The sequence below is a fragment of the Astatotilapia calliptera genome, chromosome 19, assembly GCF_900246225.1.
Source record: "Astatotilapia calliptera chromosome 19, fAstCal1.2, whole genome shotgun sequence".
NCBI classification, from domain to species: Eukaryota; Metazoa; Chordata; class Actinopteri; order Cichliformes; family Cichlidae; genus Astatotilapia; species Astatotilapia calliptera.
Window position 1 is genome coordinate 9,298,098 of NC_039320.1, and position 128,261 is coordinate 9,426,358.

The following is a 128,261-nucleotide window of genomic DNA, read 5'->3' on the forward strand; positions in this document are numbered from 1 at the left end:
AGAAAGCACCAAAAACGCCAAACCCTGTAAAGGCCAGATCAAACAGATGGACTCGACACAGTTCAGGAAAATGAATTTCCACTGTAACTGAAGCTCTTCTGCTGTTCTTCTTTGCAGACTCACATTTCCTTCGATCAAAGTTTCACTTCACCATTTCTGTTCAGCTTGATATGCTTGTTTCACGAGGTTCATTTACTTTTTGCCTCACTTGTATCCAGTTTCCTTCTGTCTTTTCCTTCTCGTCCACTGCAGCTATATTTCTCCTTAAAGCTCACACCTCATTTCCTTTGAACCCACTCCACATTCATCTCATGTGTCTGCTCACACTGTTGACATACAGCATTCCCTCACAGCGCTGCCACGATGTAGCCCTGCATCTCTTTGCTCTCCAAGATGAGACAGTTGTGCGACAGAGGCGTCAGATCTCTGACTATGAACATCTGGAGAATGTTCATGTAATCAACACAAATCAGATTCCTCTGACGGCCATTGGCAGGAGCTCCGGGCTCTGAAGGCAGAGATGGACTGGGGAGAAATGGAGGTAGCAAAAAAGGAAAGGGAGAGAGTGAGTGAGTGAATCAAAGAGGAAAAGGTTGCTAGTTTGTGTCCTAGAAATCTAAGCTGACATGCTTTAGAGTATATAGCACATTCCTTTTCTTCTCTCGCTGATGGCTGTGGGGTTTTGCTGATACAGAGCAAAGAGAGAGCAGAGTGGAAACACTTACATGGTGAGAAAATGGGGCCCTCTTCGCAGCACAAATGAAATTCCACCCATGAGATGTTTGATCTTGTAGCATGGAAGCAGAGAGGGTTTCGGGGTCACATATGTCTGTGTGTAATAGAGAATGTGATTAGTTTGCCTGTTGAACGTGAGAGTGAGCCATTTGTAATGGTAACCTCTGACCTGGGCTGTCTTAACTACGTTTCCTCTCCCTTGGGTTAGTGTTTGTGTGTGTGCGTCGCGGGGGAATCGGATGTACTTCCTGGTGCACAGTCTCCATGTATCGTGACTGACCGGGAAAATAATGATAATGCAGGAACAATGAGGTCATCCAGTTAAAGGGGCTCTCTCTCTCCCAGCCGAGTGACCCAGATTGCTGTAAGCAGATTCTGGCCCAACCCCTAAAACCACTCCACCCGCATCAAGGGATTGTGGCCCCCAGGCCCACATGTGAGCCACACACTCGCCTCTTTTTACTTGTTCTTATAGTGAGTTTATCACTGTGAAACCCTCACTGTGCACTACTCCACTGTCTACAACTAACCGTAATCACTAATGTCATCCACACATGGCTGCTACACCATTCTACACCATGCTACAACATGCTACAACATGCTACAACATGCTACAACATGCTACAGCTGCTACACGACACATAAATGTCAACCTGTGCAGTCTGCTTCTGAGGATGCACACACACAAAAACATGCCATGTAATATATATAGCATGTTTATTATCCTTTGTGCAACCCCCTGCATAAAAAGAGACCTGAAAGGAAGGAAGGCAGACAAAAAAGAAGAATCGAGTTTAGAGAAGGATGTGAAGAACAGGATGAGGGAAAAGGAAAGAAAGATACTTGGAGGAAGCCTGGAGAAGGTATTTATACCCTCCTATTGAGTCAAGAGACAGACAGCGAGGCAGACTAACAAGCATTCAGCCATTAACGAGGCAGAGGTATTAGGCCAGGTGGCTGAACCAGACGGTATGCAATCAAAAGTGGAGATGGAAACATCAAGGGTGAAATTTTTAGGCGCCTGAAGAAGCTTTTGTGATCTTAAAGCAAAGACGGGCATCGTGTAACAGCTGGCAGCAAAGGGCAAGTAAAGGCTGTCTGATACAGAGTGGAGGGAGGTGGTGAGAGTTAACAGAAGGAGCTGTTCTTCTGAGTAGATGGCAATAATGAGTAACAACCAGCATCCAATTCCTGTGAGATGAAGCCCTGCTTTCAGATTTTCAGCAGGGATGTTTTAAGGATTTTCTAAATGGGGTGGCACAGTGGGGGATCAAGAACTGTTTGGCGAGGGGAGTGCAAAGGAAACAGGAAACAGTGTGAGAAAATTTCATTTTAAATCAGATGGACCTCAAGCATGCATGAACTTGCATGGCTGCGTTGTAAAAGTACAGCAGCCACATAGATGCGCAAATTCTAACTGCAAGGTGAAAGAGGTGACAACATGTATTTTGGTTAGAGAGGTAAATATGCATTATTTTATTAGGTGGTAGAGTTTGGGGGGGGGGGGGGTAGAATCCTTTGCAGAGTGAAGCAACTAGGATAGAAAGAGGGGGAGTCTATTTATCAGAGTTTTGTATCGATTATGACAATGATAAGCAGTTAATGAAATGGATAGGTTGTGGTTAAGGCGTGCTGGAAAAGAGACCTAAATGCTGAACACACAGGCAGGAAGAACTAAATGAATAGGGACATTTTTATAAATGAATGCAAAGGGGGGGGGGAAGTAAAACAAAATAAAAATCCAAACACAGAGCGAGAGAAGCATAAGAAATGAGAGACAGACACACGCGGATGGAAAAGGTAATCTGACACAGCTGGAAACAATCAAAGACAGCTGAAACCAATGAGGACGCTCCAGACAATCACAGAAGAGTGAAAGCAACAAAAACAGCGCAGCTCACAACAAACTACTCCTGTATCACTCCAGGCTCCCTCTACACATGCTGAATGGAAACTGCAATTAGTTCTAGTTGAACTGAAACATACGTTTTTTTGCATTTTTTGTGATGAAACATAAACTGCACCTAAAAAAGCCTCCAGGTGAGTGATAGCTAGAGGTAGACGTGAACAATAATTCAGGTTGAATGTATCTGTATATATGTGAGGGGAACCAGGCTATCTTATAAACTTAGCCACTATGTTTACCTGAGAAGAAAGCTCCTGGTATACTGGGTCTGACCAACAAACGGCTCATTGGTTAGGCTGACATCATGTGATTGGACATTAAAAGTTGTTTAACCTGCCAGCTCCACGTGACACTAGTGCTGATCATTTTTTTAGTGACTGCTCCTCGCAACAGAGGAGCAGTCACCATGTCTCCTGCCTCATTCATGCTCTATCCAGGCAGCACGCTCATCTAAATGCAGTCCTTTCAGTAGTGAAATCACATCTTAAGCACGCTAACTCTGTTTGAGTATAAGGTAAGCAGATGCCCCTGATTTTTGTTGGCTGAAAATCTGCTCAGCCATGGTTCCAGAGGACATGTGCCTATGCATGCATACTTATTGATACCAAAAGACGACTAACACAAAAACAGCATCTCAAATAACCAATAAAAGGTATAAATGAATATCCGGTGATGATAAAAACAAGCTGTAAATGGCCTGTATTTATATAGCGCTTTTACTAGTCCCTAAGGACCCCCAAGCGCTTTACATATCCAGTCATCCACCCATTCACACACACATTGGTGATGGCAAGCTACATTGTAGCCACAGCCACCCTGGGGCGCACTGACAGAGGCGAGGCTGCCGGACACTGGCGCCACCGGGCCCTCTGACCACCACCAGTAGGCAACGGGTGAAGTGTCTTGCCCAAGGACACAACGACCGAGACTGTCCGAGCCGGGGCTCGAACCGGCAACCTTCCGATTACAAAGCGACCTCCTAACTCTTGAGCCATGATCGCCCCGCCCCTCGATTCATTCTAATAAGAAGTTGAAAAACTTGAATTCAAATGAAGCACAGCATATTTCTTCTTCAGTGTGTGTCTATGTCAAAGTTTCAAACTGTCTCTGTCATAAGCTAAGGCTATGGGTGCTTTTACAAAAGGTTACTAGGTGCACATCTATAATTATATAACATACAAGCATAAACTGACTAAAACGAACTTATCCTGCACATATTAGAAATAAAATAAAAGGCAGAATTAACTCAAATGTTCAAAAGACTATATTAATAAGGAGGAGTAGACTCGGTGCATGGATTGCTTCGGCTCAATCCTGCTTGCTCTACTATTGCTTGTCCTGGAAATATGCCGCTGCTCCCAGGATGCTGTATGCCCATTGCAATAGCATTATTTTTATGATGTTTTTGCTACTATTAGCCCTTATTCCTGTAGATGTTACCTTTTCGTGTTATTTTAACACTGCTCACAAGTTTCTGCATTCCAATCACACCTCCCCAGCTGATTTACTGCTGGTGTTTGACTACTGCGACAGCAAATAACAACAAAGTCCCATTCGCTGGAGAATATAGGGAGCTCTACATTTAGTATAGCTATAAGCATTTGACAGAATAAGTCAAAAATAATATCAAATATGTAATGTTGTGTCATTTTTGTGGCTTTGAGGGATTGATTTTGTTTCATCTTCATGTGGGGCTCTTAGAGAAAAATCTGACAGCATATTAGCACACATTAAGATAAGCCTGGTTGGATTTAATAAGCGAGGGCTCGAGAGGACACAAAGTTTGCAAGGCAGCTTGATTGCTATGCAGACAGATACAGCAATGTCTGTGATGGTTTCAGAATGTAAGTAAGTATTTTCAAGAAGTTAAGGTTTCCTTGTGTAGAGTGGGTTTTTTTTTTTAATGCATTCCCTGTGGTGAATCTTTCTGAGAGGCTTTGTATTTGGTGGTGGTGGAGGTCTGTTTTGTATGGATGGAGGCCAAAATGCAGAGAAAAAGATGTTGTTTCCAATTTATCTCCATTATTGTTGACATGGCTTCAGCAGAGCTCAGAGGGGGGAGAGGGTCAAACTATCACCTTTTTCTGCCCCCGAGCTCTCCCACAGCTGCCACCTCCATCCTAAATAATTACTGTCAGAAGCCCGTGTAACTTACTGCACACCCTTTCTTGCTCACGCTCATCAAGCACAAACCCAGACCAAGAACAAACCAGTAGAGGATGGAAAGATGTTGGCATTTCTAGAAAAAGCAACCCTCAGGCAGTTTTACCACTTGGCAGCCACTTTTGTAACGCCCCTGGCCAAACACAAAACCAAGGCCTTATTTAAAAGAATGGTGAGACAGCCATAACGGCAATTTCAAGGGTTCCCGGGACATAAAACATGCATTTATAGAGTCACCAGTCAATTTATAAATAAAATAAATGTTTAGTAACTTTGCCCCAAAGTAAGGTTCACTGTTACACTAAGTAGTAACATGCTTGGCTAGATCCTTCCCTGTTGGGTTTTTGAGGGGGTAGAAATGACTTTTGTGTTATGCATCAACCAGTTTGGCATTACATAATTTTCCCATAGTTTTCCATTCAGGATTCTTCCAGCGGTTTCTAGAAGAAGCCACACATTTTATAAACTGCTGACTTTTTAAACCCTCTTTCACTGTAGCCCAGGAAACCTTCTGTAAACTCCATCGATTTACCGAGGCGCACTTGTATGGTGCTTGTGGCAGCTCTGATAATTACAGGCATGCTGTGGGGCGCTTGAACCTACTTTCATGAACGCATTAAAGCGGAGTCCCGAAAAGCCAGAGGCCAGGAAAAACCAGGTTTGATTTTTGGTCCTGCTTGATGAGATGCAGGACTTCCATGCCTACTTTAGTATACTGTCAGTACTGTTTTCAGAGGTGTGGTAAGACTTGACTGATGCGCAGAAGCCAGTCATAATGAGCCATAAACTTAGCGCGGGGCGCGTTAATCAGCTTAGAAGTTTGTGACAGCGCCTGAGAGTCAAATGGCGGGCTGCGCGGTAAAACCACAATGCATTATGAAATAAAGAGCTAAAGGCAGCCACTAACACAGTAATGTTATTGAGTTATCCCATAACAGGCTCAGCCAAATCCGCCTGCTGCACTTTGCTTAATGTACAACAGCTGGTGGCAGCTGGAGCCTGTGGCGGCCATAATGGATATGATATCATATCACAGTTCCCGCCCACTCTAACCTCCCATGATTCCTCATCTGTTGTCAGCTGCAGGAGAGTAGGGAGGGTGGCAGAATGAGTGGTGAGTGTCTGCAGCATAGATATCATCCACAGCTTTTTGCCTCTTCTTTTATTTATTTGTTTTTTTTATTTATTTGTTTGTTTAACAAGAACAAAACATCGTAGCTGTCCCATTCAGTGTCTCTTTGCAGCATTCATCATATCCTTCATTTTTAAGCCTGACACCGTCATCATAGAAAATCCTAAATCACAATTTATATTCAAAGTAAAGAGTTCTGCTGATCATAATGTAAAGAAATATTTGACTCACGTGTTCATGTTACTGTGATCACAGCCAAGCAGCTTTGTTACTTTGCTTTAAGGTGGGGTGCACTAATTGTAAACATCAAATACTTTAGAGTACTACTGCATAAAGATGCAAGTGGAATTTCCTATATTAATGGAAAATTTAAATAAAACAAAAAAAACATGAAGTGTAAATGGCATGCTGGTGCATGGTTGTGCGATCGGTTGGTTAGCACTATTACCTCACAGCAAGCAGGTCCTGGGTTCAAATCCAGCTGTGGAGTTTGGATGGTTTGTCCAGGTGCTCCAGCTTCCTCCCACAGTCCAAAGACATGCATGGTTAGGGTAAGGTTAATAAGTGTACCCTGCCATGCATCCCATGACTTATAGGCTCCACCCAAACCATGACTCTGAACTAGGTAACTGGGAAAAAGTGTATGATGCAGGGAAGTGATGCAATGTTATGCATTGGATTAGACCCAGTTGCCTAATGCACGTAAATGTTTTGAGCAGCAGGTAATGAGTCCAATTTCTCTGTACAGAACAGCTTCAGCTCTAAGATGTTTGCTGGTTTCCTCACATAAACTGTTTGTTTAGGATCCTTCCTGACCTTTTGTGTTATATTGTGGTCAACACTTTGATTTGAATATTCTAAAACATCTTTATCCCACTCTGCTCTCTTTCCTAGGTCATCATTTTACTGCCATGTTTTCTTATTTATCCAGAAAGTGTCATCTGGTCTCTGTACTGACCATGAACAATATAAAAGATTTGACTCTGCATTTTGAAGCTGCAACATAGCTAGTAGTTAGATAGTTTGGTTACCCCAAGGCGGATCTGCATCTCTGGCTGGTATCAAACCAGTAACCTTTTACATAGCAAGCAAACCATTGCAATATGGAACCACTCCCTATATTAATATTAAAAAAGCATCTCTGAGTTAATATAAAGACTGGAGTGAAAAATGAAAATGTGAAAATCTACAAAACCTGAAGGTGTTGGTGTTGAATCTCCAAAATGCTGGTGGCATTCCTGTCCTTTAACATGATAGATATTTCTCCAAAGCCATTACTGCTGTAGCTGCTGTGTCATGACACCAACACCAAAGGACACTTTGTGCATAAGAAGGGGGCATCTAACAAAACAGAGTTAAACTACACCCGAGGAAGAGACCTCATTATTTTTCTCGTGTGCTGAGTGCAGCTGTCTCTCTTTGTGAACCACTGTTTATTTCACAGACAAGTATTTTGATACTTTCCTTTTGAATTTGCAGGTCTATTCAAAATTTGTAGCTCTTTACTTATGTTGAGCCATCTTGGCCCATATGTAGTACAACAGGCCTAAACCATGATACTACCACCGCTATCTGCACAGATGGGAGGCAAAGTTTCTTATGCAGGAAAAATGGATCATTAGCACTCAGCTTACAATATTGCTAACAGATGCGGCAAGACTCCAACACAAAAAACAATCTTCTGCCAAAAAGACACTTTTTTTGCTAGAAAAAAAAAGTTGTGTGAAACCTCCTGTGATTCCAGATGAAGATGCAGCCTTCCTGCAGTGAAAAGCCACAGAAAGTTTGAAAGTTAAAATGCTGACTCTGTGACTCAGTAGGCGACCGTGTGTCAACCTCAGCTTGGAAGTTTCATGATGGAGATCTGTGTGTGTTTGTTTGAAAGACTGCTGGTCTACTTTGCCCATCTATTCAAAGCCAGCAGACATGAAGTTCATCAGGTTGAAACTTCTCCATTCATGTGATCCCCATGCCGAATGAATTCCATCACTGTCGTCATGGTGTTGTCCTGGCAACCACTTAAATGCCTGTCATTGACGCTGCTGCTCAGTCAACAGGGAAAGTGAGCACAAGACAGAGAGTTGAGGTTGGGGGAAATGCAAAAGGATGGCAGGAGGAGGTCGAAAGGGGGAAAATGTGGAGTCGGAAATAACTCTGGGAGATTTACAGTAAATGACAAGATGAGAGTAAATATTTGATGCGAGCTGACCATTAAAACATTTTCAATAATGTAGGGAGCCTGCGAGCACTGGCTGACATGCTAGTGACTTATGCAGATCCTGTTCTGTTCACATGAATGTTGTCCCCACCTCTTTCCCCTGCAGGAATACTGGAAAAAAGCTGGGATGCAAAGCAGGTACATGGTTTATTAATGATTATGACTCTATTTTTGGACTCTATGTGAAGAAGGATTGCCTTAGAGGGCAGAAAATGTCCGGATTATGGACTTCAGCTTATATCATGCAGGTTACATGGGTTTCATTCTTCTCCTTCTCATCGTTCATAATGCAGAAACATGAACAGAATCAAATTTTGCTTGCTCTTATAGCCAAATTGTCTTTCCTGTTACTTCTTTGCATTCCCCCCAGCTCCCAGTTCTTACTCATACAATCTCATAATGAAACAAATCTCTTTTATATTAATTTTTTGGCTTTGTTTTAGTTTTTCAACAGCTCACAAATGTAGCTACACATTCATATGCATATTTCACTTGTGTCGTGACATAAGAACGCCACTCTTCCCTCCCCTCAGACCGGGAGCTACAAGAATAATCCATTTGCACAGCAGCGGAGGGGAGAGAGGAGCGACCAGAGGGACCAACATCTAGAGAAAGGGGAAAGGAAAAGGGCTGTGAGAGAGTAAGGTGCACCCGCAGACGGTCAGAAATAAAGTCGTAGCTCATAAATGTTCTACACACAAACAATTATTAACTCAGTATTTGCAAAATAAGTAAGATGTTTGTGTGTGCAAAGGCCTGCATGGCCTCTGCTCTTTGATGAATCAGTGGATGATATATGACATGTAATGATGCAAGCTGATGAAAAAGTGAAACGCGAATGTGCTTCATGCCTGCAGGGAGCGCGTCAAGGGTGATGAGAGCTGTCTTTTCTATATGAGGCTACTGGAGAGAAAAAGTTACACTGGCTGATTCGATTTTGAGGAGTTTAATTGGGTTGTCACCTCAGTGGGGTCAGCGCCAGATAGAAAAAGAATCAGCTATAACAGAGAGGCATTTAAACCAAATTAATTCTAGCTGATTATAAACGTAATAACAGCTATGTGACTTGCATATGGCATAGATACAAGAGCATAGTTAAGTACACATTTGTTCTTGCATTTCCACGCCAGTAAACCGGAAGTTATAAATAAGATGCACAATAATTTGCAATGAAGTTAGCAAAGCAGAAGACATTTCTATATAATTAATCTAAGCTTGTACACTTTCACAAGTTACACAACAAATTAAAGCATAAACAACAACCCCTTAAGCCCAATTAACAGCCTGTAATGCATAACCATTTAAAAGCACCACGCTCATCATTTAATGTCGCAATAGTTACAAAACAGCAAAGAGTAAAAAACCTGTCAAGGTGCACAAATGGATATATGAACTCATGACACGCTGGGACTGATAAACTAATGAATGACTTCTTTCTAATTCCAAAGAGACCTGGGGGTATGAAGCAAATATCAGACACTTATCCCACACACTGTCTTCCTCCAGTGTCAGGATGAAGTGTGGAAGTAAACGAGCAATTAATAACCAAAACATTAGCTTGAAATTAGTTGTTAGTGCCATGACCTATTGCCTGTGTTGGTGATGTTCCAACAATGTCCATATCAATGGACTTTAATTGTGAGTTTTGCGACGTTTTAAAGCTGCACAGAAAATGCCCTCATTAGCATTGCCTACGTAATGTCTCTATCTGCCCCGTAATATAACTGACTGGTTGGTCACATCACGTAGGTGGTAGCTTTTAATTGTGTTGGCTAGAAAAACGCTTTAAAAGGCTCTGGCTTCATTTTGCATCACAGGCTTCTCTCTTTTACTATGAAACTAACCTATAAGCCGAACACTGATGCTGCACTTCAGACAGTGTCTGGGTTTTGTCACGTGTCAAACTCGAGGCCTGTGGGCAAAATACACCCTTTAAAAATTTCCTTCCAGCCAGCCCTTCAATTTAGGTTCTAGCTGTCAGCACACAGTCACATAGGTCCCATGCACCAAAATGACAGGCACACTTCAAACATACCTGCAAGTTAACATGCCTGTTAACCTAGAATGCCACCAAAAAGCTGGTGCTGAAGGGAGACAATCTCAAGAGCGATTTGAGACTCAGTATTTGATAACAGAGTGTAAAGTGGGACCCACAAGACATCTGTTTTCCAAGAAGGGAATTTATGCCAAGCTATACAGCCATAAACACTGAACAGAGACTTAAAAAGTCACTGAGCTAAAGAGGCATGCAGCTACAGCAAGCTAAATCTCACAGTGATGGGGCTGAAAAGGATTTTTATGTGCAGTAAATTTTATGGCAAAAGGCCAGGATGTATGAGACAGGCAAATTTCTCCTTTTTATGTTTTTAGGTAACACTTTATAATATGGCCCATGACTATTACTATTACTATATTACTATTTTACTGGAAATTTACCAGAAAAACAAACAATATTTCCCAATCTTGCGCTGTTTAATATTCGTTATGTTAATTTGTAAGATTTTTCTACAAGATCAAAGTTCAAAATTTATATCTTTGTTGATGAAAAGGCGTAATGCTAGTAACTGTCATATTCAGACAGTCAAAACCAAAGTTATGATGGATTTGCAGCTTTGTTGATTGGTTGAGAGCTTTCTGTGGACTTCATTATATATGCAAAGTGTGAAATGGATTTTCTTGTCATTAAACTGCAGCGTACTATGTCTGGCCCTTGATGTGATTCTCATTTCCCAGTGTGGCCCTTAGTCAAACCAAGTTCGACACTCTGGGTTTAAGGCAATATGTAAAACCGCTGCGTCTGTTTCCAAACCTCAACACCATTACAAACACCACTGATCAAACATGTAGTCTGTTTAAAATCCCACAACTCCCACACTGGCTTTCATCAGCACTGCCACATGACTGTCTGCGTAACTGCACGAGAGGCTCGGGCCAAAGCAAAGACAGGTATCTTTCCATTACGGCACTCTGCTCTCATTCATTATCCTCATCTGAAAGGTGCATCTTGCTATTGATTTCTCCCACCTGCCAAAAGCTTGGTGAACAGCTGCTCAATTGGACAGCCACATTACTCATCCTGGACACTTAGCAGATATCAATAATCAGCCGTTTCCCTCTTCTCTATTTGGAATAACAAGGCCATACATCAGGCCTAGCAGTCACTAGCTTGCTGCCAAACTGCTCGAGACTCCAAACTCTCTCAGCCCTTATAAGGTGATTCAGTCTCTGGTCGGACAGGGAAGAAGATGAGTCTATAGGTTGGGACGTTAGAAAGACACCCATCATCGAGAGCTCTTGTTTGTGTCCAGCTCTAAATGCTGAGATATTCAGCTCGTTAAGTTTTATTTCTCCCCATAGGCGAGCCATTACGGCCCTGAAACACCCTCTTGTTACACTCTGACACAGCAAATTCAGAAACACCCGTGCAAATGACACGCTCGTCAATCAAGCTGAAGAAAGTGTCCTTGGCCAACCTTGAGTGTGTCTGTGTTAGTGCAGTGATGTGTAAGGGGGGTACACACAGGTGCGTAGTGAGTCTTTGTATTGAGCTGGATCCGAGCAGGACCCTCTGAAGATTTGAGGCGTTTAATGATAGCACTGGGACCGAGATAAAGCCAGTCAAAGCGCTTTGCTGCCAGTCATTAATTACTCCGGATCACGCTGACCTTGACGAGACCAGGGTCACACAGCCCATTACGAGGAGCGACTCGCCTCCACCCAGGCAACTTTCCCATGACACCCCCATAAATCTCCCTAAAAGAATCCCAGAGAGCATAAACCCAGGCTCCGCTGCACTGAAGACGCTTCTGTCTGCTAAACATAACTCGGCAACTGGTGTCAGTCAGCTTGATTTCCTTTCTCTGCCCACTCTCACACAACTGCATCATAAAAGTATTATGGTTTTGGTTACTTTTAAATTCAGGGAGATAATCTGACACCATGGAATGTTTCAGGAATGAGTCCCTTCGGGGCAAATTCTTAAGCGCATGAAAGAGGAGCCGCTCCACCATTAGCCAGAGTGACATCCATCATCAAATAGCCTTAGCAGTTCAACTGACCCTGAGGGTGCTATAAGCAAAAAATCAGCGCACAATGCACGGCGATCAAATCCACCCCTGCTGTTTGATCATCTCCTTGTGACATGTGCTTATCGCTGCAGGCATCTAGAGGCCAAAATCCAACCGTGACATCAATAAAGAGCTGACAATCTCATCAAATTATGAGCTTTTTTCTATCTTTTTTCTATCTTTATCTCACTCTCCGTAGGTATACGTATATAAAGGTGTCAATCATTTTTATTATGTTCAAGCAGATTATATTTCTGACAGTCCCGAGTGATGCCCGATTTGCTTATATGTTGGGTTACGCAGCGCCTGATCAAATGGTGCAGTTGGTGCCCTTGGCCCAAATACCACACCTGCTGTCACCCCTGTCTCTCCTGATGCTAAGAGCTTTATTGTGGACAGACGCTCAGGGTCTTCTAAATGCTTAACCATTGATCTCCACTCCCAGCTCATCACTGACCAATAATAACCTAGTTAGCAAGCCCCAGAGGGACATCACACAAAGACAGGATCTCCCTTTGGGGGAGTCAAATGCTCTTTTCTTCCCTCTGCTGTTGTTGAAGGAGGTGTCTTTCATATTGTGCTTGTCATAAGGAGATATACTTACACCATTTTGTTTTTTATGGATGGTATCTCAGCCTCTGACAGTGACCGAATGTATGAGAGAATAATATGGGCAGTAACAGTAAATCTTACTCAGCCTTTCACTCATTTTCCAATGATACCCAAACTTAAATAATGACCCACTGCACCTACTCTCTTACCTCACTACACTTTCCTCCCTGTCCCCTCTTTCAACCAATCAATCCCCGATCAATCACGCGCAATCGCTGTCACAGGACGAGCAAAGAGTTACAGGCTAACCATTCTGTCAGACAGTTAATGCAGACTCAACTGGGCAGTTTGGTCAAGCTAGCACAGATCAATGCTACCTGCCTCAGCAGGCCAGTGCAGATGAGATCAGCACGCACAGCCAGGCGGCTCTAGATTAATTCACGAGTCGAGGGGGAAGATGTCTGCTGGTATAGCAGGAGCTAATGCAACTGGGTTTCCAGTCTGATGATAGAGCTGTGAAGGCTGGCTTGAGGTCAAAGCAAAAAGGCAGGGTGAGATTTTGACAAGTGGCAGCCGTTGTCTTTGTAGCCTCGGAGTCGTTAATCTAATTAGGAGAGGGAGCCGTACACTGTTACATCCTTCAAGCTCGAGACTTCTAACCTCATTTACACAACTCACATCTGAGGTCTTAAGAGCAATCGCTCAAACCTACAGATAGACCAGACATTTAAACTGGTTTTAATGTAATCCTCTTCAGCTCCATATTTCTATTCTTGGACTCCATTAGACGTTGTTCTCTGGCTTACACTGAGCCTTGGTGCACCTTTTCAGTTCATTCAGTCAGTTTTAGAAGCTGGCACACTGAAGCAGCCATTAGAACAACATCAAACTGTAGGAGGTGTATGTTCAGATCTTAGCTGGCAGAAGCTTCCTATGTTTGATTTCAGAAGCACATAACATAAAAGGCATCATCACTCTAGTTTCTGTTTGAGTGGAATAATTCAAACGCACGTGTACGTACCAGGAAAAAGTCATATGCTCAGAATAAACTAAGACCGAAATGTGAATAACCTAGACTCAACAATTCACTTCTTCTCCTGAATTATTTAATAACTCACAAGGACTTTCGCGGTTCACAGGGATGTGCTTTTATGTAACCGTGTTTTGATAAACTGGACGGGGACAAGAGAGGGAATTGGGGGCAAGAGATAAAGGGGGCGGGTTATAAATAGGTCACTCACAAATACGCCGCAATGATGCTCCATGACAACCCAGCTGCAATGGCAGATGGATAAAATGGAAAAGTGGAGCAAAATGACAACCAAATAATGAACTGTGCCAAAGTGGAACAAGCAAGCAAAAGAGGAGGAAAGCATGCCACCAAGTCACCGTAACTGTACCCACACTTAGATGTCTGCAATGGGTGGGCACACGGGATAGGCACATTTTTACATAATTAATCCTGTTTTTACAAATGTTGGCTTATGAAAGTTAACAGTGGTAATAATCCTCAATTGGCAAACCTCCTCTTATGGGTTAAGAGCGTAGTTGATTGTGATTAAACAGCGAATGAGGAGTCAACAACAGAAGTGAGCTCCTTTTATTTTAAGAGGTGCAAAGTCAATGAATCCGACCACACGCGGCTCATTAAAGCACAATGGCCCAGGGTCGACTCTAGACATTTATTTATTTTTGCTGCAGGCCTTTTTCTGCACTCTGCCATCTCTACCATTCCTGCTGTGTGTGTGTGTGTGTGTGTGTGTGTGTGTGTGTGTGTGTGTGTGTGTGTGTGTGTGTGTGTGTGTGTGTGTGTGTGTGTGTGTGTGTGTGTGTGGTAAGAAGGGTGGGGTATATTGTTAGAAGTGGGCAGCACGATTTGACTTTTTGCCCCTGTGAGTGTGGCCATAGTTGAACCTGCAGTAACAACAGCTACACATACACACACACACACACACACAGACACACACACACTTGGCAAACCTGCAGAAAAACATAGCAGACTCGGTATTACAGTTTTTGTGGGGACATTGATGAGCTTGATGTTTTACGGCTTCCACACGGATTAATAAAGAGCCATTTGCAAATAACGATCACTATTAATTTTCCAGTTAGTTTGACATGGTATTAGTCTATGACAGAGAGAACAACAACATGACCTCAGTGACATTAAGCTCATTATGTCTAGACAGAACTAAACGCCGCTGAACATCCTATTCTTCTCTGGATGAGATTAGTGTTGCATGGAGATGCGAGGAGGGGCGTGTCTGCCATCTTTTATTTCAAAATGATGATCTCTAATGTCTGAGTCATGCGTAGAAGCTGAGGGGGAAACCCTCAAAGTTCTTTCTTCATCTCTTTTCTCTCTCTTCTCTTGGGCTCCCCTCCCCCCAGCCCACGCCGGGCAGCCCGCTGAGGCACAGCGGGCTGCCAGGTCATACTTAACACTAACCACAGCTTCTCCACAAACCTCCTCTCTCACCATCCCCCACCCGATTCTTAAATCTGCATTACAATGAAGATGGTAGAGAGGAAAGGAGGAGGTGGGGGTGGTTTGAGCAGCCGACGAAGAGAAAAAAAACTGATGGTGGGCTCAGAGAGAGTGATGATCTCACAGATTGGTCGAAAAAAAGCCCCACATAGCGGTTAACCCAAAACTGAGCTAATGAGTGTATCTGTGTGTGTGTGTTGGGTGTCTAGCAGTTGGGGGTAGATTCATTTGCATGTGGCTGCACGCAAGTGGTTGTTGTCATATATATTTCTTTGTGTGCAGCAAACAAATTGCACTTGTGCTGTCAGCTATTCCTGAGCAGCAGGGAAGATGTCCGTTTGATTTTGTATCAAAAGCAGCCCTTTTTTATGATATGCACGAAAGCTGTCACATAATATAGCTTATCATGTTTTATTTATCCACTTTCAGCAGTGTGTCAGCATGTCTATGCTTGTGCTCATGGGATTTCTGAGTGTCATAGGTCAGCTGACATTTTGCAGTTTTGACAGGAGGAGGTGTGGATTTGACTTTTCAAAAGCTTCATCGAGCTGCCTTCTGCCTGTTTTACACTGACAGCTTTTCTGAGACACACAAGGGCCATTACAGGAATAAAAAAACACAATAGCCCAATTTTTTAACATCTAACGCACAAGCCTAGACATCACAGGCTTGTGCCATGTAATGCCTATACTGCAAAAGATGACATGTAATGCTGTCAAAGCTTTAATACATAATAATTTTGCATGCCTGTCACTAGAACTTCATTCATTCTAAATTGTTTAGTGTTTAAAGTGATAAATTGTTGTTAGTAGGTGAGACCTTCTAATAAGATCCGCACTGTGACATTTATAGAGCAGGGTGTTTATTCACACTTGAGGCTGACACATTAAATGGTTGTCAGCTCAGCTGAAATGGTTTTCATGTCTGAACTTTATTTCCTATTTTCATGCTGATTACTGCTTGAAAAGGGGTTTCAACTTTCCAAGAAAGCCCACTTTTAAGTATGTAAGTCGCTGATACAGGGTAAATATAAATGTTGCTGAAGTCGTAACAAAAGCTCAGATTGCATTAAAATAATTGCAAGAAAGCCAAAGGAGACATGAGTATGGTACTGGGTCCGACTTGGGCACTAAAACAATGATTAGATTATGTGACAAACAAGCCATAATCAGTCACAGAAGTGCTGATTATTCACATATCCACAGCATCAAATAGGGCCGCTGGCATGGATAATTTATTCAAAAGGAGTTGTTTGGAGTGTGTGACGTGATGCACTGGATTATGGCATAAATTAAAGTGATCAGCCACTCCGAGTGCAACCCACATCACAAAAGATCACGGGGGAAAAAGCCAAAAGAAAAACATCAACTAAGACCCAAAGGCTGTCTCAAAAAGTCTGGAAAGGTTCTCATGACCATCCGTCCAAGCTCCTTATGGGGACTTCATGTAGCTGACACACGGTTAGCTGATGTATTATCTGCTACACAGTGATAAGCTACAGGTCTATGGTTAGGCTAATATAAACATATTAACACAGGGACAGTAATGCAGGATGAGGGTTAAACTGCTCTCAGCTAACATCCATGGTAAAGACAAACACCATCATATGGAAAGAATAAAACAATGAAGATGGAAGAAACTATTATGTCCCTGCATTGTTTGGGTTACTTCAGATCCCAAACGTAAATAAATCTTTTGAAAGTTTTAAACAGCATATACATGTATCTTTACAAGAATGATCACTGAGTAGTTTTTGGAGAGGTGCTTTTGTCTAATCAGTTCAGAATCAGGAGTTATACAAACACAGCATTTACCAATATACTCTAAAATATAACGCTAGCGTGCTCATATGTTCAAGTTTGCAGTGATAGCCCTGCTAAGATTTATTTCTTATCACAACACAGTAGCATACAAACTGACAAATTTTAGCCCTCCAAGAGATTGCAGACCTGTCCAGAGTGAACCCTGCTGCTCGCCCTATGACAGCTGGGATAGGTCCCAGCCCACCTGGATGGATGGATCCGGTTAAGTTGACTGCAAGGATTTAACGGTAAATCATCCAGGTGTTGGTGTCAATGTCAATTGTTTTTCTTTTGGCTTTTTTGTCAATGTCAATGACATTCGGCATCGTAATGAATAAACAGTTAACTCTGCGCCTCCTGAGCAGTTTAAGCAACTACCAATAAGAGCTCATACTGATTGACACATGACAGGGAGGCAAAAACACCAGAGGGTAAACTAGGCAACCCGAGCCTGGATTATTCGCAATGCACATGCTTCCTTTGTGGACATCTCTTTGAAGTTAGCCAGCTTCAGCATAAATGTGAATATCTGCAATCTTATAAACCAAACCGTATTCTTTATGGTGTATCAATTGTACGTCCTGCTTTTGTAAATTACTTACTAATAAAAAATTAATTACAGACTCTGAAATGATCAACCTGGTCTGTTTAGGCTGATTTTCCTTTTGTCTCTGAAGCTTGGACGAGGAGAACAATCGAACCATAATGTGGGAGGGATGAAGAGGCAGAGCGGAGGAGGAAGAGCAGGTTGTGATAATGATGAATGAGATGATGGCACACTGACCTAGTAATGCAGCAGCTTCATTGCCAGTGGGGGTAAGCTGCCCTACTACTACTGTACGCCCCTGTCTGATACACACAGCCATTTTTCCCTCTGCCTCACTCATCAAGCCTTTCTGCTCTCCTTAACCTCTCACCCTTTCCTCTTACTTGTCCTACCATCTGTTTTATCTCTCGCTCCCGTCGTACCTGCCCTGCATGTTATGACAACAGACAGAAACAAGGCACCGTTGGTGGAATTTGCCAAGAACTGTTCAAGCCTCGAGATCAGAGACAAACACAGGGAGACAATGAACAGGAGTCAACAAAGACAGAAAGAATTTATGATGAGGAAAACCAAAATAAAGCCTGGTGGGGAGGGTAGATGTTAAAAGGGAACCACGCTTAATTTCCCTGTAGTCACAGAGAGGTTGAGAGTCTTGCCTGCTTAAATTGTGGGAGTCATCTCAGTTAAGCAAACCTCGGCAAAATGATAAGGCAAACAAACAAACAGAACGCCAAGGCCTTCCCTTCTCCTGCCTTTCCACTGAACTGTGTACCTTTGTAACATCGGCCAGAAATGTTGATAGAAGCAGCAGTTGCCATGGTAACCGACTCTGGCCCCCTGTCTGCACGCATACAGAAATGTAGGGTGGATTGGGAAGGGGGGGGAGTTTGTCGCGTCATGTCTGCCACCTTAGGCAGGGAGGTGTGTGTGTGTGTGTGTGTGTGTGTGTGTGTGTGTGTGTGTGTGTGTGTGTGTGTGTGTGTGTGTGTGTGTGTCTGAAGGGAAATCTACAGTAAACACATCCACTGTTTCTTTCCCTCCATTTTTAGAGCTTGTGTTGTTTTCCAGGCTCCCCCTGCGATGTGAACGACTGTTTTATCAATGAGGCGAGTCAAACATGCAAGCCTGGCTCAGCACTGGACATCCCTCCTGCATCCCTTCCTCCTCCTCCGTCTCCTCTGAGAGCCACTGCCAGACCCTGCACAAGCCCCTGGCCAAGATGGCTGCCATGTGCAGCTTTGTGGTTGCCTGCTGGTGAGGGCCTTTTTGCAGTCAATAAGCTAGTTGATCGAAATAATTAGCATTACAATGGGCTTTCTTTTAAGTCGACACGCTCGTATTCATGGCAGTGAAGAGGGCTGTGCACCTGATTGTCCTTGTAATTAGGTGCTTGGCAATGCAAATGCTGTGTTTAGGAGAGACATAAAATCGCATTTACAACTCGGCGTATAAACAAAGCCGCTTGGACGCCACTTTTGAGCAAAATTCAGTGTTGCATTAGCATTTTCGATGCTTTAAATAATATTATTTTCTACTCTGAAAGGTGCTGTACGATTGCATCAGTTATTTAGGTACTCGAGCTCTCAGCTGTGAGACAAACGTGAAGTAAAACCAAAGGAAAGCACACAGGAAACAGCCTGCACTCTTGTTTTTGTGATTTTGTATGCATGGATTGCTGACAAGCTGAGGAACCTTGGGAAATTACATATTCATCATGCTGATCTGCTCAAGTAATCTGTTCAAGGTGACTGTCATAAAGATAACTTTTTCTCCTCCCAGAAGCAAAAGGAACTCCAGAGACGTGTTTCTGATGCTGCTCCCTCGCTCCAGTCCTCCTCTCTCTCTTTTATTTTTTTTATCCCTCTCTCTTTCTAATTGTAATGCACAGTTGGCTTGCAGGGAGCGAGAGAGACAATGGGGGCTTTTTGGTGAGAACTCATCCCATGTCAGGGGATGAAAAATGGCCAGCAGCACAAACAGGGGCATTGACCGGCTCATTGGGGGGGGGGGGGCACCACATTAAACGTGACAGAAATAAGCAGACAGGTCAAGACCAGGGGTATTTCTTCAGCCACATTCTCGTTTTTCTCAAGGAAATCAGGACTTGTTATCATCACAGTGTGCATCCTACAAGTGTGCATGTGTGCTCTGCATAGTTAATAAATAGTAAGGCTTCCATGTCAGTGCCTTGGCTTTTTTTGTGCTTATTGCACTCTTAACGGCACCATTTTTCATTTTTAAATGGGTGGTTGGGGAAGGCCATTGCACCTCATTACCTGTGGGAGTTGTGTCTCTTTTCCGTTTGCTGAGAATGAGATGAGACGATTGATTCCACATTCAAACCTGCGAACCAATATAGAGTGACGAGCACTTTAAAAAGTGGGGAAACAGCCAGCGCAGCTCTCTTCACCCTGAAAACACTCCAATGTCACTTTTAAATTTGCCTAATAATTTATGTCCTGTTTTACCTCTGCACAAGTGGTTTCATAAGGACCCACATCCTTAAACTCTCATCATGCAACCGCAGCTATTGTTTCTTTTTTTTTGTGAGCAGGGACCTTTACCTTTGGACAAAGGTATAGATGTAGGCTAAGCAAAGCCTTAAGTGCTAAGGGGGCAATGAGGCCAAGTAGGTGTAAAAGAAAGCATGCAGAGGATTTTAGAGGGAGAAAACTATTTCTTTTAAAGCTGAACCCTGGTGTTATAAGACCCGCTAACACTGAGTCTTTTCAAAGCAATAATGCTCATGTTTGGTTCCTGACTAGGAACCAAAATATTACACCTACTCTCAAGAACCTTTAGTGATTTCAGCCGTTTTGTGTGGGTTCTTCTTTCTCATTGCCAAGGCTTTCTCTGGCAATCAATTACACTCCTAGTACAGCTCTAAGATGTCACTTTGCAGTCTTTGAAAAGCCTCCCAGTCAGTACAGAGCGCCTTATAATCTTATGTCACTTTTAAAACTGCCGATCAACAGTCTGCTTCCTGTTTTTCACCTGCACATGCATGTCCAGTGTACATCTACATACAAGTAGAAAGATCCCTGTATTAACGTAATATTAAACTTTTGTATACACTTTCTTCTAATACCCAGGTCATAGTGGTTTGTCATGTGATACCAAAAAGAGGAGGGCCAGAGTGACATGCAAAGTCTGCTGGGAAACGCTTCAAGGGATCAGAAAACCACCTCAGCATTGGATTGAAACACAAGTTGGTTTGTGATTATATTTCTGTTTAACAAACAACACTGAAAGCATTCAACCTCTATTAAATACGGCTTTGTTTTATTTTCCTGTAACAGTTTGCAATTACACAATCTTATTAGCTACAGAAATGCAGAAAAAACATTCAGATATTGGATATTGATTCTATAAATAGTGAACAGGATTACATTGTGTACTACATACTAAGTAAGAGTAACGTCTCATACTTGGAAATAAAATACTCATTAAGGGGCATGCACCCTCTATAAGAGAAAAGAAGGTTAAATATATGTTAATTAAAATAATCATTACAATAATGGGAGTAGCTGTAACAATAGTTGTTGCTTCCACTGCTGATAAGACACTGTTATCAATCTGATGTAGGCAAGACTGCGAGGGGGTGTGAGAGCAGGAGGCCCAGAGGGGCAATTAACCTGCCTTTATACCCCCGCCCCACCATCTTTGAAAGTTTACAGATCAAAGTATCCCCAAAGTTTAAAGCATTCCTGTGTACTCAGAAAACCCACTTGCAAAAATCAGGCCAGAAGAATCTGGAAATTTGAGGTTTGTTTGAGTTTTTTCAAATTAAAGTTGACCTTTAAGTTTGTCACCCAGTAAAACACTTTTTTTCTCCAGCCAGTGACTTTTTGACCTTCACTGCTTTTGAAATAAATCTGGGCTGACCTCGCCCCGCTAAGCTGCCTGACAGGGACTTGTTTGGATATCGTTCCTGTGCCGAGGACTCAGGGCCTCTTCCCAGTGTCTTTCTCATTTTTAATATTCTTACCTAAGAAATTTCTTATTGTTAATATAATTTTTACTCCCTTTGGTTCCAAATGCTTGATGCCAGACTGAACATAATTCCCACAGCACCACCTCACGGGTACACCTATCCTAGTGTTCCATATCAGAGCACTGAAAGGAACCACACAACCATAATTGAGCCATGAATCCACTGAAAGGTGAGACCGGGGGGGTTAAAAACATCATGTGTTTCTCTTTCTTGACTCAGTTTGGGAGAATGTATGGAGGTCGGTCAGGAGGGGTGGGGAGGTGTAGATGTTGAACCCCTCGGAGTGTGTTCCACTCTGGGAAGCTTGGCCCGCAAATGGCTGGGGATCATTCTCTGGGTGGTGTATGCATGCCTTGCATACCACAGCTGTGACATGTGTGTGTGTTTGTGTGGAGGGGGGTTGTTCTAGTGGGTGAACAGGGGGAACGAGACGGACCCACGTAGGGATGCTCTAAAAGAAGGAGGAAATCATAAATTGCACTTAATGAAGCAGGAGAAGGGGGCTCGGCGCCGTGTTTTTGTTAACGTGGGGTCACATGAGGGATAAATGATGGGAAAGGAAATTTGACAATTAGGTTTAAAAGGAAGAAGCTGGTATACAAAAGCATGTATGCAGGATATAGAAGCTTTCCACTGGCTTTCATAACTCTTAAAACACATGACCCCTGACCTCTCGGAGAAAAAAAAACGCAGTGTCACTGCAGCGACCGTGGGATGCACGGTTCTAGCCAACGAGACCTCATTAATAGCCGACAGTCTGATTCACTGTCTCGGTGTCTGTGTTGGTGACAAAGCAGCCCCAGTGCCATCTCAAAGTCTCTTCTGAGTGCGCTGCGTGTTATGTAACAGGTTTTCTCTTGGAAAGCCGGGCCCTGTCACTCAAATTCCAGAGGAGGCCATTAAAATTCCTCGCTTCTCATTGATGTGCTGTTGTTCTGTGATCATCGAGTTCTGCGGAGGGCCTCTTTGAGATAAAGGATGTTGCCGGGAGGCTGAACAGCAGATTAACGTGGGACACCTCAGAGAGCTGGAAGTCCTAGGTTTGGAATGATCGAACTTTTTTAGAGGGATTCAAAATGTTTATCCATAACTAATGGCTTACTACTTCAACCATTCGGCTACTACTCTATTTACCAGATATTCAGTATGCTAGTGAACACAACTGCTTCAACTCCATATTTCTATCCTTAACTGACAACATCCACTGTTAGTCCACGTCTGCATTTTAGCTACAACTGTAACGACTCATCACCGCTACAGATGAAAAGGAACAGTTTTACTTGCTTGTGATGGAATAAAATGACTGAAATGCAGTGTGTTTACATGTTCGTGCTTATATGTTTACTCGTTTCTTCTTTCATCTAACTGTTAAAGCTGAATCTGTTTTTCATGTGTTTTGTCTTAAGACATATTTTATGTTCATTTTTCATCTTCAGGCACACAAACACTGATAAAAAATACTTTTAGTGTTGACCTTTATGCTACCTCTATTTTTTCTCACAGTTTATTGAATGGTTATGATTTACTGATCACGTCTTAGACATTATTTATTTGAGGAGAATATAATTTTCTATCCAATGGGTGTCATATATTAGAGTTTTTAATCAAAACAAGAGACACGTGCACATTTAGGTTTTCATTTCAAATAAAAGATAAAACGTCTTCTTTAAAATGCTTTGATGCACTTCTTTAAACTCCTTTATGTATAGCAGTGCTGCTGTGCATGTACTCAGGACTTTTATTATTTCCACTGCTTGTTCTTACCTTCACTTAACTTTTCTGCTCACCTGTTCGGGTCAGACTTCTAAAACTTGTCTTGTTTTCCTGAACAGATGAATGAATTTTTCAATTTGTGCCAAATTATAAACAATTCACAAGAGAACAAAGTTTAAAATGTGTCCACAATCTTCCAGACATCTGAAGCAGCTGGAAAATAAAGTCTTGCTCATTCTCCAGCTGAGTGGCAGACTGTGGCAGTGACAGCCCGGAGAAGGAGGCCCATCCCCCCGCTGCAGATTGGACAAAGCCCGGCCGCCACGCCCAGGGGAGGGGTCTCCGGTCGATTTTGAGGCGCGGTTGAAATACTCACAGCCGTCTCCCTGACATCCTTTAATTTGAGCTCAGCCTCCGTGGGGTTCACACACGCTTAAGGGGGGGTCTTCTCGTTGACAAACCTTTGTAAGGGAGAAGGAGATCCTGTCGGATTTTCACCTCTGTTTTTTAGGCGGAAAGCTCTCACCTATCCCAGAACTGGATTTTTAAATCTCAAAAACTCGAGGGTTTTCTTTTTCGATTTTATTTTTTGTTCATAAAAACTAAAGGAAAGACAGAAATGGGAGCCCAGTTGTCCAAGGGTGGAGTAGCTGTTGAGGGCAAAGCCGCCGCCGACCCTGCTGCTGCTAAAGCCAACGGCCAGGTGAGTAAAGCGGGCCCGGTGCGCCCGAGCATCAGCGGGGAGCCACATGGCACCCGACGCCCACTGGCGGCATGGGTGCCGCGGTGGGGGGCTGGCGGTCGCTCCTTCGTGTCAGGGTTCGTTCATAGCTGTGGGGGAAAAACACTTAAAACTGAATTTAGCCTAAAATGAGGGCATCGGGAGACCTCCGGCTGGGCAGCCGTCGAGCAGCGCGCAGTTGCCCGCCTGCCTTTGTTAATTCCGCCTGCTGTCCCACTGGGGAGATTTACGCGCACATTTCACCCGAGAGCGTCGGATTTGGGTCCCCGTGTGAGTTTTGAGCGTGTTTTCTGTCATGAGTTGAGCGGATAGTCGCTCTGAGCGTCGAACAAAAGATGTGAGGCGAGCGGTGCAAAGGATGCAAATGCGCTCTGCTGGAGGCGCATTTTGCGGAGTTGCAAACAAAGCGCGTGCAGGCGCCAGTTCTGACCCCATTTCCCCCCCGGCTGTTACCCACACACAGTCTCTCTCTCTCACACACACACACACACACACACTGTGGAGTGGGTTTCCGCGTAAACTTTGAACAATTTAAATATGTTAGAAGTGAATTGTGCGTTTCGATTAGTGGTGTGTGACTGATCCGGTCAGGATACGCGTTATTACAGAGATGCCCAGATGAACTCATGTGACCCACTTCGAGACATGTAAAAACGTCCCTGTTGCTGCTGTTGGCGAGTGCGTGGACTGATTGTGGCTTTGTCTGAGCTGAAGCTGATGTGAGCTGTCTGCGCTCTTGCGTGGAGCTGGTAGATGTAGGATGAGAGCGCAGAGCAGGTTTCACGGGGATTCCTTTGTTCCCCAACTTGCTGGTAGTGTTGATGTTTTTGATGTAGCACTACTGCCCCCGTGTGCCAGCTCAGAGTAATACAGACAGCTGTTAAATCCCCCCCCCCCCCTCCCACCACAGTCAGAGCTGCTCTCCTGAAGAATAACATGGATTAACTGTAGGCATAAATGGGCTAATGTTAATGTGTTTACAGTGCACTCATCTCATTATGCATAAATAATTCTTCGTTTCCGCAGGCAGTGTGTTTGCGTTGACCCACCTCCAGTGTTTTAATCTATGACTCTTTCTCTCTGCAGGAGAACGGCCATGTCAAAACCAACGGCGATGTTTCAGCCAAACCCGACGGGGAAGCAGCGGCCGCGGATGGAAATGGAACCGCGGAGCCAGCCAAGGAGGGCGAGACCAGCGCCGGAGATGCTATCGAGCCTGCTCCTGCGGCCGAGGGCGAGGCAGCCAAAGCGGAGGGCGAGGCTGCCAAGGAGGTCAAGAAGAAGAAGAAGTTCTCCCTGAAGAACTCCTTCAAGTTCAAGGGCATCTCGCTGAAGAAGAACAAGAAGGGCAGCGAGGAGGGCAAGGAGGAGGCCACCTCCCCTACGACCGAGGACAAGCCCGAGGAGAACGGCCATGCAGCCAAGGAAACCAAAGAGGAGACGCCGGCCACCGAGGCTAAAGAGGGCGAGGCCGCAGAGGCCGCTCCTGCACCCGAGGAAGAGGCCAAGGCCGCCGAGGAGGCCCCACCAACAGAGGCCGCACCCGCCGAGGAGGCCCCTGCCGAGGACACGACACCCGCAGCCTCCGAGGGCGAGGCCAAGGCAGAGTGACTGCACTCCAGCACGGCACCTGAACTGATTTTCCAAGATTAAAGTATATAAAAATATATATGAGAGACTCGTGCCACGCTCATAAAGTTATAAACAAAACTACAAAAGAAGACAAAGGATATATCACGTTTGCTGATTCAACCACCAGTTCACTGCCTTTTATTAGTTCTTCGACAGACGGAAACTCACCGGGCCCTCTCATGATGAAAGCGTTGGCTGGCGTTGCCCCCTCATGGTACACACAGGGACTGGCGTGCGGCGAAGGTAATGGATTGGATGTGGAGCGAATCAGGAATACTGACTTATTTTCCCAATTCATGGAGAAGCATCCTTTTAAACAGCGTGGCAGCCCTATAACATCTTATTTTTCTTTCTCATCTTTTTTTGGGATCTAAAAATTGTCACCGTCGGCGGAGCGGGGCAGACCATCTCCTTCACTCGAAATGACTGATATATGGACACATAAACCTTTCAGATCATCTTATTAATTTTTAGAATTCTACATTCCTATGTTTTACCCCCAAATTTCAAGTATTTTGTCATGTATAGGGAGGAGAACATCAAGGAGGGGAGGTGGAAAAAGATGTCTTTGTTCGTGCATTTTGGTTCTTTTTCTGGCTAAAACCACATTCGAGCTTCTTGAGTGTTGCAGTGTTCACATTTCAGAATTTATGGCGCAGGGGTTGGGATTGTGTACAAAAAAATGTGAGCTTTTTATCTGCAAACTGTCTCTGTAAATATGTTTTGGCCAATATTTTTGGTTCTCTTTATTTTGCTATCGTTTGAAGATGTTAATGGTTTTACTGTAACTTTTAATAAGGGTAAATAAATGTTTGATCCCCTCTGTCTGTCTTCTGCCTTGTGATTCGCCAAGACCGGAAAATCTGGCTGCTTAAACCTGCAATCTGGACTGATTGCAGTACCACATATAGATGGGATACTATAAACTGGATTCAAACACATGATGGCATATTGACACCACATGAATAAATATCAGGTGTGCATGTACAGGTCATGACAGCAGTAGACACCCTGAGAAATTAAATTATTAACAAAAGGAAAGATTTAAAGCATCATTGTCATGCAAACATAACCTTAATGCAAGAGCTGCACGACCTCATGTGGTCCAGTATGTGGTCATAAAGCATGCTGAGTCACGTGTAGCAAAGCAAAGCATAAATATACATATATCCTAATAACTAATTAACGTTAGGACGCAACATATGGGATACGCAGGCACTAGAGGCCATTTATTTGGCGACCCTCTAGTTGTAATTGGTGGTCTTTATCTCCCTCTGCTGGAGCGACTGCTGTACTGCAAGTGCCTGTGCCGCCTGTTGCCTTCCGGTTAATCATGAACGTTTCGTTTACACGTTGTTGGTGTTTGATGATAAATCGCAGTTGCAGCCTCCTTTTCCTCACAGCTTTGGTAAGCCTTTAACCACACGCACACACAGATTTAAACCGATCAGCTCGTCGAACATCGACGAGTCTACACAGTGGCTGCCACCCACTCATATGTCAATCAAGATTATCCTTCGCTCCTATTGGTAGTTGCTAAGTTGAGTTAAATTTAACTCAGCCCACTTTGTTACGTTTACTTTTTTTGTTTTTTTGCAGACTTTTTACAGTGAAAGCCGTATTTACTGTTAGAGTGGCGCAGAAACAAAAGCGAACATGGCGTCAAACGCTGCCCACCGTTTATCTATGTATCATGTTTGCATACTGGTCCCGCTGATGTCCAGACTCAGTAATATTCGTGCGGGTTCACAGACGAGGTGGCCGAGTGGTTAAGGCGATGGACTGCTAATCCATTGTGCTCTGCACGCGTGGGTTCGAATCCCATCCTCGTCGCAGTGAATGTTTTGTAGGTAAAACCTGAAATGGGTATTATTCCGTGTGACAGTTCGACTCGGATCTTTTTTTAACAACACGTTCCGTCTTGAAGTAAAGAGACATTTAAATTTTTTAAAAGATCTGTCGCCCTTTTTGGCTTTTTTGTTAAACTGCTTTGAAAAATTGGATGAAAACCGCATTACTCTTGTCTTTTAAATTCCTTGTGCAACAGGGGTGTCAAACATCAGGGTTGAGGGCCAGAACTGGCCCACCAAAGGGTCTAATTTGGCCATCTGGATGTCTTAGCAATGTGCTAAAACTATAGTGAAGTCATGTCTTTTTCTTTTTTTTTTAAATGCATTGCTTTCCTTTTATTGGGTCTGGCAACATTAAAGATGAGTAAAAACATAATAAATGTAATTAATTTATAAATCCTGACAGGTTTTTAGTTACAAAACATGTAATGTGTCTATTTTCATGTGGATGCAATGATATTAAATACTGAAAGTAAACAGTTTAAAAGATGTTAAAATTTATTTTTTCATGCTGGAGTTTTTAACTTCATGAGCTGTCTGTGTTTCATGAAATAGAATTAAAAGTCTCACAATCATCATGAAATACCGCTGGTCACTTATTCGGGCAATTATACTGAAGCATTGCCTGACATACAAATAAAACTGTATGTAGTTCAAACAAATTTGAAGCATTATTGATATTAACTTTAACTTAAATGTTCATAAAGTGTGCAAATATGCAAATAAATGTCACATTTGTTCAATTTTGAGAATGCTGCTATCTAGTGGTAACATGTTTAAACTGTTATTGTTCCACATTTTGACTTTTTTTGCTCAGGTTTCAGTCAGATAAATATGACAAATGGTGTATTTGTGAAGTACTCTGTGTTTTTAATGAAAAATGAAACCTTTATTTGCTGTTTAAGCAACAACGCAGCAGCATTGTAGGATAATACTGCACATATACAGCTTCATTCCTGCAAAGAAAAGACAGTCTACACAAACAGTTTATAATCAGTTTCTTTTTTATTACAAGCAGATAAATATATCACTGTAATGTCAACAACAGCCTGTTATTTATATAAAAAATAATCTTGGACCACAGCATGTCATTCCAGCTGACTCATAGTCAGAGCAGAAGTGAGTGCGAAGATTAAACTAGAGATTAAAGTAGACATGTCTCGTAAAAATCACACAAAGACAGTAGCTAAGGTTCACACTCTCCACTTTAAATAGTAAAAATCTAATAACCGTAATTAAAGGTAAATTTTAAAACCTGGTGACTAAAGCTCATCTTAACAGGCCACACAGCAAAAATGTGTCTAAAACATGTCTCCCAGGTGTCCAGCAGATCACTTGTGTTTGCTTTCTAACCATTCCCAAACTTCAGCTCTGAAAACGGTTAGTGAGAGTCGGATATTTTCTTCTTTACTGTAAAACTTTGCTACCACCACCTGACAGCTACTCCGACTGACTTCTTTCCAAAAGTGGGATAAAAAAATGACTTAAGGATCATATTTCAAATTCTGTGGCCTTTACTTAACTCTTGGACCCAACTGCAGTAGTGGCCACAATTTGGATATCGCAGTCCGGCATTTTTGCCTGAAGGTCAAAGGGCCCAAGGCACAGTTTTTACACCCATCTGTTGCCATTTAGGTACCACCAGATTTGATAATCAAGAGCAAGCACAGGAGAAAAATCCATCCATCCATCTGCTGCTCCAAGCTAACCAGAGGAGCCCATCCTGTCCCTGCCCTTGTTCTAATCTCACCAGTGTGCCCCAAGGTTTTATCTCATGCTCCTCACTTAGAAGGCACCTACTTGGCACTTTAGTCTAATGGAGAGACCAGGCGCCTTTTCCACAATCTAATTTTTGGGACATAGATGAGACCATAGATGATGGTGGGAGTGTAGATCGATCAGTAAATCAACAGCTTTGTTTACATTTGGCATATTTTTCTGTTTAAGTATCAGAAAAGTCAGAAATAAAAACCACACCTGATGTTTTTAACTGGGGACAGACCTCCTGCCTCCATTGCTGCCCCGTGACATTACGGTGGCCTTATTAAAGCACAAGATTCAACCACCAGATGATGGCGCTAACAAAACGATAAAAATAGATGTGTCTATAATTAACACACATTTCACTGAATATTATTTTAATCTTTAGAATTGTATACAAAATTGTTAGATCTTTGTCAGGGTTGCAGTTTTACTGCAAAAACTGTGCATTAAATGCACCGTAGACCTCAGATCAGAACAAGCCGGGTGTATCTTAGTGTAAAGCAGGAATCTCAAACTCATTTCACATCCTGTGACACATCTTAAGTGTCCGAACCAGCCAAACACCCCTTTCTGTCAGTGTAAAGATGTTAAACTGCACAGTGCAGTTTCAACAGTGCAGTTTTAGATAGCAAGTGTTGTAATCTGCAATATTTACAATGGTGTGAGACAATTAATTAAATAGTCGTTTGCTGCAGATTCTTAAATCAATAACCTAAAATTAAATTCCATTTAATTTATCTTGTTGATACGGAATAACCTGAATGTTTGTCCTCGCATCTTTGTGACATAAACAGTGAAAAAATGCGATGTCGGACCGCTGACAGTCCTCTTCTTCAGCAGTGTTTTCTGGTCAGCAGCTCTAGGTGCCATTTCTTTAACGCAGCTGACATCATGAACGTTTCATATGCAGCTGGATGAGAGGATCATAATCCACAGGAACTAGGGATGGGTACCGGTTCTGTCATAAACGGTAGTAACCAGACCGAAAAGCAGCGCACATTTCGGTGCTTTTTTTTCCCTGAGATGTCATACACTTTGGATTCCAGCCAATCATTTTACCTTTGCGAGCGTAGTAGGCGGGCCCAGGTACGTACGTTCTTTTAGAGCAGAGCTACAGATTAGAAATGCCCAAGGCGAAGCGGTCAAAAGTCTGGCTGTACTTCACAGCAAAAGATGCAAACTCAGCAGCCTGCAACAAGTGCTTGAAGCTGATATTGTGCAAAGGAGGTAACACCTCGAATCTGATGAAACACCTGGCGACGTATAGCATTTTGTTAAAAGCCGAGAAATGCGCCGTATTTGATAGCTTGCTGCAAGAGCTCACACCGAGCACATCTACTGCGGGTGTGGTGCCTGTTATTGGACCCGGAGTTAGCAACATCCCCCAAAAACCCGAAGAGTAGAGTCCTGGCCCCTAGCCCTGCCAGTGTAGCAGAAATGATGACGGATGATGATGCAGCAGCAGCCGTTCTTCTCTGCGTGAGTAGCTTAATGTTGTTCGTGTGTAATTTACGTTGAGTAGGCTAACCACGTTATTACATTAATGCATGTAGGGTGAACTAGCAAACACCGTCGTAGTTACATGCGGCTGTCTTCTTGTTTGATGGCAGATACTCCCTTCACCCTGGCCAAAAAGGCTAAAATGACCAAAGAAAAAGTGGAAAACAGTTAAACATGAGAGGTTTTTGTACAAAGATTGTTTTTTCCATTGTTTAAGCACTGCTTCCAGCCAAGAGTGATACTATAAATCCCCTATAGCTGCAGAAAACTCTAACATTGTTATCTTTTTACAAAAAAAACAGCTGAACATGAGAGGTTTCTGGACCAATTTTGTGTTCTCCATTCTTTAAGCACCGGTTCGAGCACCGTTTAAGCACCGGCACTGTTTCAAAAGTACCAGTTTGGTACTGGTATCGGATAAAACCTAAACAATACCCATCGCTTACAACCCTTTTTGATCAGTTTCAGTAGTCTTATTGGGTACTTTCTGTTCCTGTTGGCGAGCCATGATTGCAGCTTGCAGAATGCTAGAGTACTGTAGTTTTAGCATCCTTCCTCTTGCTTAACTCCAGCTCGCTGTCGGTCACTGTCGGATCTCTCCTGCTTCTGCACTGAGAGCGGGCTGGAGCAATGGTAGTGAGCTCGTGCTGGTCAGCGAAGACGAGCCTCTCGTTCTCATGTCGGATCTTTAATATTTTCATGATGCGCTTGCCGATGAGGTAAATCATTTCGAGGATACACATGAGGATGCAAACCGCACTGGAGATGACCATGAACAGCATGAAGATCTTTTTTTCCGTCGGACGGCTGATAAAGCAGTCAACGGTGTTGGGGCACGGCGACAGCTGACACTTGGACAACCTGACAGAAAAGAGTACAGCAGGTTTTAACGAGTTCAGAACAACACTGGTTCATTTTAATAACAGTAAGTTACCAGCATTACCTGGGCAGGTCATATCCATGATATAACTGAAACAGGATATAGAGAAAAGCTGAGTCAAATCCAGCTTTGAAGATCAAACTCAGCAGATACGTCCACCATAGGCCTCCTCTCTTCTTGCCAGGGTTGGCGTAGAGGTGCGAGCCCTGGTGCAGCTCGACATATTTCCTGTCCTTTCCTTCACGGAGTTTCACGTGAGCCATCACCATCAGAGACGGGCAGGTGACAAAGATGAGCTGCAGCGCCCACAGGCGGATGTGGGAGATGGGGAAGATGTGGTCGTAGCAGACATTGGTACAGCCGGGCTGCAAAACAAAGTCGGGGTCGTAACTCGCTTAAGTAGCTCGTCTCACGTCTCAGATGGAGAAAATCAGCAAGAGCAAAGGATTTTTGCATTAAAGAGAAACTTGGAGAAAAGAAAGTGGCTGTATTTTTATTTTAGAGTACAGCTAATGCAGATGTCATATGATGATAAATACAAACAGAGGGACTGTTGTGGTGTCAGAATGAGAAGCTGATGCAGAAGGTTTTAATGCCTCTGTATGACGCTAAAAACTGACGATGCTTTGAAACCAGTTTCTGCTTTTAGGGCATAAATATAAAACAAAAATAAAGTTTAAGACAAAAGATACAAAAAGAACCAGGTTAGTGAGACATGAAGTATTTTGCTTTTCTTTACTTTTTGCTTGCTTTCATTTATTTGAGAAGATATCCTATAATTATAATATGCTGTACACAATATGCTTTTAATACAAGGCTTTTAATGTAACACCAACACTAATTCAGTCTTACAATCTAATTTGGTAAATACGTGACAAATGAAAGGAAAAGCTCAAATAAACGAGTGACTGCAGAGGCTTTCACCGAAGTGCACAACTGAATTAACATTCAGTCGAGGTTTAAGGCAGGCATTGGAAATGCTGGGTAGGTTCTGTATTGATCGTGAGAGGAGAAGATCCCACTGATTAAATGGAAGACAAATAAATCGCAGCGCACAAAAGCTGCAAAACTGGCTCCTGTTTTAATAGGAACAGTGAGCAAAGGAAGGTTTGCCTTTATGATGCGTGGAAAAGTCATCAATAATCGTTTTGTGGTCACGTTCAGTGGCTGTGATGCTCGTGCATTAGTGTGAACAGTAAGGATAAACAGACCACAAGGTGAAAGTTCATAAACCCGTCCTATTGGTGGCATTTTTCGGCGCACCTGTACTCTGACAGGGAAGGATCAAATCACTACATTAGTGGCGTCCGGTGATTCTTGGAACACAAGAGATGGATTAACAGTATGAAAACGATGTGAGTCATATTTATGAAGTTACATTTGTTTTGTTCACGACCGCCGTTCATGTCGACTGAACTTTTTTACGATCACTTCGTTAGTGTCTTCCTGATGTTCGGTTCAACCGTGTTGTCTCGATGTGATATCTGTCTGTTGTTTTGACTTTCATCGTAGTGTTCGACTGTGTCGTGCTGCACATCACACACAGAGCAACACAGTCAAATGACATAAAGACTACATGCAAAACAGAGCGCTCACAACACGAGACCAAAGAGGTAAAGCTGCACTGACAGACCGAAGTCACTGCTGGGCAATTTTTCATCTTTTAGTTCATATGACAAAGTTTCAGCGTTCTTCATTATATAACAGTTTCAAATTTAGAATAAAAAGTTCTGTATAGAGAAGACTGAAACATTATATCAGAAAGCTGCACTGAATTTATGTAGATCCCAGCCTGCCAACATATTGTGTCTAAGAGGGAATTTCGTCTTTTGCAGTTACCTTTGTTAGAAAAAGTTAGATGCATTCACTGAGTCATAGTACTTTAACAACGTTCTGAAAGAATTAAAAGTTCAACTTATGGGATAATATAATTAAATAAAATTTTGTATCCTTTAAAAAATATGCAGGATTACAGATTTCCTGCTACCGAGAAGGTCAAATACAAGGTCAGTGTAGAGGTGAAATAGAGGCTTCATTAGATTTATGATGATACTTAATATATTTTACATTTCATTAAACTTGGATGAAGAGCAGAGAGGCCGTCTGAAAATGAGGAAGGTTTCTTCAGTCCATTCAGGTAACGGGGTAATTAACCCTGGATCCCTCCCAATATGCAAGGACATGTCAGCGTATGTTTGTGAGTCGTCAGGAGATGAAAGGACAGAAAAAAACAAGTTCGTCCCGAAGACGAAACAGCTAAGAGCGAGCTGAGCGATGCAGTCACAGCTCGATTTGTGTGACCTTAACGTCTCATATGATGGCAAGGTGTGGCCATGGCTCACAGACATGTTCTGCCACTTTGAGATGTGTTGGCTACATCGGTTTCAGAAGCGCTTTGGCTGAACATCAGGATGCTTTGACAGGTAATTAACCATCAGGCACGATGTTTATGTGGGTGGAAAACAACCTTGTATGTGGAAGACTTGGTGAATCAAACCTGAGGAGGAGTGAAGCTGTTCTGGGCTAACATCTTTGTTTTCAGTTAAATTTCTTCACAGAAGCTTTATTATAATCCAAAATGACCCAATTAGACCATCCAAAGGCACTGTATGTGTGAGTAAGCCATTTGGTAGCTGAATCTTTTTCTTTAATCAACTGCTGGTTGGTGATAGTTTTCTGCATCAGTAACCAACACAAATTCAACTTTTGAGGACAGCTGACATTAATTGTCAGCCCATTTTCTTTTCATTTATCTATGCTTTGGACTGTAAAGCACATTCTTTCAAACCAAGACCACAACCACCATCACCACCTCTGAAGTGACTCGGGCAGGTTAACTTTCCAGTTTTAAAAACGTCTCTATATTGAGTGTAAATGTAGAAAATCAGTGGACCAGATTTCCCTGAAGGGCTTATGAACCAGTGCTGTAACATTCTCAACAACTCTTATTTCTCCCTGTCACTGAAAAACATTGGAAGGTGGGGTTAGTGACAGCCTTACCTGTCGGGTGTTACACACAAAGTCTTTGTTTTCGTCACCCCACACCCTCTGAGCTGCCACCACGAACACCAACACTCGGAACACGAACACCATGGACAGCCAAATCCGCCCAAACGCCGTGGAGTACTGATTGACTCCGCTCAGAAGATTCTCCAATCCTGACCAGTTCATCCCTGTCGCTGTTGGACTGGCCTTTGAGATAAATGCTCTGTGAAGAAAAACAAAAATACTAATTACCTTCCCTTAGATTTAGCTTTGCATTCTATTCTTATTCTCAAATTTGGTCTTGCTATCGTTAAGGATCAGCTGCAATGTGGGTCACATAAATACATGTCTGGGCTTGCATGAATTCATTCGTATCAGCCAAACAGGAGAGAGTACACATTTAGAAACACTGTAGGTTTGCACAACAGTACAACTGCTGATTCCCTTTAATGCCCAATAAATCATTATTTAGGCTTATTCATCTTATCTGGATCCTCACTAATGAAACTGCATGCTTCAGTAACTGTAACAAAATGTAAACAGTTAAAATAAAATAAAATAAGGGCCATAAAATGATGAATAAAACAAATCTACCGTTTGTTTGCATTTGCCTACATGTAGAAAAATATGACCACCACAATTTTATGTTAGTTTAAATTAGCTGTGACAGCTGACATCCTCTGAGATTGAAGCATTAAATCTAGGCAAACGTGCCAAAAACCAGCCCCAGAAACAAGTCAGGCCCTGTGGACTTAGTTTAAAAACCCAAATTTAGAGCAGAAACAAGCACACTTAAGGCCAGCTCATTTTATTCTTTTCATAACAAATCTACAGGAGATTAACTTTTGTTTAACGCACCCATTTACAGTGTATACAAGGCTTAAAGTTATGTATTATTGTGGGCGTGGTTCCCTTGGTTGACAGTTGGGTGCCTGCACAAGTGGCTAACGCTCTTTATCTCATTTGTCGTTTGTCATATTGGTGCCTTTTGAAGCTGACAAGTCTGTGTTCCAGTTTTATTGGTTCTAGTATTAGAACAAGTATCTGATTCTGAATGCATGCAGTTGACAGAAGCAGCTTGTTTATGAAGCAAGTGTTAAAGCAATATGGTCACATGTCCTTCAGCAATGTTTTTGGGCTGGTTAGAGCATCTAACCACTTGTTTACCTTACAAAATGTAAATGGAGCACTCAAAGTGATTTATATAACATGCCTCATTCACAAAAGCATTGTTTTTTGCTTTCTAGCTAACATTCACTCACATTCATGTTCCGATCGATGCATCGGAGAATGACTTGGGGTTTGTATCTTGCCCAAGGACATTTTGCATGCAGACTGGAGGAGCGAGGGATCAAACCACTAACCATCCAGTAAATCTTTGACCTGCCCTAACTCCTGAAATGCAACCAACACATTTCTTTCTTGCAAAATGGATTATTGCATCTTTCTTAAGGGCAAAACAAAGCATCACACACAAATGTGCAGGGAAGCTTGTGAAAATCTTGAATTGTATTAGAGTTATTGTGCTAATGCTTTTTTATTATAGACATTTGAGCTTCTCATATTAGAAAAAGACTCACGCTCTTCTCAGTTTGACTGTGTATGATGTCAGTGGCAGTGGATATACCCAATACGATCGTCACAGACACACTGCTCTGGCATTAAAACCTTAAAGGCAGATGAAATGGCTTGTTTCAGATAGAGGATAAATTCAGAGGCTGCCTTAAGGCTTGGGATAAGCCGAATAAGACTTATTTTGAGCAATGAATCCTCCAAAGTTACTCTACTACGGTCCAAGAATAGAAATATGAAGCTGTAAATAACTGAAGGTGTTTCTTAAATATGTACACATATAATCTGAGCACAACATGACTGTATGTCTGTGTGATTTTAACACCTAGAGAGTCTTTTATTAACACTGTGCTCTTGGATTCTATGTGCTCACAGGTTATCTGTCAGTATCAACTGTCTGCATGTTTGCTGCTGCTGAATGACATTTATCAGTGAACACCCTAATGACATGCACCCCAGCTTATCTACGAGGCTATGGTTTCTGAACACTGTTCAGTGTGTGCAATCAAAGTGAAGTTTTCTGAACTCTCAGAGTTTCCAAAGCTTGCAAAGACAAAAACATGCTTTTGATGCTTTTTGCTACATTTCTGCTTAGATTTTTATGTGCTTCAGGCAAATGTTAAATGCAGAAATATAGGAGAAGAAGCTTAAATGGAAGGCGTGGGTGTATTCTTTCAAAGAGAAAAGGATGAACTTTCAAAGTACTGCAGTTGTTTAGAAGAAGGAAATAAAATCCATATGGTTTCTGTAACACGCACAGGCCTCTGTGGTTTCTGGCACAGTAGAAGGTCAGTCAGTGTTTAGAAAAGAGTTAAATATTTGGAATTTACGAAAGAGCATTGGCTCAGTTTGGAGGAGTTTTCTCTGTTAACACTTTAAACTCCAGATTAACTCCTGCAGCAGAGGCTGTTTATGTTGGGGTCAGTATTTTTGAATTGAAGGCAGTATTCCAGGATGAATTTCCTTTTTTTTAAGACAAATTAAATATTGTTTTAAAAATAAAGAAACTGTTAAATCTTTGTAGAAACGGGGCAAAAAGTATTTTAAGATTCAAACTAAGCAACAAAAAAGTCGATAATACAATGCATGTGTAAATCGTATTGTCATTGGGAGTGTACGGTCGACCTCTGACAAGCACAGACCAGCAAAACGGTGACCCAACTGAGACCATGAACTCAGGTATGGCCATTATTTTGGATGCTCAACACTGCTTACAATCAAACGTTTGACAGGTAAAATGCCACTAAGACACCTTCACCAAAACTTCCAGTTCAACCACTTTAACACCAATGGTTTACTCCTGGTGGATGGGAGTGGCATGCGTGGGAATGCAGGGAATGCAGATGTTCAGAGCAGCAAAGTGGACAGAAACAGGAAATAACAGGAAAAAAACAGCACGAAAAGCACAGACAGTTCTTCAGTGGACATTTTTCACTTGAGCTACTTGTATGTTATCATTTCTGTCGTCTGCACAGTTAGCTGAACGATCAACCACAGCATAAGAGAGCAGCTGACATGCAGCTGGTTGTGACGCTGCCCCCTGGTGGCATTAATCAGTTATAACATGTAGGTGACAATCTGCAAAGCTGTCCATAGGCTCTACGTAAGACCAACACACAGCCATTATTAGCTAAACCATTGCTCTGACTTTTTGAGGGTCCAGTAGGTTTATGACATGTAGAGTAGCCAAATTTCATTCCCAGAGTGAAAACGTTTTTAACTTTTTATGAAATTCTGTTGCTTCTTTTTTCTCCAAAAGGATCATTTCACATTTAATTGTAGCTAAAATGACACAATTTATTTAACAATTGTAAAAAGAAAAAATTGTATTTAAAAATTGTATAACCATTTTTGTTATACAAAATCACTGATATCAGTATTTTAGCTGTGCGGAAGTGAAGAAAGGTTTGAAAGCTTTTTGGGACCTGTTGTGCTGTTGGACAACAGAAGCAGAAAAACATAAATGAGAACAGCTTTGATGGGATTTCAGCTGTATTTAAGTTTATATGAGCACAGAGAAGAGGACAGAAGCAAACAGCTTGTAATGTTAGTCTGTGCTAAGACTAAACTTAAAGGGATTTCCCAATTTTTGTGGGACAATTATTGTTTAATAAAAGGAATCAGTAGTGGTTTCTACTAATGCCACTGTGGACGTGCTTTGTTCATAGCTTGTACAGTCTAGTTTAACAGTAGTGGACTGAGAAGCAGCTGATCGTTGGTGGCGGGCATTCTGACAGTTTGTCAGTGATGCAGGAAAGAACCAAAAGAAATACAAACGAGCCATCCCAGGATCCTCAGCAGCAGTGTTTTGTACCATAGACATATATTTGGTTACAGTCATGTAAGAGACTAAAGCAAAGAGAAAACCTAAAAGACATAAAGGAGGCACTTTAATAGAAACTTTATGTATCATCGGTGGCTACATGGAAAGTTTTTACTGTAATGTGAACCCCGCTCCACCACGCCTCGGTCTTTTTGATGAACCTAGAGTTGACCACCATTTTTTTCCCCTCATATTCTAACACTTAGTCATAACAAAAGGAAATGTTTGTTCCATAGCTGGTTATTATTTTAAATGAGTTTCCCTATTTTTCTAGCATATAAACAACTCGTGTTCACCTTTTGCATTACTTTTAAAAAGAACAAAAACATACTTTAGCTTGGCCAGGGGATAAATGACAGACTCCTGAATACAGTTTCCATGTTTACCGCTCACTCCTGACTTTAGGATACAGTAAAATTATTGAAAACCAAACAGAGAAAGGAACTTACTTGGAAGTGAAACGCCACTTAAACACCCCGTGTGCCGACACCAGCAGGCGAAGACTAAGCACTGAAGGGAAAAGCTACTTTCAGCTTTTCAGCTCCTTTCTTTCCCCTGCTGCCTCTGTCTACTCATTCTTTCCTCAGAACGCCTGCCAAACCAGATTCAGCAGCGACGTCATGACAGACGCACACATGAACATCGGCTGCGTAGACTCCACTCCCTAGAAAACATGTAACCTAACACGTTATAAATAAGTAAAGCAACAGACACAAATTCTTCATTGAGAAGGAAGACAGAACATCCAGCTATGTCAAACAGAAAGCCTGGTGTGTGTGTGTGTGTGTGTGTGTGTGTGTGTGTGTGTGTGTGTGTGTGTGTGTGTGTGTGTGTGTGTGTGTGTGTGTGTGTGTGTGTGTGTGTGTGTGTTTGGGGGTTGAAGAGAGTAACTAAGAGAGAAAACGCCACACCCTGAATGCGGACAGCTTGTGGAAACTAATGCAAATATCCTCAGATGGCAAACAGCTTAGCAGAATCATAGTATATCAAACAGGGTTGGGAGCAGATTGCAGCAGTTTATCTCAACCTGTTTAATGATTGTGACACACAGTAGATTAACAGAAATCAGCCTGGATCTTTGATCTGGATAAACCTTTCAAGTTTGTGTAACCATGTGCGATAGGTGGCTAATCAAAACAGTTTACAGTATAGGAAAAGCCTGCTTTTTGCCCGTCTCATCCTCCAGTGTGATTTTCCATAATAAGTGTTAACTTTCTGTTCGGTCTGTCTGTGAAGGTTCTCAGTCATCGAGGTCATTATAATCTTAGCTTGGGAAGATAAGCGTCTGGACTTCTTTAAGTTTCTTGAATTGGTGGAAAGACACTCCCATAGGGCTTAAATATGAGACTCTCCACCAAGCTTCTCGGATGAGAGGTGAAATGTCTTCAAGAAACTTAAAGAAGTCCAGATGCTTTTCTTTCCAAGCTCCTTAAATTTCTGGTGTGACACTGGCATTTGTAATTTCATTCCTATAGCACATTGCATTACATGCAAACTCAGTGTGCTTAATAATAAAAACATAAAAACAGTTTGCATTTTCTGCCTGCCTCTGTTATCAGAGTACAAGCAACAGGGAACCCATATTCACTGCAGGTTTTCTCCATGTTGAACAAACCAAACAAAGATTTGGACTAAGGGTAAAATAAATTTTCTCAGAACAGAACAAAAATCTGTTTTTCAGCCCTGAAATTTCCATGTGGATATCCTCTTTATTTAAGACATTGTGAGGGCTGGAAAAGGTACGCTTCTTGAAAAAGGTCCCAAATTTTAGTGCAACCCTGTGTAGGTACTGTATTTTGGAAAAATAGTATATTGTATTACTTATGCTGAGATTACCAGAGTGAAATCGATTCTGAGGGGATTGAGTCGAAACCTTTTTCCAATTTGACAGATTTTATATGAAATAACCTGCATACAAAACAAATAGCAGGACATTTAGGTTTGGGGAAAAAAATGTTGTTGTTTTTTTTAACAGAGGAAGTTAAAATACATGTTTTTCTCTAATAAGTTATTTTAAAGGTGTAAAAAAAAAAACTGTGTGCATGATCACATGTTTATTTATGGTTTTGTCTGAATACTGGTTTTCTGCAGGCCAGTTGATAGGTGGAAGGCTTCATGATAGCATAGGTGGCATAAAATCATATAAATTTGATGTTGTTGTTGTGAAATTAAAATAATGTGATGTTTCGATGCAAAGGGGGGGTGAGGTGGCACCAATGCTTCACAGCAAGGAGGTCCCAGGTTTGAATCCAGTCTGGGGGTTTTCAACTTGCAGTCCAGCTTCCTCCCATAGTCCAAAGGCCTGCTTTGGGTTAAGTTATTGGGCTATTCTGAACTGGTCATAGATGTGAATGCTTGTTTGTTTCTATGTGTTAGCCCAGTGTCAGATTGGTGATCTGTCCACGGTGTACCCTGCCTTTTGCCCCATGTCAGCTGAATGGATGGACGCTTTTGTAAGGTGTTACAGGTGCAGACATGCTAAGGCTGGGTAATTTTAGCCTATTGTCAGTGATTGTTATGCAACAATGATTTCATAATACAGATAAGAACCCCCAGAGACCTGAGACCTGCAAAATTTACCTGTTTGGCAAGTTTGGCTGCTCAACTCTGGATCATGTAGGAAGAATTCACAGTAAGATCATGGTAACACTCATGTATTATAATGAACTGTATTCCAGTTAAATCCAGATGTGAATTTAAGTCCATACATACACAGTCTTAAACACTCAAGCCCTATCATTTGTCAAAGACCACATAGTACAAAATTATCTTAATAGAGCATTTTGGTCTGAGACTACTGGCTTATATCTAAAAGGCAGAGCCTTCAGACTTTCTAAGCTTATAATTAGGGCTGATCAGGTGAGTCTGAACCAACCCTGGGGGTTGGGGACTGGGGCTGCAGGATCGGCTTCCAATGATGCACTGAGCCTTTCTCTTCCTCTCTTTTCCTGATGTACTTATATGCTACTACTGCATGCCATCACTCTGTCGGTTGAGTTTTGTCCTCGTTGTGTTCATAGCCTACCTGCCATTAACTCTTTCCTTCTTTCTTTCTCCTGACCACCCAGTCAGTTGACGCAGATGGCTGCACCTCCCTGAGCATGGTTCTACTGAAAGTCATTTCTTCTTAGAAAGGTCTTCCTTCCCAGCATCGCCAAATGGGGACGTTTGATTGCTCTGTGATCTGGTTTTTAGCCTTACAATATAAAGTACCAATTTACCTGAACTAAGTTAAAATTTGTTATGTATTGTTTTGTATAAGACACAATGTTGAGGTAGAAAGGTGTCAGTTGTGAGGAAACACAGTGGAATGTGAATGGAAAAGTATGGATGGATGGAGGGAGAAGCATGCATGCATACAGTATCACTAACAGAAGAAAAGCAGGATTTGCTTCTGAACAAAAATCCACTTTTTACCTTCAGTTTTCTTGGCAAATGTGAGTCTGTTATCCAACAATAGTCCTAAGGACAAAAATCATCTGTTTCAGTTTTATAATCCCACTGTTAAGTCATCTGACTGTTAGGGCTAGATGCCCCGCAGATATGGAGAATGGTGATTTATGACAACTTTTCAGCATCTATTGGAGACCATAGACATACCCTAAGGAGTCAAAATCTATAGAAAGGGACATATGATGATGATGATGACGATGGTGAAGTACTTGCTCAGAGTGGTCATCTGATTGTTGAAATTCTCTCTGTATTATTGTAGCATCTTCCCCCACATTCCCACGCACACCCACTAAAAACAGACCTGCAATAGACACGTATTTATTATCAGTGAATAATAAGTCTGACCATATTGAGCCCACACACACTGATAACAACACAGCAGTAGAAATGATGACGCTGGCACAGTTTAACGTGGAGCTGGAGTCTGTTTACACACCGCGAAGAGCAAAGAGGCGGAGCTGTTACTGAGACAGTGAGCTCAGGTAGAGTGAAAAAAACAGCAGCTGTTCCTGTGATCACCATTAAAACCTTTACTGGGAAAAGGCTAGTGGAGTCCTTTGTCAAAGCACCTGATCAACAAACTGACACGACCAAAAGCAAACGCTGTAGCTGCTCCATCCACCGCTGCTCCGTTTGTTTTACGCAGTCAAAATCTGCAGTAAGAGTCCAGAAGTTGTATTAAAATATGCAGATGAAATGTTATTCATACAGCGTGCTGAATGCTGACAATAGCCGTCCTGTTTTATATGCAGCAAACAGGGGTGAGTATAAAGGGGGGCATTGGGTGTCCTAGACCTTATTAATTTCAAGGCTTTTGTAAGATTTTTAACACTGTAAGTGAAATAATATCAAATATTGTGTTAATTAAAATCCATTAATATTTAAAAATATAGAAATAAGATTTTTTCCACAAGCCAATAAAAATATAAATGGGCTATTAAACTCTGGTCCACTGACCTGATGGTTGTTAGGTTGGACACTGAATTATTATTAATATCTACACTAACATAGCATCTGTTTTCAGCAGCACTTGCTTCCTATTAAAGTCAGAAAGCCTTCCAAGAAGACAGAGTAAAGGTGCATTTCTATGCCTTAGTTTAGTTTGCATATATATCTTATTTTATTTGTGACTTTTGACTGTGCTTGAGATTATTTATACATTTTACAATTTAAGAAAATGTTTTCTTTTAAAAAAAATCTAATTTATTATGACATGTACATACAATCAAAGGGGTTTAGTTGTTTTTTGTGTTTTTTTGACAGATGTTATATGTAGTTAAACGTGAAAACATTGCAATTTCTAAAATGGAAAACAACGAGCAGTTCATTTTGAAAGACCTGTGTTTTTTCTCCTTTGAATGTTTATGATTGCTCATTAATAAGACAAAAATATTTCTTGTTGGATTACTCAGTGAATTGATGGAATAATCTATCGATTCATCGTTCACTAAAATAATTGCTAGCTACATCCCTAGTCTTTCCCCTACAATATAAAGCGACTCGAGGTGACTGTTGATGGCCTATGTGACAAAATACACCAAAAAAACAAAACACCAAAACAAAAAACATTCACTTATCCTTTGGCTTTTAAAAGTTGACATACCTCAGCTGTTCAGGCTCAGGTTACTTTTTTGTATCAGTGGGTAGATTTAGTCTGTAATACATGATCATCCCTTTGTAGATGATAAGCATAGGAAAACATACTGAAGAAATAAATATTAAACAATCTACATTTGGTTATGTGGGATATTAAAGCTACAATTTGTTCATCTAAGCCATGAGCTAACTCCTATATATTTGTACTGTGTTGCTCTGCACAGGAGGAAACTTAAATTAAATATGCAAAAAGAGCAAGTCGTCAAATAAAATCAAACCAGTTAGCCATTATAATGGTCTGTAATTAATGGTCTGTAATGTAATTGAGTTTGTGTTTCTTATGGATAAATATCCAAAGGTAAAGGAGGACGAGAAAATGGAAACTTGTTTCTAACAATTAAATGAATTAATAAAAAAATTGCAGAGAGAGGGAAGTTGAAATTTTGAGTTCTTTCAAATTGTTGACTTACTGACTATTTCTAAATTTCAAGATACATCAGATACAACACATTTTTTCCTAATTCACAAGGTGGTCAAATTGGAAATGAGAACATTTCTTCAAACACAACAGGTGCTGTTCAGTTTTGAGTAAGTGATTATCATTAAATTAAGCAAAACTCATATAAAACAACATAGTGTCATTGAGTTTGCGAATAATGGTCTTTCTTTTCATTTTTTTAAACCGGAACATGGGTCTTCAGCAGTTTTATTTTGGAAAGACGGTGACCGGTAGTCATCATGTCCTACGTTGCTAACTTGACGTTTTTTTTGCAACATGTCTCCCTCGCAGGCTCTCGTCCATTATTAGAAGCTTCTGGATATTTTGTGAAACTGCTTCGTTTTGTAAGTGCTTTTGTTCACGCTGGGCGTTTCAAATCTACGCTATAGCCGTCGCTATTGTCCGGCTAATGTTTCGTTTGCTAGCAAGGTCACTGTACTCGCTGTTATTGAAAGCCGGTGAGCGTTTTAGCCTGCTTTTTATTCTGCTTGTTGACCTGGTTTCTAACTGACCTGTCTTGCGGAGCATTTAATGACAGAAGGTGCTGTTGTTTAGTCCAGTAAGACAGTTTATAAATAATATGCTGACATTTTCTCTTAATCTGCGTGTGTCATAATCGCTCTATGTGTGCCTTAAAAAAACAAAAAAGCCAGCTGGCTTCTCGGTAATTTAACTGTAACTGCCGTGTAGATTAATTTTAAACATGGATGCTCTCGTACAGGTATTTAAGTGATTAGCCTAGTTAAGTGTCATGCTTCCCGGTTTATTTTTCGTTTTTTTTTTTAAAAGTCATATTGCGTTTGGTTATTGGAATATCAACATATAAGCTAAAACGCAGCAGCTGAAGTCATCGATAAATATCGACGTGTTTTCTTCTTATTCGCTGCAGGTTAGCACTAAGCTAACGGGCCGTTAGTCAGCCAGGACCCAGAAAAACAGCAGCAGCATCATCATCAATGGTGTGTCTACATCCCGGAGCCGTCACATTTTCCTGTGTCCGCTCAATGAACCATCTCCTCAGCTCTCATCACGGTGAGTATATCACCACGCCGCAGTTCGTGTTGGACTCGGGTAACCATATTTCCAGATAAATTACATCTGGGATAAGTTTAGGGCCGGCTAGAAACATTATGTGGGCAGCTTGGAGAAGGTAAGGACGGGAGATTAGCGCATCCAGCTGGTAACCTGTTTGTCTCTGTTCGTGTGCTGGTATCTCTGACATGAACGTCAGAATGATCTCTGACAGAGGTAAACAGAATAAACAACTTGGTTAGGCTAATATTAGATACACGTCTGTGTTTTAGGTTTGCGGTTTTACAGGCTGAATCATTTGTTCTCTGTAAGAGTAACACAGATGTACCATGAGATTTTGGGTCAGGTAGGAAGGTCAGACCAAGACAGCTACACCACTGAGTATTTCATATATCATTATTTGTCATCCCAAACTATTATCCAGATATCAGCTATCATGCACAGGTAGCTTTATTAGCTTTATTAGGTAGTCAATAAGCTTTATTTATGTCATTAAGATTGTTATGACTATGTTAAGACTACAGCTCTGTCTATAATCCTTCAGTATTCACAGTGGCAGTTCACCTATCAGTCTGCTTGATCATATGAAGGATAAATATCCTGTATTTTCTTTCCCAGCCTTCTAAATAGAAAAGGAAGCTACATTTTTTTTCTGTACTTTTATGAGGTTGAAGGAAAACTCCCAAAAGTGCCTTAGTTCTAGACTTTTCTCTACAGGAGCACAACTAAATTCTCTAAGGTTTTCACACAAATGAATTGATATATTTTACTATATTTGGTAGTTAAATTCTCAGATATACTGGAATAGAGTTTGCAAAAAGTTCAAAACATAACCAAGCTGAATAGGAGATGCTACGTGAACTCGGTGGGCTCGGGGTTTATCCATCTGCTTGTAAAACTTGTAAAACACAGCAAGAATATCTTGATGCACTAAGGAAATGCCAAACTGTAAAAACACTCAAGACCGAGATCGCAGATTTCACTCTAGTGTTTGCATGGTTGTGTGTTCTCTCTTTGTTTTTTTTCAGTTGCTCCTCTGTCTCGTATCTTTGCTGGGTTTTAGTAGGGATGAGTCTATGTATCACTTTATTCTTTTATGAGCCACGTGTTTTTTGTGTTCACTTTTATAAACCATTAAATGGTTACAGGAGGACAAAGGGTGAAAATGTTGTGCACTCTGGTCTCATGACTTCATCTCTTCTTCATGTCTCGCTCTCAGGCTGCACATGTATGGCGTTGGCGAGGCTTGGAGGGGAGTTTTGCCAAGCCCAGCACCTGCTGCTTATTGTGGACAAGTGAAAAGGAGACGTCAGCTAGGCACACTCACTGCCATTCACGCACACAGGTGAGTGATAAAGGCAGGTGGTGCCTTCATTTGAAACTTTGAGGATAAAGTCTAGTCCTTGATGTGTTATCTCTACAGCATCAAAAGCTTTACTTCTACTGCCTGGCACCCATGGCTCCATTTTTGTACTTTTGTTAATCGTACCATATTAAAGCTTAAAGTCTTCACTTCAGTCTTAGAGTCCACTGTGGTGAAGATCGTCATGCAAATTCTTTATAAAAATGACTACTAACCATGATTTAAGGAATGCTTATTTTTTAAAACCAGTAAGTTTCTCCTGAAGGTGAAAGGGAATCAGCTGCATGCACAGCATGAATTCATACGCAATCCCTTCCTGAACTCGATGTCCCAATTTTAAAAAAAAAAGCTGTTATGCAGCCAGAGCATGAAAAATAACTTGGTTCAATGTCAATAAAATACATAATTATCACACAGTAAAACAGTTCAGAAAGGTAAAAAAATGTCACTCAAAAAGGGGCTCAGTTAAACAGGATACAATGAATAACCTGTTTATGTTACAATAAGGAGCTTAACTATAAATGATGAGGTGGTAAAGATTTTCTGTATCCGTCTGTGTGGCAGTGGAGCTGAAACGACTTTGAGTGTTCAGCTGCATGTCCAGTAAAATGTGAACAGGACAGTCAAGCTAACTATCCACATCCGTTTACCACAGCCACAGTCCCATCAGCTGATGTAGGAATCCAATCAGTGCGTTGATTCAGATAACAGTCGCAAATTCCTTCAGTGAGCGATACGGACGCGTTCCATCAGCTGGCAGTTCAGTATTTGCAGTAACATGGCTGGGATTGCACTGCAGAGATTACCATCTCTGTTTGTTTCCAAATGGGGCGATCGTGGCTCAAGAGTTGGGAATTTGCCTTGTAATCGGAAGGTTGCCGGTTCGAGCCCCGGCTTGGACAGTCTCGGTCGTTGTGTCCTTGGGCAAGACACTTCACCCGTTGCCTACTGGTGGTGGTCAGAGGGCCCGGTGGCGCCAGTGTCTGGCAGTCTGTCACTGCGCCCCAGGGTGGCTGTGGCTACAATGTAGCTTGCCATCACCAGTGTGTGAGTGAATGGGTGGATGATAGGGGTGGGGGAAAAAATCGATACTGTGTAGTATCGTGATACTTTGTTTGCTAATAATGTATCGATACAGGGACAGCAGAAATCGATATTTTGTTACAAAAAAAGTTTTTGTAGACTGGAACTCTGACTTCAGAGCATGTTGATCCTTTTTCTGAGCAAGAATCCTGACATTGCTTGACTGTCCAAATGTGTTTAACTTGTTTTTTGGCAGCAATAAACATGACAGTTTACTTCTTTTAATTTAAGACATGTTTTATTTTAATTAAGTTTAAAACTTTTTATTTAATGTAAAATTATATTTTGTTTTAATTTACTTTCAAATTCTTCAGTTGCTGAATGGGCTGCATAGTTTTCATATTGCATAGTTCAGAATAGCTATAATTGTACCAGATGGTTGCATTCAGTTAAGTTGGACTAGACTGTAATACAAACCGTTCAGTTTGTCAACAATAAAACTGAAATGAGAGAAAGACTGAGTGTGAGACTTTGATATTAGATAAAATGAATATTGATAAAGTTTGCCTTTATGTACAGAATCTGAATATCGCAAAATATTTTAAGAAATTGCAATAATATCGTATCGTGGGATGTATGGTGATTCCCACCTCTAGTGGATGACTGGGGTCCTTAGGGACTAGCAAAGCGCTATACAAATACAGGCCATTTACCATCTCTGTTTGTCTCAAAAGTCCTGATATCACAGAAAATTCACTAGTAGACACATAAAAACTTGAATTTATAGAGACTTTAAAAACCATTTCATCACAGTAAAGCAGAATATATATATATATATATATATATATATATATATATATATATATATATATATATATATATATATATATATATATATATATATATATAAACATCTTATTTAGATGAGAATTACATTTAAAGTTTACCAGTAAATAAAAAGTCACAGCAAAGCTTTTTTGTTTTAAAGTGACCTAAAATGGCCGACCCTTCCTGTCCTCATAGGTCCCTACTGCCATCCCGTTCAACCCTTATGAAGAAGAGCCACCCTGCAGTCTGTGAGCTGTCTCGGAGAGAGGGGCAAGCATTGGTTTCAGCCTGGGAGTTTCCTCTCTGCTCTTCTTCTTTCCAGCTTTTCCTCTCCTCCTCCTCTTCTTCTTCTGCTGTGATTTGTACAAGTCTTCTCTGAATGGGCTAATAGAGTTGAAAGAAAAAGAGTTTAACTCTTGCCAAGCCAATTTTACTTTTACTTTATTGCCAAGGCAATTTACTTTTCTATTTCTCGACCAAAATTTTGTATTTTCGTGAGATTGATTTAGTAACATTCACTAAAAAACACAATTGTTTTTCTTTAAGTGGGAAGATTTTGTTTGTTTGTTTGTTTGCATTTTGTTTTTAACACTCAGAAGGGTTTTTCCTCAGACTCTGTTACTCCACTCTTTGAAGCACAGTACTTTCCAGACTTTTATTCTTTATTAATAAGCTTCTCTGGGTATAAAAATGAACCGGCCAGCTCCAGTGGAGATCTCCTATGACTGTCTGAGATTCCTCATCACGCACAATCCCACCAATGCACAACTCGGACGGTTTATAGAGGTAACACGTGTTTAAGATCTCTGCACATTTTCTCCTTTGGAAGACACAGAAGCAGGGTGTTGTGTTAAAATGTGTGATTTGATGTGTAGGATCTGAAAGCATTCGGAGTAAATACCTTAGTGCGAGTGTGCGCTGCCACGTATGACAAGACACCGGTGGAACAAGAAGGCATCCAGGTTCTGGTAGGTGATGCGTAGCAAACAGTACTTAGGCGGCTGTAAATAATCACAAGAGCAGTTTGTGAAGAGAGAGTCACACGTTGAGTTTAATGCAGCTACTGTCATTAATGGATTACGCCAGCTTCCAGTACCAAAGTCTAAAAACACACAGAACCTAAATCAAACAATAGAGTGAACGTCAACCACAAAGGGAGGAGTAAGAACATGATCTGCAGGGTAGTTAAAGGATTAATGAGCTGAAAGAAGAAAATTAACCTTCAGGTGAATGAGTTATGCATTTCACTGTCCTGCTGTGATATTTTCCGTGAATCCATGAATCTGTTCTCCCTCTTATCTGGTTCAGGTCATAGTTGAGTTGGAGTCTATCCCAGCAGATTACGAGTTTTTCAGTCTATTTTTCTACAGCTTTTAATGGTTTTTTACATGTACTGGTGTGAAGAGAGTTATGGAAAGGTGTGGGTTTATATATATTTTTTAATATTATAGACTTTGATTTTATTATAATGTCCCACTTCTCATCACTGCATCCTGATGTTTTCTGGTGAAATGTGGCTAGACCAGTACTGAAAGATATCCTAAAGAACCTGTTCTTTGACACCTAAGCAGCCAGAGCAGACGTACAAACTGCAGATTGTGCAAAGATGGATGTAGCCGTGCTCAACAGCTTTAAAAAATATTACAGTTTCCTAAGTTGGTATAATGTTCTGTTCAGTATGATGTAAAATGTGTGACCGAGGGCATAAACTCAGCAGGAAGGTTTTTATTGAGGTGTCAGTGAGTTCAGTCTCTTTTTTTTTTTTTTTTTTTTTTTTAAATTCTCCAGCATCTACTGGCCCCTTCTGGCCATACAACAAAGAATGAAAGTGTTAGGCTCTTCTACCTTGGCTTCACTTTTCAGACCCTGTTTATGTTAGTTTACTTTAGTCTTACATCACAGCGTTTACAGCTTTAGCTGGTTTGCAAAGCTCATTCTTAGTTGGGTCTTTAAAGCACAAGAAAATCAATGTGTTATATCTCGCTTACAAGACCCAAGACATACCTGATGATTTCAGGTATATTTGTACAATGTTTGCAGTTCAGTTACCCAAATACTTAAAGTCTTGTGCTGAACACAGTTTCAGAATGTTTTTAAAAAACATAACTAATAGCATAACATTTTGGAATATCTGTAATAAATAATGATAAACAATTTAAATAGAATATTTAAACACAAATTATTTTTTAAAGAGAAAAATCATTTGTGTGTAAATGAATCCAATACAAAAAACCCCACTTGGTCATTTTAGTAGCTAAAGCAGCTTGGTTTTCAGACACAGCACATTATCCTCACATACACTATAGAACTATAATTATAGAAACGTCTCGTGCATTAAGGATGGTCACTAAAATAATTTAGAGGTATTTTAAAAACCTATGAACGCTGACTGGTCTGCAGTAAAACTGAGCTCAAGTTAATGCTTTACTCTTTTTCAGGATTGGCCATTTGATGATGGATCCGCCCCCCCAGACCAGGTGGTCGATGATTGGCTGAGCCTTCTGCAGACAAAGTTTCGAGACGAGCCTGGCTCCTGTGTGGCTGTGCACTGTGTAGCTGGATTGGGACGGTCAGTATGAAGCTGACACGTGATTTATTCTGATGTTTAGTACACAATAATTTTATATACAGCACAATGTGTTGTGCGTGTTTTCAGCTGCGTTTACTCTTCAGGTTTTGTTTGGTTAGTGTGTGTCTGCTTGATCTTTCCTACTTCTAAGCCTTAAACAGACAGCAGCCACTGTGCTCACACTTCAAGATAGTAGTTCCTATTTTGGTAATGAGCATAATATAAACAGTCAGTTTAACACACTTTAAGGATGACTGCAATAAAGTGACAGCTGACAAAAGCATTCATTTTGCTCTCGCTGTGGTAGTTTCAGTTATTTCCCACAAAAAACCTGCCAAGTAAGTCATACAGGTGTCAAATAAATCAGAGCTCTGGAAACCTTTACAACTGGCTGGCTTGTACTTGTGTGTAAGTTGGAGCCTAAATATATGGCAGTGTTTTTTAGCTGCAGGCTGCCCTTGGTGACTCAAAGCTCCAAATTGTCCGTCAGTAGTTGTCTTAGCTGCGAAGGCTACAAGTGTAGGCTCTTAAAAGTTACTGAGTTGAATTCTCTTGGAGGCAAATGATTAAACTAGGAAAATATCACCCCCAACAAATGCAACTGAGTCACCTGTTATAGTCTAATACCAGTCACATACAGGGGTTAAAGTTTAACTAAGGCTTCCTCTTGTTTGTCCTCAGAGCGCCCGTGTTGGTGGCTCTGGCTCTAATTGAATGTGGGATGGAATACGAGGATGCGGTGCACCTAATAAGACAGTAAGCTTTGATTCTGCTGCTCCTCCTTTTCTTGCATTGTATTTCGGAAACTGAGCCTAATGTCTCCTCCATTTTGCCAGGAAGCGCCGTGGAGCTTTAAATGCCAAGCAGCTGCATTACCTGGAGAACTACAAGCCTAAACTGTGTCTGCGCTCCAAAGATGCCAACGGGCAAAGCTGCTGTGTACAGTAGGACTCTTTGCAAAAAGAAAGTGGAGGTTTTAAAGTTTTTATTTCCGTTTCTTTGGTTTCAAACCTCCCCTGAACATGTAGCAAAAACCCACAAATACTTAAACAGAGATTTAAAAGCTTGTTTGTCTGTAATGTAAAAATAAAAAACCCCAATAAGATGTGATGAATAATGCAGCTGGCAGTGTGTTTGACAGTGTTCTATAGTCTGCAGCTTGATATTTGCTCTAAGCTAAATGCTGAATAAATAGAGGCTTGTTGGTTTATTGCACATCAATCCACACAGTGACTGAGAGTGATTTATTTATGAGTCTGTGCTCACTGATCAAATCAATGTCCTGCAACCAGAATGCCAGAAGAATTCAGTTTGAAAACACACAATATTTAAGATGAAAACATATGATGACATGTGTTCTCAGTGTGATGCAAATGTTAGATTATCTACTTTCCTTTTATGTCCCAAATCAGTCATAAGCTTCTGTAGAATAAACTTGTGTTGGCTATAAATATTTGGCGCTGACCTCCATGGAAGTGGACTAACATGTGGAAGAACAGTTGTTAACAAAGGAACATGTAAAGGCTTTGGTAGATTATCCTAGTAACTGACAAGCATTAAGAACATAATTAAAATCGTCCAAATATTCACATTTCTTCCACTGCATCATACACGTTTGTGGGCCAGTAAACAGTATGGGGTATTAATCTACCCGCTAACACTAAAGCGTGGATAATCTGCTCGATGAAAATCTGAGATCCACTCTCGGGTCCATTCAGACGCATTAATGTTCACTATTAGACGTTAGGGGATAAGTTAGCAACACAATCATTCAGATGATTTTAGAGCCAAAGTTCTTCTCATCTCTCTGATCAACAGGATAATCTCCCAAATACTTTATGTGTTCCTGTTGCAACAACCATGTAACGGCACTGTGGAGCCACAGTGGCTGCCACTGCAACATTACTGGCCATAGTTCTCATCCATCTCTGGCTCCACTTAGCTCTTCGGTCAGTGTTTGTAAGATGTATCTGGTCTTTGTGCCATTATTTTCTTATAGATTTTATTTTATTTGTTCCTTCCTGTACCCTGTATCTGTTTGTATCTGTTATTTATTGTTTCTTTGTGAGATGTTTGTCTGATGGATGGGGGAAAAAAAATCTTAGTCTTGGAAAATTAAAGTGTTTAGTAATCTTAACTGTTGGTTTTTGTATGTTTTGATGCAAAATGAGGCAATTTTGGCAGTCCCAGTGTTATTGTGACTTAAGAAAATACATTTTTTAAATTGTCTTTGGTATCAATTGATAAATTTTGACAAATATTTAGAGTGATAGCCACATAAAGGAAACTGTAATCAGACCAAATTATCCGGGGGGATGCTGTGGTCCTGATCATTTCAGCCACACGTATTTTTTTTGTTTGTTTTTGGCACAAATATATTTAAGTTTAATTAAATAAACCCTTGATCAAAATGATATGCAGAAAATCCCTGCATTGTACGGGTTTAAAAATTTCAGACGTATTAATAATTTATCCTCACAAAGCTCTGGCCATCTTCCGCATCAGCTCAGCGGTTGGACTGTTACCCATCCCTGATTTCTGTGAACTCGCCATTGCACAAAGCGAGCCGGCCTTCGGCTGTGGTGGTGCTTGTCTGAGTGGAATCGCAGCATCACGTGGACCCTGTGGATGGCTGAAGGTTGATTGGTTTTATTGACTGACCTACAAAAAGAAAAACATGCACAGGAACTGACCTTGAACTGACGAGCTGCAGCTGATTGATAATAATCCACCAACCGTGAGGGCCGATTTATTAGGTACAGTTTACTAGTGACTACTGGGACTTTGACCTTCAGGACTGCCTCCATTCTTCATGCTCCAAATATGCTCTGTGGGACTGAGATTTGGTGACAGTGGGAGCCATTAGAGTACAGTCTTAAGAACTGTACTCTAATGGCTCTGTACTCAGTTGGTATGAACACTCTCAAGTGTGCTCATAAAGTGGGACGTGGGAGGGATCCATGCTTTCATGTTGTTTGTCTTAAACAACATGAAAGCATGGATCCTACAATTTGAACACTGGAGCTGTGGTGGTTCTCGCGTGCCTGGAGCGCTGGGACCCTCTGCTCGCACCGGGGTGGGCGGCCTTTACCAGGGTTGACTGCCTGTCTCCTCTGGGACTACCACTCCTTGGTGTGGGCGCCCCATCTGGGACCTCCCTCCTCCTGATGGGATGAGAGCGCAGAGACGTGTGGCCTTGCGTCTTTAGTACTCTTGGGGGCTGCGGATGGCCCAGTTCTCCCGGACCCATCTCTTCCTGCCTCTGGCTCCTGGGGGACGCTATTACAGCTTCCCACCTTCATTCCCAAGTATGTTTCATAACAAATACACACTCACACTCTGTCTCTTTCTGTCTCTCACACACACGCACACACTCTGCCTGTCCTAGCTTAGACATTGTCATACTGTGTACCACATATAATGTGGTACAAGAGGAGCCTATAGAGAATTTATAGAGCTAATCTTGGAAAAGCAAAATATGTTTGGCTCAGATCATAATTCTGATTGCAAAAGCTGCCAGACAGGATTTAAAAAACATAAATAAATAAAAATAATTAAGTAATTTTCACTGAGATTTAAAAGAAAAACCACAAGCTGCACTTTGTAAACCTTCAAATGCATTTAAAGCTTTGAACATGAAGGTAATTTCTGTTTACAAGTGATTGACCACATCACAGTAATAACAGGTTTTAGTTGATAAAGGCCTACAGCGTGTCAGAGGAAGCATTTCAATGAACTTAGGGCAGTAATTTAGTCGTTTATGACTTTAAAATGAGCATCATGGCTCATTGAGGACATAAATACATACACGGGCAGACAAATCGTCCTTGGCAGCAGAGGACAGCTCTGTGATAATCTGCTGAATTTATGGCAGCTGAGCATCTCTAAGCTCAGTGTAAGCTATATAAACTCTGTGTGCGAGTCCACGGCGTCCTATGTCGTCGTTTTTCCTTCTTCCCGTTTAATTTTGAAAGGGGATGGGAAATTTAAGACGGATCTTGGATTGAAAAAAAATATCTTGCCCAACAATTCTGCTGTTATAAAAAATTACAATTTTGCAAAACTGTAAAGTTTATTCAATATTTTAATTGATGCTGTAAAACTGTTTACCTAAATATTTTTATTTTTTTTTGGTTAGGTCTGCAGAATGAGCTTAAAGAATCTCAGCTTTCAGACTTAGTAATTGAGACTCTTTATTCTGTATCCATGTACTCTCTTTCAAAGGACCAGGAAAACTGACTCCCGAGGTGTATAATGGACATGTTATTTCTTACATTAATTAATTAAACAGTCTGGCTTCTCTTCCAAGCGGGGCATCTGGTATTTTGATGTTGAACCGACACCAAAGTGTGATCAAAGGAGAAATGTGAAACCAGCCATCGTTGGGCTGCAGCAACAAGAGCCACCAAGTCAGCGGTTTGACTAAAAGTGGCTACATGTGCACAGAAGATGGCTCTAGTGGATGATCGCAGGATCCTTTCCATGACTGAAAAATCAATAAATAACCCTTTTCAGAGCAACCAAGCTAGAACACTCTTCAGGTGGCAGGCATATCTTGATGCACACCTACTGTGAAGATGAAAGAAAACACAAGCGATTCATCAGCCGCAAGAGCAGAAAAAGAAATGGAGCCAGAAGTTCTTTTAATGTTTGAAAATCAGATTAAGATGAAATCAGAGAGAAGAAATTAAATAAAAGGCCAAAAGATCTGAAGCCTACATCACTTTCTGTCAGACAGGCATGGTTTCTGGGTCTACATGTCAACTGAATCCTGATTGGTTCATTTTAAATCCAGGTTTCTGCCATATTTCTGCTCTCAGCTAGAAAACTTTACGCTATATGCCATAGTACATATATCTGCAAATTTACTCGTATAGTTCCATCTCAGACTCAACTTTGAAGTGTTGAGCCCATCACACATTTTATAGCGTAAACATGAAGAAGTAAATAATTTTGTTTTGACTAATAAAGCAGAGACATTGTAAGAAAGAGATAAACCTTTTAAAGGCTTATTTTATGGCAGAAACCTAGAATACCTAAGCTTAAAACAAAAAATTTAATTTGACTGGTGGTTCTTTACATGCAGTTTTAATGTTCTGGTGATCACTAAAATTAAAGTTAGAAAATACTTTACAATACCTTCCCAAACAAGCGTTTCTTATAATGATGACACTGGCTTTGAGAAGTATTTTTACTTCAGTTCAAGTTAAAGCTCAGCTAAACCAGCTATAACAGTATTTTACGGTTTAATGTGAGTACTTTTAAGTACCACAGTGCTTCATTCAGCACTGTACGTTCAGTGGAAATACAGGCACTGAAAAGTCCGAGTCACCGTGAATATACCTCCACATATTCTGCGTAGTTAGGCGAGTTTGCAGGAACAAGGCAGAAGGCACTCTGTAGTGTGAAACTTTTTTTGTTGCTCATGAGGCCGACAGAGGGCGCTCGCACTCAGAAATCAGATGAATTAACGCAAAATGATATGAAGCTTTACTTTAACGATTGTTCAGCCACCGATTTTTACTACAGGACTACTAGAAGAGGAGGAAGAGGAGGAGGAGAGCAGGGGTCAGATGGGAGGGATGATCAGGACGGCGACCCAGTTCACCCCGCAAACCAAACCGGACGACCGCCCACAGCTGATCAAAGGATGCAATTAGTGAGATTTTAAGGGTGATTCAAGTTTATAAAAACATCCAGCTGCATTTCCCCCTGGAGAGAGAGAGAGAGAGAGAGAGAGAGGAAGGAAGGAAGGAAGGAAGGAAGGAAGAGGGAGGGACTGAGGAGTAGAGAGGAGCTGGAGTTTTAGGTTTCCCAAGCATCTGGATGTCTGGCAGGGAGAGACGAAAAAAGGAAAAGGGCTCGGATTTATGGAAAACTGTCCCGAAGCAAAGGTAAAAGGCAGAAAAAGCACGCGCAGAGGGGAGAGAAGAGGAAAATAAGGAGGAGAAAGTTGTTTTTCCAGCGGGACGGGTGCAGCATCGCAGCGAGCAGCAGGAATGTTACCGGTGAGTTTTCATTCATGAAAGGTTCCAGGAGTTTATGGATATGCAACTTCTGAACTGAAGAGTCGAGCTGAGGCAGCAGCCTGGAGCCTACAGCTTCAAACACACGTCAGACCCTTAGAAATAAGCTCATTTCACTCCTGCAATCTATGTCTGGATGAGGGTATAGTTTGTTTCAGTTCATTTATTAATTAAACATTTTTTAAACGTACTGTGTGCATTAATTTAAATGTGCCAAACCTCAATATAAATGCATGCTGAGCTTTCACTTGCTTGTGCAAGTGCAACTACTGATAGGCAGGATAAGGATAAGATAAGATAGGCTGGGATTGAATTTATTTATTCTAAAAGTTTGGAATTTCCTGTAACACAGCTGCCAAAATATTAAATACCGGTACTACTTCTAACAAAATAGTTGAAATAAGGCAGTAATAGGTCATTAAGGTATTGATACCTAATAGAAAAAAAGAAATCAGATTCAGTGGGTTAAAGGCTAAAAAAATAAAAAATAAAAAATAATAAAAATATATAAATAAATATATATAATATATAATAAATATATAAAGCTATGTAAAAAGTTTTATTTCAATGCAACAAAGTGGCTCAATAGTTGGACTCAATAAAACTGTAGTTTTCTAATACATGAGAAGCTCAGCATGTAAAGTGCTGTGACAGTCCAATTTTTACCCTTGTTTTCCACTTAACTGTTTAATTTTCAAGAGCGGCACGAACTTGGAAACCAACGCACAGTTTAGGAAACGCTTTGAGCACTTCCCATGTCATCTCCAGGAATGTTAGCGGTGAATTTTCATTCAGAGACAAGGAAACAAAGAAATAACTAAACTGCTCAGCACTTCTCACATTCCTTCAACTTTAGTGAGTGCACGTCACACAACAGCCAATCATCAGCCAGAACCAACAAGACAGCTGATTATGTGACTGTATCCTGATATTTTTCACCATGTTTTTTTCCTAATATTTAAACATTCGTTTGGAATTGTGGGAAACATTTTTACACCAGACTTCATTTAGTCTGTTTGAGCCAGATGACTGCAAAGTGACTCAGTGCAATACTTCATGTAATTTTAGATTTTCTTCCCATCTCTGAGGGGGTCTAAGGGCACATCTTTCACCATCTTACAATGCTGTGATTGCAGCCATTTCCCAACTCTGTGAATGGAACTCACGGCCATTTATTAATGGTCACGACAGGATTAACAAATATGAAACTGAGATCGTGGTGCAACTGTACTGTTGCAACATCAGATGATGTTGAGGAAGTCATTGAAGACGTTTTTGACACTAAAAACTTTCCAACCAGATGAACAGAATCAAGTTTCTGTGACTTGGAGGAAAAATGGACATGACGACAAAATAAACTGTGGTTCACTGGTTTTGTGCTGAGATTTTCCACAGTTGTCCCAAATTACCTCCTATCAGTGTCTTCCTATTGGTGTCTAAGCAAAAGTCTTTTAACCATTTATAAAGCATTAACTACATCTCATTAACCCTTTATGAACAGCCTTATCATAATGTGGGTTATGCAGCAGACGCTGGAGGTTCTCTGTATGTACACACAGGAAATATCTGCAGTCGAGCGCAGAGTGCCTGAAGTGTTTTTGTACTGCCAGGTCCATTTGTGCTGGTTTTTGGTTAGGTGCCTGAAGCGGGGTCTGTGTTTAGCACCAGCTTGACACATTTTCACATTTTGTTCTAGAACATATAATCCCTGAAAAGATAAAAAAGTGCATTTTGGAACGGGTAGGTACTTTACAGAGGGCGTGTGCTAACGAGGGGCATAATATTAGAGTCTTCTCATCATCCTGCTCTTTTCTGGTCCACTGATAGCGTTGCACTTCTTGCATTTGCATTTATATTTGCACTTCAAACATCACGACAGTGGCACAAGCCGTTAGCCAATGAGATCCACCCTTTGCTTTTGGTATCAGCTTTCAAAACACCAAGATAGTGATGGCGAAAACAGCCATCTTGAGGCTTGAAAATGAGACTTCACAAACTTAATGGGTGATGTGACAGTAGCCACCTCCATTCACTGTCTATTAAAAAGCATCATCTGCTTCATCTACTTTGCTGAAGGTCCCGACCAATGTTATGTTTCCATTCACACAGTAGAGTTAATGTATATATATGTTTGCGTTCGTGCTTGTGTTGATCTGCATCTTTTAGAGAAAAAGTCTCAAATTACCAACCCTGAAATCGGTGGACATTAGTATTCCTGTTTCCCTTCCGTCCTTCCTCCCTCTATTCCCGTTTCTCTTTATCTCTCTCTCTCCCACATGACACATGGCAGAAAACACTACACCTCTTTGTGGCTGCTGTCAGCTCCAGACAATACTCTGAAGATATACAGAAGTGTTTACTCTATAGAGCGAGGCAGAGAAAGAGAGGCATAGAAGCCTGCTACTTTGACTTTTGACCTCACCCTGAATTTCCAGTCCTCCACCTCGGTTCAGGCGCTTTCTCTAACCTTTGATCCAAAGTACACCATCTCCTAGCTTGTTCTGGAAACCAGCCACTGTTCACTGTATTGTTTTGACAATTAAAGCTCTTTTGCCCTCGTGTCTCCAAACAGGGGCAGCTCACAAGACTGACACAACAAATTCAAAACAGAGCATGATATCATCTGGCAACTTCTTCTGAAATGTTGAGCAGCCGGCACATATTTTCCTGGGTACAGAGCCGGCAGCACTGCCGTCAGTATCTTCTTTTTCCACGAATAGCGAAGCTACAGAAATATTACAAACGCCGTACAATCTCTCATTTACTTTATTTTATGTTGAACTTCATGAAAAATTTTGCATCTTCCTCAGAATTTTTATTCAAAGCTTTAGCACAGAAAACCTATACTCTTACCTTAAAAGACTCATTTACAGCGCCATATTTTTGCTCAAATGCTGCTACTAGAGTAGCTTTGCATGATTCAGACTCATATATTGACATAGTAACCATTGGCGCTTTTGTTTACCTTATAATATGAAATTGAAAGGACAGAGTATAAGAAAAAGCTCAATAGCTTCCCCTTAAAAACATGTCTTTACTTAAAATGTAATGGTAAATACAGAGAGGGCGTGCCATGTTGTAGGCGTGCCATGTTGGTGACAGAAGTTACATGTAAACGTCACGGAGCAGAGTCATTTCTATTGGTTTAGGACGTTTATGTTAGAATTTAACTCAAAGTGCTGCTGGATCTAAGTTAAGTGTCAGAGACACACCTGAAATGCTCTAGGCTCTAAATATTATTTTATCTTTATTCGTGTATTTTTACCAGTAGCAAATTTAGCATTGTCCGTCGCTAATGTCTGTAATACATCACGTCTGGATTGGAAAAAACAACATTTTAAGCTTGGTGAAAATATTTGTAAATGGATCAAGTGGCTTTTTGCTTTGGAGTATTTATTTATTTTAGTCAAATAACTGTGGTATTTTGTGAAAAGTTGTTATGCATAGACTTTGTAGAAAAAGAAAGACTAAAGAAAGTCCATGAAAATAAATGATTTATTAATACAGCAGCAGTGTATTGCCCCCCAAGTGTGAGAATTGTTTTGCTTCTCATTGAGCTGGTAGCTCATGTTTTACTCAATGCACACAGTCCCTATAGAGACGGTACTGACTGTTCTGTGGGTGTGTGGGTGAGGGGGTGTGGATAGTGAGAGTAGGGTGGCTGAAACACAAATCACCTTCAGCTGTCACTGTGGCCTACTCCCCCCCCCCCACACACACACACACACATACACAGAGGCCAAGATCTGGCAGTAGGGAGGCTGGTGTGACTCTGGGATTGTTTTTTGTTTTTTAATTTTTTGTTTTGTTATTTGTTGTTTATGCTCCTTGCTTTTTTTTTATTTAGAAGCTTTATTCATTTAAGCGCAACACACCTTTAATAACCAGAGGAAACATTTTTGGATGCAATGAAACCAAGCAGCAACCTCCAGAGCTAAAGAACAGTCTGAGTTAAAATGCCAAAACATGCAGTTCCTGTAGTGGCCACTTGAGGCTGGCTCCAGAGTGAGTCCCCCACCCGAATTTACATATTTAACCCATATCAAGCACATTTACAGGTGGTACCACAAATGGTTTTGGCCTTTACAGACAGGTTAATCCTATCCATAAAGGCACCTTCTTAATATCACTCCTTCACCTAGATAATTGCCTTAGAGGCGTGGCCACATTCATTGACAGGCAGCTGGAGCCGATTAGCAATTTCTTGTTTTCATCTTCACTACTTTGAATCCTAAAACTGGACTTTCTCACTATATTTATGGTGTTAGTGTCTTTAAAATCATTTTTGAATTGAATTATCTGCATGCTTCAGTTTTAGTGAGTGAAATCCTAGCATTGTATTAATCCTCTACATAAGTTACCCAGACAGTTTATGAATGCTTGCGTTAGTCGATAAATTAACACTCCAGCCATTCGTCCATATCAGGTAACTTCTGGCTAAAAAGAACAAAGGAAACCCACCACGATGCTCCATGGAGCTTCTTTTATCTGGTCTGTGGTTAAAATCTCCAACTTTACAACAAAAGTGTTTTATCTGCAGAGGTTATAGCCTCTGCAGATAGTTTCCTACCTGTCTAAAAAGTCTACAGGTGGCTGAAGGACACCATAAACTGTATGATAGACAGACATCACACCATCACTTCACTGTGTATTGATGTTGTGGTTCTAAGAGTTGAGAGATTTGAGTGTGCAGTGTTCTCAGCTTTTCAAATTGTGACTTTGTTATCAAAGTCACTATGTATCCAAACAGAAATCACTTTTTTAAGCAGAAGAGTCGCCCCCTGTTGGCCTTTAAAGAGAATACAGACGTGGAAGCTACTTCCATCTTTACATCATCTGTTTACATGGTTTCATTCACCTGGATATTGGATTTAAGGGCGTGGTGTCCTGACACAGGCAGCTGTAGCTAATTGCTGTCTGTTAGATTTCACGTTGCTAATGGAAGCCACTGAACTAGATCTCTACGTCTGTTTTGTGCTCTGGGTACCTTTTGGAGCATTTTTAACGGTTTGCTTAATTGTATTTTTGAGTTAGCTTAAAATATGTCATCAGTCTGCCCTCAGTGAGCACTGCTCCATATCTCCTAGTTAAAGCTTTAAATCCCTCCAGTTTAACAGCAGGTGTTCCTTGAAGCTGCCTCTCTGGAGGGGCCGAGCTATTTTCTATTCAGTGTGCAACACTTTCCAAATTTTCTCCCCACCCACGTTGGCTGATTTATCCTTTCATGATTCATGATTAACAAGTAAACGCACTGTCGTTTGAAATATCACAGAAATTTAATTTAAGTTGTGTGGGCTGCTGCAACCAGCTGCTCTCAGATCTTCTTCCTGATTTAATTTAAGCTCCTAGACCAGAAAGATCTAAGGTGGAGGCAACAGTGTAAGAGCAGAAGCAGTCGCAGGACATGCAGAAAAAAAAGTGGAAAATGGTGCAAAACTTTGAAGAAAGGAACCACCTGCAAACCATTTCACTCCCCGGAGAACTTCTCTCCATGAACGACTGGTAGAGCAGATATAGGAACACTACAGTCCCACATCCCCAACACAGTCTATCATCATTCAAAACAGCAATGCAACAGCAGCCCAAACATCATCCAGTCACATTGGTTACATAATTCACAGGAAAATGACACACTTCCTGACACGGCCATTATGCTTGGTTATACAACTAATGCGGTGAAAGACAGACTCACAGTCTGTAAATACAAGGCCGTCTTTGTAGAAACTTTATATGTCGTAGGCATTCTGAACCATCCAGGCCTAGATTCAAATGAAATATGAACTTTCAGCTTCTTTGAAAAAGATGATGAGGAGGATTACATGGACTGTGGACCAGGCTATTTCTTGGTTGTTGGCATGCAAAGAAGTCATGCTCCCTCACCACCAGTCGCTTGGTCATAGACTGATGGCCCCAAAGCTAAATCAGCTGCAGTGTGAGGTCTGTTTTATTGTCTCAAGTGGTGGATTCCAAGTTTGATTAAATATCCCCAAAGTGAGTTTGATCCTTTAGAGATTTTATAGGGAAGAGAGGCTGGATTTCAAGTAACTCGGAATCCTATTCACGATTAATGGGGAGGGGAGCATGAGGTGGAGCGATGGATTAGTGTGGAAATGCAGGCATTTAACTGGCCTGCTGTGGTGAAGAGAGAGCTGAGCTGGAAGGTGACGATTTCTTCTTAGCAGTCCACTCTTAGCAGTTTCCCCTGAGATCAGCCTTAGACACTGGGTCAAGAACATCTGGTGGGATTAGAGCCACTGCTCCATATTGAAAGGAGCTGAGGTAGCATGTACATGCCTCCTGGGTGCGTACTATCTGTGCATACACGTCTGGAAGGACACCCCTGGGTAGACCCAGAACCTGCTGAAAAGATTATATATCTCATCTGTCCTGAGAAAGCCTTGGGATTCCCCGAGGAGGAACTGAAAAGCATTGCTGCAACCCCAACCTGACTTTGGTTAACTGAAAGGTAACGGAGGATGGAATTCCCTTTTTTGGGTTATTATTATCCTAGTATGATGAATTTTACTTTTTCCTCATTATTTTAAACAAAGAAATAATGAAGTTTGTAACTTTCTTGTTTGTTTTAAAGAAACACATTGGTACATTAGATCATCTAGAGGCTGAAATAAAGGTGAACCTGTGGCTGGATGTACGTACGTTCATAAAATTATTTAAACAAACATACTAAAATATTCTGATATTTACACACTCAGTCATGCAGTACTTGCAAACAGACACAAGTTAGTTTACACGGTATTAGCTCACTGAATGATTGTAGCTGTTTAAGAACTTATTGTAAGCACTTGTCCTTCTAGTGGACAGCTGGTGACAGCTGATAAACATGCCTCAGTGGTTTCTCATATGCCTTAGTGTGACGTGCAAACATGCACACTGCAGTCAGCGTACTTCCTGTAGAGCTGTAATGGACGAATGGTTGGAAAAGTGGGTGTGAGAGAGCCTGGTTGTCTCTGTTCTGTGCCTGTATTGTATGTTGTAGGTGGTTGTACATCACTGTCCTCTTTAGGAACTTGGACAAACATTTTGTGTATTAAATCCAAACTCATAGTAGATGTTCGTTGGTCTGAAGGCCCTGATAATACACGTGGCAGTTGCAGACTGCTATCATTTATAAGAAAAACACTGCCTGCTATGTGATTAAAAGTTAATCTTTCCACTTATCTATTAATGACACGTGTGACTGATGAAACGTCTTAATGATGCTCTTCACTTGAATTCGAGTATCTCTGAATATAACTCTTTAATCAAGAAAAGTCCTTCTCACTCATCACTGTCTGGCTCAAGTGTCTTCAGGCAGCAGCTGCAAAGGATTGTGGGGCATAAATATCAGTCAGAGTCACATGATAAATAATCTGTGTTGAAGATTTCTGATTACGCGTGTGCAAGAACAGGAGGAACAGTAGATTTAGTCACAGTGCATGTTAATGTAACGTCTCTTTTCTACTGAACTGTGTACTGATTTTCTGCCAATAGCTGCCGCAGAGACAGAGGGTATCTGTGTGTGTTTGAGCACATGCACCCAACATGTGACCTTGTGTGACAGGAACAGAGAGCGAGGGGTGAAGCTCTTCTGCCAGTGTACCTTCTGTGTCCTATCTGTGTGTGTGTGTGTGTGTGTGTGTGTGTGTGTGTGTGTGTGTGTGTGTGTGTGTGTGTGTGTGTGTGTGTGTGTGTGTGTGTCAGTGCAGTCATGCTGCAGCATATCAGTGCAGCCTCTCTAATCTCTGCCCTCCAGCTTTACCACTGCTGCTGCTGGACAGCTTCAATCCACACCACAGCTCAAATAATACAGATACGCTCATATTTCTGCAGATTTGTAGTTTATTAGGTGGTGGTGTGGTTTCGTTGTTATATTTAGGTGTTTCTCTTAAGTTGAGGTTTTTTAAAAATTTCACTTTGCAGTAATTGTTCAACAAACATTAAACTGTGACTGCCCGCTTTATTAGTTACACCTTGCTATAACCAACGTTTACCTCCTTTTTGCCTTAGAGCCGCCTTAATTCTTCATGGCATGGATTCAACAAGGTGATAGGATCACACAGCTGCTGCAGATGAATTAGCCACACATCCATGATCTATGATTTACACGTGTTCAAGATAATTTGAGCTTTGTGAAATGGCGTGTTTTCCTAGATAACCTAGCACCAGGATAACTGTGGCCATAAAGGGATTACGGTAACATGGCCAGCAACAGTACTCTGGTAAGCAGTGGAGTCTAAATGACGCTCAGTTGGTACCAAGGGGACCAAAGTCTGTCAAAAATATCATGCCATTACCACACCACCAATCTGAACAGCTGATACAAAGCAGTATAGAGCCATGCTTTCAAGTCATTTATGACAAATTTTGAAAATTATCCAATTGTTGGAGCAGAAATCAAGACTGAAACAACCAGGCAGTCTTTATGGTAAAATTTGTAGCCCCAGTTTCCAGTTCTTGGCTGAGAGGAACTGCACCCTGTGTGCTCTTCTGCTTCTGCATTCAGATATACTCTCATGCATACCTTGGCTATACTAAGTTATTTCAGTTACTGTTCTCTTCTTCTCAGCCTGAAGTATTCTGGTCTTTTTCTCCCGACTCTGGCATTAACAAGGCATTTTTAACCAGAGAACTGCCGCTCACTGATAGTTTCTCTTTTTCAGACCATTCTCACCCTAGAGAGGGTTGTGCAGGAAAATCCAGGCAGATCAGCAGTTTCTGAAATCCTCAGATCAGCCTGTCTGTCACCCCTAAACATGACACACTTAAAGACACTTAAATCACCTTTCTTCCCCATTCTGATGCTCTGTTTGACCATCAGCAGGTCATCTTGACCATGTCTACATCCCTAAATGCACTGGGCTGTTGCCACGTGATAGTTTTTTTTGACACGTGAATCACAATTGACAAAACTTGGAAGAGCTATTAGCTATTTGCTTGGAAGGGCTAATAGCAGAGTGTTACGAGAGAGGGTTAACTCACAGAGTTGAGCTTTTTGTTCTTTTATAACCAGTTAGCTGAAAAGTACAGTGAGTGATAGACTTTATGCTTCCCTAATACGCAATAATTTACTCATTAGACATAAGAATTACTGCAATTACAGCAATTAAGTCAAATTAAAAGCTCATAAATGAGAAATTTATAACGTGGAACAAAGTCACATAGTGACCTCATCCTTTCCTCATCTTCTGATTTGCTCTGCTTCTGTGTGCATGATTTAAAAAACAAAAGGTTTGATCACATTGTCCTAAATAGAAAACATGTCATTCATAGTGCAACACCTGAGGTTATAAAATTCAGCTGTAGTTTTAATTCATCTAAAACAAAACTATCTGTGATGCAGCTGTACCAAATACCATCGTCTCGATGTCTCGAGTCCTCCCCGCTCGTACTTTGCTCCCCTCCTCCACCTGCATCCACGATGAGAGGGACAAGAATCAGGGATGGTCTTTGTTGTCTGTGTTCCTTCTTGGCTCCATCATCTATGTTCCTGTGCTTCCTGTCCTCTGCATCTAGCTACTTGATTTGTTTTTTTGTTACTTTTGTTTTAACATCATCTTTATATGACTGTGGTTAACAGATGTTCTTTAAAATAAAGCTCTGTTTTGTTTCCGTCAGGTCGAGTTGTATTTAAACCAACTGCAGCCTTTCACAGCAGCTGGAAGTTGGTTTACTTTTATCATGAAGAACTAAACTTTTACCTAAAACTGAATGGTGACAAGCGTCCGAGTTTTACAGTCAAACCTTTGACTCAGTCACCGACAAAAAAATAGAACCGCCCCCGTCATGCCAGATGTATGATGAACATATAACAATATCAGCTCACGGTCTACTCCCAACAACAGACACGAACAGAGTCTGGCCTTTCCTTTCTTATGGCTCATCTTCCTCACCCCCTCTCCTTATATTTACTGAAAGCCGACTCCCTTCCCTCCTCCCTCACTGACACCCTCTCTCACATTTGTATTCCCTGCTCCACGTACATTTCAAACACTCTCACCTACAGACACACTACCTTCTCTGTCTGACACCATCAATTATATATCTCACTCTCGCTCTCAAACACACACATGCACGCACACACACACACACACACACACACACGTGTACACACGCTGGTGTGTGTGCTTCTGCTCAGTGATTTTCCAATGAGGCGTTTTTGGGGGCTGGTTTTGGAGCGGCTGGTGTTTCTGTCTGAAAACTTCAAACTGAGTAATTGCAGGAAACAGAAGAAGAAGAAGCAGCAGCTCCAAACCAGGAAAAGCAAACAGTGGGTGAGTGAGAGAAGAGCTCTACTTTGCTTTTTCATATATGTTCTTCTCAGTCTAACATGATGAAGTTAGTTGTGTGAGTTTTATTTAGTTTTTACTAGGAAAGGTCTGGACGGAGTTTTCTGTACTTGAGTTTTGGGCCCTGATAGAGGCTAACGTGTTGTTTTAAAATGACTAATAAAACGAGCATTGATTGTTTCCTGCAGACACTAACACGGGCTGTTTGTCACCCTGGATCACTCTTCCTCTATCTGACTTTCTGTTTTTTCCTTCTCTAATGCTGAAAATAGCCCGAGTCACTCCATTCAGCCCCACAGGCATTTCAGGAACTACAGCTCAATCTGCCTCTGTGTGTCTCAGTCACTGATAGCCAGGAAGGAACTGTCATTACTGTGAGGTCATTATGTTCACATGATCAGTGAGCACTAGTACAAGTGATTTTACTGATCCTAACATGCTGTCACGGTGCTTTTGAGTTTCAGATTCTTGATGAACATTTTTTTAGTTTGGGTTTATGTTATTATTCTAACGGTGAGTTCTGTTACTAAAGCTTTTATTCCTGATCTTTACATTGTGGTTTTCCTAGTAAGTTCTGGTCCCCGTGAACTTTATTATTATTCAAAGGTTGACTGTCAGTTCTTTTGGTTTCAGGCTGACTCTGCTTTAAATGCTTGCTGACATTAGGAAAGTCACTAAAGGTCTGTTAACTTTAGAGGTCTGCATGTGCACAAAGTATAGAGTTAAAGTTAGGACATAAATGTGCTGCTGCAAAATAGAAAATTGGAATTTCTGGTTTGTGATCTTTTGCTTTGTGTCACTGATACACATTTACCTGTAACTTCATTGGGTACACCTTGCTTGTACTGAGTTGGACCGGCTCCTTTTTTTTCTTCCAAGCTTTCCTAATTCTCTGTGGCATAGATTCAACAAGGTGCCAGAAAAATTCCACAAAGATTAATCTCCATGTTAACAAGATTGACAGACAGACAGATAGATGGTGCATCATCCTGCTGAAGCTCTGTGGTCATACAGGGATGGACATGGTCAGCAACAGGTGCCCAAATTGTGCTTGTAGCCATGCTACCAAATGGTGAATCTACAATCCAATACAGCGCTATTATTATAACATGGCTGTAGGTATGATATATGGTACCTGGGACTTTTTTAGAAATGAAGAAGCCTCTTACATGGGAGGTGAAACGATATCATGAAACTTAGATATTTCTTAACAAAGTGGCTCACAAAATCTTTTTTTCTTTTCATGCTTCAGTTTGACACCATAATAAGGTTTTCAGTTCCAGGTAAACTGTAAAAGAAGACTGTAGTTTGGATGCAGGAGTTATGTGAGGACAGTATGTTAGACAGAGCTGGGACAGAATTTGGAGGTAAAAAGCTTTCTATTGTACGCGTCAGCTCGTGTTTTTATGCAGTGTTCATAATAACCCAGAAGAAGCTTTTGGAAAGTTTAATGCAGGACGACATCAGCGAAGTGCAAAACAGTGTTTGTTTTCTTCATCGTGTCCAAGCCTTTAGGTTTAACGCAGCTGGTTAACATGGCAGCCTGTGAGGGATCCGAGAGCTCAGCTTTACCTTCATGCGATTGAACTGCTTCAGCAAATAAACTGATTTATTTATTTAAAGGATGAATTTGAGATCTCCTTTAATTGTTATGGTTTGAAATAATTTTGATACAAAATACAAATCATACAACTTACTTGCTTAGACCAGCCTGATCTGATTGTTTAACAGAAAATACAGTTTCATTTAAACCTTTAAATTATGCTTGAGTGAATCGTGTATTGCAGGATGCTAGCACCATAGATGAGCTGGAGGAAGCTCACCTACAGTATTTTACTGTTTTTACATTATGGCTTTGATTTTTATTCTTTGCTGTAGACTTGGTTCCCTCAGTGTTTTCCTCTCAGTTCCTCACTCTGTCTTTGGTCTTTGTATTTTGGTTTCTTTGCATCCCTTCTCAGGAAAGTCTGAGTTCAGATGAGCAATAGTGAGGTTTTAGTTCCAGAAAGGCTCATCAATCAATTCATCTTCTCTTTGTCTTTTATCAAAGCATCTGTTATGTTCCTGTCTGTGTTTGCTGCTTTGTTCCTGTTTGATTTTTCTGCATATTCAGTGTTCTTTTGATTCTGGTTCTGGTTGGACTTTTGTATTTGAGACTTTTGATCAGCCACAATAAAGGCCTGCCTCATTTTTTATAATGTTTGTGTTGTATCACTCGGCACGGTCCCTCATTTGACTTTCCTTTGTACATCAAGACTGTAGATTTGTAATAATTGAAACAATTTCTCGAGACACGCTTAAAATATTTAGATTACTAAAAGATCTGAAAGATATAACTGTTAATATGAGACGCCTGATTAATTACCAATAAATGACATTAAAACCAAAGGCCATGCTGGGAAATAAATGATCCCTCACAGGCCAAAGTTTTAGGAGAAACAGATTGTCTCACACCACGAACTTTCCAGTTTCACAATTAAAAACATTACAGGGCCACATGTAAATAAATAAGTGATCACACTCAGTCACTCGAAGGTCAAAATACAAGAAAATGTGCTGCAGACAGTGTTTCAAATACAGCATTTATTATTAGTGAAATTCACCGACAGCGTGTTTGCACTGCATTCGTCTTTGTCTGCTTTGTGTAGTCTTTTTTTATTAAATCACTTAAAGGAGAAAAGCACACTGGATGATTTGATGTTCTTTTATTGCAGCCGGCACCCCGTGAGTGTAACAAATGATGTTTCTGACCATGTGAAAAACATAACAGCGCTTCTGAGGCCACGATTAGCCTACTTTGAACGATTTGTGGACGAGTAAAACCCCTGGTGTGTTTGCAGGGTTTAGGAGTTTACTCGTGGGTGTATGTGTGTGTGTCTAATCCAAGCTTTAGAGCCCGTGTCTCTGCTCTGTCCGTCTGCATGCAGCCAGAGATTACTTGACATGATCTGGGACAGGTATATAGAATACTGAGGATTAGTGTACAGAGTATACTTTGAGTGTGTGCATACTGTAGTATCTGCACAGGAAGACTGTGTGTGTTTGTGTGTGTGTGTGAGAGAAAAAGAAAAAGCAACACTGAGATTAAAAAGTGTATATGTATCTGTGAGCGCTGTGGTGTGTCGATGCACTCCTATCCCAGATTACCCTAAATTTATCTTTCGACTGCCGGCTGACTATCTGGCGTGACATCACCAGTGACATCACTGACGATAACACAGGATGTCCTTTTCTGATTGACATTTTAATCTTTTGGCTGCAGAATATACAGGATTTGATAACAAAATTATTGAGAGGGGATCAGTACTCCGCAGATCACCTTTAAAATCATAAAGTGCTTTTTCTATTTATGTTAACAGAAATAAACGGACACTAAAATGAGAGTGAGCCCACGGTTCTCAGCTGGAACAAAGTGGAGTGCCCACCCTGGTTGGAGTTCAAGTGATCTGGAGTCTTGTTGATTGGTGACCTGGGGAGGAAGTGGCAGATTGGTGCAGCAGTAGTAAAGATGATCTTGCCCTCACCTATCCACAAGTTTTAGGTCGTGACCAGAAGAATGAGATCATGGATACAAGCAGCAGAAATGAGCTTTTTCCAGGGAAAGTCTGGGTTTTCCCTTAGAGATAGGGTGAGGTGCTCAATCATTCTGGAGGGGCTCAGAGTAGAGCTGCTATTCCACATTAAAAAGAGCCCGTTGAGGTCATTCATCTGACCCGATGTCTCCTAAGCGAGGTGTTTCAGGCAGGTCCCAATTGGTGGAGACCCACAGGCAAAGATGGAGGAGATACCTCTTCTTTGACTGCTGCCCCAGCGACGCAGACCCGGATAAGCAGGATTGATGGATGGATGGATTAGGCTGGGTTTGCCATTGTCATAGAGAGAATTGGCCGTGTGTGTTACTCTGTGTACAACCAGTTATGTGTCACAACTAATAGAGTAGGACAAGATTCGAAAACAAATTAAAGATTCAGTCTTTACTGGGCCAAAAAGTAAAGAGGACGTCCATAAATATCAGACAAGCAAACCCAACAAAGAGTATTCAGAGGCAAACACCAGAAAACAGAATTATAACACTAAAAAAAACTTCACATGGAGTACAAAGAGAATCTGCCACTGAAAGACGGGAAGACACGCATTAAACTCACATTAAAAATGAAAGAAAAGAAACGCCAAAATAAAACAAGAAAAAGACAACAAAGAAAAACAGTAACTCAGGATTCAAAGTGAGACCTCACAATATTGATTTTGTGAGGTTATTAAGCTGAGATCAGTGTTGTGATGACATGGATGAAGGACTATATCATGCTTTTGTTGGACAAAATCTGCCCCTGCTCCTTGGTCACCTTCATATCGCCCAACATTAAGATGTGTTGTTTTTTTAATACATTACTTTTGTATTAAATTTATTTTTCACTTGAATATCACAGCTGACTCACCTGTTGTCTGCACATAATGAAATCCAGCTGCAGAGGTGGTCTTGACTTCATACTGGGATTTTTAGCTTTGAATGTAATCATCGCTACCAGCCACAATAACTCCTTCAAAATAAGAGTTTAAATATGGCTGATAAATTAGTTATTTAATCAGCATTTGGAGATTGGTGATCTGATTCCAGCCAGTGAGTCATAGGAAACAATCTTACTGAGTTTGAGTCCATATAAAATAATATCTAAGTGATATTAACCTGATTTTTCTTTGATTGCAGGTGATCCTGACAGTTTACCTCAATGACACCCAGCAGATGCTAACTGAGGTCCCTGTCACTCCAGCGACCAGAGTTATCGATGTGGTGGAGTACTGCAAAGAGGCCGGTGAGGGGGAGTGTCACCTAGCTGAAGTATGGAACGGGCATGGTGAGTCCATTCATTGGTTGATAATGCTTATTGATTAGTATCACTTAAGGAAAGCAGCACATGCTGCAAATGCAAGACATTAACTTCATGAAAGCTTTAAAGTGGAGACGCCGAATGCATTATTCAGCAGCTGCAGATTCACACACGGAGCTGAAAAGTGGCATCATTTGATCAGTGTCAGTGGCCCTTTTAGGTGCTTAAATTCTGTCACATCTCTGGTCCGGTGGTGGATGCTCATATTAAAACCAAACTTTCAAATAAGGAGGTCAGTGTAAGTACAAATAACCCCAGTAAGCTGTAAGCTCAGTTCTGCTCTGTTTAAGTCAGGTTTTCTGCTCTCGCCTCAGTGATGTCAAAGAGAGGGGATATCCCTAATGTATCCCTAAAACAACCCGCTATTCATATCTTCTGTTAACTTATAATCATAATCCATCCGTCCATCTTCCGCTTATCCGGGGCCGGGTCACAGGGGCAGCAGCCTAAGCAGAGAAGCCCAGACCTCCCTCTCCCCGGCCACCTCCAGCTTGTCCGAGTGAACATCAAGGCATTCCCAGGCCACCCAAGAAATATAATCTCTCCAGCATGTCCTGGGTCTGCCCCGGGCCTCCTCCCAGTGGGACATGCCCTTGAACACCTCACCCTGGAGGCGCCCAGGCTTATAATCATAATCAGTAAGAAATCTTGACCAAAGTTAGAAATCAGCCAAGACAAGACAGGATATTACATCTAGAAAATTAGCTGAACGGGACTGGACTATTCTCACAGTGCATCTCTTTATCCATACACTCGTCATAAAGAGTCCAGCTCATATAATTACTACTGGCAGTCTGTCTTTGGAGCATCGGAGCACTTGCATGATTATAATCTTGCATTAAGAGACAGGATAATCGACACGGCGTAACTCAGATCTGAGTCTCTTGCTGTGAAGCTAATTATAAACCGAGTCAGACCTACAGTATGCTGCGGCTTCAGCTTGTGAAATCAAGAGTGCTGTGTGCTCCAAGTTTACTATATGAATAGACCAGCCCATCTCATTCACACACTGAGGGCGTCCATTAAAGCGTGGCCCACATTCATTCAGTCATAGCTGTCGACGCGGTGAAGCCTGCGCAGTAACGGGGGTGCGTTTGTGCGGCTTTGTGATGTGACTGAGCGGCCAGACAGGATATAAACGGCTCTAATACTACACCATGTCTTCGTGAGTGTCTGTGTAAAGCAGCACATAATAGATGGCGGCATAAATTGTGTGCCGAGTGTTGGTGCGTGACAACAGGCTGTGCCTCAAGGGCACAGCTGGCTTACTTCACTGTGAAAATATTGATTCTCTGGGTTTTTTTCTGGCTTCATTTTTCCACACTAACATTTGCAAAAAAGGGTAAAAATAAATCCTTAAAGCCCCGCTCCACTCAGAAAGAGGTTTGGGGTTTTGTGCGTTTCACTGTCACTGTGCAGACAATGGTGATAGGTTGCTGTCTGCTGCATATATGTTGCAAACCTTTCATGTGTGGCTTGATGTACAGCCAACAACAATACAGCTGCAATTTTGAATTCTTATTCATTATTCCAAAGCAAAGATTATTCATTCTCTTATAAGGAGCTTTTGCACAGTTTGTAAAAAAAGACATATTTTACAGTATCTATGTGTGGAGGATACGTTTATAGACAATTTTGGCCGTACACGACGTGCACAGGTAATTTTTTGAAACTAGTCAGTGAAATTATACATGTCGACCTGATAAAATTGTAAATGTGCTGTTTAACAAAGTAAGAATTCTGAATTATCTCTTTCTAGCTCTATAACACAATAGTGTGACGTTATGTAATTAGTGGGATCTTTGTCAAATGTTTTCTCACCCTTCGTCTGTTCTCAGAGCGAGTTCTCCCTCAGGAGTTGTTATTGTTGGATCTCCTTCAGCAGTGGGGAGCCAGGAGGCCCGAGGTCAGCTTCTACCTCAGACACTGCCCTTCCTGGACACAAGGTACAGCAAAACAAATACACATACACACTGAATTCATTAAAGCTCTCAGTAAAAACTACGTTTATATCCAGCTGTTGGTGTTAAACCAAAAAAAAAAAGGATTTGGGGGTATTATTTGAAGAGAACGTGGGAAAAACACGGTATAAGTGCTGTGCATGAGGTTTAGAGGTGAGTTCAGGGTCTCGGTCAGTAATTAGCCAGATAAGATGATTAGAGTTACATAATGGCAGGGGTGTGACGGCGAGGGGGCAGACAAATGCTGCTGAAACGCCAGGCGATATTCTGCCAAAACAACTCTTTGATGTGCTGGCAGCCATAAAGAAGAACTTTGTGAAACCAGGCAGGCGAAATGACCCGATTTTCCCCCGTAAACTTCTTAATCAACGAATGAGCGATTGTGTAACGTTTGTTGAGAGTTACCGGCCAAAGCATTCATCAGCAGGCATGTACTGGCGTCACTGTAGCGCTGGTGTGTTTTTGTGCCTGCGTCTGGTGCTCCCCACAGGGACGGGACAACCTCACCACCTGCTGGTTCCCGTCTTGCCCCTCAGTCATTAAAAAGCTCAATTATCATTCATTAGAATCTCATTATTATTGTCTGTTAGCGAGCTGTGAAGTCTTTTCAGAAAAATGAATTAATCACCACCAAGTTTTTTTTCATCTTGGCTCAGCCCATTAAAGCTTTCTCGTGTCTGTTGAGATTTTTTCATTATGGTGTCTGGATCTCAGATTTTATCCAGTCGCAGTTCATATGCCAGGAGATCTGTGGTAACATAAAAAGAACAGCAGCTCATTTGGTCTGCTGCTGTGGAGCGCTTCTCTCTCCCTGTGGTCCGCCTGCTTCTTTAGTACAGATGTGGTTTTGAGCTGTGAGCGCACGTAGCTACAGAAAGAGTAACATCATCTGTGCTTGTAAGGGATGGATTTGTTGGTGCAGCCCCCTGCGGCAGCCAAACTGTCCCACACTTCTGCTGCCAGCTTGTGTTTGGCTCTGCACCTAATACAATAAAACAGCTTCTTAAATGAGCCAATAGCTCTCCAGGGACTGGAGCATCACATTACCCTAATGCATTACCTGCTCCTAGGCTAATTTAGCTTCATCTGCCCTCAGTGCCTTATTGAAGGTGCCTGTGGTGAGTTTGCACTTCCTGTGCAAGGATATCACTTTCCATCATCAAGACTTCTGTAATTAATCCACATTACCTAAAAATTATTGGTCCGTCCATGGAGAGCAAACTGGTCTTATTTGAATGGAACAGAGGTAACTTAATAGAAGCAATATGGCCCACAGCACAGATTGTATATGAGTGATGGATGTAACCAATGTGTGCTTGGTCACATCCATGGTCCAAACAAATATGTTTGAAAGAAGGATATAGGCCAACGTTTGCAAGATGCATGCACAGGCTGTGAGTATCACAGAAACACGACTAGAATTTCATTAAGCAGTTCGTTAGTTCAGGTTAGCATTCAGAAAACCAAATTATTTTTAGATATCTGTATTAAACTCCACCACTTGGTGCAGTCATTCATTCCCAACCCAGAGAAGCAACCCTCCTCACCTCAAAGGGCGCCATAGCTCATCATCAGACTAGGATACCTCCTGGATCCCTCTGAGGTGAGGTGTCTCAGCATGTCTGCTGAGTAGGAAATCCTGACACTTCTGGAGTGATTACATCAAAAGGAAGGTCTGAGCATTTCTTCTCAGACCGCTTTCCCGCGATAAGAGTCAGATTATGGATGGACTGATGGATCGATGTCCCACGGTGAAAACCAAAGTGCAGAGTACACAGTATATTTAGTTATTGATCTGCTTGATGTGAACTTTCTCTCTGCTGGTGCTTAAATACAATTTTAACTACTTTATTGAATGGGGAGTGCTGCTGTGGCTGCTTTATTGGCTGGAGGTGAAAGTTGGAGCTGCCTGGGATTAGCCCAGATTGAACCTGTCTCATTTGAGCTCAACTCTTTGAGCGATCGTGGCTCAAAGAGTTGGCAGTTCGTCTTGTAACCGGAAGGTTGCCAGTTCGAGCCCCGGCTCGGACAGTCTTGGTCGTTGTGTCCTTGGGCAAGACACTTCACCTGCCGCCTACTGGTGTTGGCCAGAGGGGCCGATGGCGCGATATGGCAGCCTCGTTTCTGTCAGTCTGCCCCAGGGCAGCTGTGGCTACAAATGTGAGTGAATGAATAGTGGGATTGTAAAGTGCTTTGAGGGCCCCGAAAAGCACTATATAAATGCAATCCATTATTATTATTATCTTAGTAGATCTAAGATGAATCCTGCAATTAATAGATTAAAAACAGATAAATACAGAGCTACATAATTACATGTAATTAAGTTATTTTAAGGTATTAGTAAGAGATCCAAAAATGTTGAATGATCAACATTAACATGAGTATAGATTTGTAGAGATGAAGAGGATCATCATCAGCATGCAAAAAAATATCTTGTTTGCACAGAATCTGTTTGAAGTGCTGTTGTACTATTATGGTTTCTTATGACCAAAATTGACAAAAATGATAAAGCCCTCTCCAAGTACAAACTCTTCTAAGACCTCAAATGAATAAGGCAACTCTACCCGATCAAAAGCCTTCTCTGCACCCATGGACATAATAAGCTCCTGTATCTTATTCACTATAGAAAACTGGATAATTATAATTTTCTCATGTTTGTAAGAGGTGCTCTGTTTTTAACTAAACCAGTCTGGTCTGATTTAACTAAGAGAGGGAGATAGTTCTCGAATCTTTTAACCAGGATTTTGGGGAAAGTTTTGCCGTCAACATTGGTTAAGCTAGTTGGGCGATAAGAGCCTCACTCGTCAGGGGGTTTATCTTTTTTGGATCTCAGGCTATAAAATTAACTTTGATAAAATCAAGAGCAATGCCAGTTGGTTTTATAGTAAAACTTCACATCCATCTGTTTCCCCTTTCTTCTGGACTGACTCTGAATTGACACCTTCTTGAGGCACAATTTGACCAGAGTGCAAAAAGAAAAAAAAAAAGGAAGGACCTTACAAGATGGATGAATCTGACAGCTTCATGGATGGGTAGAATAACTCTTATAAAGATGAATATCCTGCCAAGATTACTTTATTCTGTTCAGTTGTTACCACTATATATTTCTAAGATAGCAAAAGAGACTGAAAAAGACTTTTCTAAATTTATTTGGCAAGGGAGAAGACTGTGCAGCTCTCTGCAGAGGTTTATCCTTCCCTAACATTAGACATTATAATTGGGCATGTCATGGCAGGCTCATCCATGAGTGGCTTTACTGTTATCTTAAACTCCTTTTGAGAAATGGGGATGTAATGCCTTTGATTTAGTAGGAGAGCTTACATGTAGAAAATAAACCCAGCTTCAAAACGAAAGACAATCCAATTCTTCCAAACACAATGATAAGATGGCGAGATATAAACAGACATAAATTGGTAGGAAGGATTTAGTTACCCACATTACACCTCCTCTCAGCAAGAGAGATTTTCTCCCTGCTTGTATTTGGATCCTGGTGCAGAAAAGGTGTCAAACTAACAGCAGACCTGTTTGATGAAAATAACAAACTTATGACCTTTGCCCAGTTTCAAAATACCTTTGGCCTTCCTCAGAAAGATTTTTATGCATATCTTCAAATTTGTCACTATGTGACGTCGCAGGATTCCTGCTCACTTCCAGGCTCCATAGAAAATTATTGTGAAGTTTGCTTTAAATAAAGGTTTTATTTTGGGTTTTTACAACATCCTGCAGAAATAATATAATCACAATGCTGGGAATGTTCTCAGGATGATTTACAGAAAGCCTATGGTGAGGATATTTGGGAGGTTTAGTGTAAATGATCCCATTCCTTATTTCTAAGTAATAAATAAAGGAATTCAATATAAGATAATACATGGAAAATATGGTGTCCTGTGGTGAATCAAATACATTCCAACAGGTCACCCCCTAGGAATGTGTATTCACTGTTTTTGGGAATGCCCTTATATTTCCAAGTTTTGGAAATATGTAGTTAAAAGATAAGTGGAGTTGTAAAAAGTAAAGTTTGTAAAGATCCTGGGCAATTTTTATTGGGGCTGCCCAGTGATCTATGTGCTGACTAGGGATGGGTATCGTTTAGGTTTTATCCGATACCGGTGCCAAACCGGTACTTTTGAAACGGTGCCGGTGCTTAAACGGTGCTCAAACCGGTGCTTAAAGAATGGAGAACACCAACTTTGTCCAAAAACCTCTCATGTTCAGCTGTTTTTTTGTGAAAAGATAACAATGTTAGCCTTTTCTGCAGCTATGGGGCATATATGGTATCACTCTTGGCTGGAAGCAGTGCTTAAACAATGGAAAAAACACAAACTTTTTCCAAAAACCTCTCAAGTTTAACTGTTTTCCACTTTTTCTTTGGTCATTTTAGCCTTTTTGGCCAGGGTGAAGGGAGCATCTGCCATCAAACAAGAAGACAGCCGCATGTAGCTATGATGATGCTTGCTAGTTCACCTTACATGCATTAATGTAATAACGTGGTTAGCCTACTCAACGTAAATTACACACGAACAACATTAAGCTACTCACGCAGAGAAGAACGGCTGCTGCTGCCGTCATCATCCGTCATTGTTTCTGCTACACTGGCAGAGCTAGGGGCCAGGACTCTATTCTTCGGGTTTTTGGGGGATGTTGCTCCGGCTCCGATAACTGGCAACCCACCCGCAGTAGATGTGCACGGTGTGAGGTCTCGCAGCAAGCTATCAAATACGGCGCATTTCTGGGCTTTTAAAAAAAACGCTATGCGTCGCCAGGTGTTTCATCGGATTTGAGGTGTTACCTCCTTTGACAGTATCACAATCAGCTTAAAGCACTTGTTGCTGCTGAGTTTGCATATTTTGCTGTGAAGTACAGCCAGACTTTTGACCGGTCCTCCTTGGACATTTTTAATCTGTAGCTCTGCTCTAAAAGAACGTACGTACCTGGCCCCGCCTACTATCCTCGGAAACGTAAAATGATTGGCTAGAATCTAAAGTGTATCACAGCTCAGGAAAAAAAAAGCACCGAAATAAAGCACCGAAATGTGCGCTGCTTTTCGGTCTGGTTACTACCGTTTATGTCAGAACCGGTGCCATGACGGTACCCATCCCTAGTGCTGACATCCTTAAAGGAGAGCTTACATTCAACTGAAGATATTAATATGTCATAATAATTAATTATGACATATAAGGACAGATAAGTGGATCCCTTTTTTTCTTTTTGGGTGCAAAAAAAGGATTTTCTCTCTCAGTATTTGCTGTAAATATTCTCTATTTTGAAAATACAGTGTTAAAATAATAATAATGATTAGTATGCGGTGGACGGGAAAAGAAAGCAGATTTTCACATCCTGTTCGTTTATCCTTGCGATAAGGCGAACACGCGCGCTTCGGTGGTTAATTAAGGCCAAGGCTCTGTTTCTGTGTGTGTCAGTCACATGTCTGCCAGGTCACAGGGCTCAGCACACCCAGGTCCAGTTTTAATATGCTGTTTCAATATCTCTGCACACTTTTCTTTTCATTGTTCATTTATATGCAGGAAGTCAGCAGCCTTTGGAGCAGAGCTGGACCACAGCAGCAACAGCAGAAAGTGCTAATGACAAGGTTGGTACACACACACACACACACACACACACACACACACACACACACATGAGGAACACGACAGGCCACGTTCTGCATCTCCAATTGGCTCAACCTCAACATCCAGGCTTTCATTGTCTCCTGAGATTTTGATTCTGTACAGTTACAGCATGTTTATACACACAGTCTATGTTTTGTATATGTAACTACAAAAAATATATATCATGCAGTTATTTAAGCATGACATATCAGAGGTTTTATTTCTAAAACTGCAGGATTCATACTGATGTGCATGCACCAAAAGAATATTCTGATTTATTAAACTGGGATTGTTTCTGTTCCTCTGAAGCTCCACGTTAGGTTCAGGTTTGTAAAATTTCATCAAAACACCTCTGTTATAAAATTTGAAGATGAGGACTCGGTGAAGAGCTGCAGCACACAAACAAACATCCACAGCTTTGAGACCATCCATGTCAGTTATGACTTCCTTGATTCCAGATAGCACACGGCCTCTTCAGGCCACAGCTTTGGGCTGTCTGTGGTTTAACCTGCAGCCAGTTTGGCATAGCGCCATCATGGCCTGTGGGTTTTGTCATTGTGAGGTTCAGGTTATTTCTCCTTGTTTAGCTTCTGTTTAAGGTTTTGTGTTTTGCTTGGATTTTGCGTTCTTTGAGTTATTAATCTTCTCCCGCATCTTCTTCGTCGTCATGATTAGTCTCTCGTGTTTTGTATTTAGTTTTACTTCTTTTGTATGTGATTAGTTTTAGCTGTGCCCCATTTCCCACCTGTTTCCTCTTCCATTGATTGCATGTCTGTGTGTTTGTATATAGCCTCAGTTTCCTGTTGTTTTTGTGTGTGTTAATGCCCTGTGTGTGCTCTTTCCAAGAGTTTGGAGTGTTATTTTTGTTGACTTAATTGAAGGTTAGTTTTCATTTACTTTGTTTTGTCTGCGAGTCCTGCATTTGGATTCTGCTTACTGCTAGAAACTGTGGCAAGAGCAACGACTGGAAAAGGAGGGAAATCGTGGCCTGTAAAGGTAAAGTATACTAGCACAGAGGTGACAAACATGCAGCCCGGGGGTCAAAAGGTCACCTGGATGTCTTTGCAAGAATGGAAAATGCAGTTTATTCTCATTTGTTTGTTTTTTCAATAAGCTGCACTGCTGCTCCTGGTGATGTCATGTCAGCAGTCTTTTGCATACATAGAAATATCTGGAAAGTCAATTCTAGATCTGAAATGGTTAGAACTCAAAATTCAAAGTCAACATGTTTTTGCTTTTGCAGATTCGCTGTGATTTGCAAATGTAATAATACATGCTGCTGAAATTAACTACTCGGGCTGTTTTTGTAAAATGATGAAGAAATGATGTAAGCATTAAAAGACACTTTGGTTATCATGCAGCAGTTTTACAGGTCCGGCCCACTTGAGATCAGATTGGACTGAATGTGACCCATAAACTAAAGGGATATCTGGCAATCTAAAAGGGTTAACCAAGCTTGTTTGTACCGCACATATTGGTGTTTCATGCATGGACCAATAGAGATACACTAAGTGTTTATTGGTGAGCTTTAAAGGTGGATTTGGTTAGTCATACCCTCTGTTTGCAGAAATGTTCCTATAATTTATTTTGATAGCTTTTGGGTTTGACTTTCAAAATAAATGCAAGAAATAATCCCAGTCAGCGAAGGATAAAAGACATCTGGCTCTTTAAACTTTCCTTAATAGCATTTAATTTGAGGAATACAAAATAAACCCCGTAGTCGCAGCGAAGTAATTGTATGAGTGTGTCTTTGTGAGCCAGTATTCCCACACGTACAGCACAATGCATGTGCACGTTTGCGTGTATGTATTTGTCTGTGTGTGTAGTGCAGCGGATTAGCCGGGGGATTAGTGACAGTGATGATTGAACTGTTCTACCAGGAACAACCATGCGAGCACACAAACACAGCACATGCACTATACACGCACACTGTAATTGCTGTTTATAAATTCACAAAGAGAAAAAAAGGGTAATTAGTCTTTTGTCACCAGCCTGAGTCAGTCCTTCAGCTAACCATGTTTTGCTTTGCCAGCATGCCTTATCCTGTTATCTTGAGGTCATGCAGTAAAAAGAGCAACTGACCTCATGTTTGGTGCTTTTAATTTGTCACTAACAGCTATTTTGAACCATCCAAACCATTGTGTTTCAGCACAAACTGCACATTTGCTTTGTATATCTGGGTTAGGCCTCGGCTAGCCAGTCATAGACTGTTTTTGTGCGTATTGGTGGTGGTCAGTCTGCTGGATGGTCATCCTCTGTGTGTGTGTGTGTGGGTCAGTCAGTGAAGGTAGGATTAGCTTGGTCCCATGACATAACCAGGCTAAGAGGATTGCTAGTGAGCCAAACAGCTCCTCCTCCCTCGTCTCGTCTTCCTTTCACCTCACACACTCCTTCACACTCTTAAGGTCTCCGTGTTTCTTCGTCTTCATCCTTGAACATTTGCTTTAAAGCAAAAAGATCTGAGGCACAACAAGACAGAGGGGGTGAGTTTTGGTCCATTTCTTTTTATATGGGTGTGTGTGTGTGTGTGTGTGTGTGTGTGTGTGTGTGTGTGTGTGTGTGTGTGTGTGTGTGTGTGTGTTTGAAGCTACGTTGATGCGATTTCCACTTTTTTTGACCTTTTCACTTTAGATGAAACAGTAGAATAACTCCACCAAACAGAAGCCAATCTGAAGGTGACTTTGAGCGAGTGAATAATTGTGTATAAGCTTGTTTTCTCCTCCTTAAACTTCTGAGAGATATTCTCTGACTCTGGTTGCACTCACACACATTGGCTGGATACTTTACGAGCAGTTTGTCTATGTGTCAGGGTGGAGCGTTTGGCCGTGTGTCTCTCTGTGTGTCAGTGAATCAGTGTGGTTTACATCTTGTGAAAACAGGGTGTGGCTTCTTCTTGCTTGACTGTGTTATTTTGTCTGTGTGTGTGTGTGTGTGTATGTGTGTCAGCCTTACTTTGGGATTTGGAAGCGTGTCTCCGAGTTGGGGTGTAGCTGTTGGCGCTGTGTAATCATATCCAAAAGCGCTCACTCACTTACGCACACAAACGCACACCAGATGCTGTTTCTTGCCACAGGATGATGTAAAGATGACAGCGATGTGTGAAAGAGATCGGTGTGTAGTAGTTTTTAGAATTGTTATTCACTAATGAATAGTGATTCATCCTTTAAGTTTTTGACTGCAACAATCCAGGATAAGTGAGTATTCCCTGTTTTCTTTAAAAAGTAGACCAGACTTTGTCATTCTCCGACAAAAAAGGACAAATACACGAGCTCCAAGAGCAGCCTAGTAAAGTCAGTCGAGTAAAGAATAATTTATATTTGATGGTTATATTTTACAGATTGTAGTGACATTTTTTACCTGTATTTGTGGTTCCTGGATGATGATTTTAGTTGTGATATTTTCATCTACGCCACAAGGTTTTCAGTCTATCCATCATTACGTGTGTGCACAGCTACAGAGAAAATCATGTAGAGTTTCATTTATGCCTCAAACTGCTCAGATTTTTTTTAAGTATTTCTGAAGACTTTACCACAACAGCTGGATCCACATGTTTGATTTGGCACAGATTTATTGTTATATATTTTAGATGTTGGATGCCATTCTGATGCAGCATTTTCATTTATCTGAATTTGGGACCTGCAATAGAAGATGACTGGCTTGTGAGGCTGGGTTTGTGTCTCCTTCTGGTCTGAAAATGGTAATCTTTTGTGTGTAAGGCATATATATTAGGCCCCAATCACAGGAGTCTAGAGACCAGCCAGTGACGCCTTGACAATCACCAGTCATTAGGAATAAATATGTATTCCCCAACTGGATTTTGGCGCTGGACTTTCCTATCAGTCACTAAGTGAAATTGGTTGCAAAAAGGTTTGTAGTACAGCAATGAAAACCTCTTTGCAGTTGTTTTGGCCACTAGCAGATTGACCTGGTTGCCCACAGTTTGAAACACAAAAACACGACACATCAAGCAGTTGTGAAACTGTGAAAGGTGTGATGTACCTTTTGAATTGTGTTGATTGTAGCAGAAAGCCACACCTTTCTCTGGAGCTCGGAGAGTAAATGGCGAGCGTTTGCAGACAGGTCATCGTATGGATCAATGTGGATTATGGATCGATTTTACCTGGCCAGCAACCTCCTGTACCCACTCCCTGGTTACCGAATTTCACAGTTTTCCCCAATAATCTTTGGTGGCCTGAAGCCTTAACTACTGCAACACGGAGCCACAAGTCAAAAAACACTGATAGACATTTAATTGTGAACTGAAAGTTTTTGAAGTACTAACTCTGTTTGTTGGTAGCATATAATAGCTATTAGCATACACCAACCTGGTCAGGACCCAGCTAGTTTCTAACAGTATTAGGGAAAGGAGGGCATGGCTGTCTAATGACCAGTCCAGATGGGGCTGGTTGGGAAATGTGTTAAAATTTTATGCTCGCATCTCAGGGAAAAAACAAATCAAGAGGATTCCCTCTGACACATTTGGCATGGCTCTGAGTGGTGCATTTTGTTAGCATATACTGTCCTGCTGTTAGCCAATAGTACTGATGCATAATAAATTACAGACGAAATTAAATTTTCATGCTGACATTAACTGCATCAAGGAGCCGTCTGTGTCCTCAAACTGTGCCGCTCTTTGAAGGACTGACACATACTCTAAATTAGAGATGGTCGCTGTGTTGTTTCACTTTATTCTGTTTAGGAAAAACATGTTAGCATATAGTTTCTCATCTGACTGACACAGTGCTAGTTGCTCAATAAATGAGTAGCTGTTACTACTTAATGCTGGTGTCTTGCAGGCCTTTCCCTTTGCAGCACACTCTCTTACAAACCTCGCCCCTGACCTCAGAGTAACCACGAGGGCCGTCACACACTTTGAGTTAAGGCACAGAATTCAGTTTGCTGATCCTGCTCTGTGTAACTCAACCCCATCCAGCTGCATGTGGGAGCGCTGCTGTGGGATATATTAAGCAGTCAGGTGTGTCTGAGCGCTCTTGACCAAACACACATCAAGGGATGTGTTGATTTAAATTAATATGAAGCCTTTCAAAGTCCAGGGTCAGGGGCGTTTGCGGACTTGAATTGCCTCCTGTGACGCAAGTCCTGGTGCTGCTGTGCCGAAGCTTCCTATACTCTTAAATTAAATGCTGTTAACTGCTTTGCCCAAGGACACAGTCGGGTCACATGATGGACAAGTTCAAAGATGAGCTCTTTCAGTTATAGGATGTTTGCAGCCACCAGGCCACCCTGCTGTGTGGATGTTGGTTACTGAAGCTCTTCTGATAACAGAGCTTTCCCCTTTGGTCCGGCCTGGGGCTTCAGGAATGTCTGAAGGCTGTTATTGTAAATTTAGAAAAATATTTTTACTGGAGGTGCACAGCAGATGGGCAGGGGATGGGTTTTATTACTGGAGGGACCTATGATCAGAACAATGTGTGTGTTTGTATGCATAACTTTGAGCACTGTTGAGAAAGGCAGTGTGCACACACTAAGAAGGTCAAATATCTCCATGTGCTTCAGATTATAGGCACAATTGCACCATGAGAAAGTAGTTTACAGCTGAAAAACACACACTGCTCAGGTTGCCAGGGTTGTCTGACACCAAATATTACTATCCAAGCCTCAAAGCCACCCCCTGCTGTCATCAAAGTAGCCCAATTTTGTTTGCCCTAAACTAGGACTTCTCCACCAGTTAGAGCCAACAAAACTGACAACTGAGCAAAGCAGGTGAGCACCCACATGGTTGAGATCAAAACCCAGATCACACACTCTACTGCCATCCAGGCATGTAGATGTTTAATCATTTTTTCAAGAAGGAAACGTGGCACAGCATAAAGAGCACGTCAGAAACTTCAGTCACCTTCAGATCACTGTTTTCCACCTGGACCATGAGTGAGAAAGCAGCTCCTCTGTCTATCAGGAGTCCACGGCACAAATTGCTCTTTTCCAGTCTAGAACTGGTTCCACATGTTCTCACCAAAAACAAAAAGTTGGGTAACTTCAATGAAATGAAAATCAGGACAGATAAGTGGATCCAAACTTCTATTAGTAAATATTTTGTTCTCGTTATTCTGTAAATGTGGGCTGTTTCTGAAAAGACACCAAGACAGAACTGGCTCTGCACTGGCACAGCAAAGTGTTGGTGGAAAAGGGTTTTGACAGCCAAAATGTGGATCCTGGAGCCAAACAAAGCACCAGAACACCTCCATCTAAAAGCAAAGTCCAAATATGGATCTTTGAACATCCTAATGTTGCATCTATAACACTGTATCCACAAAAATATTGAAGCTCTTTATTGAAATCTTTGTGTTATGCATTATTAAATGAGTGATGCAAACCTGAAACGGACTATTCACCTGCTATAAAACATTTAGAACAACAATACAACAATGCAGGCCGCAACAAGAAAACACTTTAAATGTAATTGATGTTTAGTTACAGAAGTAACTAAGTTAAAAGCTCTGGTATCTCCCTTAAACTTACCCAACTTAGAAGAATGCCCTGTGATCCTCTTCTTAAAGTGGCTGCAGACTGAACTCATTGATGGCACCGGTGCAATAGTTAATGTTCTTGGTGTTTCCATTGCAGTCTGCAGATACTAGCGTCAAGATTTCCATTTCCTTAAAAACCCAAGTAATTTTGCCAACCTTCCCGGAGTCACTCATAGAAAAGAGGTCACGTTTTAGTCAAGTTTGGAAAAACATTGTAAGAATTAAATTATTGGGAGATCTGAGCTTCAACTATTAAACTGTTAAAAGTAACATTTTTGCTATTTTTTGCCACAACAACCTGGTGCTGAATGCCCAGAAGACAGTGGAGATTATTGTGGACTTCAGGAAGCACACAGCTCCACTCCACTCCACTATAAAGCAATAAGCAACTGTTGCAGTGACAATGATACAAAGTTTCCATCCATTATAAAGAAATAACACTCACATCCTAAAGTACAACATGTTAAAATCAGTGTTGCTGGTTATAAATAGTTGACATAGCTCAATATACTATACACACAGCACAGTCACGCCCATGGAGGGCTGCACCCAGAACAGGAGGAATAACAAATGTGTGTTTGTCTGTGTGAAAGATGAAAATGTGTGATGCAGCAACTGAGTCACATGTCACTCTGTGTGTGTGTGTGTGTGTGTGTGTGTGTGTGTGTGTGTGTGTGTGTGTGTGTGTGTGTGTGTGTGTGTGTGTGTGTGTGTGAATGAAAATATGACGCAGCAGCAGTCAGCTGTTAACTGTATAGTGTGTGCGCCATGCATACTACCACAGCCATTGATCATCTTCACCTTTTTTACACCACACATCTGGAGCAGGAGGCAGAGGTTGATGAGAGCAGCTAGTGCCCCATCAGGCTGTGGTGCAGTGATTTTCCTTCTGAGAGAAAGTAGGAGAAAGAAAAAGGGAGGTGTGAGAGGAGAGAGAGGGAAAGAGAGTGAGAGAGGATGTCGCTGCAGCAAAAAGCCAGCTGCAGAGAAATGACAAGGACTGAGAGAAAGAGAGATGAAAGAATACAGATATGGAGAAAGATGGGGCTTAATAAGCAGAGAGAAAAGTGAAGGAAGAGTGGAGACGAATAGATGAAGAAAAGGTTGAGGTCGAAGAGACTGGAAACTGAGAGCAATAACAGAAAAAGAGGGTGATACTGAAAGAAAACAGAAAACGAGGGCGGCGAGGAGTTCCTTCTCTCGTTTCGCACCTATTTGTGTTTTTTCATGTTTACTGTGGCAGTTGAAAGCGGTGTCACATCGGTGGGATTTGCTCTCTGTAAAAACGTCACATGAGAACGCACTAATAATCGAGAGTTTTTATGAGAGAGAGAGAGAGAAAGGAGGAGAAGGGAGGGTGTGTGGGCCGAGCGAGTGAGGGAGAGGAAGAGCGAGTGTCGTAAATCTCAGCACATCACCAGGCGGACGAGAGGGAAAGTTGTGATAAGGATCGCTCTCATTTCCTCCTCTTTAAGCGGTTCTCGTGCAAGCCTCTGGCAACGCTTTTCCATCAGAAAGCATTAAGGTCCGGCGTGTCTCTGAGACGCTTGTGAGGATGGAGTGGAATGAGGTAGATTTGGTGCAGGAATTTACTGTTGAAGGACAATGCAGCAAAATTAAAGTCCGCTCCTGCAGGATCACATGGGACAGCCTGCAGGTAAATACAGCACAGCGGGATGCTGGTAGGAACTGCATGTTAACGTCAGCGGGGGGCTCGCAGCAACACAGTCTGCAGGATGTGTTAGAGTGTCTTAACAGCATGAGCGGCATGACACTGTGGCTAAGTGTCAGGTGAATTTTTAACTTTCCTGTAGCTGGAGTGCATGTTCCCATTTGAATCAGTGGAAAGCTAGAAGCTGAAGCTTTTAGAGGACTTCAGTGGCAGGAAATCCCAGGAAAACTGTCTCACACACTGCTTTGACTGACAAGCGATCCTCAGCCTCAGTCCTGCAGACGGAGGTTTTTAAACTGAGGAAGTCAGCAAAACTGCTCAGGGTGTTTACAGAGCAATACGTATCATGTTTGCTTTTCTGAAACCAGCTGCAGTCGAATCTTCAGAGCTTTTTCTAGATGCTTCTAAAATGTATTTGCGATGGCTCCAAAATGTGAAAAGTGCTGATGCATTGCAGGGTTCTAGTTTAGTACATTTTCAAATAACACACACGTGTACTCCTGTGCAAACACTCGTGATACAAAAGCAATAGAAAGAAAACAATTACTTTTCTTGCTTAAAGGTAAAATAGGAGCAGGCTCGGCTGTGATGGAGAGCAGAGGCAGAAAAAAGATGACAATATAATTTAATGAATAACGTGAAAAATGGAACAAAAATCATACACGGCAGGAAAAATTTTACTAAAACATATTCAAATGAACAGCTCTAAAAGGTCCTCAGTGCTGGCAGTAGTAGGATTGTTATGCATGTAGCATGAGAAAGAATGCTGGCAACTCATCCAGGTGACTGTACGGGCATTAAGCTGCAACTGGAAACGAGTCCATCATCATGCATGACTTTGAAACTGACTGCTGGTCACTAGTGGGCATTTTAGGCTCTGGTTGCCTTGGTAAGCCACTAATGTATTTACCATGAGGTCATATGTCAATCAGTGGCATCCTGCACTCTGTGGAAGTTGAGAGAATTTATCTCAGGTCCTGCCACATTATGTCACTAGGTGCCTGAAATCTATATATGGTCTCTGGACGGCTTTATATCAGAGTAAAAATGAAGCGTATACTCACTTTAGGTGATCAGAGCTGTGCCTGAGCATGTTTGACCCCCAAAGTCAGACCATCCATCCGTTCTGCCCTGTCTGACTTTAACAGGTGGGTCCGAGAGGACACGTTGTGCATGTTGTAACTATGTAGAACTTCAACATTTTGGCACCAACAACAGCATTTCTGAAGTTTAACTGAAAATCGCCATGTTAACAAATTCATAAATCAATAAGGCAACGAGAAAGGCCGATGTGAAATGACACCAATTAAAGCATAAATACATAAACTCATGAACCTCACGATGCTCTGCAAAAGCACTTTTCTTCATGATAAAAACGCAGAGCGTGCACTAAAAGAACGAGGAACTGAGAGGAGAGAGAGAAAGGAGCAGTGGTTTCAGCAGTGGACAGAAAAGACTGAAGCATGCTGTTGCACAGTTTTAGTTTAGTCTGTGTGGAGGGGAGGCTATCAGGCTCAGGCATGGCACAAGACAAGTGTGCCTAGTCTGACTGCATCCTTCATCAACCACGTATGGTTACTGCATGTAAGCATAAAAACTGCTTTTTGCTGCTTGTCTGAAGCCCCACCCTGTAGTTCCATCTATGCATTATATACATTTTAAAGGGATATCAGACTGAAAGGGCTTAAAAAATATAAAAAATCTTAAAGTGTCTTATGCTGATTGGCTCTGAAATTACTCTTGAGATATGAGAAAACAATGCAATTATTGTTGCACATCAAAGTGAGGAACCACAGGATCCCAAAAGTCAGCAATTAGCTAATGATATGTGGCGACACTGCCTGGAAAACCTTGTGTATTGTGCATAATGTCACTGTCTAAAACATGATGTATTGCAGTGGAATACACTATGTGTGCATTATGTTTTATGTAGATTTACATAACTCGGTCCACGGTCTATAGCACAGTGTGGCTGTCAGGGCTATTAATCACCAATACTGATATTTAGCATAGCACTAGTGCTGCCAGAGTTAGAGCTTCCAGTAGTTAAATTGATGATGATTTTAATTTGTTTCACTGATTTCATAACTTGTGTCATAACCCAAGGGCGCTGTTCTTGGTAATGGAGTTATTCATCAGCGCCTCCCTTACTCATGGCACATCTAAGTCTCCACTTAGACATCAATATTTTTTCACACATTTAACAAAATTTGCAGTGGCCTCCGTCCTCTTCGACCCTAATTTAACGTTTGGAAACTATTTCTGTCTTATCACTGGGAAAAAAAATCATTTTTACTTGAACTACTCAACCCTTACTCCAAGTCCCATTAAATGCCAGTAACAACAGACTCTTCTGTCTCCAGTTTCTGTGTCCGATAATCGGAGCAGTCCCCAAATTCAGGCCACTGAAGTACTGCCAATAATCATTTCAAGTCAAACAGACACCAATGTAGCTCTCACAGAGAAGACTGTAGATTATTTAGATAAAAAGACTGATTTGGGATTTTTTTTCCTTGAGCGCCATCAAAAAAAAAAAAAAAAAACGTCCATGGTTTCAAGCAGACATCTGGCAAAAACCTGCAATGATCAGAACTCAGAACTCACATAAGTAAAAATGTTTTTAGTGCACTGAACATAGATGAACTGACCCTTTAAAACTGTGTATCCAAAGACTGAGTATAAAGAAGGAAGTAGCCACTGTAATGTCAGCCAATAACATTGTAATCGCTGGTTTCTGAAGCATTTTGGCCATTACCATTTCAGCTTTTTGAAACCAGATGACACAAGTGAAAACACATGACAAAGAAACCGAAGGACATTGCATACTCAAGGTCTCAGGGTCACTAATAAGGACCATAATTTATAAAATGAACATCATGTTTTATTACATTGGACTTGAAACTAGTGATTGAGCCCATAAACTCAAGAGAAAAGGGTTTACTAAAGTAATCACGAGTCAGTTGCCAAGAATTTTATCCAATCTGTCTTGTTCTTGAGCAACCGCCCCCTGCTGGCCTTTACAAGCGATTCCCATTTAAGGCCCATCTGCACTGGTTTTACTGTTTAGACCTCTGTTACTGATACTCTGATACTCCCTGTTTGTGAGTATATCATTTATACTAATAACCATCTTAGATTTTGCCATACTCGTTTATATTACTTATAATGTTGTCCCACCACAATCTGTTAACTCTGGTATTCCTCAGGGTTTCATCTCAGGTCCCGACTGATTCCTTTTAGATGATCAAACTGCCCTAATAGATATCTGTGCCGTATAAGTAATCTACTATACTAATCATATAGTGTTTCCAAGGCTGACCAAGGAAATAAATACTTCTTGGTGATGTAATGCAATAAACTAAGCATAACTGAAAAGTTCGCAGTTTTTTAAAAATTATTCACAACTCACATTCTCGCCCGGTGATGTGGGCAGATGGCTCATATGTTAGGGGTTCAAAATTGGAAACAACAGTCACACGACGAGTCTTAAAAATGGAAGATGTTGATGGGAGCAAATTTCAATAGATATCAGTGTACAGAGTCTTGATCTTTAATGCTCATGCATTCATTTGCCCATAAGACAGTTTCTGTTTTTGTAGAACATCATCTGAGTCATTTTGACATTTGGAAAAGCTTCAGATTTGAGATTAACTTTGCACAAGAATACAGTTGCAGCACAATAGGCGGAGTTTGTTCAGCCCAAATGGGAGTGATGGATGATATTCATACGTCAATGTTACTCTGGATGGGGGGTTAAACTAAATGAAGCTGTAAGCCTGTCTGAGGTTTAATAGTATGATCGCATTTTTAATCCCAGGTTGAAACTCCATTTTCTCTGTCCTAGGATGGCTTAAGTTGATGTAGTGTATTATGTCATAATCAGTCATTCACACGCTGATAGTAAAATATCTCCAGAGGCCAGACCTTTCTGGTGTTGTAGGAGTCAAACTGTCAAACAATAATTATTAAATATTATAATACTGTACCGCAGTCTGTTGAAAAGTATTGTAATCGTGGAGCCGTGTTCTGATAACCTGGCTATTAAAGGACAGATGTAGTCATATCCAGCTTGTCTGACTTCACTGTGAACTGGAAATGAATATAACACCCCAGGTGCAGTGTGTGTCTGTGTGTGTTCATAAGTAAATGTGCACAATAGTAGGATGTAGCTGGGTTGAAACCTTCCGTTGTTGTCTGCTAAAGGCATTCCTCCCCGTTTCCCACCCTCACACGTACACGCAAACACACATCAGTCTCTAGAAAGATATTCCTGAACAAAGCACTCTCCCAGAGATGTATCTGTAAGGAAATGCTGTGAGGGAAAGGGGATGATTCTGGCGATTTTTTTTTTTTTTTCTTAGCCCTAAACTATAATTCTGTCGCTCTTCCAGAGCCACCAGCTGCCTGCCTAATAACATTCAGTAAAGCTGCTCAGTGACCTAAAATGTGAGGTGATATATGTGTGCAGCTGTGCTTTATCTCCTGTCACAGTTTGGGTTTTCATCTCGACAGCAACAGTGAGACGTGTAATGGATGGAAACTGTGGGAAAACACTGTCTGTCTCTATGTACATAATGTATTAATGTATAACCCCTGTGTGCCGGTGTAGGTTCCCCGTGTGGAGCTGACCCTCTCTGAGCTCCAAGAAATGGCCACAAGACAACAACAACAAATAGAGGCTCAGCAACAGATGTTGCTCGCCAAGGTAAAACACTCACTCATACTGTACACGCACACAGAGCTGCTGGATGGATTGCCTGTCAGTTAATGTAAGGTTAGCTACATTAGAGTCTGTCTGAAAAGATCGGCTTTGAGGCCCCTGGAGCCTCAGATGAATGTGTGTGCGCATCACATCACATGCATCTTTTTGTGTGTGTGTGTGTGTGATTGAGTTCAGGGTTTGAGGAACGACGTGAAAGATTGGCTCTGGAGGAGAGATGTCGTTTTCAGACGTAGGCTGGGGAGAATTGAGTTAAGACTTTTTCCGAGGCTGCAGTTTCTTACATGCACCACACAGGAGATAGTCTGGTTTAGAAATACTCAGTGAGGTTTACCTGAGGGAGCTGCCTGGGTGGAGCGTGCAGGAGGAAGCGCACATGACAGCTGCTCTCCAGACTATTACCAGCGCTCTTCTCACATCAGCACAAATCGATGAAAACTCGCACAGTTGAAGGTCACAGTAAGTTTGTGCTGGAGAGTTTGCACGTTAACCCCTTAAGCCCAAGGTGACATGGGTCAAAATATTGCTACGCCCAGATTAAGTTTTTTTGTCGTTGTTTTTTTCAAGTACATATATACCCCGTCAGTTGTAGATGTGCACACGTTGTTGATGTTGAAGGGAGACAGTTTGAGCAGATCTGAGAGACTGGACAGTGTGGGTCTTTACATAGTGCGTCTGTTTTGTCATGAAAGAGTTTCTGTTTTAGAACAACATAATTTGGGTCGTTTGAACATTTGGAAAGCCTTCACATAGGAGCTGAACTTAAAAATAGGAACGCAACTACAGCACCACAGGCTCAGTTTGTTCTAGCCCATTTCAGAGTGTTGGAACTGTAAACGCAAGTTTTGTTTTTCCTTGCAGCCGGCTTTGTTGCAGAAGACTGAGCTATGGATTTTTAGCTAGGCTGACCATAAAAAAGAAGTTAGACTTGTAGAAATGTTGTTTGGTGGACCTTGCTAGTGCTGAGATTTTGGTCCATATTGATGTGATAGCCTCACACAGTCGCTGCAGATTTATCGGCTGAACAACCATGATGCAAATCCCCATTCCACTACATCCCAAGCATGCTGTAGTGGACTAAAAGTGAACTCATTGTCATGTAAAAGAAACTAATATGAGATTAATTAGAGTTTGAGATAAGTACACTGTGGTCATAGAGGCATGGACATGGTCAGCAACAACGTTCAAGTAGGCTGTGGTATTTAAACAATACTCGGTTGGTGCTACCGGGCCAAATGTGTGCCAGGAAAATATCTCCTGCACCATTAAACCACCACAAGCATGAAGCATTGATACAAGGCAGCATAGACCCATGCTTTCATGTTATTCTCTCCCCCCTCTTTCAGTCACTTTAATTTAAAAACTGTGTAATTTTAAAACTGTATATTCTGTGTATTTATTGTCTCACTCTTATTGCTTGTTCTTATTGTCCTTCTCGTCAACGTTATGCTGCTCTGTTGTATGTTAATTGCCCCTTGGGGATAAACAAATACTGCCTGGATTCAGAACAGAGGTCTTTATCAAAGAAAGGGGTAAAGATGTTTCTTTTTTGATGTGGTGTGAACTCGACTTTTTCTCACTTTTGACTCTTTTGGCTGATGTTTAGAAAGCTTCAGGGCTGCAGCACATGTGAGAAAATATCTGGAGACACAGATCATGGTCATTCGGCCCCATCCCCAGATTCAGGAAGTGGCCTTCTGAGTTAGCAGGAAATGAGTTCAGCAGGGATCTACAGCTGCTGGGAAGTTTACCCAGTATTGTACTCCAGGAAGGAGTCAGGAAAGTGAGCCAAACGGCATTCATTTGGTAAAGTTTTCGATAAAATGCATCAACCACAAACTTTTATTTGGCCATTTTGAGTTTTTCAAGACTGCTGTGGAAGTGATTTCTTTTGCCTGTCAGTTTAATGCTGATATCCAGCTTTTTTTTTTTTTTTAAAGCAGCAGTTTAACTGCTTCTGTAATTTGACAGCTATTAAGTGTTTCCTTCCAGCTTGCTCAAGCATTTCCTTGCTGGATGAAAAAAATCCCAGGCGCTGATGTAGAAACATTTTCTGTCTTCTCAACATTAATATAACGAAACGTAGATTGATGACTTCCTGGAAAATAAAAAGTCGAAAACATAAAAACTTTTATTCCTGCACTACGTCTGTAATTAAACACCCTTCTCTTATGTAATGTGTTAGCAGGGCAGCTTCCTGCCAACATGCCCTTTTCTCCTCCTCTTTGTGTGTTTATGTGAAAGAGAGAGACACACAAACGCATGCACACACACACACACGCACACGCACACACACACAGGTCAGCCGTACTATGTACCTGCAAAATACAGAGTGAGTGGTGTAAACTGCTTCAGTCAGCATCACACATCACAGCCTTTCTCTGTCTCCTCACTGTAGTTTATTGTGTGTGTCAGATACATAGATACACACAAGCTTAAATGAAAATCAATAGCAGCTGATGGTCTTCGGAGTTGGATGTGATGATCGGGTGAAAATAAACTGCATGCATGGCAGTTATTATAGTATTATGCTGTTGACTAAGGATGTGCACGGCCAGATGATTAAGTGTTCCTGCCCTCACTATTCAGCACTGAAAACACTTCTCGTTTAAATGAATAATTCATATTTTATGAATGCAGAAGACCAGCTGACTGTTAGGTCTAACACATGGGCATCCAACATGTGGACCACGGACCAGTACTTGCACACCAAAGGGCCCAGTTTATCCCACTAGATTTCTTTGCAGTTTGTGGAAACTGTACTTAAGTCATTAAGTACTCCAATTCACTGTTGCTCCTGGTAAAGTGATGCCAGCCTTTAATTAATTCCTCATTAATGAGGAATCTGACATTCTGTTCTTTGGTAAAATATTAGACGAGTGGGGTAACTGGTGTCTCCAAGTTTGACTTACAGTTTCAGCTTTATTAAGATCTTAAGGCTCAAGTAAAGGTTGAGGTTGAGATAGATGACGGCTGTGTGTAGCTGCAGATGTGATGGTCCAGAAAATGCATGTTTTATGTAGAGTAAAGATAAACACTTAAACACGGCAATAAGCTGCTGGTGCTAGTGCTGCTGATATATATAATCTGGTATTATGTGTGTACAACAGGATGCATGGTATGAAGCGGCACACTAATCTATTTCACCAACATTTGAAATAAGATTTTATTTATGAAAAATAAGATTAACATGCAGGTGTGCAAAATGAGAGGGAACAATGTGAAAACACATGCAGTTTTCATTTCTATAGTCATTTAGTTGGATTTAACAGCCAGTGCTGAAAAACGTAACCGAATAACACCAACACGTTTATCAAATTTGAATTCTGCTGATTGAAGTGCTGGAACAAATGCCACTGTTGCTCCTCTGTTTGTGTAGGATCCTCCTCAGTCAGTGAGCTGATTCAGAAAACAGGCTTTCAGGTTCTCCAAGTGAAAACGGGCTCAACCTCGCTAAGTTTAGTTGGTATACCAGATAATCTTATTTTTATAATATAAAAATAGTATTTTTTAGTTTTTTTCTGGCTGGGTTTGCAAAACATGATTTAGTTTCTTTAAAACTGAAAATGCCATGCCACTTTTCAAATGAAATAAATGAAAGTCTGGAAATGACTCTACTTTCACTGTACTTTTGTTTCCTGCAGGAACAGAGACTGAGGTATCTTCAGCAAGGAGGCAGATCCAACCAGGGACAGTCACAGGTGCGATCCACACCTCTGTTAGTCTCCTTTGAGTCTATACAGCACAAGGACACCCTATTTAAAGTTTGCTTTGTTGCTTTACTCACAATTGTGTGAGCAATATATTCATCAAACTAATACAGTTTAAAATACAATAATCTGCATACTGCTTCCTTTATGTGGTTTATATCTAATAATGTGACTGCAGTCTAACCTAGAGGCCAGTTCGCTGAAGGTTAAGTTTCCTGTTTGTCTGTCAGAGGGCTAAATGTTAATAGGTGCTGAAGCTCTGTCTGTTGATTACTGCTGTCTGCAAGTATTTTCCAAGTAAAGCAAATACCTGCGCTTTCATTGGATAACCTTCAGAATTCATTTGAGCATCTTCAAATTAAACACATTGTAGGCATTTATTCCTGAAACTGAGACAGTAAATAATCAACTAAAACATGTATTTTTCTGCATCTTGGGTCACATTTTAGTTAAATTACAGAGCAGGTATCCTTTCAGTATACCTAAATGACTGGAACTGCCACCACTTGAGTGTATGGGGAGTTTTTAACCACTTTAAACACTGACTTCTCTTTTTCAGTCTGAAGCTGAGAAGCTGCAGCGGCTCAAAGAGCGAGTGGAGACGCAGGAAGCGAAGCTGAAGAAGATCCGAGCCATGAGAGGCCAAGTCGACTACAGCAAACTGATCAACGGAAACCTCTGTAAGCCTAAACACTCTGTAACACTGTAGAGTTGGTGACTGTGGATTACAGGCCCTGAAGTAAACGACTGCATATTAAAAGACCATGAATTTAACCTCATAAAGCCTTGATGCTGCAGCGTGAGGGATTTTTTTTGACCATTTACTCAGTCCCTTACAGCGTGCTCGGTGTTTATATGTATTTCTGTAGAATCTGAGCACTAAAATCTTAATAACTACAGCGATGTAATTTCAATCTGACGTCCTGCTCTCTTTGTGTAGCTGCAGAGATTGACCATGTGAGCAGCCTGTTTCAGGAGAAGCAGGCGGAGCTGCAGACTGCGGTGATCAGAGTCGACCAGGTATGAAAATTTATTTGGTTTCTATAAACTTTGAAGCAGATTTGATTTGATAAGATATATGTGCACATATATGTATTTAATTTTGGTCTAACAGTTGACTCAGCAGCTGGAGGATTTGAGGAGAGGACGCCTGCAGCTACACTCTGGTGCACCAGGTCAGGGGGCACCCACGGGACCCCAGGGTGCAGGCACTGGTCATAAGGGATCGCCTCTTTCAGGCCCTGCAGCTCTGGAGCTGAGGAAACTTTACCAGGAGCTGCAGGTAAACTATACCCTGAGCAAACACTTGGCCTTTGCCAAGCAATCTTTACGGCTAATTGAAAAGATGTGTAGTAAATGTTTATGTCTCAATCTGGTTGGAAAAACAAAGGACACCTGTTCTACCAACACCTCCGCTGCACCACCAAACCATCTAAGCATGTGGGAACAATATGTTTTAGAAGCTCATGCAAATAAGCAATGCAATAAACACTGTGAATGCCATGAGGTTATACTAGTTTGGTACCTACAGTGGATATAATGTGGCTGTCTGATCACAGCTATTTTAAAACCAATCAAAAACATAATAAAAATATTGCAGAAAAAAAGATGTTTAGTGCGACCTTCTCCTGCCTACTTTGGGTGTCAGAAATCATAAATGTGAGTAAAACGTTTTGGGGGTTTTTAAGGCTCGTAACCGGCACAATCTGGAGCAGAGCAGCAAGTTGGCCCAGAATAAGGAGCTGCTGAACAAGAGGAACGCCCAGGTGACCGTGATGGATCAACGCATCGGTGACCTGAGAGAACGCCTGCATAAGAAGAGAGCAGAGGTGCAGTCTGCAAAGAAGTCTGGTCTTTCTTTATCATGTTATATGAGTCTCATTCTGGGTGTCTGTGTGTGTCCACTTCAGTTAAGTCGTATGAATGGAGGCACTCCGTCCTCCCCTCAAAGCTCTTCCCACCCCGGTGCTGGAGTTTCGGGTCGAGTGGCAGCTGTCTGCCCCTACATCCAGGTTCCATCCGAGGGGAGACAAGAGCCAGGGTACCCGCTCCCAGCTGACCCACCGCCCAAACCCACCCCTCTCAGCCACATTCGCTCCCTCTCAGGTTGGTGGATGTTTATTTTGTTTTGTTTTTTTCCCCCATTTTAAGTCTCTGTGCTTTACCAGACTTGGTTTGTCTTTATCACTGTCTGACCTCTAACCTGCTCTTCTTCCATTTCTTTCTCCTGTCGTGTTTTTTCCCTCTTCCCCTTCTCTGTCGGTGTTCTCTCCAATGTTCAATGATTTAATGTGGTGGTTCTGTGATTGCTGTTTTGTAATGTGTTGTGGTGCTGGTGTGGGTCTCGCTGTTGTTTTCGTCATTCCGATGTCATGGTGGTGATGTTTACGTCTGTGCTGTTGTTTGGTGGGTGTTACTGTCTCGTGGTTGGTGTTGTCTGTGGTGGTGGGTGTGGCCTTACAGAGGAAGAGAGGAGTGCCATCAGGAAGCCTCCCAGCCAATGGAAAGAGTCAGATTTAGACATCGTCCTGTCAGAGCCCACTGAGCGGTGGGAGGGGCCTCTGTCCCCTCAGGGGGGCGACAGTAACAGTGAGTCCAGGAGAAACCACTAAACACACTTACTCACCGCTGGGTTTATTGGTGATAGCACGATGCTAGCAGCACCTTCAGCCTTAACTCCTCGTTTTTACACAAAAACCAAGTTGCTCAGTTGCCAAAAGTCACCTTACACAAATCCAAGTGTAAAGTATCAAAACAGTGTATGGGATAGTAGTGAAAATTAGTTATAATATTATTTCAACATAGCACCACATGTTTATGTGAAAAAGAAGGGGATGACCACTCGAAAGATTCACTTAATAGATTTTTTGAGCAGACGTTTAAACATTCTGTTATCTAGAAACTGCTTGTGTGAGTTTTTTAGGGTGAATATTTGGTGGTATGGCTCTGTAAATATGGCCTCTAAGGAGGTCAGGGTGCTGCTCTTGAGAGTAACTGGAGACATGCAGCTTGAGTTAACATAGAAAGTTAATGTCAGATGTGTGATCTGAGACAGCAGATTTGGAGCCTTGTAGAAAACACAGTTTTGCAGGTAGGAGACTGAGATTTTGTGTACAGCTCCTCATATACAAGGCACATAACATTCGTTAAATCGGTTCAAATCAGGTCAGAGGTTTCAAATCTAGGGCTGACACTATTTTATATATATATATATTTTTAGAAAGATCCAGTGATGGTGCTCATTCAGAGCAAGATGTTTTATTCGATTTATAAACCATCCCAGTCCAGCAAGAAGTTATTTTTCTGTCCAGGAATAAGTGTGTGTGTGTGTGTGTGTGTGTCTCTGTGTGTGTGTCAGAAAAACATGTTCATGAGCAGTTATCATAGACTGTATTCCTGCTAATTAGTGCAAGTTAATTAGGAGGTTAGTCCAGCAGTCTACATAGCGATCACTGTCATTTTCAGATAATGGATTTTAAAAAGATTCCAGTATGTTCCAAAATGCCACAGATGTAGTTGAGCGGTTCAGTTTAAGGAACTGAGTTTACTAAAAGTTGACCTCCGTTATTGTCATGAAGGGGAAATTTAATACAGAGAGCTTAAAATTTCTGTGTATGTGGTTCTAAATGTGTTCATATCTGCTGTAAACTTGAACGTTTTAACACGGGAGTTTATAGGGACTGACTCACTTTTGGAGCCAGCTGCAAAGACCCAAAATAGAAAAGGGCATTCACAGCACACATTTTCTTAATCTGACTCCCAGAGTGGATGCATTCAAACCGAGCACGCTCGTGTTTAAACCGCTATGCAGACCAGATGGTAAAGAGACAAAACATAATTGAATCAGCTGCTCAAAGGACCCTAAATTGTAAAGGTCGAGTGTACAAGGGTGCAGACATGCCATCTGATAGCCAACAGCTGCTCAGGGTTAAGAAGCACAGCTTCAGAAAATAAACCAAAGTCTGGCTTTAGACTCGAGTTTATTTATTCCGACATCTCTTCCTACACAGTGTGGAAAAATACAATTTAAACTGCCGATATCTATTTTTTTCACCTACACTGAAGTAAAATAAAGAGTCTTCAACCAGCTTTGTTTTAACACCCATTGTGTTCTTGAATCCCAAAGCAAATGCCACAGTTCTATTAATGTCGCTGCTTATGTAATGCGGAAAATTCGTAGTTGTAAATCAAATCAACAGTCTACTGGGCAGGGGGCCATTGCACATGAATGAGAGAAAGCCTGAATTGTAGCTATCTTTAGTACGTGTGATGAGTGTGTGAGGGAGTCGGATAACAAGAGGTTTTAGGTGAGAGGGTGATGTCATCGGGGAGATTAAGCCCAGAAAAAAAGCAAAGCAAGGAATCATTTATTTGTTTAAAATATGTTAAACAAAACTGGCTCATATTTGCTAGAAAGTGCTGAAACGATGGATATTTATTACACTACTTATTATAATAATTTTATATTTGGATCTAAAGCTTTCTGTTGTGCATCCTGATGGTTGGGTGAAAGATGTCGGATCTGTTTCTGGTGAACTCCTTCAGTTCCTTCTCATTACGTGAGGCCATTTGTAAGCAGTTTTCGTAGTGTGACTGTATATGAAAGGTGGCTCTTGAGTCTGGCTCTGAAAAGCTGCATTTTTATTCATGGCCATCAGGGTGCGACTTCTCCAGCTGTAAATAGAAGTCAGATTATATAAAAGTCTGTGAGAAAATGATCGTGATCCTCTCTTATATATGACCTCAATAATTGTGATGTGTTTAAAAAAATCGTTTTTCTCCGATTCAAATCGATTTTAGTTTGGAAAAATACAATATCGATTCATTAAATCCTGAATTGATTTTTGAATATAAATGTATTTTGCAAGAAATGCCAGCATCTCATGTTAAAGCTCACAAAACTATTTCAACAACCAGCAGAACTATTAAAGAGCAGGTAAACGGATTCCGCAAAAAGATGTAAACACAAAGTGTGGACCGTTCACCTGACGGCACGTCCACGGACACGCTGTCGGGGCTGAAAGCTGACATCTCACAGATTCCGAAACTGCAGCTTTGGTCTCTCTCCGACCAAAATTCACTGAACCAGCAGCAAAAGAAGATCAAAATTACGCTTCACGTTTCAAAAACATTGTCGTGAATTCGCTCTGTTTTTAATACGAAATGATTTTATCTTGTAAAACATGTTCGCATTTAAAGAAAAATAGACTATAAATCAGGTTATGCTTTAGCATGTGTGCCTGTTGATTTCATTACTGTATGAGCGTGCAGTTTTTCAGCCAAACCTTTATTTAAACAGGAAGTGAAATCTCTCTTGTGAAAGCGTCCTCACAGCATCAAATTAGATGTTTTTAAATGGAGAGAGAAACTGGAGCTCAGAGGGGAGAACTCAGAAACAGAATGGTCTGCCTGGAACCACAGAGCCACCATGATGCTGTTCAGATACAGAGCTGGGCTGTTATCTACGTCAAAGGCAGGAGGAGAGATTTCTCAGCAGAGCATTGCATTTAATCATTTGTTTGCATTAAATGCTGTGGCTGCTGATTATGGCAACATCATATTTTACAGACAGAATATCAAACTCAAACGCTTAAAAATGGTGAACGAAAGAGACTTGAGTGGTGAGGCTGAAACGCTTTACTGCATGACCCGTTTGTCGTTTGCACCAGGACGTACCGTGACTGTGCTGTAAACTGTCTTTCCTCTATAACACTGAGTGACTGCTTCTAATCTGGGCTCTCAGGGGCAGGCGGCCAAGTTTCCACCTCTCACAGAACTGACTGCTTGTTTCCTGTCGTGACTGTTTTCTTCCTGAGGTCAGCGGGTTAAAGCAGCCAACAGGTTTCGCAGCACAACTTACTGTACAGACTGCGTGGCTCCTGGGTTGAAGAGTTAATCAGTATTAGTCTGGTATGAGCCAGGACTGTGACGTGACTGGGCGAAATGGTTAGGTAACAGTTTGTAAATGGCTGCTGGAGTTTAACATTATGTGGAATTTTATTTAGCAGCACTTATTTAGCCATTTTAGCGCCACGGCTTTGATGGTGGATCTCCATCAGTCATTTCTTCTCCACTTCTGCAATACCTTGGAAGATCACCTGACTTCTTCACAAAGCTATTTCCTGTTAAATGTCTTCAAGGGTGTGGCCAAGTTGCCATGAAATTCCAAAGCATTGAGCTAGGCTGTTGACCTTAGCTGTCACAGACAACAGTGGCTGAAGATTTACTACTGTGACTCTGCACTGAACTGAGCCAGTTTATTATGTAACAACACCTCTGCAGAGACAGAGGCTGAGTTAAACTTCACATTGTAGAGTTTTGTTCTGTTTTAAACCCTGATTGTAGCGGCTTCCTGTTTTTTAGAGGTTTTATTCTTCTAGTAAAAATAGTTTAACTGCAGCCACGAGTCATTTTCTGTGACTGCTATTGTCAGTCACTGTGCATTATTACAACTTAAATTATATTGGCTACAAATTTTAAGTATTGATGAGTTACCTTTACTTAGTATTGTTATTTTAGATGTCCTTTTCAACCATTCATTCTTAATTTTCTCACTTTTTCTTGCTAAGAACCCTTTTTTTTTTAATTTAATTGTAACTCTTGAAAAGTGAAAGGTGTAAGCGCCTGGAGTACGCCTGGTTGGGAATCAGTGCATTGTCCGCTTGGATTTATGTTGCCGAGTAAACTACAGACATGCTCTGTGTATGCTATTTTAGCAGCATTAAAATATACATGTATATGCAACAAATACACATTATATACACTCCCTTTAACCGATCATTTTTTTAGTTACTTAACTGTTCATAGTATCTTTTTTCATCTGTCTTTTCCATTTGGATTTATTTGCTTCTTTCTCACTTTAATTTCCTTTCCTGTTTTGATCCCTTCCTCGGCTCCCTGACTCTCTGCCGCTTTCTCCCTTCAGCCAATGAAGCACCGTGGCCCACCATCACTAAGAGCGTAACAGACTGGAGGACCAACAGTCCAGAACAGGTACTGGTGTAATTCTCAGTTATATTAGTTATTCTCATGAATTCTGTGATCATAATAAATAATTTATTGCACTGTAAGCGCTGTTATAGAGGTATCAAGGCTCGCTTGAGGCTTCTGCTTAGCAGTGAAGTGATGGTGTGAACTTTTCAACTCAAAATGTCTAAGGAGGAAAATCTCCATGGGAAGCAGTCATGAATGTCTTGGTGTAAGAAGAAAAAAAAAATAGGTTATGCAGTTACAGTGGGGCAAAAAAGTATTTAGTCAAATACTCTGTTATTGCCAACAAAGGTTATGTTACAAAGTATTGAGTTGTATTTTTGTTATTGACCAAATACTTATTTTCCACCCTAATTTACGAATAAATTCTTTACAAATCCTACCATGTGGATTCATGGATTTTTTTTTTCACATTCTGTCTCTCACAGTTGAAGTGTACCTCTGGTGCAAATTACTGACCTCTGTCATCATTTTAAGTGGGGGAACTTGCACAATCGGTGGCTGTCTAAATACTTTTTTGCCCCACTGTATACTTCATATCTGTGTCTCCCTCCCACCAGCTTCCCTCTGGTTATGGTACGTACCCCAGTGCCACCCACCAGGCAGCTGCACATCACTGTGCCACGAGCTCCCTGCCTCGTTCTGCCCCTGGTACACTGGGTTGGCCTCGATCCGGTGCCGCCTCATCCCCCCATTCATCATCCCCCTCTTCACAGCAAATACAGCACCGTATTTCTGTCCCTCCTAACTCAAGCCAAGGTAATAAATAGTTTTATTTATTAAAATAAAAGCTTATCTTCTTCTTCTTCTTTCAGTCCTGTTGATTGTATAACTTTGTTTTTCTGTTTCTGCACTTAGGTTCTGCCACCACCTCCCAGCCCTCCCCGCTGTCCCCACAAACAGAGCGGACAGATCCCCCTCCGGCGGTGGCCGTACGTCCCTACGTCCCGGACCATCCCTCCAGGCCACAGTCCCCCAGGAAGGGCCCTGCTACTATGAACAGCAGCTCCATCTACAGCATGTACCTACAGCAGCCTCAGGCCAAAAACTACGGATCTCTGAGCAACAGGGCTACTGTCAAAGCAGGTGATTAAACAGCAATTACTTGTTTAGACAGTTTGACAGCTTCTGCAGGTGAAAACAAACCATAACCCATCCTTTTTCCTGTCTCTCCACAGTCTACGGTAAACCCATCCTCCCCTCCTCCTCCACTTCTCCATCCCCTGTCTTTTTCCTCCAGGGGGGAGGAGGAGGAGTAAAAATATCAGGGGAGGAAGCTACAGATAAAGATGGAGGAAAAGGAGAAGGAGGAGAGAGCGGCGAGGGCCAAATTCAACCTCCACCCAGTGTGGACAACATCCCTCGTCCCCTCAGTCCCACTAAGCTCACCCCAGTTGGTAGGTGCAACCAATCACCAATAAATGTTACCTTTCTTTGTTAAAATGTTTCTCCTGTATGTGTTTAATACCAGAAAACACATTTTGTGTTAAAATAAGAAGAGTGATAAAGATGCTGAACGCTGGACCTTGACAGGAGGAAACGAGAAACACCAGAGAAAAGATTCACAGATGTAATGAAAGAGGACATGCAGAGGGTTGGTGTGACAGATGATAGCCAGGGATAGGATGGAGGCAGATGATGGAGCAGCACTTAATGCACTGTCACATTTTAGGCCAAACTTTGTGCTGAAAAAAAAGTATATTTGTCTGCACACTGAAAAAGATGTCACATCATGTTAAATACGACACTAAGGATTGAAAAAGCTCATTTCAAGCAATCTAGATATGCAAAAGATGTATAAATTAATGCTCTTTGAACTATAAAAAATGCATTTGTTTATTTTCTGTTTGGGTGTTAAATGCATGTCTACACACTTTAAAGTTTATTACAGTAACCCAGTCACTTAGTCACACTGGCTGCAGAAATATTACTCGCATAGTTTCATAAATTTCCCGTGTCTTCACTGGTCTCTTTGAGTGATACTCTTCTTATTAGCTTTTTATTCTTACTAAAGCATATTCCAGCCTCCTTCATCATTTAACCACAAATTTTATGTCAGTTGTTCAGTCAAGCATTGATTTCCTGGGAGCAGCCCTAGAATTGAGTCAGAGGACCTTCCTTAGAAAGAGCTAAATCAGCCATTCTCAAACTGCAGCCTGCTTCCAAATCTCCTGAAACACACCCAAACCTTTAATCACGTGAGCCAAATAAAATATATTTAATTCTTTCTTTTTCCAATGATACATTTAGATCTTTTTGTACTTAACTTTTTCCCTTGATAACAAAAATAAGATGCGAGAACATGTTAAAAAAAGACATTTTAAAAAATCTATCTCTCTTGGCCCGCTTGAATTGTAGCCCACACCTTGGAAATCATTAAAAGCAGGACCAGATTTTTAAATCCCAGAATATCACATTTATATCTTTTTTTATACTGTAAGTCTTAAAGAAAGTTCTCATTAAGTTATGGTAGTGTGCTTATCAGTCACAGATCACGCTATCCTGAAGAGCTTTTGGGAATAATTTCAGCAAAAGAAAAAAGATACAATCTAAGAAACAGGAGCAGAAAAAAATACCTTTTGCCAAGAACAAATGACAAAAGAAGAAAGTAGCTTTAAAGCTTTGTCCCCCACAGCCCACTCTCAGCTCCGATACCAGAGCGATGCAGACCTGGAGGTTCTCCGCCGCCGCTTCAGCAACGCGCCGCGGCCCCTCAAGAAACGGAGCTCGATCACTGAACCTGAAGGCCCTCAGGGGCCAAACATCCAAAAACTGCTCTACCAGAGGTTGGTGCTACCACATGTTTAACTGCACCAGGACAAACAAAAAACTTTCAGGAATTTAAGACAGAAACAGAATCAAAATGGAAAAATGTAATTTGTTTTTGCCGTTTTTTTTTGCAGGTTCAACACATTAGCAGGAGGCATGGAGGGAAGCTCAGGTAAGACACCGACATATGATGGTCAGGTGACATCTGTGTGCCTAAATATATATAGATTTAAGTTCCTTCTTTAATTCTAGGCAATACTTTCTACCAACCGGACTGCCTTTTGGGAGACATGGACAACATTCATTCAGCTAATGGAAACGTAGAACGTGGAGATAAACAGGTCGCTGCAGCAGCCGCGGAGAGTGAAGCCCAAAACCTGAATTCGGATTCCCGCCGTTCGTCTCCTCCTGCAGTTACGACAGAATTATCCAAAGAGACAACAGCAGCGGCAGAGACTGGCAACGGCGTCTCACCATCGACCCAATCAAGCCCGATTCCTGTACCTGAGAGACCAGAGGACCAAAATAATAACAACCAGAGAGGCTCTAGTCCTGCTCAAAACTCAGTTGGCCACATCTCTCCTTCACCATCTCCTCCTGCCCCGCCCACTCTGCCTAAGGTATGTATACAACAACACAAAGCATACACATTAAACCTGGGCATCTGTCACACAACAATACACCAGGTTCATTTTCTTTACTGTTTCTCTTATGCTGTTTGCTGCAGGTAAAGCGAACCAACCTGAAGAAGCCGTCATCAGAGCGAACCGGTCACGGCCTGAGAGTCAAGTTTAACCCTCTGGCTCTTCTCCTGGATGCGTCATTGGAGGGAGAGTTTGACCTGGTGCAGAGAATCATATATGAGGTAAATCAGAACATGATGTTGTGCAATTATAGTGCTCTTATAACACAGTCTCACTTTTCATACTTGCAAAGATTACTGTGTTGCTTTGCAAAGGTAAAATTAAGTTGAATATAATTTATTTCTATAACTACATCAGCCATAGTTCCAAATGATTCCTAAACGCTGAAGCTAAAACAAGAAAACTGACTCACAGACATTTGAAAGCACTATTTCAGTTTCATCACTCATCAAAGTGACCTCAGTTTGGCCGTCGGTTTGGATGATGCTCTTACCTGGATGATTGAGCAGGCATCAAGACAGGTCTTTGAGGACATTTTTGATGTGGTCAGTGATTAAAAAGCAGAAGCACACCGACTGTGATCAGGTTGGAGCACTGATGAGACAGGAATGGATCACTATCATTTAGGATTTGGGCCAGAAGCCAATATCCAGCATCCCACTGAGCCCAGAAGAAGAAGAAGAAACTTATTGTAGTGAAGACACTGAAATGTGTCAGAATGAGTGATGAGGCTTGAGATATGCCGTTACAGTAAAGAGACAGTAGGGGTTATCATCAACAGAGATATGATCTGCATCTGGAGAATGACCTAAACCACAGAAATCTTGTGTCATACAACAGTAAACTTAAAAAAATAACGAGTGCATTTGAACTCAGAAGCTGTCCTGATGATATTTTCTTTAGTCCTGTTGAACAAATAGTCTCTGAAGTGCGAGGTAGCAGCTGGTCAACTATGGAAAGCTGGCCTTCTTAGAAGACAAGGGAAACTTCTGCAGAGCCTTCAGATTTTGAGATAATTTTTAAGCAGAGCTGAAAATCATCACACAATGTGGTTACACTTGTAAAGGTTACTTTTTTGTGTTGCATTAAAAAAAACATTGGGTTATGCAACAGTGTAATATTTTTACATGCCAGTAATTACACCCACATGCAGACTGCCTCAACAAATTTGCCATTTACCAGGCAGTTTTAAAGCATTTTCAGTACCTTCCTGACAATACTTCCCTTTAATCTGTGCCAGTAGAGAGGAGGTCTCAGCAGGGAACTGTACAAGTTATAGTCGGGGATGCACTCTGTAGCAGCAGAGAAAACAGAGCCTCACATCTTTCGATGGAAACCCTGCCATCACTCACGGGAGAAGAGAGTCCTTACTGACTTCTTAGGCTTTAAACTGAAGTTAATGTTCTCAAGGAAACAGTCAGATCCACAAAAAGCTCAGTTTGATATTATTACACTCTGAGGCTGTGAGACTCAATAGTTTTCAACCTGCTCAAAACATGTTGTTTCCTGACTTTTGCACTGAGATCATTCTCAGCTTCTCCAGGCTGATATCACCGTTGTGGAGGTGAGCAGCTAATAACTTATTCCGGCGTTCTCCAAGTCTAATATTTCTTTATACGCATCTCTTTTTATTTCAGGTGGAAAACCCCAGCATGCCCAACGACGAAGGCATAACACCTCTTCATAACGCCGTCTGTGCTGGTCATCACCATATTGTGAAGTTCCTGCTGGACTTTGGAGTTAACGTGAACGCAGCCGACAGTGACGGATGGTCAGTGCCTTCATTCGGTCTGTGCGTCATGCAGTAATACAGAGACCAATAACAGAGCAGCGGCTGCATGAAGGACTTGAGGGAGTTTGAGTAATGAGCACGCTTTGTGGTGGCGGTGCTGGAGCTCGGCTCAGAGGCAGCAGTGACAGAGATAATTGACTCCACTTTCATTTTGACTCAGCTGCCTTAGCAGTATTGAAGGAGGAGATTACAATATGCAATTAGGCTCTGTATCCACACGTTGCTTGATTTAATTACTGATGCATTTGATTCTTTCGTGGTTAGTTTAATTTAAACTGTAGTTGTTTTAAAATGCATTACAGGAACATCTTTTCTTTCTTTCTTTGATTGGAAGTGAATGAACTTTGGTAAAAAGAGAAATGTTCATGTTGAAGGAGGACCTAATCCTTTTCTTTATTTCCTCTCACATGGAATGTGCGCAGTGCTGTGAAAAAATCTAGCCCACGATTCAGTAGCTTGCAGAACCACCTTTAGCAGCTAAACTAAGTAACTTGGAGAAATCGTTTTCTGAAGGATTTCATCACTCTCTCACATCAGTGTGGAGGAATTTTGACCCAATCTTTCTTTTGGAGGTCTGGACTTTGAATGGGCCATTGCAGCTGTTGTAGATTTCCTGCTGTGCTTAGGATCATCGTGTTCCTGCATGACCTAGTTTCAGTGACGCTTCAGCTGTCACGTTTGACTCTAGAATACTTTGGTATACAGAGAAGCCCTTGGTAACTCAATCCTACAAGGTGCCCAAATCATCATCCCTCCACCACTGTGCTTGAGAGCTGGTACGAGGAGTTTGTGCTGATATGCTGGTGTCTCGTTCTGTTTTTATAAAGGTGCTAACGCTTACCCTTCTAATTCCTATGGAAACAAACAGTAATGGTGTACTTCATTTTTCATAGGACTGCATATACTGACCGAATTGCGATGCTCATATTAAACATAGGCAACGTTTCAGATTTCAGATACTGCTCTAAATGCTTGGTATATGCAGTTTTTTCTACTTTTAGCTCAATATGATATCAAAAAGAGGGGATAGTCCTAATAATAAGGGGAATTCATGAGCCCAATACTGGCTTATAAAGCTGGATCAGACCCACCTATGGGTGAATCTATTTGTGAAGGAAGCTAACAGCAAAGGGACAGCAGTTTGGTAGTTTTGGATATCTGCTATGCTAACAGTTTTTTTTTTTTTTGCTGTGAAGTCACAAACTCTGCCAGTCATACAAAATTTGATCAAGCGAGTTAAGGCGACTAAAAGCTCAGCTGACTCTGCTTTAGATCTACAAAAGATCTTTATTGCAATTACAGTAACATAATATATCATCAAATTTCCTTTTTTTCTTCCTTGCAAGGTCCCTTTTAATGTTGTTGTCTTCACAGGACCCCGCTGCACTGTGCAGCTTCATGTAACAGCGTCCACCTCTGCAAGATGTTGGTGGAGTCAGGGGCGGCCATTTTTGCCACAACGATCAGCGACGTGGAAACAGCCGCGGACAAATGTGAAGAAATGGAAGAGGGCTACACCCAGTGTTCCCAGTTCCTTTACGGTAGGAAGATACAAACGCACTCACCTGCGTGTGCAATTACCATAATCGCACAGGTAAACGTCTAAAGTCATCGTTGTGTCTCTCACAGGTGTGCAGGAAAAGTTGGGTGTGATGAACAAAGGTTTAGTCTATGCCCTGTGGGACTACACAGCCCAGCAGTCTGATGAGCTCTCCTTCAGCGAAGGTGATGCTATCACTGTGGTGCGTCGCCATGACGACACTGAGACAGAGTGGTGGTGGGCGCGCCTGAATGACCGCGAGGGATACGTGCCCAGAAATCTGCTGGGGGTGAGAGAACCGAAACCAAAAGAGCGACTCTGGTGAAAATATCACAGTGAGAAAGTTAGACATTAGTATAAGAACAGGTACAACTCAAGGACAAAAAGAGAGAGAAAGACTTCAAAGGAGTCGATGATACTGTGAGTTTTATCTCCTCAGGCAGAGTAGAGTGACCCTGATGATATAAACACGATCACCTTACTTTCACAGTGCCAGGAGGACCCAGCTGAGGATCTAAGCCTGTAAACATATTCATATGGTGCCAACAGTTGTGCCATGTAGCAGCAAATCATAAAATCAACTCTAAGACATACAGAAGGCCAGTGGAGAGAAGCCAGATTAGGGGTTATGTGAAAGTAGGAAGTGGAGATGCTGCTCTGTGGGAGGCAAGAGAGAAACTTTTCATGTGTGTTTGACAAGGATTTTATTTCAAAGAATAGTCCAGTTTTATTCAAAGGTTAGGGCTGACTGAAATTCTGCTCTGAAGTTTCAAGCAGCTGGTTTCATGTTAGCATATAAGACGTCAAGGACACTTAGAAAAGATGAGATTTCTGATTTTGAGCTATTTAACTGCAGAAAAGTTTGCCCCATCCAACTCTTGGCGTCACATAGATGGTGTAAAAGAGCAGCAAGAGTATGTCAAGTACCTGTCTGTCCTATGTTCTGTTCAGTTTATACCACACAGAAAACATGCAAATGCAGGAAGACCTTCTTCCCACACGATGCCCCTCAGTCTGCTGGCCTTCAGATGTTCAGGCACCTTGAGAACATGTTGACATGATGTTGTGACCTCACCTACATCCTCGCTTGCTCTTTCTAGCTCTCTGTGTCTGTCTTGTTTTCTCTGCAGCTGTATCCAAGGATCAAACCCAGACAACGCTCACTGGCATAAAGCCCAGATCAGGAGCCTCATGCTCGAAGAGGGGGCATGCATGCAGGAAAGAAGAAGAAGAAGGAGAAGAAGGAGCAGAATGAGGGGAGGACAAAGATGGAGCCACTTTCTTCTATTTGTGTGGATGCAACAGAGCCAAATCGTGATAGATGCAGTGTGCATTTTCACCAAGATGTTGCAGAGCTGACGTAAATTCATAACTCAAAGTGTTCAGCTGCATGAGAAATGCTGAATGAAAAAAAAAAAGAGTATTAAAAAAGCAATTAAAGCTTTTTTAAAGCTCCACGCAGCTTAAAATATGAAACAATGAGCTTGGAGTCATAAAGCTCTGTCTGATATTCTCCAAATATTCTTTAAATGTCGCTTTATTTTTGTACTGTGTTAATTTTAAATAATGCCAGCCTCATCAGCGACATAGCAAAGGAATGCGCTCTTTCTCAGCTACAGTGGAAACACCTTCACGCTGCACGGCGTGAAGATTTGTAAATGCAGTAAATTTACAGGCTGAAAGTACGTGTGAGATGTGAAATGTGAAAGTGGAGCCGGAAAGAGGAAAGTGAGGGGAGGGTAAACAACGTTAACGGGAGTCAGGTTTCGGCAGAAAATGAATCAGAGGAAAAGAGTTGGAAGTGCAACCACAAGACTGTGACACGTGGAAGCTGGGATCTGCATCCACCCACGCACGGTGAAGCAAAAAGGTTTGAAGTCAAGTCAGAATAATGGGCTGTTTCTGAGTTCATAATCTGACATTCAAGCATTTGTCAACTATTATGGGATGAATGCACGCTCTCACATGTACATGTGTTCGACTGCCAAAATGGTTGTTGAGGGTAAAGGAGGAGAAAGGGGGAAAAGAGGAAGGAAAACAAGAATGAGGAGAAAAGGGTGTGAAAGTGAAGGATGGGTGATACTTTTATTTAGAGGAGATAAAAAAAAATGCTGCCAGTTGTTGCATATTTTTCTTCAGACTAAAGATACCGACCCTCATGTAAAAACTGACGATTAACCCATTAATTAAACGCTACTCTGTCAATCTGCTGTTAAATGTGTTAAATTAAAGGTCCTGTGGCTGCTCAGAAAGGTGGCTTCAAGGAAAGCCCAGCCTAATTCTGGCCTGGGAAAGAGAACCTGTGTCAGTGTTGAAATGGGGCTAAATTAGCCGTGAGTGGAGGAAGAACTGCTTCCACTGCTTCTGCTTCTGGCCCTGATTTATATTGCTTTATTTAAAACAAAACATTGCTTTCTATTATTATTTTTCTCATTACTAGCACACGCTGCTCCTGTTTCTTTTCATGTATCAGTGCTGGTGCTGCTCACTGCTGCCACCTAGTGTACAGGAAAGGTTTGCCACAAAATAAAGCGCCGTTTTCTTCAGCACGAGCTGTGTAAAATATGAAGCAATAAGATGAGTGATGTTTGGTGTGAGAGTGAGATATTGTTCTGAGAAGTGCTTACCATCACTTTGTGTATATGCAAACTGTAACTATACAGCTACTGTACAATATTAATAAAGAAATTATAATCCCTACAGAGAAAAATAACAATGACTCAGCTCGTTTTTGGTTTTTTTTTTGTCAAACAATGCACAGCTGGAACAGTTACAGGCAGACACACGTGAGCTTACATAATTACAAGCCTCAAGTAATAAACCGTGGACTTTAGATGGGAATTAAAGTTCAAAGGTCATTCAGGAGAGCCAGCACCGACAGAAAGCTCTTCAGTCGTAAATTTTTTCCAGATTAAAATCCTAAATTCAATCACTGTGGCGTTTGTTATGTAATTTAACTCTAATGCAGGAACTGAACTACAGAAAACTGTCAGCCTTTTATTTTGTAATTTCAAAATAAAAACACTTGGCAAACCGATCTGTGGGGAAATTTCAAAATCAGTTGAGTTACTTGGGCAGTTTTCCAGTTTAGTTCTTATTGTTAAACTGTTCACTTCAGTTAGTTTTATTAGTTGGAGTTTAGAATGTATTCACTGTGAAATGGATGTTGTTTGATGAGTTCAGAACTGTACAAAATTACAAAACACTACTAACACACATACTCATACTCATGTAAAAACCCAGTTTACATGCCTACCAAAGCTGGCTCAGAGTTGGTGTGCTGACATAGTTGGCGAAACTGACGAATTGTTAAGACACTTTTTAGACAATTATGTTATTTAGTTTTGTTATCTTGTAATTTTATTTGTCTAAAATGCTTTTTTTTTTACACTTAGTTTAAGTTTATTTTAGGCAAACGTAATATAATCTTGTTTCCAGCAGTAAATTCACTTTAAGTTTCTACAGTCATTGGTTTTAATCAAACACTTATTTTGAAGCAGTGACCGGAAGTAGTCTTGTTACTATTGGATGCTTTTCCGGTACAATGTGCTACATTCGTATGTAGCGTAGCGTCTGGTGAAACTGTAATACATTTTCCAAAAGAAAACAGTTGATTAATTTTTGTTGCGGGGCTCATTCACGAAGACATTTTAACCGAACGTAAGTCAGAGGTTTATATAATGGTTTGTATTTGATATCCCAAATTACAACGTAGCATTTCGGACGCTTTATGTTAATTATTGCTTTGTTGTGTTAATAAAGTTCCGCTGGCAGACAGGTTTTGCTGCCACAGAGGCGAGAAGATTCGACCCCTAAAGAGAGCTGCTGAAGATTAAAGTGAAGAATATAAATACCTGATTTTCCACTTTGGACAATTTATTTTATTATTGAAAGCAACACTGCCCATGCTTGGTACATAATTCAAACGGTGATAGTAGTTAATATTAAAAACGAACCCATTTACAGTGTATTTACACAGGCAATAGACCGGGCATTCCAAGAGAAATACTAAAGAATTCACACATTGGGGTGTTTTTATGTGCTCTGGCACGTTTGGTATCATTGGAAAATGTGAGATTAGGTTTCGAAGGAAGCCAAGGAAAATAATTTAACACTCGGGTTTATCAGGAAAGAAGCAGAAACTGAAGGTGGCAACAACAATGGAAAGAAGGAAGTGAAGGATGGTGGTTTTACAGATTCCGGTGGAAAGTGGGAGAAATGATTTGTGCAGTAATAAACAGAATAGATGAGATTAGAAAAATCAAAGTTACAATATTCACAGTACGTGAATACAGTACACAGAGAAGGGGGGGGGGTGATATTCTCATGGTTACTAATAAAATATGATGAAGTTGATTTTAAATCAGATCAGAAAGATTAAAGTGAAATTACATGTGAAAGACAGTCTACCAATGGAAAATGACTCAAGAGTTCAGTGCCTTAAATTAACACAAATTGTGCAGAGGCAACTTCTTTGTTTCTTCTCTTTCTTCAGCACTGCAATCTGAGAGCTGGTGATAGTTGTGCTCTGACTACCAATAAACCTAACAGAAGATGAAAATGTGTATAAAAGATGAACAACTTTTCCACTGTACCACCCACTTGCACTCTGTGGAGTTTTTACTGCTTCTCTTTCATTGGCATCTAGGTGCACCATGGCAGAGGTTTTCCACCTGAAGACACCGCTGCTGGAGAGCATCAACATGTCCAAGAGGGTGGGAACCACTGTCTATCTAAAAATGGAGAATGCACAGCCCTCTGGTTCCTTCAAGATCCGTGGCATCGGGCACCTCTGCCAGCAGGTGGGAATCTTTACAGCCCCCCTCACGCGTGCTCCCTTTCTTCAGATCCACATTGTCACACAGTGACTGTTTAATGTGTCGTTGCAGCTCGCCAGACACTCCAAAGGAGTAATCTGCTCTTCAGGTGACTCTGTCCTGTTAAACATCATATTCTCATTACAATGCAGTGTCATTAGTGTGTTTCTTTAGTATTGAAGGTGGTGTTTTTTCAGGTGGTAATGCAGGTATGGCTGCAGCATATGCAGCCCAAAAAATGGGCGTGCCAGCCACCATCATAGTTCCCTCCTCCACTCCTCCATTGGTGGTCCAGAGACTCCATGATCAGGGTGCTACTGTCAGAATTGTAGGCAAGGTGAAGCTCACTGATATGATGGTTTAAAATCCAGAATTTAGATTTTTTTTTTATTTTTTTTTTTTAAAGAAGACTAAGACTCTTATCTTTGCAGGTTTGGGATGATGCCAACGCAGAGGCTCTCAAACTGGCAGAAACTGAAGGGCTTACTTATGTTGCTCCATTCGATCACCCCTTGCTATGGTAGAGAACCTCCTCATTAAAGCACAGGGCACTTTAAAAAGACTCCCTTTCAAACTGTACCTGTGTCCACGCACTCACCCATACAGGGAAGGCCACGCCAGTATGATTGCAGAGGTCACTGCCTCTCTGGGTCCCAGCGTGAAGCCCGGAGCTGTGGTGGTGTCTGTGGGCGGAGGGGGCCTCCTGTGTGGGGTCATCCAGGGCCTCAAGGATGTGGGCTGGACAGACGTGCCCATCGTCGCGATGGAAACAGTGGGGGCACACTGTTTCAATGCTGCAATTAAAGCGGGGAAGTTGGTCACTTTAGATGACATCACCAGGTTTGACTTTAAAGGAGTTTAAAAGTTTTTTGCAATGAAGTGTTTCGAACGTACCCTCATCCATCAAACCTACTGCCTCTCCACAGCGAGGCTAAATGTCTTGGAGCGAAGACAGCCTGTAAACAAGCCTTCGACTACAGCCAGAGCAGCGAGCTGACAATCATCTCTGAGCTGGTGACCGACCAGCAGGCTCTGCATGCTATCCAAACATTCCTGGGTGAGTGTTTTTACCTCTGAATTTGCCTTTAAGCTTGGTGATGAGTGTCAATTAATGAATCTGTAATAGTTTTTTTTTTTTTTTTCATATTGCATCACATTTATTCTCACCAAATGCTATTAAGTCAGTGTCCAAATCAGCATGGTAGACTTTTGTTTCTATCCTGTGCATCCTAATACCTCCAGTTTCCACGGTTACTTTGATAATAAGGAGTATAAAGAAGGGTTTTTGCAGAAAATTAGAATGAGGTTTTACTCTGTAAAAGACTTCCTGTACATAAATGCTTTCGTTTGGCTTCCCTGTACAATGTTTTTCTTCACTTCGAGCTGCTGGACAAGCATGTCTTTATGCCCCAGAATGAATGAAATTAACTGCAAACCATACAGGCCTGTGGAAGCCATTTTCTGCCCTCTTGGGGGCAGAGAAAGTCTAATGATTAATGATAGAGCAACAGCCAGGGGAAGGCAATAATTTATTAGCACATTTATTCAAGCACTATACTTGTTGGTACTTATTATTAACTTATACTGAACAACATCAGTTGTAGTTAATTTATCTAATACAACAAAACATATACTAATCTTATATAGCACAACACTTTGTGAAATATTAGACTAGGGCTGCTTTGCACTATAAACTTAAATATGTAACTAAAGAACACAGATCTGTGCAGCAATACTTTAAATTCTTCCCTCTCACATTAATCTTCCCATATTAATCTGGCAACCTCCAGTGCAGCCTGTCCTCTGTGTTTTGCAGTAAAATGCTGCCTAAATTTCCCTCATAAAATGCAGTGTCACAAAAGCCCCTAAACATGCTAATTTATCATTTTATAACAGAACAAACACTTCTCCATTGAGACTTTAGAAACATTTTGCTGTCGGTTTTTTTGAACTTCATATCTGTATGAAGTCAGGAGCCCTACCCAGCCAGCCAGTCAGAGGACAGTTTAGGCTTTAAAGGGTAGCAACACTTTCTGTTCTTCCTGGAGATCCTGAGGTATTCCCAGACCAGATGAGATGTATCGTCTCTCTAGCTGTGTCTGGGTCTACTCCAGGATCTCCTCCCAGTTGGGTGTGATTGGAAACCTGCAAAGAGAGAAACTAGGGAGGCATCCTAACCAGAGGCCGGAGCCACCTTCACTGGCTTCTACAGAGGAAATGTGAATTGTACAAAGCGGGTCCACTTTAAGTTGGTTTTTGGATGATTCACGCATGCAAAGAATTCAGGTGAAGGGTCTGAATACCTCTACCTTCAGTAACTATGGCAACAATGTTCACACCATGACAAAACTTTTTAATCAGTAACTTTTAAGCCTGCTGCTTTGTGGCTTTGCTGAATAGTGGAAAATGTTTGAAAAATTATGCACAACTAAGTGGAAATTGCACCAGAGTTAATGTGATGGCATGCCGGTTGCAGATGAGGAACGCGTGCTGGTGGAGATGGCGTGTGGAGCAGCGCTGGCAGCTGTCTACAGCGGTATCATAGTCAGATTACAAAATGAAGGTAAGTCCTCACCTTCTTTCTGTTTTCTTCATACTGAAGCAGCTGATGAGTACTTCAGTCCATCAGGCTGAGACAGTTGAGACCTTCTCAGTTCAGAGAAATGACTACATCAGTTACTGCTTCTCCTCATTTTAGGTCGTCTGCCAGCTCTCATGGGCCCTCTGCTGATGATTGTGTGCGGTGGCTCCACCATCAACATGGAGCAACTGACCAACCTGAAGCACAAACTGCAGAGTTAAACTTTTGTATGCGTGCAGGTGTGTGTGTGTGTGTGTGGGCAGGGTGTGTATAACGATGAAAAAACTTCAGTGAATGGAAGGAAAAATAAAGAAATGTGCAGTTTTACTGTAAATTTAAAAGCAAAAGTCTCTTTATATAATTTAAAGAAAGTTTATAATATTTTAGTGTGATTATATGTTAAGTAACTGAGCTAAATCTTTATAAGTTATTAAGTGTTTTAATTTAAATGTCATTTTGAGTACCGTATTTCCCGGACTACAAAGCGCACCTAAATATTAGCCGCACAAGCTAAAATCAGGGGAAAATCCTGTTTTGTACATACATTAGCCGCACCTGACCAAAAGCCGCAGGTGTTTCAATGTTGACTTATCATATGTAAGAGAATATGCACAAAGGGAATTGTCAGGAAAGAGATGGCTGTTTGGAGACATCACTTTTATTAATATTTTGAAAAACAAGTTATGGGTACATATTTGCACATGTAGTACATAACAGTAGCCTACAGCACACCAGAACAATAGATTCGGCCTACCTTTTAGGCTCAGGTGCAGTAACACAGCTTTAACAAGAAGAAAAGTCAGTCATTCACCACCATCTTTCTCTTCTTCCTGCGCACTAAAACCACCAAAGTCCTCTTCTCCAGTGTCGGATACAAACAGGCTCAGGATGGCTTCGTCATCCACTCTTCTTCTCTCCTTCGTTGTCACTTTCAAAACCAAAGAAATCCTCATTGTCAGTGTCAGAGTCAGAGTCGAACACCCTCAGAAGGGCCGTGGCGGTGTCCTCCTCTCCATCATGCAGCAGTCCAGCCCTTCAAAATCCGTTGGTGATCGTGGATGTTTTCACACTTTTCCACGCTGTCAGAATCCACCGGTGGAGTTGGGCATAACTTGCTTTTTGGGCATAACTTGCAAGTTTATCGCCGCTCATCATCCACGCCTCCCGCTGAACGCGTAGCGCTACTTTGAAGTTTGTTTTTCGCGCTACTTCGTACGGCACTACGTTGCCTGGCGGACGGACATGTGACTAACATACCACTCTTGAACCCCGATCCTTCCGCCAGGCAACGTAGTGCCGTACAACAGCGGAACACACAAAACAAATCGTCTTACGATATGACAAAAATCACGGACAATCCATAGAAAAGCCGCACCTGACTAAAAGCCGCAGGGTTCAAAGCTTGTGCAAAAAGTAGCGGCTTATAGCCCAACATTTACGGTAATTATTGCTTAGCATGCAGTTACACAGTTTTGTCACATGGTGGTGTCACAGCTCTCTAATCAAAAGTGCCTCAAAGTTAGAAACACTTCAGACAAGTATTAGCATCTTTTTTTCCATTTTGTTTGTCAGAAAGCCCGCAGTAAGTCTCAGTGAAGTGTGACACTGTGTTTACCCACATGTGTGTTGACAACAAAATGAGTATTGGTTGGTGACTCTCGTAGCAAGAAACGGCACTTGCTCACTGATAGTATCTCTGCTCTGATCCCTGTGGTGTTCGGCATGAAAGGAGAGAGCATCAAATATGGACAGTTTTGACTACATGCAATGAAAAAAACAGTATAAAACCCAGAGCAAAGCAACGAGATAAAAATAAAGTGTTTGCCATGCATAACTGAATTCATGGGTCATTCATTGAAATATCCATCACTGCCTTGTCCCCCCAGAATCAGCTGATAAGGACACTACACTGCACTGAGGTGTCACAGTTTAGTAAAGTGCTATGTTAAGCAGAAGTGCCAAAATAGCAAATTGCAAAGAGAGGCTTGGAAATTTTTCATATTATGAATAAATACTAGTCGTGTGCAATGCTGCATATTTTGGTATCGATCCAATAGCGATGCTGACTTGGTATCGATACAATCGATATTTGGATCGATCTGCCCACCACTAATAAATACCTATACATCCATATTCTTCTGCTTATCCAGGTCGAGGTAGTGGTTGAGGTGGAGCTTGTGATAGGGTGAGGGTAGGGGACACCTCAGAGAGGTCACCCGTCTTTCGCAGGCCTCACAACTCGCACTGTAAGGCCACAATCAGTTGGTGCATTCAAACCCTCACTTGCTGTGAGGTGGTGGTGGTGGTGCTTCATTGCCTTCCTCTGCTGTGCATTTCCGGCACTCCCCCGTGCGTTTTGGGATACTCTGCTGATTTTTCATGCACGTGTTACTGCACATGAAAAATCTGCTGGTCAGATTGTTTTTGCGATCGGATTGGTTTAACTCTTACCTCTAACCCTGACAGCTGGGAACAGGTCCAGCTTGTCACAGTACTGAAGTAGACACGCAGTAAAAGAAGATATTAGATATTTTAAAGGGCAGGATTTACTATATTTTACATTTTTGAAGTTAAGGTGGGGTTGCAGGGTGGTTAAACCCATGCAACCCCCCCATTATTTCCTAGGCTGTTGCTTTGATTTGCTTTAAGTCAAAACAACAGACTTTGTTGTTCATGTCACATTAAAATTAGCAGTCAGGTCACTTTGTGTTGTGTGTAGGCGGCTATTACTATGGAAACAGCTCCTCACTGCTCTGTGCAGAGTTCATTTTAACAACTTGGAGATAGTGTTTGCCTTCTCAGCTCTCAGACAGTTGCATAAGATATCAGGTTCTTCACAAAGAGCACTGGCAGATAATGGGCTTGATGTGAACACTTGCATAATCCTGTGTATTTCTCTGCATTGTCTGTTCAGAAGCAGCCCGAGCGACAAAAGATTGAATTTTAAAATAAGAACAGCTCCACGTGTAATCTTGTGGAGGTGAAAATGGGAGTTTTTCGTGATGATAAAATGATATTTATGATAAAGGTGCATGTTGCAGTGTGTGTTCTGGTTCAATCTGCATTTCAAACAGCCTTTGAGGCATTTGTTATAGTTTTATAATGAAAATATTAGATGGTTTCCTTTGCAGAATAACCGGCAATATTAATAAAGACTTATGCAATTTGAATAGCTGCATAGACAGAAGAAAAGCCTGGAAAATAAAAAGGCTGTGGCATTGTATTAATGAAAGGTCTGTATGCTACAGGCCAGCAAAACTGCTCCTTTTACAGAGATGATCATGCTTGATGACAATCAGTTAATCAAGTGCATTTGGTGACCAGCACCTGCCTGCTGCTTATCTTATTAATTCCCTTAGAAGAAGTAAGCATGTTCTTCATTTTTTAAAGCATGACTGAATAACAGTTCTAATAGCAAAACACCACAATGTCTACATTGTAAAAGAACACAAACAAACGTTGGTGCTCTGGAGGGGGGGTCTGTTTTCTGAAAATTGACTGGCAAAAACTGCATTTTGGGTAACCATTCAAACATTGAACATTCAAAGGTCATATATCCTGTGGGTTAGATGGCTGCTCAAAACAAGCTATAGCTGGAGCTTGGTCCCAGATCGCAGCTCTCACGCATGGATAATGACCCTCAAAGCAGGGTGGGTGCAGGACCAAAAGTGCTCATTGCCCCTTTCATTTGGTGCATTACTCAAAATTGTGCAACACATCAAAAACTAATCAGCACAGTGTTTTTATTATTGAGTATGAAACAGTGAAAATCGTCTTCCTGTTATGCTCCTCTGAACAGCACTCTGCTTGGTTTTTAAGGACATCTGTTGCTGAAAATTTTAAAGAGGTTGAAATCTGCCATCACGTCGTCCCTATCGGATCTAATTCAGTAACAAAGGAGCAAATATAAAAGCAGGTTATCTCAGGATTAGCTCAGACAACATTAAAGTATATGCTTCTCATTCAGCTGCAGTCTCTGATTGAAAGCAGAAACCAGTTTATTCCAGCAGTAACCCTGAGCAGTCTGGTTAGACTAGGTAAATCCCAGGAGCGCAGTCGACACTTCGCACTTCAAGGTCACACATGGTGCGGACATGATTGTGTTGTAAATGCTGCTCACTGTGACACAACAGCCTCACAGTCCATTCAGACGACCGGGAGAAACCGGTACGTGTCGCCTCACCTGCTCTGTTAACGGCTGAACAATTTTCCGCTCTGTTCCCACATGATAAAGATTCTTGGTCTGCATCATCCATCTACCTGACCTGCAGCTGTGCTCCCACCTCTAGTGGATGTGATCTGGGAAGCGGACTGACAGAGGAGCTAATGGTCGCAGCAGCCCATTTCTATGACAACAGAAAGCTTTGATGAGCCCAGCAGAGGGCATTTGAACAGAGCTGCGGCTATAAATAGAACAAGTAAACAAGTATGAGCAGAGGAGGTGGCGAGAGCGGTGCATGTCTGTGTATGTGTTATGCACATCTCTACATATGTACATGTAATTTGCACATATTTATTTATGCGATTAATGTCCCATTTATCCTGTCCATTAGTCCCCTCCATTTTCCCCTGTCAAACTCTTATCCCACCTTATGAACACAGTTTCCCACATGTGAACAAAGTGAGTGTAGAAGTATTCTTACAGTATATACTCACCGCATCAGCAAAGGATGCGGTTAGAGGTGACTTCACTTCCACTGACTCTAAAAGAAATTATTTAACAATTTCTCACCGGGATGAAGCTGTTTTGTAGCATTCAGATAAATGAAATAATAAAAATAAAAGAGACAAAATATATTTCTAATTGCAGCTGAATACACAAAGAAAGGAAGCTTGACATTTTGTCTACCAATTAACGATTTCTGTATGGGCTCTCTTACTTTACAAAGGTCTTGCAGCCTGTTTGTCACGTACTGCATGTGGCAGTGTAAAGGTCACAGTGAGTGGTCAGTCCTGCTGGGCTGAGCCGGCCAGTGATCAACATTTTTCACCCCTTTTGTTTTCCCATTGTTGAATGTACCCTACATGCACAGGCTCACTGCAGTGAATGCTCTGTAATTGATGTTCATGTCAAAGAGCGCGGTGTCCCGCGAACACGCTGCTTTTAACTCATGCCACACGCCGTGAGGCATCGCTCCTTTATTGCTGAAAAACTGTGTTTCTAAAATTAGTAAGAGGAGCAGAATGAGGATGCAGAGACGGCGTGTTATTGATGCCTCGATTTGGGAATGTTTGCTCATGTTTTTTGACAGGGAATCACAAGGTAGAGCTGAGCAGCTGCTGCGTGTATCCAAGGCAACCTGATGACGGCATAGGAGCATATACTGAATCTTAATATGAAGCTTGATGAGTTGAGGATTTCATCATGGCCTTGAGGCGACTTTTGTTGTGATTTGGCGCTATATAAATAAAATTGAATTGAATTGAACAGGTTCCTATTAAAATACTTGTTATTCAACAGCTGCTCGGTTTCATGGGTTTCAGGAAAATTCAGATACTTTTTATACTTTTTATACTTGTCCTATCATCCTATACTTTTATACAGGATGATCTTAACTACAGTTTAATTTTGATAAAAATGAATGAAGGTTGGTTGAGCTTCATCAGTAAACGGGGCGACTGAAGGCACACAGTGAGCTCAGGTTAGATCAGATACCGTGGCCACTTTATTAGGTACATGTTGTTTGTAAAAGATTGGCTCTCTTCTGCCTTCAGAGCCACCTTAAGTCTTCATGGCATAGATTCAACCCTCCTCTGGGATTTTGGTACATATTGACATGATCACACAGTTGCCCCAGATTTCTCAGCTGCACGTTCACAATGCAAATTGGATCTGGTGTCTGTGAAGGCCGTTTCAGTAGAGTTTACATCAGTCTGAGATGATCTGAGTTTCAAGTGCCATGGTGTGTTAAGAAGGTGATGAGTACACTGTGGTCATAAAGGGATGGACATGGTGAGTAACAATGCTCGACTGGTACTCAGAGAAGAAAATATCTCCCACACAACCCCAACAGCTTGAACTGTTGATATAAGGCAGGATCGATCAATTCTTTCATGTTACGACAAACTCTGACCTTAACATCTGAAAGTCATAACAGAAGACTCATCAGGTGAGGCAAGGTTTTTCTAATTCTGTCGCCCAGTTTTTGATGAGCCTCATTTTCCTTTTCTTAGCTGACAGGAAGGACACCCAGTGTGGTATTCTCCTTCTGCATTCAGAGAAGCTCTTCTGCATACCTTGTTTATAGCAAGTGTTTATTTCACTTACTGTTGCCTTCCTATCAGCTTGAGGTAGCCTGACCCTCCTCTGGACCTCCGACTTCAACATGTCATTTCCTTCCAGAGAACTGCTGCTTGCTGGGTATTTTCTCCTTTCCAAACCATTTTCTGTAAACTCCAGAGATTATTTTTGGGGAAAATCCCAGCAGGTCAACAGGTTCTGAAAAACTCAGACCAGCCAATAAGTCAACAACCTCCATGAAACATTCAAAGTCACTTACATCACATTTCTTCCCCATTGTAATGCCCAGTAGTGCTTTAGCAGCTTGTTTTGATCATGTCTACATGCATAAACGCACTGAGTTGCTGCCATTTGATTGGATAATTAGATGTTTGTGCAAATGAGCAGTTCAACAGATATATCTAATAAAGTAGTCAGTGAGTGTAAAGTCTTTGGACCAGCTGTAGGTCACAACAAGTTTAAATTAGTTTAGGTAACACCATTGACGATGCTCTAAAAGGCCCCAAGGGGGGTGCCTTGGTTTTGGAGCCCGCCTCAAGTGGTCATTAGAGGAACTGCAGTTTTTGCAACTTCTGGATTTCAATTTTCAGCTCCAGAGGTTGCTGTTTATACATAGAAGTTTAAAGCAGGGTATTTGTGGCTTGTAGGATTTTAGTACAATAGAAAATTACAGTATGTCCATCACACCCCAGGCAGCAGTGGTTTTCATTTCAATAATGCATGCTGTATGAATATTTCATCTCAGTGCTGTATTTAATACCTGACCTTCAAGATTCACATCGCAGGGAGGCAATGATTTCACACTACACTACACTGTGTAATTGTTGGTAAATCCAGAACAGTTCGGGTGTTCTGATATCTCCTGGAAACTCAAAAGTGCTTTTTAAGTACTCTAACAGAAATGATCAGCTTGCCTAAAAACACTGGAAATAACTTATTGCTCTGCGACTGCTGTACCATCAGTGATGATACTGATACCTGCCACTCAGGTGAGGGATGTCAGTGGGCTGTGTGTTGAAAGAAGCTCGTTCTTTGTATCTGAAGAGCTAAGACAAACACTTCATGTCAGTGTCAGTCTGTTCTTAGAAACCAGAGCCCTCCTGCTTTATTTTTGACATTCAAATTCAAATTTTATTTGTCACGTACACAGTCATACACAGTACGATATGTAGTGAAATGCTTGGACAACTGCTCGTGACCTAAAGAAAACAAAAAAGGAAAAGGCTATGAATAAGAAAGGAAATAAATATGAAAAATTAAAAAGGGTAAATTTAACTAAGAAGGAATAAAATATAAATTAAGGTTAAAAATGAAATAACTGTACAACACAAATTAGAATGAAGGGTAAATTTAACTGGGAAGGAATAAGATAAAATATATAAATTAAAGTTGAAAATAAAATAACTGTACAACAAAATACACAATATAGAACTATATAAGAATGTATGAAGAAATCTAAATATAAATAAATATATACACAATAACAGCAGCTGTACAAGTATTAACCGGAAATGAAGAATATAGTGACCAGTGTTGTGCAAAAAAACAATGTGTGCAAAACAAGTCCAGAAAGTCCAGTGTGTGTGTAAGAACTGTATGTGTGGGTCAGTACTGTGTGGTGGTGTGATTGAGAGACCGTATCGCCTGCGGGAAGAAGCTCCTCCTCAGTCTCTCTGTGTTGGTCTTCAGGGAGCGGAATCGCTTTCCTGACCTCAACAGAGAGAACAGTCTGTTGTTGGGATGGCTGAGGTCCTTCACGATCTTCCTGGCCTTGGTCCAGCACCGCCTGCTGTAGATTGAGTGCAGGTCAGGGAGCTCGGAGCGGATGGTGCGCTCAGCTGACCGCACAACCCTCTGTAGAGCTCGTCTGTCCTGCATGGTGCTGTTCCCGAACCAGGTTAAGATGTTTCCCGCCAGGATGCTCTCTATGGTGCACGAGTAAAAGTTCCTGAGCACCTTGGAGGGCAGTTGGAAGTCTCTCAAGCGTCTGAGGCTGTCTGGCCTTTTTCACCACGGTGTTGATGTGACAGGACCATGACAGGTCCTGCGTGATGTGAACTCCGAGGTATTTGAAGCTGTCCACTCTCTCCACTGGGCACTCGTTTCAACCGTCAGCAATTGGTGATTAAGATCTGAGGTGGTGGGTGAAGCAGCACTGAGTCATGTGAAGCACTGCTGTACTGAAAAATCAATTTACCTGCAGATGTATCAGAAAAAAACAACACCTAAATATTTAAAATGCAGAATACTAATATCCATTCTTTACACTTTACATAAAATTTAAGTAAATAGCATGCGATAATTAGCAGCTGTCAAACCAGCTTAGAGGTAGATTACAATCATCTACAGTTGACACCTTTTTTATTGATTTCCACTTACTGACCTGTGAGCCACACCATTCAGCAGGTGGAGCCTGATCCACAAATAATCAGTCTTCAGGTTAATCACTTTAGGGGCTGAACTATTCAAAATACTTCCTACCTAAACCATCTAAACTAATCTGTGCTTTCTTCCTTCCACAGGTCTCCATCAGCATCAGTTGAACATCTAGTGGCAAGAAATCAGATCTCAGCAGAGAAATGCTAAATGAACATAATCTTTAATCTGTGCTTCCAATTATATGTTACCAATTAGATTTATAAATGACTAAAATGAAAATCTGTGACATGTTTTACCGAGTTAATGAAGAGGCCCTTAATTACACACTTCTACAGTTTGGGAGCTAAAAGCACATGCTGCAGCTTTTCAAAGCAAAATTACTGTTCAAGCTTGTTTGAGTCAGGATTTCAGCTCTCAACAGATCAGGGTCTCCTGTGCTTTTCATGCCGACATGTTTCCATTGGGTGACAGTTCAGGACTCCAGGCAGATGAGTATAGTATAGTATAGTCCCTCGATACAGAGGAATGTGTGCAGAATGGAGAAATAAGCAATAGCACTGTCTGCAGTATCACAGCATATTCTGTGCCATATGTAATTACCTTGTACGCATGCTGACTTTTTGATGTGCAGTGACAATAAAATATGACTAATTATCATTAAGGTCCAGTTGAATTATTATTTGATTGGACCAAAGGGCAGGCTTTTGAATATCTATCTTTTGTGTTTGGACTGCGGAGCTTTAAACAGACTTTTCAGCTTTGTCTCTGCATAGTTTTCTCTGGATTTCCTGAATCTTTCACATATTTTAGGGTCAAAAGTGCCGAATTGTCTTAAATGTATGACAGGGCCTGATAATTCAGGAAGAAGGATATGAAGTTAAATTCTGGACTAAACAGGACTGCAATTCTGTTTATAACCATGTGCCAGTGCAGTATTTCAGAGTGAACCGCCCTCCTGTCTTTCAGCGCTACCAATTAGGTTTTCCATTGCACTGAATGCACTGACGATACTGTTACCCAAGTATTATACTAATAATGGCTCATTTATTGTATGCATTGCCTTAAAAAAAGGGGGGGGGGGGTTGAAGCACACTGGAACATGCAATAGAAAAATGTCCGTTAAACTAAGATGATGAAATACATTAAAATGATCGAAGTGAAGTTTATATCTGTCCTCATTCTGAGCACTGCTGTACTGCCAGCTTCTTTTTTACTTTTTAGATACTGAAAGCCTTAAAGGCAAAAGTTAAAGTGGATAATCTCTTTAGCAGGATTGGAAGTGTTGCATAAAATGGAACAAATGGGCCAAAACATGTAGAACGCACTGCAGAGCTACATCTAAAATATCTGTCCCATTAAGCAGCCTCTCTGTGTCACTGGGATCTGCTGCACTGCATTCTTTTCTATTTTGGAGTTCTGCTTCTCATTTTTATTGACCTTATGTAATTTTCTATTGAGGTTAAGCAGCACTGCTTAAGAAAAGATGTAGGAGGGATTTTTTCTTTTTACTGTTTAACTAAATTCTGGAGCTGCCAATACAGCACCTCCCTACTTTCACTGCATTTCCATTGCCATGCAGGGTCCATCACATTAAGTGCTGTTCCAAGCCAACTAGTTTTAAATGTAAGTGGGTTGTAAAAGCCCTCCAACAACCAGTCTGCATCACGGCTTACTAGAATAAGCTCACAAAACTGACATTGCTTTCATGTCTCAGCAATGAACAAAATGAACCAACTTTCAATATTTATAAAAAAGAGTTAGTTTGAATCTAATTTCTATTACTAAAGATAAAATTAAGACAAAGCAGGGTATGAATGAAAATGAATTGCAATAGATAAATTTTCAATAACCGATGATCTCAGTGCACTATCTGATAATCTAAACTGCTCAAGCTGCAGAGAAAGTTTCTGTTTGCATCATAGAAAGGCGAGGACATCCCAAAGCGTGCCTCTGTATTTCTACCACAACACCTTTTAAGACTCTCCAGTGGCTGCATGTGTGACTCCACATGGAGTGGGATGGTGTAGGAGCTGGACTGGAACTGGACCTTCAGCTGCAATCAAAGAAAGTTATTGTTCAAGCTGGACGCTATGGAAAAAGGTCTTTCCATTTTCAGGTATTTTTTAAGAAGCTTAAACAAGCTGGTGTGTCTGTTACATGAAAACATGAGAGTGAGTGAGAGACTGATATCACTGGAGTTATCACTAGAGCTGTATATTTCA

General features: G+C 41.4%; 5 protein-coding genes and 1 non-coding gene across 13 annotated transcripts; 5 read left to right on the forward strand and 1 right to left on the reverse strand.

Moving 5' to 3' along the window:
* Positions 1-23,699: 23,699 nt before the first annotated feature.
* marcksl1a (MARCKS-like 1a) lies at positions 23,700-26,514 on the forward strand. Its single transcript, XM_026152366.1, has 2 exons — positions 23,700-24,020; positions 25,146-26,514. Exons 1-2 carry the CDS (start codon positions 23,937-23,939, stop codon positions 25,668-25,670), a joined length of 609 nt encoding a protein of 202 aa, XP_026008151.1. The 5' UTR covers positions 23,700-23,936; the 3' UTR covers positions 25,671-26,514.
* Positions 26,515-27,442: 928 nt separating this feature from the next.
* Positions 27,443-27,524, forward strand: trnas-gcu (transfer RNA serine (anticodon GCU)). Its single transcript has one exon. It is a non-coding gene; the product is annotated as a tRNA-Ser (tRNA).
* Positions 27,525-31,195: 3,671 nt separating this feature from the next.
* Positions 31,196-39,299, reverse strand: LOC113012266 (gap junction beta-3 protein-like). The gene is made up of 4 exons (XM_026152365.1): positions 39,015-39,299; positions 34,686-34,893; positions 31,749-32,050; positions 31,196-31,666 (listed from the first exon to the last, which is right to left on the reverse strand). Exons 2-4 carry the CDS (start codon positions 34,854-34,856, stop codon positions 31,333-31,335), a joined length of 807 nt encoding a protein of 268 aa, XP_026008150.1. The 5' UTR covers positions 34,857-34,893; positions 39,015-39,299; the 3' UTR covers positions 31,196-31,332.
* Positions 39,300-44,340: 5,041 nt separating this feature from the next.
* LOC113012435 (protein tyrosine phosphatase type IVA 2-like) lies at positions 44,341-53,065 on the forward strand. 4 transcript variants are annotated; one of them, XM_026152648.1, is made up of 8 exons: positions 44,341-44,457; positions 45,003-45,145; positions 46,365-46,490; positions 48,555-49,145; positions 49,235-49,327; positions 50,798-50,928; positions 51,610-51,684; positions 51,765-53,065. In XM_026152648.1, exons 4-8 carry the CDS (start codon positions 49,050-49,052, stop codon positions 51,874-51,876), a joined length of 507 nt encoding a protein of 168 aa, XP_026008433.1. In that variant the 5' UTR covers positions 44,341-44,457; positions 45,003-45,145; positions 46,365-46,490; positions 48,555-49,049; the 3' UTR covers positions 51,877-53,065. The 4 variants fall into 4 exon arrangements, with proteins under 4 accessions (XP_026008433.1, XP_026008434.1, XP_026008435.1 ...); XM_026152649.1 differs by lacking the exon at positions 44,341-44,457 and adding an exon at positions 44,476-44,571; XM_026152650.1 differs by lacking the exon at positions 44,341-44,457 and adding an exon at positions 44,612-44,654.
* A 3,616-nt stretch (positions 53,066-56,681) lies between these two features.
* On the forward strand, positions 56,682-112,734 carry LOC113011648 (apoptosis-stimulating of p53 protein 1-like). 5 transcript variants are annotated; one of them, XM_026151257.1, is made up of 24 exons: positions 56,682-56,936; positions 71,946-72,093; positions 73,965-74,072; positions 79,613-79,677; positions 92,466-92,561; positions 96,221-96,277; positions 96,846-96,966; positions 97,227-97,306; positions 97,401-97,568; positions 97,975-98,115; positions 98,197-98,392; positions 98,750-98,875; positions 103,212-103,279; positions 103,837-104,035; positions 104,135-104,362; positions 104,455-104,673; positions 105,912-106,062; positions 106,180-106,217; positions 106,298-106,665; positions 106,773-106,910; positions 108,327-108,460; positions 109,856-110,022; positions 110,111-110,310; positions 111,152-112,734. In XM_026151257.1, the coding sequence occupies exons 1-24, from the start codon at positions 56,928-56,930 to the stop codon at positions 111,191-111,193; spliced, it is 3,267 nt and encodes a 1,088-aa protein (XP_026007042.1). In that variant the 5' UTR covers positions 56,682-56,927; the 3' UTR covers positions 111,194-112,734. The 5 variants fall into 5 exon arrangements, with proteins under 5 accessions (XP_026007042.1, XP_026007040.1, XP_026007041.1 ...); XM_026151255.1 differs by lacking the exon at positions 56,682-56,936 and adding an exon at positions 66,719-67,225; XM_026151256.1 differs by lacking the exons at positions 56,682-56,936; positions 98,750-98,875 and adding an exon at positions 66,741-67,225.
* A 797-nt stretch (positions 112,735-113,531) lies between these two features.
* Positions 113,532-117,746, forward strand: sdsl (serine dehydratase-like). Its single transcript, XM_026152829.1, has 9 exons — positions 113,532-113,681; positions 114,670-114,823; positions 114,911-114,947; positions 115,036-115,175; positions 115,270-115,358; positions 115,445-115,678; positions 115,765-115,895; positions 117,315-117,401; positions 117,537-117,746. Exons 2-9 carry the CDS (start codon positions 114,677-114,679, stop codon positions 117,638-117,640), a joined length of 969 nt encoding a protein of 322 aa, XP_026008614.1. The 5' UTR covers positions 113,532-113,681; positions 114,670-114,676; the 3' UTR covers positions 117,641-117,746.
* The last annotated feature ends 10,515 nt before the right edge of the window (positions 117,747-128,261 follow it).

What these genes read in the sequence shown, in the direction of transcription:
- marcksl1a (XM_026152366.1), top strand. Translation starts at nt 23,937, where the DNA reads ATGGGAGCCCAGTTGTCCAAGGGTGGAGTAGCTGTTGAGGGCAAAGCC. An exon ending in CTGCTAAAGCCAACGGCCAG is followed by an intron (nt 24,021 to 25,145) that starts GTGAGTAAAGCG and finishes TTCTCTCTGCAG; the next exon opens with GAGAACGGCCATGTCAAAAC.
- LOC113012266 (XM_026152365.1), bottom strand. Translation starts at nt 34,856, where the DNA reads ATGAACTGGTCAGGATTGGAGAATCTTCTGAGCGGAGTCAATCAGTAC. An exon ending in TTGTGTGTAACACCCGACAG is followed by an intron (nt 32,051 to 34,685) that starts GTAAGGCTGTCA and finishes TTTGTTTTGCAG; the next exon opens with CCCGGCTGTACCAATGTCTG. An exon ending in CATGGATATGACCTGCCCAG is followed by an intron (nt 31,667 to 31,748) that starts GTAATGCTGGTA and finishes CTTTTCTGTCAG; the next exon opens with GTTGTCCAAGTGTCAGCTGT.
- LOC113012435 (XM_026152648.1), top strand. Translation starts at nt 49,050, where the DNA reads ATGAACCGGCCAGCTCCAGTGGAGATCTCCTATGACTGTCTGAGATTC. An exon ending in AAGAAGGCATCCAGGTTCTG is followed by an intron (nt 49,328 to 50,797) that starts GTAGGTGATGCG and finishes ACTCTTTTTCAG; the next exon opens with GATTGGCCATTTGATGATGG. An exon ending in GCGGTGCACCTAATAAGACA is followed by an intron (nt 51,685 to 51,764) that starts GTAAGCTTTGAT and finishes CCATTTTGCCAG; the next exon opens with GAAGCGCCGTGGAGCTTTAA.
- LOC113011648 (XM_026151255.1), top strand. Translation starts at nt 67,022, where the DNA reads ATGCACGCACACACACACACACACACACACACACGTGTACACACGCTG. An exon ending in TGAAGTATGGAACGGGCATG is followed by an intron (nt 72,094 to 73,964) that starts GTGAGTCCATTC and finishes GTCTGTTCTCAG; the next exon opens with AGCGAGTTCTCCCTCAGGAG. An exon ending in TCAGGGGGGCGACAGTAACA is followed by an intron (nt 98,876 to 103,211) that starts GTGAGTCCAGGA and finishes TTCTCCCTTCAG; the next exon opens with CCAATGAAGCACCGTGGCCC.
- sdsl (XM_026152829.1), top strand. Translation starts at nt 114,677, where the DNA reads ATGGCAGAGGTTTTCCACCTGAAGACACCGCTGCTGGAGAGCATCAAC. An exon ending in TGCTATCCAAACATTCCTGG is followed by an intron (nt 115,896 to 117,314) that starts GTGAGTGTTTTT and finishes TGCCGGTTGCAG; the next exon opens with ATGAGGAACGCGTGCTGGTG. An exon ending in AGTCAGATTACAAAATGAAG is followed by an intron (nt 117,402 to 117,536) that starts GTAAGTCCTCAC and finishes TCCTCATTTTAG; the next exon opens with GTCGTCTGCCAGCTCTCATG.